We start from the raw sequence: 144,179 nt of genomic DNA on the forward strand, positions 1-144,179 counted from the left end.
TTACTTTTAACTTCGTCGTTTAGTAATATTAGGAGTATTTACCTTAACGTTATCCTTAAAAATTTGTGAGTTTTTTGTCTGCATACAATACAGAAAGTTTCATCAGACTCTAAATGTAAAAAAGACGTACATTAGCGGATTGTAACAGCAATGGTAGAAATTGTAAACTTAATTTACAATATTTTCTACATGTTTCCAGGCATTTGACTATCTAGTACATAGGACAGTCACAACTGTTCAAAACAATTTCTAAGGGCAGGATAACAAACATACTTTTAAATTCACAAACATAATTAAAATATCTTACTATACTATGTTCAAAATCTAAGCTGTGTCTTTTTATAAAAAAGATTCAAAGACAAAACAAAGTACCAGTAATCCGAAGTTTATTAAAGCACTAGGGTATTATACATTTTCCATCATAAAAAGTTAAAGTCAAACTTGATGACTCCATTAGGTCAATTGCAATTTTGATGTAGTCTGTGGGAACCAGTTTGTCCCATGGTTGAGATATCTGTATAATAAGGTAGAACAGGGGGATATACTTTCTTCAATCTCGGCTATTGGCTACTGACTTATGTAACATTTTGCAAACTGAAAAAAGAATAAAAAATGTAAATGTTGTACAAATGTCCAAGTTTAATTTTAATGTACATAAAAACAATTGTTCTCAATAGGATTGGGGTTGAAAAGCAATCATCCACAATGGAAGTATCATTACCAGAATACAAAAAACATGACAGTTGTAGCTGTTCTGTTATCTTTGGTTAGATTATATCGCTAACTGCTTTTGGTCATATTAGGGATGCTTCAATATCTGTTACGAATGGTTATGTTCAATATTTCGCTTTGATTCAACATGTTGAAATTATAAGTTGTACGTAAAGGCATTTTGGTAGCATTATTGACTAATTTTACAAGCTTTTCTTGCATATTGGCAATACTATATGGTCCAGTAAACTTATGCTCAAAAATGCCTCCTTTTGTTATTGTTCGCTTGTAATTTGTCAGAAGTACTAACTCTCCTTCTCTGAAGGTGTACGTCTTATATATTACTATAGTCATATAAATGATTTGTCTGTGGGTGATAGGTTGCACTTACAGAATGTTCTATTTGTAAAAGCTTAGATAACACTCAATTAACCTAAAAAAAAATAGGTATATTTATATTTGGCAAGCAAAATAGGAAATAGCATTGCATTATACAAAGGTTAGGCTGAGATTGGTCACTCACTTCATTCACAAACTCCTGGCCTTGATCTGATAGAACCCTTTTAGGACTTTCATGATCTAGAAATTTAGAAATAAACATCAAGGAAAATTGAAAGTCATGCCTTCAAATAAAAAAAATTAAACAAATGTTTTTCACTTCCTATCTCAAGAGCAGGCTGAAATCGTGTAACGAGCATTTAAATGAGAAACATATGGGTTTCAGAAACAAACATCTATAAGACTATCACAATGGAGATTTATATTTTATAAAAATATTTATAGAAGTAAGAAAAATTATAACTCATACATTGTTCAATTTTAAATAACATATTTGGCCAATGAAATCGTGGAGGACATACTTTTTTAACGTTTTGTTCATAGTAAAATGCTCACTAATTCTATGAAAACATGACAACAGCACAGTTATTTTTCTGCAAACATATCATGAAATGTTAAATTCAAACTTGATAACTCCATTAGGTCCATTGCAATTTTCATTGAGCTTCCCCAACTAGTACATTCCATGTTTTGAACACCACATGGGATAGTGCATGGGCAGCAATAAACAGCTTGTGGCGACCTGTACGTCCCATGGTTGAGATATCTGTATAATGAGATAGAACAGGGGGCAAATCAAGATTAAGGTTATTAAAGAACAAGGAAAGCGTGCTAAAATACAATATTGGCCAATTGATTATATGTTTATTGCATAGGGTGCACTACTTACACGACAAAAACTACATTGCATTAACTTAAAAGGCACGTAGCACACTTCTGCGGGAAGTGCCACGTGGCGCGTGGCAAATTAAATAAACGATTCAGGATTGAGTGATTAGCACAGAACAAAGGATAGCAAATCAAGTTTAATGTTATTAACAAACATGGAGAGGGTGCTAAAATACAACATTGGCCAATCAATTACATATTCACTGCATGGGGAGAAAGCAGCACGTGGTACACTATTTACAAGATTGAAGGCAGCAGGATTAAGTGATTTGACTAGAAAAATCGCCTACCAAGGTAAGATATATGAGGTATAAGAGCTGGAAACCGTGCTAAAATACACTATTGCCGAAAACATTACTTTTGCAATGTATGGGGCGCGTGACGCACTACTTATACGAGAAAAACTACTTCGCATTAAGTTGAAGAGCACGTAGCACACAGCCGTGGGAACAGCCACGTGGCGCTTGGCAAATTAAAGAAACGCAGCAGGATTAAGTGATTTGCACAGAACAAAGGATAGCAAATCAAGTTTAACGTTATTAAAAAACATGGATAACTTGCTAAAATACAACATTGGCCAATCGATTACATGTGCACTGCATAAAGAGGAAGCGGCACATGGCGGACTAGTTACAAAATTAAAGGCGGCAGGATTAAGTGATTTGCCTAGAAACATCCCCTACCAAGGTAAGATATATGAGGTATAAGAGCTGGAAACCGTGCTAAAATACACTATTGCCAAAAACATTACTTTTGCAATGTATGGGACACGTGACGCACTACTTACACGAGAAAAACTACATTGCATTAAGTTGAAGAGCACGTAGCACACTGCTGCGGGAACGGCCACGTGGCGCTTGGCAAATTAATGAAACACAGCAGGATTAAGTGATTTACACAGAACAAAGGATAGCAAATCAAGTATAACATTATTTAAAAACATGGAGAGCGTGCTAGAATACAACATTGGCCAATCGATTAAATGTGCACTGCATGGGGAGGAAGCAGCACGTGGCGACCTACTTACAAAATTAAAGGAGGCAGGATTAAATGATTTGCCTAGAAACCTCACATACAAAGGTAAGATATTTGAGGTATAAGAGCTGGAAATCGTGCTAAAATACACTATTGCCGAAAACATTACTTTTGCAATGCATGGGGACACGTAGCGCACTACCTACACGAGAAAAACTACATCGCATTAACTTAAACAGTACGTAGCATACTGATGCGGGAAGGGTCACGGGGCACTTGGCAAATTAAAGAAACGTGGCAGGATTAACTGATTTTCACAGAACAAAGGATAAGAAATCAAGTTTACCGTTAATAAAAACCATTGAGCGAGTGCTAAAATACAACATTGGCCAATCAATTACATGTGCAGTGCATGAGGAGGAAGTATCACGTGGCGCACTACTTAAAACATTAAGGGCGGCAGGATTAAGTGATTTGCTCAGAAACAAAAGTTAGAAAGTCAACTTTAACGATATAAAAAAGTAGGAAAGCGTGCTTAAAAACAACATTGTCAAATCAAACAAAAATTTGCATTTACGCGGTATTTAAAGATCATTCAGATTAATTAATTTAATTACTCTTAAAAAAAAAAGTGCTCACCTACGAAGAAGTGGATACGAACACTATCAATGGCTGTAACTGCGGAATAGGAAAAGTTTGAGAAGGTTGGCAGGTTATAAATGCTTTGCAGAAGGATGATTGGTTGAGCATGATGTAACTGGGTGTGAGAGCTGTGATTGGGCTTGTTGTAATTGAGCATGCGCAAATAAAATGAAATACGTTAGGGGTACATAGCCAGACGGTGGGACATATTGTGTGCATACGAAATATTAACACGCATGCGCTACCACAAACGTGTATGCGCAAAGTGAAGGCAACTCCTAGGTGGTACATACACAGATTGACTTCGGATGTCGATAGAACACCGGCTCCCGCAGGAGGTGGGGAGCTGGTGGGACAGTGGGGGAATTGATGACTCTTAGCACGTTCCCCAACGGTGACGGCCATAATATATTTTTTTAAAAGGCCGTCCCCCGGGGAATGGGGTCCCCGGGGCCTTGAAGTGGCTTCAGGAGGGGGGCTATGCAGCCCTCCTCCATAAAATAATAATATATAATTAGCCATGCCCCTGGGTGGGGACCTCGGTGCCCGGAATTGACCACGGGAAGGGGACCACGCGGCCCCGTTCCCATAAAATAATTGAATACGGATACTCTGCTTATTGTCATCGTACCATAAGCGCTGCCTCCCGATCACGCCCTGAATGCTAATTGGCTGTCAAGTGCTTGTCAACATTCGAAACTTGAAACTGTTGGCAGCCATTTTATGCCTCGGTAGAAGGGAGGCTGAAGAAGTGTGTGAAATGTGAGTTTAAAACGTGAGGGACACACCCTGACCCTCTAGGTCTGCTCAGGTGGTTCCACAAGGACCCCCTGGGCCCAAATTGTTTTATTTTTTGGGTAAAATTGCGGGGTGCGCGTATAATCCGTGCATTCTAGCGATATTAAAAAAATGACGTGGGTTTCCGCGCGTCTTTGGTAATTTGCATTCTATCAACTGTTTAGAGGTGATGCAGCAGTTCTGGATCCAGGATCTACCCCTGAGTAAGAAAAAGTAATAATAACACTATTTACCTGCTAAGTGAATTTCCTTTCATAGGTTGACATTGACTGGTTTCAGTTGCAAAGTCTTCTAAGTGTGCAGTTTTCGAACTTTAAAATATTCACATTAAGTCATCCGAACAACGAATTCCGATGTATTCATTTGTTATCAGGAGAGACCAGTGCTGCATCTTTTAGCCCAGCACTGACCCTGAAAAATAGTTCCAAGCATACTTACAAGTAACTTGTATTGCCTTCCATAGGAATCCCATTCCTATAAAAAAAGAATGAATACATTTAGATTTGCGGGTCAGGCTCTAGGGGATGGGGTCCAGGGCCCAAAAAAAATAAAAAAGAAGGGGGGCCACACAATGTAATGTAATTTAAAAAATAAAATATCTAAAAATAAATAGTTTAAAAAAAATTGTAAATCAGTATCAAACAAATATATATAAGAATAAATATATTTAAAAATTGTCATTTACAAAACCTTTAAAATTCACTGAAAAAAACATAGGTTTCAGACATGTTATAGTTAGGAATTAGCATTTAAAAAACCTTTGAAATTCACTGAAAAAAACATTGGTTTCAGACATGTTATAGTTAGGAATTAGCATTTAAAAAAAACACAGAATTTCACTGAAAAAACCACAGGTTTCAGGGGTGTTATAGTTAGTTGGACATTTCACTCTTACAAAACCATTGAAATTCCCCCGTTAAAGTTAATTGTACTAACTATAACTTGCGCGCCCGCAATCCACTGCTCATGATCTCACATATTGCATCATTCATGACATGGTCAGTAACATCACTGATGACATCACTGATGACATCTCAAATGACATCATCCATGTGACAAACTGATACACCTCATCATACAGTAGCATAACCTTTCAACACTCATTATAAAATACTAGCAGCCCGTCCCGATGTTGTCTGGGGCTGCTAGTATGCTAATAATTCCATTGTGCATTCAAGCATCCAGGCTTGAGCGGCAGATGGGAGAAGTTGTGGTTTATAACCCAATGCCGTACTCGAGAGGATATCAGTCAAATATCCCGCGCACGTCGCGCTGTTTCCCTCAGTACCTCTCAACGAAACTGGACTGAAGGGGCGGAGGAGGTAGCGCGGCTGCGAGCCGGGGGGAGCGGCACGTACCTGGGGCTGGTGCTGCTCTGGGCTTCCATGCCCCCTAAGGTGATGGAGGAGTCAGGGGTCCCTGTGGCAGTTGCTTAAATTGCGCTCCAGGAGCGGCACATACCTGTGGCTGGTGCTGCTCTGGTCTTCTTCGTCGGGAGCAGCAGAGCCGGGGAAGGAGCGGACTGAAGGGGCGAAGGAGGTAGCGCATCTGCGAGCCGGGGGGAGCGGCACGTACCTGGGGCTGGTGCTGCTCTGTGCTTCCATGTCCCCCAAGGTGATGGAGGAGTCAGGGGCCCCTGTGGCTGTTGTGCACATTGCACTCCGGTTTACTTTACCAAAATGGCCGACCCCGTCACACGCCTACTGCATTCAACGTCGTTAACGCACAAGCCCACCTCAGACATGGCGCTACTTCCAAGGGACTACTTTGGCAAAGAACGTACTTTGCCCTTGTAACGTATATTTTTTGCTGATGTATAGCCTATGTCCATCTGCTTACCCTGCCCTTTTCAACGCTGTATTGGGTGTTTTGATTGGCGCTGTGGTATAGATGAAGTACCATATTTGAAACCATTGACACACCAGTACAAGTTTCTAAAAACCCACTCAGTGATTCCTAGATGTACACACACATCTAAACACTTACTTATAGATTCACTCATACATGCTAACAAAGATCAATAGAACACTATTAAATATACTTATACACCTACATCAACATTACACACCAGCACATATCCTATTCACTTATGCAGACATCCTACTCACTTATGCAAACAATTGATCATACTTATATTTACTAAGCTACACACTTACACAAACACTACTTTATTTATTCATATTGATAGCAACTTATACTTAGCGTGTTATAAAATCACTATTACAAGTATACAGTTATCCATACATCAATCCTACAATCAGGATATTTTGGACATATATCATTGAGAAATATATTTTCTCATCACCAAACCCATAAAGAGATTCACTCACCCAAGCAACTGTTTCCACATACAGTCTTAACCTCATATACCTACTAAATCAACTATTTACACATCTTTCGACAGTCACACAGGTCCCACCCAACCACATACACATTCATTCACTATCCCATATAAATACTCACTTATCTAATTAATAGCTAATGTAGACTTTCAAATAGCTAGTAACCAACTTATGTAGTAGTTTACACAACAAGAGATGGGTGTTATAGTTATCTGGACATTTCAATCGTACAAAACCATTGAAATTCTTCCGTTATAGTTAGTTGTATTAAGTATAACTTGCGCGCCCGCAATCCACTGCTGATGATGTCACATATTACATCATTCATGGCATGGTCAGTGACATCACTGATGACATCACTGATGCCATCTGAAATGACATCACTGATGACATCGCTGATGACATCCTCCAGTGAATGTGGTCTGGTTCAATATTTAAATAAGTATTATCTATGGCAATCTGCATTGAAGACTGAGTGGATGTATAAGTGTCTGGATGGAGGATTTAGTAGCACTGTGATAGGCTGTCTAAATGACTAATTTAAAGTGTCTCACTAAATATATGGAATAGGGATTAAACTGTGAGAATACCTGTATCACTCTATCTCTCGTTGTGTAAACTACTACATAAGTTGGTTACTAGCTATGTGAAAGTCTATATTAGTTATTAATTAGTTAAGTGAGTATTTGTATGGGGTAGTGTGGTTGGGTGGGAGGTGTGTGACTATCCAAAGATGTATAAATAGTTGATTTAGTAGGTATATGAGGTTAAGACTGTATATGGAAACAGTTGTTTGGATGAGTGAATCTCTTTATGGGTGTGCTGATGAGTAAATATATTTCTCAATGATACATGTCCAACAAACTAGAAATATAAAAGGCAGTGTATGTGACAGTTGTTATATAAAAATAAGTATACATAAGACTCACTGATTGTATGAGTGACTGTATCGAAAGCTGTATACTTGTAATAGTGATTTTATAACACACTAGGTATGAGTTACTATCTATATGAATAAATAAAGTGGTGTTTGTATAAGTGTGTAGCTTAGTAAATGTAAGTATGATCAATTGTTTGCATAAGTGAGTAGAATGACTGCATGAGTGAATAGTATGTGTGCCGGTGTGCAATGTCGATCTAGGTGTATACGTATATTTAATAGTGTTCCATTGATCTTTGTTAGCATGTATGAGTGAATCTATAGGTAAGTGTTTAGATGTGTGTGTAGATGTAGGAATCACTGAGTGGGTTTTTCGAAACTTGTGTTGGTGTGTCAATGGTTTCAAATATGGTACTCTATATTTTATAATGAGTGTTGAAAGGTTATACTAGTGTATGATGAGATGTATCAGATTGTCACGTGGATGATGTCATCAGTGATGTCATTTGAGATGTCCTCAGTGATGTCACTGACCATGTCATGAAGATGTAATATGTGACATCATAAGCAGTTAATTGCGGGCGCACAAGTTATACTGAGTACAACTAACTATAACAGAGGAATTTCAATGGTTTTGTACGAGTGAAATGTCCAGCTAACTATAACATCCCTAAAACCTATGGTTTTTTCAGTGAATTTCTAAGGTTTTTTAAATGCTAATTCCTACCTATAACATGTCTGAAACCTATGGTTTTTTTCAGTGAATTTGAAAGGTTTTTTAAATGCTAATTCCTAACTATAACATGTTTGAAACCTATGTTTTTTCTGTGAATTTCAAAGGTTTTTAATGACAATTTTTAAATGTATTAATTGTTCTATTCATATTTTTGATACTGTTTACTACATTTTTTTAACTATTTATTTTTAGATATTTTATTTTTTAAATTACATTATAATTACATTATACATTACATTACAAAATATACTTTCTCAGAATGAATTACTTGTGTTTAAATACTTTGGAAATAGTCAATAGACTTTTAAGTACAATAGTACACAATTTCAAACACAATACAACATTGAGCTCAATGGGAATTTCTAATTAAATGCAATTAGTTACTTTATGGATTATTTTTCTAACCACAGTACTGGATCCTAGATTCCATCATGGGACATCTCCAGTAAACAGTTGAGTAAAAGCGTTTGGGTTACTGTAGTGATTTTTAAGAAATATTATTGTATTTTAAAATTTGACTTTTTCACATAGAATCACCAATGTTATCCTATGTGAGGAAATTCACTTAGCAGGTAAGTAGTGTTATCGTTACTTTTTCTTACTCCGTGGTGGATCCTGGATCCAGCGCTGGTGCATCTCCTGTAAACAGTTGAAAGAATGCGTTTAAGTCATACAGGCGATTTTTAAGGAATATTTGTAGTTTGTGAAAATAGACAGAAACTTTTCTGGTGAAAACCAGACAATGGATTCCTATGGAAGGAAATACCAGTTACTGGTAAGTACGGTTAGAGTTACTTTTCAGGGTCAGTGCTGGGCTAAAAGATGCAGCACTGGATTCTCTCTTGATAACAGGTGAGTAAATCGAAATTCGTAGTTTGACTGATTTTAGAGGAATATTTTAAAGTTCCAAACTCCACACTTCGAAGAATTTCCAAGTGAAACCAGTCAATGATAGCCTATGGAAGGAAATTCAAGTTACTGGTAAGTATGGTTAGAATTACTTTTCAGGATCAGTACAGGGCTAAAAAATGCAGCACTGAGGTCCATCCTGATAACAGGTGAGTAAATCAGAATTCGTAGTTCGGCTGATTTTACTTCGGTGCAGTATACAATGAGTCACTTTCTTACATCATCCCCTCCCTTCACCACTGTGCAAACACGCCCTGTGGCACGTTTTAAGTTGGGAAATAATTCCCCTTCAATCCTGAGGGTCCCTAGGGTCCAACTAGCCAACTAGGTACATCCAGTAAGCGCCACTGCACTGCGTTGCAGAGAGGTGGCCTAGGCCGTGTCCCTTTTTACATCTCTCTGCTACGCAGCTAGTTGGCCCCCAGGGTCCCTCAGGATTGAAGGGGAATTTTTCCCCAACTTACAATGCACCACAGGGTGTGTTTGCACACGTCACCTCAGGCCCCATCCCCTCCCTTCACCACTGTGTAAACGCACCATGTGGAGTTCTAAGATGGGAGATTACGTCCCCTTGAATCCTGAGGGTACCTGGGGGCAAACTAACCCACTAGGTACCTCCAGTAAGCGCCACTTAGCTGCGTTGCAGAGAGGTGTAAAAAGGGGCATAGCCTCTGAACACCTCTCTGTAACACAGCTCCCTGGCGCATACTGGAGATACCTGGTGGGCTAGTTGGCCCTCATGGACCCTCAAGATTGAAGAGGAATTAATTCCTCTACTTAAAACGCACCACAGGGCGCGTTTGTACAATAGTGAAGGAAGGGGGTGGGCCTGAGGTGACATGTCTGCAAACACGCCTGTGGCGCATTTTAAGTTGGGGAATTAATTCCTCTTCAATCCCCTGGGGGTCAACTAGCCCACTAGGTACCTCCAGTATGCGCCAGGGAGCTGCGTTGCAGAGAGGTGTACAGAGGCCATGCCCATTTTTACAACACTCTGCAACGCAGCTCAGTGGTGCTTACTAGAGGTACCTGGTGGGCTGGTTAGCCCCCAGGGGACATCAGGATTGAAGAGGAATTAATTTCCTAATTTAAAACGCACCACAGGGCCTGTTTGCACACATATCACCTCAGTCCCGCCCCTACCTTCACCACTGTGCAAACATGCCCCGTTGCAGAGAGGTATAAAAAGGGGTGTGACCTAGACCACCTCTCTGCAACTCATCCCTGTGGTGCTTACTGGAGGTACCTGGTGGGCTAGTTGGCCCCCAGGGACCCCCAGTATTGAAGGGGAATTACTTCCCCAATTTAAAACGCGCCACAGGGAGTGTTTTTGTTAGGGGGCGGGGCCTAGGCACGATCGTGTGTCTTTTTTTAAAAACATTTATTTTGAAAGGGGGGTTATGTGGCCCTCCCCTTCCTTTTACTTTTTTGGGGCCCTGGGGACCCCATCCCCCAGGGGCTGACCCCCAATGTTTAAAATAATATATATTATCGGGAAGGGGGCACGTGGGCCCCCCTCCCTTGCCCAATTCCGTGCCCCTGGACCCCATCCCCCGGTGCATGGGAATTTTTCTAATGTTCTATTCTTTTGGAGGGGCTGCATAAGGCCTGTTTAGGCCCGAGGGACCCCATCCCCCGAGGCCCTCCTTTCTGTTTTTTTTATTTTTTATTAATTATTATTGGGGAAGGGGGCAGAGTGGTCCCCTCCCTGGCCACTTCTGGCCCCGGGGACCCCATCCCCTGGGGCCTGGCCACCTTGTTGGGGACCCCCAATGCCCCCACGGTCCCAGCAGGAGCCAGCACTGCTTTTCCACATGGGGAACAGCTAACATGCTGTTCCCCACGTAGAAAAGCAATCTGCTTTGCTTCATTGAAGCGAGAGCAGGTTTCTCTGCTCTCGCTTCAAGTAAGCAAAGCAGTTTGCAAAGACAGGGTGGAGCCCTGTTATTGCAAACAGAAGTGTCCCAGGGGTGGGCACCCCGCGACACTGCAGGAGCCGGCCCTGGGGGGTGGCGATCCCCAGGACCATCAAGGGCTCCAGGAGGAGGGTTACGCTGCCCCCTCCACCTTTTTCAAAGCCCCAGGGGGTGGTTGTCCCCGAGGCTGGGGGGTCCATCACGGACCCTCCAATTTGCTTTTTTAGTGCCCCGGGGAGGTGGCGGTAACCCGGTTATGTGGGGGGCTTGAGCGCCCACACAGGGAATTTCTTTATTTTTAAAAAAGCCCCAGGGGTGGCGATCCCCGGGGCTGCGGAGTGGCTGTGTGCCCCCTGCAATGTCAATGGAGTGGAGCCCTGGGGGGTGGCGGTCCCCGGGGCCTTTGAGGCCCCCCACAATAAACTATTAAGCCCCAGGGGTGGCGGTCCCCGGGGCTGTGGGGGAATGTGTGCCCCCGCAATTATTTATAATTTGGCCTGGGGGGTGGCAGTCCCCGGGGCAGTGTGGGGGGATTGGGTCCCCCTCACACTTTTATTTTCTAAGCATGTCCCTGTTGGGTAATTATCATCCAAGTGAGGTTGCCCAAACTTCATTTTCTTTTTTTATCGGCAAGACCGGCGCATCCTGAGCAGTATTTGCCGATTTTTTATAAAAGAAAATAATAGTTTGGGTTCTTGGGGGTCCTTGTGGGACCCCCTGAGCAGGCCTAGGGGGTCAGGGTGTTTCTACCCTGCCCCCTTTTCCTGTTTTTCGCATTTGTTTATTAGGTTTTTTGTGCCTTGGGTCTACCAAGGTACAAGACGGCTGCCTTGGAGACTTCCTGATTTGGAGTGTTAACAGCCGATTAGAATACAGCTCGTGGACGGCATGGTGCGCGGATCCTGCGCGGCCATAGATATATATGTACTTTCAAATTCATCAGTGATGTCATCAGTTATGTCATTTGAGATGTCGTCAGTGATGTCATCAGTGATGTCACTGACCATGTCATGAATGATGTAATATGTGACATCATCAGCAGTGGATTGCGGGCGCGCGAGTTAAGGTTAGTACAACTAACTATAACAGAGGAATTTCAATGGTTTTGTACGAGTGAAATGTCCAGCTAACTATAACACCTCTAAAACCTATGGTTTTTTCAGTGAATTTCTAAGGTTTTTTAAATGCTTATCCCTAACTATAACAGGCCTGAAACCTATTGTTTCTTCAGTGAATTTCAAAGGTTATTTAAATGCTAATTCCTAACTATAACATGTCTGAAATTTATAGTTTTTTCAGTGAATTTCAAAGGATTTGTAAATGACAATTTTTAAATATATTAATTGGTATATTTATTTTTTGATACTGATTTACAATTTTTTTTAACTATTTAATTTTAGATATTTTTTTTGTAAAAATTACAATACATACTTTTAACATAAATTGAAAAAAACGTTTTTAATAATATTGAAGTTCTATATATATGTATATTTTTATTTTATATTCCCTAAAATGTATTTATAATATTTTCTTTTTTAAAAAATGTTTTGGAGAATCGCGGACCCAAAGCGCACATTCCTTGATTACTGCACGGAACCTAGCCGCCATTTTAGAATTGTTGTGTAGGATCTGCATAGGGTATGTGATGGGTGTGTATTTCCCTATGCGATTGCTATGCGACTCATACGCGACTCCTGGCGCATACGCGACATGTACGTATTACGTTAGGTGACACTGGCGCGTTTACGCATTATGTCATCTACATTTTGGACGCGGTGGGTGCACGACTCCCGCAAAATGTTTTAATACCTAAAAAGATATATATATATATATATATATATATATATATATATATATATATATATATATATATATATTGTATTTAACATAAATATTAAGGCAAGACGTTATCTGAGCTAATCAAAAAAAAAAGATTATTTTAGTTTTAATAAACTTAAATTACTTTTAAATGCAATATCGCAAAGTCGCGCTCGGTGCGTGCTGCGTGTGGGCACCCTACTGGGATTCCATATGGCCACAAAAAAAAAGATTTTAATTAGTTCATTACACTTCCTATGCAAACTATTGAACGACCCCGCCCATTTCAACCACTCTTCTTAGACCTTCCTTGGGAGAAGACCTGTGCTGAGAAGAACTTCATTTTTCTTCATTGGAGACCTGAATTTCCTTTCTGCAGACAAAAATGGCTGCACCACTGCCAGAGTCATCTGATTCTGACCATTCAGATGTAGAGGGATTTCTACCAGAACCTCCTTGTCCCGAAAAATACACATCCATCATATGGACATTTTTCACTTTTCCGGAGGGACAAAAAAAAGTTTATGCCACCAAGGTGACATGTAAGATGTGCAAGGCTGTGTTATCCAGCCTAATCCTAATAAGAAATACTCCTGTGCACTGCAAGCATGCGGAAGCACCTACAATCCCGGCATCCAGTGAATTACGCTAACGAATAATTTAGAAGACTCTGCCAAAATGCACCGCCACCACCAGCAACTGCAAGTACCTCTGGGGCATCACCTTCAACATCCCATCCGGACATACGTCCACAATGTGGAAAAGTAAAAATTAACTGTGTGCAGTGTAATCGGTTAATCTGCTATGGGGAGCAATCGGTAGACCCAGTTTGCAGGGCAATCGATAACCATTGTTGCTAGATTATTATTTTTTTCACCCAAAGTTCATGGTGTTGTTCTTCCCGTTGACTTTTTGTTTCTGTTAAAAAAATAAACTAAAAATCGTTCCAAAAAAAAATATATAAAACTACAAAAAGGAAAAAAAAGTTATTTTCAGAACTAACTACTCTGGTTAAAAAAAGAGCTAAATTTGTATGCAAGTGTGTGAAAGTTTAGATGAATACAAGTGTAGTGCATAATTGATTGAAACAATGCATTTGTGGTGTATGGTGAATGCAAGGCTATCTGTGTCATGTCGAGTTTGTTTTTGTGCAAAAAGACACACCTTCCTGCACAAAAAACAATCAGTGAACGCATTTTTCTCTTTCAATGTATGCTGTGCATTGTAGCATATATTGAAAGAGAAAAAATGTGGAGAAATGAAAAGAATTCTCCTTGTTGTACCTTGCTACACCAATTGGAGGATGGTGCATCATTCACACACATGTCCAGATTGATCATCTATATATATAAAAACGAATGTATGTCTGTCTGTCTGTCTGTCTGTTTGTCCTTTATGCATTACTACACAATTCATGCGATCGCCATGAAACTTTGGGAAGTTGTTGAGTGCACTCCCGCGAAGGTTTCTGGCATATGCATTACTACACCATTCATCCGATCGTCATGAAACTTTGGGAAGTTGTTGAGTACACTCCCGCAAAGGTTTCTGGCATATGCATTACTACACCATTCTTCCGATCGCCATGAAACTTTGGGAAGTTGTTGAGTACACTCCCGACAAGGTTTCTTACATACATTTATTTTAAATATCGGCCCCCCAGGGCCCTCATAATCTTTCGAACACTGATGTACGGACCAGATGGAAAAACAACAATTCGTGTATCCACAAGCACTCAAACAAATAGAATTAAAACACCATTCATCCGATCGCCATGAAACTTTGGGAAGTTGTTGAGTACACTCCCGCGAAGGTTTCTGCCATAAAATATTTTTAAATATCAGCCTCCAAGGCACTCATAATCTTTTGAATACTGATGTACGCATCAGACGGAAAAACAACAAATTGTGTATCCAAAAGCACTCCAATAAATAAATAGAATTAAAACACCATTCATCTGATCGCCATGAAACTCTGGGAAGTTATTGAGTACACTCCCGCAAAGGATTCTGTCATAAAAATTTTTTAAATATCGGCCCCCCAGGGCCCTCATAATCTTTCGAATACTGATGTACGCACAAGACGGAAAAACAAAAAATCGTGTATCCACAAACACTCGAATAAATACATAGAATTAAAACACCATTCATCCGATCATCAGGAAACTTTGGGAAGTTGTTGAGTACACTCCTGCAAAGGTTTCTGGGATAAAATTTGTTTAAATATCGGCTCCCCAGGGCCCTCATAATCTTTCGAATACTGATGTACGCATAGACGGAAAAACAAAAAATTGTGTATCCACAAGCACTCAAATAAATAAATAGAATTAAAACGACACTTTGAAATGTTTTCCAAATTAAAATGAATCTGTTTCAATAAAAATGACACAATGTAAATTGAATGTTATCATGACGAGTTTCCTTGAATTTCCTTTCTTCGGAGATCGCAGCAATGCGTGACGGGTAAGCTAGTATCTGATAAATCTGGTGATGTGTCTTGTTCTATGACTGTTCTGTGCAAACACGCACAGCAACACCTATAGAACGCCCTTTCAACGCAAAGTGGTGTGTATGATGAGGTCGTATTTACATGGAGAAGAAAAGGTATACAGAGTGCCTTTTCCTCTCCTTGTAAATATGAAAGAGTGTTTTGTGCTATCAGTATGTTACAAAAAGTGGCATATTGTTGGCCCAGGATGCTTTCTACACATATCTGGTGGGTTAGTTGGCCCCCAGTGACACTCAGTATTCATGTTAACTTTATCTTGTAACTTAAAACGCCCACAGAGCATCTTTCCACACATATCTACTCCGCCCATCTCCCCTTTCTTCACCTGTGTGCAAACACAGGCCATTGTGCATTTTAATACTTAGTTAAACTTACCTTCACAGTAATACAAATAAAAAATGCTACACATTTTTTTCAGTTGTTTTTTATAATCTACATTTGTGAAAATTTGATATTTTAGAATTAGGATTTGTGAAAGAGAAGAAAAAAGACAGTTATAATATATGATAATATATTTTTTACAATACAGCATAATTTTAACATTTTACAAAATATTTTCTTTGCCTTTTTTGCTGTTCTCAGAATATTTTGAATTTCACTAGGAACAGTGATTTCAACCGTACTCATCACATAACAGCGGGCAAAAAAATAAACAATCAATAAGATTGTTTAAAAAAAAACAAGACTAAATCCTCAATAACATACCATATAATGCAAATCACACATATATAAAATGCTTACCCCTAAGAAAATTTTCTAACTTAAATTTATATACACTGTAAATGTTTTTGTTTAAAAATATACGCTGAGAGAATGTGCATGAAAAAGTCCTTAATTCAAATATATACTTTTCCTCCACGCCAAATAGTATTCTTGAAATCCTTTATATTGAAATTGTCCAATAGTAATCATAATAATACATATTAATAAATTCCTCAGAGGCTGAATTATGTTCCTAAAACTTTGGCTGTAAAAATATTAGGTAGGAATTTGGTAATTCGCTTGGCAAACATTGTTTAAAAACCAACTGAGCATCATTACAATATGTCTAGCCTTTGTCACATTTTAGATAGGCAGTGTAATGTCCAGATGTTGTGGAAGGACCACCATGGAAAATTATTGCTACTGCTACAAAAGTCCTTCCTGATATTGATAGTTGACTTGCTACAAAATGTTTTATTAAAGTGTCCAGTTTTTAACTTATACTTTTCTATTACTATACAAACACATCTATATATATATATATAAACAAATGTCTGTCTGTCTGTCTGTCTGTCTGTCTGTTTGTCTTTTATGCACTACTAGACTATTCATCCGATCGCCATGAAACTTTGGGAAGTTGTTGAGTACACTCCCGCGAAGGTTTCTGGCATATGCATTTTTTACACCATTCATCCGATCACCATGAAACTTTGGGAAGTTTCTGAGTACACTCCTCGTGAAGGTTTTTGGCATATGCATTCCAACACCATTCTTCCGATCGCCATGAAACTTTGGGAAGTTGGTGAGTACACTCCCGCAAAGGTTTCTGGCATAAATTATTTTTAAATATCGCCCCCCAGGGCCCTCATAATCTTTCGAATAATGATGTACGCACCAGACGGAAAAACAACAAACCGTGTATCCACAAGCACTTCAATAAAAAAATAGAATTAAAACACCATTCATCTGATCGCCATGAAACTTTAGGAAGTTGTTGAGTACACTCCTGCGAAGGTTTGTGGCATGACATTTTTTTAAATATCGGCCCCCCAGGGCCCTCATAATCTTTCGCATACTGAGGTACGCACAAGACTGAAAAACAATCAGTATAAGTGTCTGTATGGTTCAGTGGGGATATTACTTAGCGCATAGATACATGAATGAGTGACTCACTGTTTGTATGTGTTTTGAACACAGCATGTCTGCAGGACTGTATGGGTGCATGAATGTGTGTATGTGTGTGTTAGTGAGTGAATGACTGTCTTAATAGTGTCTTTATGAGTAACTACATATGTTTTAAACTAGTATATCTGAAAATGTATGTATATAAGTGAGTATATATGAGAGATTGGAAGAGTTCCTGTATAAATAATATGTGTTTCTATAAGTGATTGTTTAAGAGAGTAAGTATGTGCACGTTTCTGTAGAAGTAAGTGTAGTGGTGTATGTATAGCTGTATATGCAAGTAAATAGATGTTTGATAGTTTATTTGCATGTGTGAGTATGTGTGTGAGTAACTCTATGTATGAGTGTAGGTGTGTAACAGGATGTATAGGTGTATGAGTACATATGATGAGTGAGTACATGTATGAGTGACTATATAGAACTGTTGGTGAATTAGTGGATGTGTATGTAGATTTTGGAATTACTGAATAGGTTGTTCTAACTGGTATTGGTATCTCCATTGTTTTGAAATATTTAGTTTCTATTTTGAATGTGTGTATCGTGGGTTATATTACACTGAGAGGAGGTCTGCCACTCTTTCATAAGGATGATGTCATCAGTGATGTCATTTGAGATGTCATCAGTGATGTCATGAGTGATGTCACTGACCATGTCATGAATGATGTAATATGTGACGTCATCAGCAGTGCATTGCGGGCGCGTGAGTTATAGTTAGCTGAACTAACTATAACGAGGGAATTTCAATGATTTTGTATGAGAGAAATGTCCAGCTATCTATAACATGGGTGAAACCTATGGTTTTTTCAGTGAATTTCTAAGGTTTTTTAAATGCTTATTCCTAACTATAACGTGGCTGAAATCTATGGTTTTTTCAGTAAATCAATCAATCAATCATGCCATTTGTATAGCACACTACTCACCCGGGAGGGTCTCAAGGCGCTTGGGGGGAGGGGTATGCTACTGCTCGAACAGCCAGGTCTTGAGTTGTTTCCTGAAGGCGAGATGGTCCTGGGTCAGCCGAAGGTGGATGGGGAGGGAGTTCCAAGTCTTGGCAGCCAGGTAAGAGAAGGATCTTCCTCCGGCGGTGGCTCTTCGGATGCGTGGTACGGCTGCGAGGGCGAGGCTGGTGGACCGTAGCTGGCGGGTGGGCATGTAGAAGGTCAGGCGGTCGTTGAGGTACTTTGGGCGCAGGTCGTGGAGAGACTTGTGTGCGTGGGTGAGGAGCCGGAACGTGATCCTCTTGTCGACGGGGAGCTAGTGCAGGTTCCTCAGGTGGCTGGAGATGTGGCTGCGTCGGGGGACATCCAGGATGAGTCGGGCGGAGGCGTTCTGGATGCGCTGGAGTCTTTTCTGTAGCTTGGCTGTGGTTCCTGCGTAGAGGGCCTTTCCGTAGTCCAGTCGGCTGGTGACGAGTGCCTGGGTGACAGTCTTCCTGGTCTCGGTCGGGATCCAGCGGAAGATCTTGCGAAGCATACGCAGGGTGTTGAAGCACGATGAGGAGACGGCATTGACTTGTCTGGTCATCGAGAGGGAGGGGTCCAGGATGAAGCCCAGGTTGCGTGCATGGTCGGTTGGCTTGGGTGCGGTGCCCAGGGCTGGGGGCCACCAGGAGTCGTCCCAGGCGGAGGGCGAAGATCCCAGGATGAGGACTTCCGTCTTGTGCGAGTTCAGTTTCAGGCGGCTGTCCTTCATCCACTCGGCGACGTCTTTCATCCCTTCGTGTAGGCAGGTTCTGGCGGTGTCGGGGTCTCTGGTGAGGGAGAGGATCAGCTGGGTGTCGTCGGCGTAAGAGATGATGTTGAGGTTGTGCTGGCGTGCGATGGCTGCGAGAGGTTTCATGTAGATGTTGAAGAGGGTGGGGCTGAGTGAAGATCCTTGCGGGACGCCGCAGATGACTTCGGTGGCCTCGGAGCGAAACGGGGGAGGCGGACTCTTTGTGTTCTTCCGGCGAGGAACGAGATGATCCACTCCAGTGCCTTCTCTTGGATACCGATGTTGCTGAGGCGCTGGACTAGGGTGCGGTGGCGGACCGTGTTGAACGCAGCGGAGAGGTCCAGGAGGATGAGGGCCACTGTTTCCCCCTTGTCGAGCAGGGTCCGGATGTCGTCGGTGGCTGCAATGAGGGCGGTCTCGGTGATGTGGTTGGCTCTGAAGCCAGAATGCGAGGGGTCGAGGGATCCGTTCGTCTCGAGGAAGGCGGTCAGCTGTCTGTTGACGATCTTCTCGATGACTTTAGCAGGAAAAGGGAGGAGCGAGATGGGGCAGAAATTTTTGAAATCGGTGGGGTCCGCTGTAGGTTTCTTCAGGAGGGCGCTGATCTCGGCGTGCTTCCAGCTCTCCGGGAAGGTGGCGGTGTTGAAGGAGGCGTTGATGATGTTCCGGAGTTGGGGTGCGATGGTGGAGTCGGCCTTGTTGAAGACGTGGTGTGGGCAGGGGTCGGTCGGTGATCCGGAGTGGATGGTGTTCATCGTGCGGGCTGTGTCTTCGGTGGTCACCGTGGTCCAGGTGCGAAGGGTGGCAGTGGGGGCATTGGTTCGACGGTTGGGTGCGTGGGTGGGGCGCCGAAGCTGTTGTGGATGTCGGCGATCTTGCGGTGGAAGAACGAGGCGAGGGAGTCGCAGAGGTCTTGTGACGGAGTGATGTCGTTGGTGCCGGTGCTGGGGTTGGAGAACTCCTTGACGATAGTGAAGAGCTCTTTGCTGTCGTGGGCGTTGTTGTCCAGTCGTTCCTTCAGGGATTTCTTCTTGGTGGTGCGGATGAGCTGGTGGTGCTTGCGGGTAGCGTGTTTGAGGGCGGTCATGTTGTCGGTGGTCAGGTCGAGGAGCCAGGCTTTCTCGAGGGTGCGGCAGGTCTTCTTGGAGTCCTTGAGGTCGTCGGTGAACCAGGATGCCTTCTTGCTTCTGGGTCTGCTGGAAGGGTTCTTTAGTGGTGCGAGGTCGTCGGCGCAGGCGGTCAGCCACTGTGTGAAGTTGCGGGCTGCTTCGTTGGGGTCCGTTGTGTTGGCGGGTGGGCTGTGGCTGAGAGAGGTGGTGAGCTGGTCTGCGGTGATCTTGCTACAATTCCTGAGAGGTACCTGTTGCGGGTGGTGGTGGGTCGTGGATCTTTTGAAGCTGAAGTGGACGCAGCTCTGGTCGGTCCAGTGGAGTCCGGTGGCGTGGCTGAAGGTGATGTACTTGCTGGAAGAGAAGACGGGATCAAGCGTGTGGCCGGCGTAGTGGGTGGGGGTGTTGACCAGTTGCTTGAGTCCGAGGTTGGCGAGGTTTTCCAGCAGGGCGGTGGTGTTGCGGTCCTTGTTGTTCTCCAGGTGGAAGTTGAGGTCCCCGAGGAGGATGTAGTCAGTGGAGGGGAGGGCGTGCGGGCTGATGAAGTCTGTGATGTCTTCGCTGAATTGTGTGCGTGGTCCCGGGGGTCTGTAGATGAGGGTGCCTCTGAGGGTCGTCTTAGGGTTGGTGTGAATCTGGAAGTGGAGATGTTCGGCTGCGGTGAAGGAGTCGTTGGCGTCGGTCGTGATGCGGATGGTGTTCCTGTGGACGATGGCGATGCCACCTCCGGTCTGGTTGATGCGGTCCCTCCTGATGATCTTGTACCCGTCCGGGATGGCAATGGCGATGTCAGGTGCAGAGGAGGCGTTCATCCAGGTTTCCGTGAGGAAGGCGACATCCGGTGATGTAGCGTCGAGGAGGTTCCAGAGTTCCACGGCGTGTCTGTGGACGGAGCGGTGAACTTGCAGGTGCAGCAGGTGAAGGGTCCGTGGGTGCGTCTCGGGGTGACTCGGCAGCAGGCTTGGGTCCGGCCGGCATTGAGTGCGTTGAGAGTGGCGGCGTCGTAGGTCAGACGGGTCGTCTTGCCTCGGCGGGGAGGGCCAGGGGTCCTGGCGCTGGGCGCAGGCCAGGCGCGGACGGGCGCAGACGGGCTTACCTTTGGCGCACCTTCGGCGCTCAATCGGTGCTCCCGCTGCGCGCGTCCGCTGTGAATTTCTAAGGTTTTTTAAATGCTAATTCCTAACTATAACGTGCCTGAAACCTATGGTTTTGTCAGTGAATATATATATATATGCACTGGAAAACTAAACACCCACTTCCTTTACAGAGAAATGGAAAGTTTGCATCTCTACAACCTCTCTAATTTTTCACCTTAGTCATCTTCCACACAATCAACTCAACAACCACAAATACACACACCTACTTGCTACCATTCTTGCCTGAGCTTATCAATTATTCTTCTTTAATTCAAATTCAAAGTGCAAGCCCTTTATTCAGCCTTCTTGGTAACTACTACCCGTAAATAGCAGTGGGTAATTTGCACACTTCTGTCCTTTCTTGCGTCTTTCCACCACCCACTGCGGCAGGTTTCCAAACCCCTTGCGCCCCTTTTGCATAATTTTTCCCACAACCTTGTAAATCTGCCCAACTGTGTGTACTTTATGCACTAGCTTTCTTCCTTAGATATGGTACTATTTTCTCTTGCTCCCACTGCGGAATACAACACCCTTTCTGTGTAATGACCTGGAAATCCAAAGATCCACTTCACTGACAATGCAGTGGGTAGTTTGCATCTCTCCAGCCTTTCTTATTTTTCACGTTTTTCATCTTCCACTCAATCTACACATCATCTACACATACACACATCTAATTGCTGCATTCCTTAGCTATGATTATCAACTATTCTTCTATTTTATATTCATATTCAAAGTGCAAGCCCTTTATCGAGCCTTTTTGTTGTAACTACTGTTCCAGGAATTCTGCTCATACACAGAACTGTGCATAAAGACTAAGGACCTCAGTGAATTACGGTGTACCAAAACCCACCTTACTACACAAACCCCCTACAAGACTAGCAATCAGTGACTCATTTGTTCTTCGCCTAGAGCAGTGTTTCCCAAACTGTGGTCCGCGGAACCCCAGGGTCCCTGACACATTCCCAGGGGGTCTGCAGCTTTAAAAGCACTGCAAAGTATCTTGTTTAATTAGCAGTTTTCAAAGAACAACAAAAGTGTCAAGATAACAACAGTGATTAATTTCCCTGCTGGAGAGACATGAGAGTTTTGTCCAGTGGCAGCTGTGATTGAAATAATGTAACACAGAGGGTTAATATGCCTACTGCACAGAAGTGTACCATGCATTTTAAAAAACAGTATTTGATATGCATCGGTCAGTGGGTTACTGCTTTTGTCAGAGAGATTCTTTTGTTACAGTGCAGATCATAAGTGACAATCGTAATCTCGCACAGTGACCAAAAAACTGTCATCAAACAGCTGCTTGCAAACTGCAAGGTACAAGTTAGTGACATGTTTTTTTTCAGTCTTTCAGTATCCTGATGCTTCTAAAAAGGTTTCTTTGTGTGGAAATACATTTTTATTGTTAAAGTCAATACTAACCACTGTGTTATGTTCTGAATCCTGAGTTTGTGCTTCTCCAGACCAGCACTCCTTGAGTTTGTGCTTCTCCAGAACAGCCTCTTTGGCTTAACAACACACTCTACTACTTCAGAAACGCAAGGCTGCACCATATTTACAAGAATATGGTGCAGCCCTGCGTTTCCCCTAAGCTGGTGCTACAATTAACAGGGGAAGATTGTTTATGTGCAGGAAGGTCCCCCTTCCTGCACATAAACAATCTTGAAATGTCATTTTGTCACTTCTATGTGTACTGCTTAATACATCACACATGGAAGTTAGAAAATGTCTTTTTTTTTTTAAAGATTGTTTATGTGCAGGAAGGGTCGCCTTCCTGAACATAAACAGTCCAAGGTGTTTTACAAAAATGAGGAGAAATGAAGCATTTCTCATTGGTTCGCCAAGTTAAGACCAGGTTTTCCCTGGCCTTAATTTTGGCGCTGCTTCCCATTTACGCTGCTCTTGTAAATAGGGGCAGCGCCAAAATCATTGGGTGTCGCAGGAGAAACGCCCACCACAACACGCACTGCCCACCCCTTTCACGCTAAGCATTGTGTCAAAGGGGGTCTTATTTACAAGGGACCGTTAAGCCACGTTAAGTGGCTTAACGTTGACTTGTAAATAAGTCAAAGCCCCTATCACCACGGGAACGTCTCAGAAAGTGATGTTCCCATGGTGATAGGGGCTTGTAAATATGCCACTAAAATCATTAGTAATTTGAGTATTTGTTTTGTGTGCACATGTGTGTTAATTGTTTCCGAATTACTGTTTTAATGTTTCAAATTTAAATCCTACAAATTACTTGGGGGTCCCCGACTTCCAGTGGTGACTCTATGGGGGTCCTCAGGAGTCAAAAGTTTGGGAACCACTGCCCTAGAGCAAAAACACCAATGACTAGTCAACCCAGAACATGCAACTTAGATTACATGAAGTAATGTGGATAACAATAGCACTCTTTCATTATAGTCTTACACCAGTCCAATACAAGAAGTAAATAAAGACACGTGCAAGTTTGAAATGTTTATTTCTAACGCCAAAATCTCATGCACAATACCTTAGATAATACAACCAAACATATTACCAGAAATAAGGTTGTCAGCATTGTTACTATTCTATAAGCTACAAAGGGAAAAGCATCCTATAATGCTAAAGGTAAACAAATTTAAAATATACCTACATTTCACCCTCCCTACCTAGCAGATTAGTTTGTAACTACAGAAAGTCTCATAAGATTACATGATCAGACCCATACCTCTGGTACTCAGCAGTAATAGATCACATTCAGTGCTCCAGAAACTGTCAGGATACGAATGTTCTCCAACTGTGTGTAACTTTGCCTCCACAATGCATTATGAAACGAGCAAGTATCAGAGGTGGACACAGCTGCATATGTATTATGGCTCGAACTTCCAAGGATCATTCTGAATAACAGACACACTATTTAAGTTAACCTTGATGTTCCATGCTCTCGCTATACACACAAAACTAGCGAGGCAGTTTACAAATCTAGCATACCAAATTATTCTCATATGAAACAAAATACTCAGCCTTCTCTAAACAATATCACAAGAATGTGTCACATGCAAAGCAGAGCAGGAAAGCAAAAATAGCGTGTAAGCTTCTAATAAACCCATGCTAACTTAACAGGGTGTGAGTGCAAGCCTCAACCCCACGGCACCCTTTCTTGATCAAAGCACGTGATATAAACGTGGGCGAATTAGGAACGCATACTCCAAGCCTAAAAAGCAGAGTCAAGTTCACATTTCCAAAAAAAAGTTATTGTCTCTTTGATAGAAAGTAGTAGCTAAATAATGAAGAATACGCAGAAGAATCAAAGAGTCTTAATCCAACAGCGTGTAAGCACAGTATGCAGCAACAGCCTCCAAGAGGAAGTCATTGTTCTCATCTGAAAACATTTCAGCCATCCAATTCAATAGTGGAAATGAACATACATGTTCCTCAACGACCGGAGCCTCTATCACCATCGGAGGAAAGCTCGCGTCATCTTCAATGCAACTGCGTGCCAAGAACTCAAGCGCCGCTGCAAATACATTCCAACGTCCCATTATTCCATGTGTCGCTGCTAAGGCCTTAATCCCGCCGCCAGAACAGAGCATGTCATGAACCACTAAAGAACTCATCAGCTGGTCATAATCCGCGTTGGGAGACACCGTACTGCAGAGACACAAATCCAGGGCCCACTCGAAATCACAGCTCAGGCAATAGAAGACAGGCTGAACGCATGTGAAAAAGGAGAATCGAAACGATAATCCATAAGCTGCACTCAACGTTGCAAGAGGCAGCGCTCCATAGTAACTAAGCATTCGGTTGCGGACCAGCAACAACCGAGAAATATCTGCTGCAAGATGTGCATCCATTTTAAAGTAAACAAATTAATACAAGCACACCGGCAACTAATGTGACCGTTAAGCACAATTCACCAAAGATGCTGGAAAAAATCGAATAAAAAAACACTGACAAGACACCAAATATAGTTTCTACAGAAGTCACAATGCCAATTCTTATAACTTTAAAAAAGTAAGCTAACTCCCTACTTGAGGACGCATTAAAGATAGTCTAAATTAACTCCCTAAAATTCCACGGCACGTCTGTATTTAACAAAGCATACACTTCTGTGCGGGTGTTTGCTGCATGAAGGACAAGCCAGATGGAAACATCCAGCTTCCCATGCAGAGGAATAAACACAACTTTTTTATAGCAAACCACACGCTCAATTACCGTAATCATGTAAGCGATGCCTGCTAACATCGCACAATAAGCCACACAACTGAATCGGATCTCCAATAAGTGACCACTTCTAACTATTCTCATTGCTCGCCCTGTGCTCTCATTTGACAGTGAGAGAGTAATCGCACCATAGTTTCTACTGCTAATCATTCTCAGCATACGCTACGAATATGATAAAACGGCGATAATTTTAACACCGATCCTTGATAATATGCCCCGAATTTCGTAGCGCGCCCTGCATCGCAAAATGCGATGCAGGGCACGGAACGAAGCGGCATATTATCAACAACATAAGGCGATACATTATCGCTGCTTTTATTGGCAGGAAACTGCCGATAAAGTGGTGATAATGGGCTTGATAATAGGCCTCTATAAATTCCCATAGCAGCCCAGGTTCTGGTGTTAACCTGGGCTGCTATGGGAATTCACAAGGGGATGTATGACATTACAACGCATGCTTTTACATCGCATGCTTTTACATCGCGGTTTTTACAACGCATGCTGTTACAACGCATAGCGCTTTGGGGTGCTGGATAGTGAATAGTTTAATTTACTATTCCAACTCAAGTCTCCGTGGACACTAGGGAAGGTGTTGGATAGTAAATTAAATCTATTCCCTATCCTAGAGCGCCCCCCCGCGCAATGCGTTGTAATGGTTTGCGTTGTAAAAGTTGCGATGTAAAGGCACTGCGTGGTAAAAGTTGCGTTGTAAAGGATGTTTCCCTTCACAAGGACATATTATCAAGCCCATTATTGCCATTTTATCGGCAGTTTCCTGGCGATAAAAACGGCGATAATGTATCGCCTTTTGTTGATAAAATGGCCCATTGCTCTTTTTTTAACCAGTAAACTTAGGTGCATATTATCAAGCACCGGTGTTAAAATTATCGCTGTTTTATTGGCAGGAAACTGACGATAAAACGGTGATAATGAGCTTGATAATACGGCCTTGTTATTTTCCATAGAAGCCCATGTTAACACCAGAACATAGGCTTCTATGGGAATTGACAAGGACGTATTATCAAGCCCACCCTCCGGACATCAATAAAAAACTCCAGACAATGCAGGTACCCGGAGCTGGATGGTCATTTTACATATCACTGCCCCAGTAATGTGGCGTTCCCCGCGACGTGTACGCGGAGAGAGAGAGAGAGAGCTCAAAACATACTTTTTTTTTAAAAAGACCAGAGGGGTGCCGCTCACCGAGACTGCGGGAAGTAGGACCGTAGCCCCCCCCGCATACTTCAAAATAAAACATGAGCAGTGCTGTTCCCCAGTGATTGGGGTACCTTACAAGCCCCAATTATGCAACAAAATTGCCCCGTAATTTGCCCCCTGGGACCTAATGAATAAAACGGACTTCTAGTTTTTTTCACCTTCTCCACCGCGTACAAGTACTGCACGAGTACACCGCCATTTTTTATTTAAAAAAAAATAAAAATGTACCCTTAAGATCCATGTACCACCCCCTGACCAAGACTATAGCGTCAGAATGTTTCTACCCTGCCCCCTTTCCTTATTTCTCAACTTTATTTTACTGTTTTCTTGTGACTCTGCTCTCCAGACAAACAAGATGGCTGCCAACACTTCCTGGTTTGGAGTATTGACAGCCAATCAGCATGCAGCTCCTGCTCGTAATTGTACGTATTTCCATACGCGTACGCCGCGATTTTGCTTTAAAAAATAAATAAATAAATAGAGCCTAAACATCCATGTAAGACCCCCTGAGCAAGCCTAGAGGGTCAGAATGTTTCTAGCCTACCCCCTTCCCTTATTTCTCAACTTTGTTTTACTGTTTTCTTGTGACTCGGTTCTAGCGAGGCACAAGATGGTCGCCAACACTTCCTGGTTTTAAGTGTTGACAGACAGTTCACAGCCAATCAGCATGCAGCACGTGCTCGTAATTGAACAGATTTCAGTACGCTTGCTGAACTCCGTCTCTAGATATCGCTATGATTTTACTTGCAGTTTTCTCAGAAACTACTGAACGGATTTACACCATTTCACAAAAAGCACAATCTGCGAACAGAACTCTACCTCTCTACCAAATTTTGTGTAATTCCGTTCAGCCGTTCGGGCTGTAGCCCTGGCTAAATGTCCCTATGGAAAATTGCATGGCGAAAACACGTTTTGGGACCCCCTTTTTTCTCAGCTCCCACTTGACGAATCACCCCCAAACTTTCAGGGAAGGAGCGGAACCGAGCAGGCCAATTTATTGGAGACATTCACGAAGATTCGTCCATCGGCGCCAAAGTTATTCCAAATAGAAGGTTGTGGATTTCCTATGGAAACTAGGTCCTAACTATAACTACCTACTGGCGACCGCCAGTAGGTAAAATATATATATTCCACAAGTTGTTGCTTCTGGTAGACCAAGGGCTCACCTTCAGTATTCCACAACAAAGAGCCAACCCAAAGATTGCTGGTGCAAAGAAAAGTTTATTCCAGTAAAGCCAGCGCTGCCGCCATGACGCGTTTCGCCTCCAGGGAGGCTTGATCACATGACAAACTACACAAGCTTGATGAAGCTATTTAAAGTGACAGTGCAATTAATGAAATCATAGGCATAGACAAAATACTAAACAGTAGAAACGCCGCTGCTGTGCAAAAATAGTCGGAAAGTGCTTACAATAAAGCAAGAATATAGATGACAAATTGCACATTCTAAAAAATCATGTAAACCGATTCCTTAGATTTTAAGAGGAGCATGTTAATAGGGGAAAATTCATATGAAAAAAAGGGCAAACAAAATGATATATTTACATGACAATCAACATTATCTATGTACAACTATTGTTCGCTTTCATAGAAAAAAACCCTCTTTGAAAACAATCGCTCTCCAATCAGTTGCAGCAGCGTTAGTCAAATGCCTTAGAAAATTAATTCTCAAGAATAAAGCCCAAGTGGGCATGTCACATCTGAGGGACTGGAATAGTCCAAAAAAGTGCAAAAGGAGATAGTGCAAATATCATTAAAGTGCTGGAAGTTATTAAAAAATATCCAATATTAAAAACATGTGCCAAAAATCCCAACCATTCTACAAGAATCAATTCATCATTGAATACAGTTATATGATACAGAGAGGGAAATATATATACAAATCAATGGATAAACTGCACCCGGACAGGTCTTAGTAATGTAGAACTCCAAATTCCTAAAGGCAAGTATAAAGATCTTCTCTGTCGTTGAGACCGTTTGGGTGCTTGGTGTTAAGCTCCAAGATGTATCTTGTCTCAAGAAGGCGGAGTTTGGCCTCGCGGTCACCTCCCCTCCTTGAGGGCTCAACACAGTCGATTAGGAAAAATTGGAGTTTATCAGGGATACCAAGATGTTTCTCCTGAAAGTGCCTGGCAACCGGGTAGTTCTGGTCGTGCCCCGTTATTGCTCGTATGTGTTGAAGTATGCGCTTGTGGGCGGGCAGCTTAGTGCTGCCCACATATTGAAGCCCACAAGGGCATTCCAACACATAGATAGCAAACTCAGTTTTGCAATTAAGCCATTTTGTAATGGGGGTTGGATGCTGTTGGAAGGGGCTTTGGAAATGGGTTCTGTTAGTGCCTGGTGGCAGGCTTTACATTGGGGGCATGTTTTAAAGCCTTTCTTCAATGCCCCCCAAGTAGTGGAGATCTTGGGCTCTAAGGTTTTGCTCACCAAGGTTTTGGACATGGAAGGGGACTTCCTAAAAGTCAGGATGGGTTTGGTACCAATATTGGGACCGATTACAGGGTCACTACGGACCAAGTTCCAGTTTTTATTTACGATTTTTCGTAATGCCCCATGCTGGCGATTGAAAGCTAGAATGAGTCGTGGAGCACTCATTTGTCCCTTTTCTGTAATAGAATTCACCATGTTATCTTTTCTAGATTTGGGAATAAGAGCCTCTTGCCTGCTTATAGAGTTAGAACGACGAATGGCTTTCGTAATAACATCTAAGGAATAGCCCCTTTCAAGGAAACGTGCTTTACATGCCTCTTGTGCGATAGCACATTCGGCATCAGTGCTGCAAATCCGCCGGATTCGGAGCATTTCCCCGAAAGGAATGCTTCGAATCAAATGGGCGGGATGTTGACTATTCGAATGCAGTATGGTATTGCCAGCACTGGGTTTCCGGTAGAGCCTGGTATTCAAGGTAGAATCCCTCACAAAAACCTCCACATCCAAAAAACAAATCACTTCAGAACTTAAATTTGCAGTGAAGTTGAGATTGACATTGTTCACATTGATCAAATTAACAAAAGCCCTGGCATTTTCCTGATTACCTCTCCAAATAATAAAAACATCATCAATGTAGCGAAGATAAAGGGCGATGTTATTGCACAACGTCTCATGGTATTGAGTGGCCAGGACCTGCTCCTCCCACAGCCCGACGTGTAAACACGCGTAGCTGGGAGAGAAGCAGGCCCCCATTGCCACACCCCTTATCTGATGATAAATTACGCCATTGAAAATGAAAAAGTTCTGTTCCAAGCACATTTTGGTCATTTCGATCAACATTTTGTTATGTGCAGTTGGATGAGGCAGGTCTTTATTGAGGTAATGGTCCAAGGCCTTAAGACCATCTGCATGCCTAATGGACGTATAGAGGGATGAAACATCCAAAGTCATGAGCACCATGTCATCATCCCATATGAATTCTGCAAGTTTTGCCAGGAAATCAAAGGAGTCCTTTACAAAAGAACCCAGGTTCCTGACATGGTGCTGGAGAAAGAAATCAATGTATTTAGATACATGTTCCAAAGAACTGTCTATTGCCGAGATGATGGGGCGTCCGGGCGGTGTCATACTGTCCTTATGCACTTTGGGGAGTAAGTAGAAGGAGGGAATTACCGGATGTTCTTTTTTGAGGTATCTAAACTCCTCATGCGATAAGAGCCCTGCACTTCTCCAAATCTGAAGTTTGTTAATTTGTTCAGTCCAAGAATTTTTCACAATTTGAATGTTACTTCTGCGATAGCATGATATATCGTTCAGTTGCAGTTCCGCTTGATCAAGATACATCTTTCTCGGCCAGAGGACGACATTCCGGCCCTTATCGGCCTCTTTTACAATGATGTCGTTGTTGGATCTCAGTTTCTTGATCAATTGGTAGTAACATTGATTTTGTTTGGAGATTTGAAATTTCTTTCTATTGATAGCGGTGTACAGGTGTTTGATATCACTCACTACAATCTCTTGAAAAGAATCCAAATTGTCATGGGCCATAATTGGCTGGAAAGTAGATTTGGGCTTAAAAGATGTCGTTTGACTCCCAAGATGTTCAAGTGGGACTTCCCTCAAGTTGCCCGCTGATGATTGTTGCTGTAAATCCCATATGGTATTGAAAGTGGCTTGGCTTTGGGTGCTCTGGAAGGTAGGACTAGATGTTATAGTAGGTGGTATAGGATCCCTCGGATGTAATTCAAAGAATTTTTTAAGTTTCAATTTTCTCGTGAATTTGTAAAGATCCATTCGAGTGTCCGCGTAATTCATGTTACAGGGCGGACAGTAAGAAAGTCCTAAACTTAATACCGCTGTTTCCGCGGGTGTAAGTTCCAAGTTTGTGAGATTAATCACTGATTTTGTTTTGGTTTGCGATTTCTTTTCTGGTTGCGCTTCCAATAAGTTGACTTGCCCTGATTGCTGTCGTTTGATGTTCCTGGAACAGCATTTCCGGCGTTCCCAGCGTTTGCGGTTTGCCCGCTGTTTTTTGGAGCGCGGACTTTGTGTGAACGGAGAGTTTCCCGTCGATCCTGACACAGGCAATCCACCTCCTGCGCCAAGGAGAGTTTGGTAAACCCCAAAGCTGCATCACGGTTGGGGTCCATTTCCGGATCACTTTCCACCGCCGAACTTAAGCTCGAGAAAGAGGTTGCAGGGAGCAAGGTTTCTTCCCTTGCTTGTTGATTGGTCAAATTGGAGCGCGCTTTGGCTTTTACAGCGTCATACTTTTTAGCAAAAGTAAAAACCTGGCCATTCGCATAGTCAGCTCTGTCTCTTTCAAACTTGAATGTTTTCCTTCTCTTGATTGTTTCTTCCTCCTTAGCCAAGCGAATCATCATGTCTGCCCGTATCTTAATAATGGCATCATTGGTTTCATGTTTGGAAATCTCATCCTCCAATGCATCTATTTTCAACTGGAGCTTTAAGCGGTCGCTTTCGGCATATTTTACCAAAATGCGTAAGTATACCTTTGAGCAGTCAAGATTGGCTTCTGCCCATTCCGCTAGCATAGCCGGGTCCGGGTCATCATAACTGGGGGCAATGGTACTGCGCAAACCCCTAGGTACCCGCCCCACCTCCAAATAGCGAGAGAGAGATCGATGCTCCCACCATTTGGACTGCTCTGCCCGCATTAATCGCTCCAGTTGTTTAAAGAGGTCTTTAATTGTGGGAGTTCCCGTATCCTGTATTGATGGTGTGGCACTAATTGACCCCCCAGCCGGGGAATCAAGAAACATGGATTCAGCAGCCTGTGCACGATTGCGTAGTCTGTCGGCGGCCATTTCATAAAGCGCTATATGCTTTGGCTAGTATGTTAAACAGCACCAAAAACGGCAAACGGGTACCTGGAAATGAATGTCCTGCCCGTTGCCGCGCACCTTCTCACTGCTTGCTCCTGAGTGTTCTCCGGGGTTGTCGCGGCTCAGCTCCGGTCCCGTAGCAGATAGGAACACAGACTCTGGCCGACCGCCCACTGAAACACATTTACGGCCAAGCAGGGGCGTTGCTGCTTTCTCCACGCCAGAGAACGTAATGGCGTTCCAAGACCGGAACTACTGCTTCCTGCCGCGTTGCCCTCGTCGAGAAGGGGTCTTGCTCGTACCTGGAAAGCCTCGGTACCGTAGATTCCACAAGTTGTTGCTTCTGGTGGACCAAGGGCTCACCTTCAGTATTCCACAACAAAGAGCCGACCCAAAGATTGCTGGTGCAAAGAAAAGTTTATTCCAGTAAAGCCAGCGCTGCCGCCATGACGCGTTTCGCCTCCAGGGAGGCTTGATCACATGACAAACTACACAAGCTTGATGAAGCTATTTAAAGTGACAGTGCAATTATTGAAATCATAGGCATAGACAAAATACTAAACAGTAGAAACGCCGCTGCTGTGCAAAAATAGTCGGAAAGTGCTTACAATAAAGCAAGAATATAGATGACAAATTGCACATTCTAAAAAATCATGTAAACCGATTCCTTAGATTTTAAGAGGAGCATGTTAATAGGGGAAAATTCATATGAAAAAAAGGGCAAACAAAATGATATATTTACATGACAATCAACATTATCTATGTACAACTATTGTTCGCTTTCATAGAAAAAAACCCTCTTTGAAAACAATCGCTCTCCAATCAGTTGCAGCAGCGTTAGTCAAATGCCTTAGAAAATTAATTCTCAATATATATATATATATATATATATATATATATATATATATATATATATATATATATATATATATTTTTTTTTTTTTTTATATATATTTTTTTTTTCCCACAATGCGATCCCTTAGACTCCACGCGCTCATCTACTGGTGCTCTGCATGCATAGGGGCCGGATCTTGGCCCAAAACGACAATTTTACAGCAAGAGATGCGGCACTCAAGATTTGGTTTTTATTTTGGATTTATTACAGCTTCAAGCTCGGACCAACGCGTTTCAGCCTAGCACAGGCTTTGTTCTACGGCAAAAATCACTAGTCAGATGATTCAGCTGCACTCTCCCCTGCCACTCCAAGAAAGGTGCTGACAAACTCCAAGTGCTAGTAGGTGTTTATTTTTTTATATTTTATTTTAAAAATTCTCTGCAACACCCCACATGGGCTTGTGCCCCCAACCGGGCATATATAGGTATATAAATAATTCACCATTGCTTTATGAGCAGCATTTTTTGCTGAAAAGATTTTTCAGCTTGTAAACAATAAATAAAAAATAAAAGTAATATTGCCACTTTATTTCTCTGTGATGACCTGCCATTGCCACATGAAAGTAGCTGTACTTACTTCAGCCATCTGCTGCCAATTTAGCCCCCTTCTAAAATATTTCCCGGCATTAAGTTGCAGGCAGGTTAGTAAAGTAGCAGCCACCTGCAATCACCAGCCTGTCACCGCAGTGTACACTCATCCCGATGAGATAAAAGATAATTAAGCAAATCTACCACTCTTTCTATGCTGTAAGTGCATTAGCTGTGATTTTCATGTACATCTGATGGGAAAATTATGCTATTTCCTATAACAAAAATAACTCAGATTTTTTTTTATTTATATTCCGCTTACATTAGAATAAAGCGGCCTTTCATTCACGTATACTATGAGGAAAGCGATTTAGTATATGGTGTGGCTGTGAGACCTCATCATGTGACAAACTTGCCACCTCTACTGGGTCCAGTCAAATTCCTTTGAAAAGCCTTAGCTCAGTCCTGGGTAGCTGTGGTTCTGAGCAGTCAGACTTTAGCAAAGGAACACGTGTAAAGCATTAAGAAAACAATTGAATAAGGAGGAAACCAGACACAATAACAATCCAACATATATTCATAACAATAGGTTATATTTTTACCTTTAAAAGAACACCTTATAGACAAAAATCCACCTGGGCGTTCCTGAGATATGAATTATTAACCATATAATAAAACACTGCTTTTCATTCGAAACACAACCCACCATTGGCAACTAGTTAGCAGTTCACTTTGGAAACTTTGGAAAACTTTTCAAGAGTTTTAAACTACTACTTTGCCATGCTGTGGGACACAAGCTCTGTCAGGGTATAGGCTATAAAGGCCAATGAGGTTTAATATGAGTTACCTCACTAGTCCAGGCTCTCTGGGCAGACCTCAATAGACTCAAATGGAGTGGTTCTGATACAATGGATGCAGGATGCTGAAAATGATGAGGATTGTAAACTGGTGATGGGGGTCTTCCTGGAGCTACTCCTCAGTCATGCTGACTTGAGCATCAAGTTGGGTCTAATGCAACGATTCTTTTGATACCTTGAAGTATCATCAATGAGTAAGTGCTCTTCAATGTCCTTCTGTGAATACCAAAATGAGTAAGTGCATTCTGTGAATACCAAAATGAGTAAGTGCCTTCTATAAATACCAAAATGGTAGTAAGTTTAGGATTTTGTAGTAAGTTGTAGTAGTAAGTTAGTTCTGTGAATCGGGCCCACAGTTTGGTAAATATTGGAGCTTCATGAGCAGATTCCAAATGTCTTTGAAGTGGCAGAGGATCTATACCCTTGATTGTGACATTATTTTTTTTTTTTTTTCAAAACCGTATTTATTAAGAGTTCATGCATAAATCAATACAGCCCTCCACAGTCAGGAGGAGACTGTCAACGACAGACATTGAAAAAGGCATAGCAGTGAACCCAGAGTTATAAAAAAAAAAACATACCCCAGTCCCCTCCCAGACCACCCAAACCCAACCGCCCTACCACACCCCCCCCTACTACCCACCCCTTAACCCTCCCGAACCCAGTGCACGTGTTCACAGCGTAGCAACATAAGATGCAAAACAAAGGTGGAGTCAGCCAACAGCCTAAGGTACGGGGTCCACATTCAGAGCCAACACATCATCAAGATCAGCGGGGGGGTCGAGGTGCAGACCCCTGTAGTCCGCCCATCTTTTCCAAATTTTGTAGTGCTTCCGGGGACACCCTCTGGCCTCAAAAACAGGTAACTCCAGGCCCATAAGGAAGTCCAGTCCCGCTTTCCACGCACCAAGCGGGGGGGCACGAACGCTTTTCCAGGCCTGGGCCAGATCTCGCTTGGCCACCACTAGTCCCAAAAGCAGCAGGTGACGTTTGTAAGCATTGCCCCCAACATTTTCCAGGATATGAAGGAGACCCAGCCTAGGGGTACGGGGCAGGTCCCACCCCAGCACCTCCGACAGACAGTCCCAAACTCCCGCCCAGAATCTGGTCAGCCTCCCGCAGGACCACACAGTATGGAGAAGCGTCCCTCTCTCAGCACCACACCTCAGACACTCCGGGGCGGCTATAAGGCCCGCCCGCCACAGCCGTTCTCTAGTATAGTAGGCCCTGTGAAGGTACTTAAACTGAATAAATCTGAGACGGACAGCTATAGCAGCTCCCCGGGGGGATTCAAGCGCCTCGCGCCAGTCATCATCATCCAAGGGGCCAATATCAATCTCCCAGGAGGCCTTCAACGACGAGAGGGAAGGGGAACAGTGTGTAACCAAGGAGCGATATATCTGTGAAACCTTTTTGTCGCCCAGGTCACCCATAAATAGTTTAGCCTCGATGGGACTGAAATCAGGGAGTTGCTCCAAGCCCACCAGACTCGGGCCAAGGGCATGACGGAACTGGAGGTACCGGAAGAATTGGGACTTAGGCATATTGAATTCAGAGCTAAGGTCCTGAAAGGACTTAAGCGTAGTACCGGAGAGAACGTGACCAAGGGACGAAATCCCGATCGCGTCCCAGCCGCCAAACCCGGAAAGGGAAGCCAGCGCCGGGAGCAGGCCATTATGCCACAACGGCGTCTCGGCCGTCAGTTTGCCCCACCACCCCATACGATGCAAAGCTTGCCGCCAGACCGCGAAGACCACCTGAGTGACCCTCGGCAATATCCTCCTCCGCCTGGCCGAGTACAGCAATGTGTGGAGCGTGGCACCGCCCATCAACGAGTGCTCTAGAGCATAAGCCGGATCACTACGGTCCCCATACCACCACTCATTGAGCACGAGGAGGTGGGAGGCTTGGTAATAAGACAGGAGGTCCGTGGACGCCAAGCCGCCACTGTATGTAGAGAGAAAGCAGGTACGTAGCGCCACCCGAGAGGCGCCCCCGGCCCACAAGAACCTACCCAACACCGAGTTGACACTCCGGAACCATTGTGGGTCGATTCTATAGGGATGATTCTGCAGTTGGTAGAGGAGCCGAGGCAGGGCAACCATCTTAAAAATTGCCGACCGCCCATAGATGTTAAGGGGCATACGGGTCCAGGCCTTAACGTCCATCTGGACCCTATCCCACACTGGCCGAATGTTCCGATCCCATGCCACCGCGGCCGAGGCCGAGAGGAAGACGCCCAAGTACTTCATGCCCTCGACCACCACCCGGAGGGACGCAGCCCATGGGCAGTGCACCGTGTCACTCCCCAGCACCCACAAGGTCGACTTATGCGGGTTAAGAAAAAGCCCTGACGCCAGACCAAACTCATGCATGATCTCAAGAACGCGAGGGCCCGTACGATGCAAGTCAGTCATAAAGAAAAGCACATCGTCTGCATATAAGGCAACGCGGTCCGTGTGGTCTGCCCCCCATACAAAGCCCCGATAGAGCGCGTCCTGGCGCACCCGGGCGGCCATAGGTTCCATAGCCAGCGCGAAGAGGTACGGGGAGAGGGGACATCCCTGTCGGGTGCCCCTGGCCACAGGGAACCGCGCAGAGACCGCCCCAGAGACACGTACCGAAGCGGTGACATCTGTATAGAGCAGTTTTACATAGGAAATAAAAACCGGTCCCAAGTTCAGTAGTGGTAGGAGAGCAAAGAGATAGGTCCAGCTGACCGAGTCAAAGGCGCTATCAATGTCTGCCAACAACAGCGCCGCTTGTTCCCCGGTGGTTCCGATCGCGTCCAGCGCGGCCTGGGCCCGCCGAATGTTGTGCCGCGTCGCCCGGCGTGGCATAAAGCCCACCTGATCCGGGTGGACAAGGGTTGAGATGTGCGGGAGGAGGCGATTCGCAAGCGCCTTGGCCAGGAGCTTGGCTTCAAAATTAATAAGGGAGATGGGACGGTACGACTCATGGCGCTCGGGGGGCCTGCCCGGCTTTTGAAAGACCACAATCTCGGCATGCCCCCAGTCTGGGGGGAGGGTGCCACGCTCCCGCGCCAGTTCCAACGCCCGCCTGTAATGTGGCCCAAGCTGTAGGTGGAATGTCCGATAGAATTCGCTGGGGAACCCGCTCGGCCCCGGTGCCTTACCCGCGTTTAATTGACCCAGTGCGTCGCCTAATTCCTCCGCCGTCAGGGGGATCTCCAGAGCGTCACGAACATCATCAGAGACCGCCCGCGGATGGACCGCTGCGAGGTATTCCTCAATGCCATCGGAGGAAAGGCTCTCCCGAGGGGCATACTGATGTTCATAATGGCGCGCAAAGCTCGCCGCAAGGATCACGGGGTCTGTAATCGCCACTCCAGTATCGTCAACAAGCCCCGGCAAGGTGATCGGCTGCAGAGTCTGCTGACAAAGCCTATGGAGCATTGTGCAAGACTTGTCGCCCCACTGGTACACCCTACTACGCGTAGCCAGCCATGCCTGGCGTGCCTCATCTAATAAGACCGAGGAGTAAGACTGTTGCGCCTGTAAAAGCAGCCGCAGTGTCACATCATCTGCCGCCGTCCTGTGCCGCGCCTCCAGCGCCTCCACCCGCACCGCGGCAGCAGTAATACTGTGTTGGCGAGTCCGACGAGCCGTCGCGCACCAGGCTATATCCACCCCCCTCAAGGCGGGCTTCATGGCCTCCCACACTGTGATGGCATCCATCCCTACCGTAAGATTGTCCTGCCAGTAGTGGGCGATCGCACCGCGCAGATGCTGGGAGTAATCCGGTCGCTGCAGGTGCCACGTAGACATCCGCCACCGAAACGGCTGGCGCGCCTTACAGAGATCTATTTGCACCGCCACAGGGGAGTGGTCCGAGAGCCCGCGAGGCCGGATCACCGCCCCCTGCACCCTGTCAAGGAAGGCCCCCGGTACAAACACACAATCGAGGCGCGAAAGAGAGCCATGCACAGCAGAGACATACGTGTATTCCCGCCTCCCCGCATGCAAATGTCTCCACACATCCACCCATCCAAGACCATCAATCATGGCACTCAGCCGAGTAGGGGAGGCTACAACCTCGGCCCCTCGTCCCCTCTGTCTGTCTAAGGTCATGTCCACTACATCATTCCAATCGCCTCCAATAACAGCCAGGGAACGGGGAAGCTCGGCCCATAAGGCAAACAGTCGCTCCGCAAGGGCCCACTGCAACGGGGGAGGGGCATACACACAACCGAACACCACAGGCTCCACACCAACCCTACCCTGCACAAACACAAACCGGCCCTGAGGATCGAGCCATTGACGCTCATGAGTGTAAGCCAGCCGTCTGTGAACAAGAATGGCCACGCCCCTCGACCCCCGAGTGAAGCCAGCATGAAACACCTGGTGGAAGCCAAACCTCTGCAGACTCAGTGCCTTGGTACCCATCATGTGTGTCTCCTGAAGAAAGAGCACATCTGCCAAGTCCCTTTTCGCCCAGCGAAGCACAGCCCCCCGCTTGATCTTGTCTAGGAGCCCCCGGACGTTCCAGCTCAGTACACGCATGGAAGTGCCAGGAGACACAAGCCGTGGAGCTTCAGCCATTGTCACGATGTGCCAGCACCCATCCACCCCAGTACCCGACCCCGGCCCACAACACCCCGCTTGCCAACATCATAAGAAACACGTGCACCCCCCAGAACACTGCCCTAAACCCCACTACCCCACTAACCCCAGCCCAACCCACAAGCAACCAAACACCCCGAAACCCCCCACCCCCACCCCCATACCTCAATAAACAATGAAGTATCTGTCGCGGTAAATGGTACTTCAGGCCCAAAACATAGCGCCCAAAGCCAGCCATACCAAGGGATCCCAACTAGTTCCCCCCCCAAACTAACCAGACACACTCCCTGAACTACCCCCCAGTCCCAACAGGAGGAGGCAGCCCATAGTACAGGCCCCGAACCCCAAAAAAACATATAGTTGAGTCATAAACAAAGCACCATAGAAAAGTACCAGACCAGGACGGCCCTGGTATTCGCCAAAAAGGAAAGTCAATACTGCACCGGCCAATGTCTGTCCCACCGACCACAGCTCAGCATCCGCAGCATACAGTTCGACATATGAAAAGCATCCAGCAGATAGTCTCTGTGAACGGTGATCAAGAGCCGTGTTCAGATTGATCCGTATCGGGCTGTGTGTCCCCCAAAAGAGGGTCCCGGGACAGGGACCTCCGCCGGGAGCGGGACTTGCGGTGACGTTTCCCTCTGCCTGACGTGTTGCCCCGGTCCTGAGACGAGGCACGCGACGACCCGGAGTGGAGCCCTGGTTGGACATGAGGTCGAACTCTGACCGTCTCATCGGTCCAGTTGAAGACGGCCTCCGGTGTATCGAAGAAGAGGGTCTTGGAGTTGAAGATCACACGGAGGCGGGCCGGGTAGAGCAGGGAGTATTGGATTTTCAAGCCACGCAGCTTGGCCTTGGCTTCCAGGAAGGAGTGTCTCTGCCGGTGGACCAGTTTGGTATAGTCCGGGAATATCATAATTTTATGATTATCATAGAGCAGGGTGTCCTTAAGCCGAGCCTCCCGGAGGATGACGTCCCTGTCGTGGAAGTTGAGGAGCCTGGCGATGATCGGGCGAGGCCGCTCCCCGACCGGCGGCTTCTGGGTCAGGGCGCGGTGAGCACGCTCCACCACGAAGCATCGCGACAGGGAGTCCGGGGGTAGCCAGCTCTCCAGCCACCGGGACAGAAAAACGTCCATGGGCCCATTCTCGCAGTCCTCCGGAAAGCCAACAAAGCGCAGGTTGTTCCGCCTTGCCCGCCCCTCGGCATCCTCCACACGGAGCGCCAGGCCCCGCTGAGTCTGTTCCATGTCGGCAATCTTCTTCTAAAGGGCCCCAACATCTCCCTCCACTGCTGTGACCCTGGTCTCGGTTTCAGTAATGCGGGCGACCGCATTACGAAGATCTTGCCGCAGCAGCATCACGTCGGCCCCCACCGCGCCAATCTTCGCATCCAGCATGTCACGGGACTGTGTAATGGCGGTCAGCAACGCCGCGTTGTCTGGTCCAGCATTTTGGCCCCCGCCAGCCGCACCAGGTCCTCCACCAGGGCCGGTGAACTTATCAATGGGTCCAGTCTTAGTGGCGGCCGAGCCCCGAGTCATGGCTGCCGCAGAGATGGCAGACCAGTATCACGCACCTGTAGCGAGGCCGCACCGCACGGCAGTCCACCAACCAGGCCTCGGCCGGGGCGTCTAGGGCACACCAGGCCACACGGGATCCTCACGCCACTGGGCCACAGATCGGGCAGGCCCCCAGGAAAAACGCCGTCTCACCAGGGCGTAGTAGGTCGTCCCCGCGCCCACTGGCACGGCGCAAATATGGGCCACTCTAGCCCAGTCCACGAGTCTTCCGGCCGCCACCCCGGCGACCACAGGGGCAGGGAAGGGCAAGTATCCGGGCCAGGCGCCCGACTGACACCCCAGTCCCCGGGGACTCCCACTCGGCCAAAGGATCTGGGCCGGCGACTCCAGGCGGGGACCACCAAACTCGAGGTCCCGGCTCCACCAAGGCCAGGCAGGCCGCAGGTCTTCCGGGGCCCCCCCGGGCACCAGCCCCCACCGCTGGTGTGGCGAGAAGAGGCAGGGGGGGTCCCACAGCAGGTCGCCGGCAACCAACAGCCCAGGGTCGTGGCCAAAGGAGAGCGCCGCAGGCCCCGGATCGAGACCTCCAGTCCAGATGCGCCAGAATTGAGGCCCCGGCGTGCTCAACCGGCACTAGGCCGCCCACTGCTCCAGGCTGCCCTACCGCCGAGAGAGGTCACAGCGCGTCCTTGGCAGCACCGGATGACTCCCTGCGCCGTCCGCCACCGCAGCCCCAGACGTGGTGCACAATTCGGGTCCGGGGGCCAGGAGAAATCACAGGATAAGTATCGGGCCGGCGGGAGCTCTAGCAAGCCACGTCCGCCATGATCGCCCGCTAAGCCACGCCCCCGTGACATTATTTAACTATCTCTAATCAATGCAAAGTCTTACAGGGTCTTAAATCTTGATCTTTGTTGGGTACAAAATGTGTCCCAGCCGGTGATGAAGATCGATCAAGCAAACTATTTCACAGATTGTCTTCTGAACAGGACCCTACAGATACTTTCGCACTCTCAGTATGAAAGTAATTCCCATTAAAGGAACAATATGTCAGAAAGCACTAACCTTGTACTCTGATCCAAAGGGTGTGGCACACTCTTCCATTTCTCACTGACTAGAAATGATCCTGTAGTGAAAAACAGAAAAATAGGAAAGGGATTACAAAGGAAACAGAGACTTGGACACCACCACACTGACTTGTCACGTCTGCTGGGCACTTATGTTTGAATATCGAAGTGAGAATCAAAAGGCATTGAAAATAACTTAGTATTCTGCCATGATGGTCCAGAAGCTAACTGGAGCAGTGAAAGGATATAATGTAAGTGTATCTCTGAATAACCAATTCTCTGAGTTTTGATCTGATATTTGTTATTACTTAAACTAAAATATGCAATCGCTCATTATCTTAAATAAAGGTTCATCAACACTTCTCCCTGTTAGCACAGTAATACCCTTAAGCTACATAACTACGCACTCTCTACTGAAGATAAGTTTAGGTCCTACGTGACACATTGTGCCACTAGAATAGTAACTAACAGTCATTAACATGTTGTGGATCTTTTTCTAGCAACTCATATATTCTTTACCAAGAACTGTTAATAGTTTACACATTATCATATATAAATATCAAGTGCAACATTGTCTTCTCTAGAGAATTGGCCCTTTTCCTCAAACCCAAGTGTAAATGCAAAAGTCTTTACACTGTAAGACTTGTTTCAGAATACTTCCCCACAGTCCCAAATGCTCTCCAAAAAATTTCAAAAGAAGTAATTGTTCTCCTCAAATGTAATTGCTGGCTCCACGTATCAATGTATGGCTACAGTATTGTATCATTAAATCCTAGCAAAGACATTTCTAAAAGAAAGAAATGATCTGGAAGTTTTGGGCAGGTTTTGATGAATAAGTAAATGCTACTTCTAAGATGGTAGTAGCTAACCTGTTTCTGTGGGTTGTATGATGGAACCGCACATGCAATTATAACGCAGCCTTAACAACGCACTCATTACACCTACTGCGTCTTTACCACGCATACCTTTACAATGCATGCCTTCTAACACGTATTAGTATTTAGCAGGAAAGTATAAAACATCTATCTATCTATCTATCTATCTATCTATCTATCTATCTATCTATCTATCTATCTATCTATCTATCTATCTATCTATCTGTCTATCTATCTATCTATCTATCTATCTATCTATCTATCTATCTATCCATCTATCTATCTATCTATCTATTTATCTAGTAGGTAGTTATAGTTAGGACATTGTTTCTATTTATATCCGCTCATACAGACATACAGGCTCTGAAATACTGAGTGAGTCACCCACAGAACTACCCACACACCCAGGTACTCACCCCTACAGTCAATCAAACAGCCACTTACTCACCCAAACAGTTACATACCCACCCACTAACTTACTCATAAAATAGGAACAGTTTTACAGTCATGACAAAATTATGCACTCATTTATATAGCCACTCTCACATTCACTCACTCACGCATACAGTTACTCATATACCCCATCACTCATGTAGACTGCCTTTTGCATACTAAGTTACTCACCCATACTGACACGTGCACTCAATCACTGACACAGACATACAGACACTTACTCACTCATACAACTTTTCACACATGCAACAGTACCCCATATAGTCACTGAGTCACCCACTCACTGATCCTTACAGGCAGTCATACACCTCATCACCCACAAACCCAGAAAGCCGTAGACATAGTCAGACAACCAATCAATCACCCATATAGCCATTCACGTACCCACTAAAACACTCATACACCAACCTAGACATTAACTGACAGGCAGATACACACATTTACACAACCAGTCACTCACCCATACATTCACTGAGACACCTAATCACTCACTTATACAATATAGTCAGTCATGCACCCAATGAGTCATCAAAACAGTCACTCATAAACCAACTGATTCACCAATACACCTTGGTGTATAAATATATTGAATACTCATAAACTTTTTAGAAACACTCAGTCACGGGTTGATGTCATCAGTGAAATCATTTGAGATGTCACTGACCATGTAATGAGTGATGTAATATAAGAGGTCATAAGCAGTGCATTGCGGGAGTACGAGTTATAGTTACCTCAGCTGACTATATTGGCTGAATTTCTCTGGTTTTGTACGAGTGAAATGTCAGACTAAATCTAACGTCCCTCTAACCTTTGTTTTTTTCTGTGAATATCTAACGTTTCCACACCAGCCAAAAACCCTTGCCAACCCTAAACCCTAATAATTTCCATGCTACTCAAAAATCTACACACTCCATAAACTCTAAAAACACCCTTCCTGTAACACACACACACAACTCCATGAAGCGAAGCACAATTGCTTTAGGGCAAAGGGAGCTGCATGTTAGTAGCTCCCTTTGTCCAAAGACAATGCCGGCTCCCGCAGGAGGCAGGGTGCCAGCAGGGTCCACAGGGGCCTTGGGGATCCCTTTGCAGTCACCAACCTGAGGCCAGGTCCAGGGGTTGGGAGCCCCGTGGCCAAAAACAGCCCATGAGGGGGGGCACACGGTCCCTTCCCTTTGTAAAAAAATTAATAAATGGAATGGCTGGGCCCTGGAGGGATGGGGTCCCCAGGCTGAAATCAGCCTGGGAAGGGGGGCCGCAATGCCCCCTACCTGAATATAACTTTAACAAATTGGCCAAGCCCCGGGGCAGGGGTCCCCGGGGCTGAAAAGGGCATAGGGGAGGGGGCTGCATGTCCCCCCCCCCTTTAATCAAAAAACTTTAGAAAGGCCCAGTCCTGAGGGGTGTGGCTGCGGGGTCATATATCGGCCTTGGAAGGGGGGGGGCACGCAGTCCCCTTCCTTTATTATTTAATTAAACTCTTCAAAAACGGTCAGGCCCCGGGAAATGGTCCCCTGGACCCAAAAGCACCAAGGGTAGGGGGCTATACAGCCCCCTTTCCTAAATAAAAAAAATAGACAACCGGCAACTTACCATAAACCCCACCTCCTTCCACCACTACTCTGCAAATGTGCCTTCTGGCATGCTCTAAGTTGGTAGGTGAGGCCCTGTCGCTACTGAGGGTAGGGGCCAACTAGCCTGCCAGGTACCTTCAATAAGCCCTACACAGTGGAATTGCTGAGAAGTGGTAGGAGGCTACGCCCCTTTTTACACCACTCTGCAAACACACCTCCTGGCGCACTCCTGTTTAGGGAATGAAGTCCACTTTAGTCCTGAGACCCTCAGGACTCAAAGGGGCCCCATCTCGCCACTAGCAGTGTACTAAGAGGAGAGTTTGCAGAGTGGTGAAGAAAGGAAGTGTGCCCTCTGACCACCTCTCAGCAATCCAGCTGTGTGGGGCTTAATAGAGGGAACAGGAGGGCTAGTTTGCCCCAGGGACCCTCAAGAGGCAAGGGGACTTGATCCCCCAACCAAGAGCACACCAAAAGGTGAGTTTGCAGAGTGGTAGAGACGGGGGACAGGGCCTCCGGCGAGTTGCCGGCTTTGGTTTTCTTTCTATTATTTTTTCTATTTTAGGAAGGGGGGCTGTGTGGTACCCCTTCCCTTGATTTTTTTGGGGCCCTGTGGAACGCATCCCCAAGGGTCTGACCCATTTTTAAATAAAAAGGAGTGGGGCCACATAGCCCCCTCCCCAAGCCGATTTCAGCCTTGGGGACCCCATCCCTGGGGCATGGCCACTTCAATAAAAAAAATACATTTAAAGGAAGAGTGGCCATGTGGCCCCCCCCTCCTGAGGCCAATTTCGGCCAGGGGACCCCAGCCCCCGGGGCCAGGTCTTAACTTTTTTGTTTAAATGGGTAGGGGGTCGCTCAGGCCGATATTACCCCGGGGACCCCATTCCCTGGGGCATGCCCACATCCTTGGGGACCACGGGAAGTGGCACCCTGCCTCCTGTGGTAACCGGCATTGCTTTTGGACAGAGGGAGCTACTAACAAGCAGCTCCCTCTGCCCAAAGGCAATTTTGCTATGTTTCATGGAAGCCAGAGCATTTTCCTGCTCTGGCTTCCATGAAGTGAAGCAGTTTGCTATAGCAGTGCTCCCGCCGTGCTATAGCAAACTGCAGTGTCCCGGGGGTGGACACCAAGGGACATTGCTGGAGCCAGCCCTGAGGGGTGGCAATCCAAGGAGAAATGGAGGGCTCTTGGAGTGGGGCCCGCGGCCTCCTCCCATCTTCTCTGTAGCCCCGGGAGGTGGTGGTCCCCAGGGCCGGGGGTCCGCAACGGAGCCCCGCCTTTAGTTAATTTGTATCCCGGAAGGTGGCGATCACTGGGGCAGCAGGGTACGCATGACCCCCGCATTTAATAAACATAGACCCAGGGAGGTGACAGCCCTGGGGACTGTATCTATTTTAATGATTGCCCCCGGGAACTAACCCACCCGGGGGGCTAAATGAAAATGAAGTACGGAAGCCCGTGCTTCATTTGTTTTTTTTAAATGTTGCCCGGATTCAAAGAATGCTTTTTTTGGGACCCCCTGAGCTGGCCTAGAGGGTCAGGGTGTTTCTAATATGACACCTTTTCTTGGTTTTCATCGTTTTCTCACCTTTTTTCTTGTGACTCGGTTCAACCGAGTCACAAGATGGTTGCCAACACTTCCTGGTTGGAGCTGTTGGCAGCTAATCGTATCACAGGCTCGAGATCGGGAGGGTTTGGGGATCCTCCATTGCCATATTTGTATATATGAGAAATGTTTACATTTCCTAGGAACTACTGAACAGATTTACACCATTTAACAAAAATAGTGCACTCTGGACCAAGAGCTACCTTTCTGCCAAATTTGGTGTAATTCCTTTCAGCAGTTTGGGCTGTAGCTGGATCAAAAGTTTCCTATGGAAATTAGCATGGAGAAATAGTGTTTTGAGACCCCCCTTTTTCTCAGCCCTCGTTTCATGAATCAACACAAAACTTTCAACACAGCAACTGAAGTGAGCGGGCCATTAGCTTAGAAAATTTCACGAAGATTCATCAAACTGTGCCAAAGATATTGGCAAAAGAAAAATGTTTTTTTAATAGAAACACGGTCCTACTATAACTACGTACTGGCAAGCGCCAGTAGGATATATATATATATATATATTCACTGAAAAAACCATAGGTTATAGACCATATATAGTTAGGAATTAGCATTTACAAAACCTTGAAAATTCACTGAAAAAACCATAGGTTATAGACCATATATAGTTAGGAATTAGCATTTACAAAACCTTATTTTACTCACACAAAACCATTGAAATTCCATATATAGTTAGTTGCACTAACTATATATCGCGCACCCGCAATCCACTGCTGATGATGTCACATATTACATCATTCATGACATGGTCAGTGACATCACTGATGACATCACTGATGACATCTCAAATGACATCACTGATGACATCACTGATGACATCTCAAATGACATCATCTAGTGTCTGTGTGTTTTTGTAAAGTTTAAATATGTTTTACATATTGAAGAATGAGTGGATGTATGGAAGACTGAGTGTGTGTGTGGCTGGCTGGGAGGTGTGTGACTCTGTGCATATCAATGTGTACTTGTATCAGTGATTGTATAAGAGAGTAAGTATGTGTTAGTATATGTGTGAAAAAGTATGGTGTTCTGTGTTTAACTGTATAGATGAGGAAATCGAAGTGTGATTGATTCTTCACAGGACTGACTAGGTGTATGAGTGCATATGATAGTGTTGTAATAATGAGTGACTGTATGTATGAGTGATTGTATGGGTGAATGAGTGAATGTGTGTGTAGACGTAGGAATCAGTGAGTGCGTATGTAGTAACTGGTATTGGTGTGTCATGATGTCATCAGTGATGTCATTTGAGATGTCATCAGTGATGTCATTTGAGGTGTCATCAGTGATGTCATCAGTGATGTCACTGAAGTATGGTGTTCTGTGTTTAACTGTATAGATGAGGAAATGGAAGTGTGATTGATTCTTTACAGGACTGACTAGGTGTGTGAGTAACTCCATGGATGAGTGGCAGTGTGTGAGTGTCTGCATAGGTGTATGAGTGCATATGATAGTGTTGTAATAATGAGTGACTGTATGTATGAGTGATTGTATGGGTGAATGAGTGAATGTGTGTGTAGACATAGGAATCAGTGAGTGCGTATGTAGTAACTGGTATTGGTGTGTCATGATGTCATCAGTGATGTCATTTGAGATGTCATCAGTGATGTCATCAGTGATGTCATTTGAGATGTCATCAGTGATGTCATCAGTGATGTCACTGACCATGTCATGAATGATGTAATATGTGACATCATCAGCAGTGGATTGCGGGTGCGCGATATATAGTTAGTGCAACTAACTATATATGGAATTTCAATGGTTTTGTGTGAGTAAAATAAGGTTTTGTAAATGCTAATTCCTAACTATATATGGTCTATAACCTATGGTTTTTTTCAGTGAATTTTCAAGGTTTTGTAAATGCTAATTCCTAACTATATATGGTCTATAACCTATGGTTTTTTCAGTGAATTTCATTGGTTTTTTAACAGCTAATATCTGTAGCTGTAAAATGTATTCTTCTTTAAATCCAAAAATATATTTTATATGTTTATGAATCATTTTTTTTTTAAATATTTTTTTTTCTTCGTTCCCGCTTCGCGAATCGGAAAGCTTCCCGTTAGCTGACCTTGATGCCGCGAAATAGACCGCGAGCCGGTAAACGTTTCTTTACCGCAACTGCCGCGTTAGAAAACAACATCGTGACGCCTCCCGTCCGCATGACGTTTCACGTTGTCGCGTGATACGTCATATGACGTGCTACGTTAGCGAACTGGTACGCGAAGCGAGTCGCAAAGCGCAGGTTTCTGGAAGCAAACCGGGAGGCCCTGCAAAGCGCTTAACGTAAACACAGCAGGTCATGTAACTTGGTAATAACACTTTTCATTGGTTCATTTCACTTTTGGTTTCCTAATGATGTAAGACTAGGTCATATAATCTAAAATGAACACTTTTCATTGGTGGAGAACTCTTGTTTTTCCCAAAGGATGAAAATCCCTCCTTCTTTCCTCACTCTGACTTTCATCATTGTGAGAGAAAGACCCTTTGTGATCACTGAGCAATGGCTTCTTTAGTAGCTTCAGCTGGTGCTTCCCCACCACCTCCACCACATCCAAGGAAGAGTGGACCACCTGCTCAAGTTATAATTCAACAAGAAGAGGAAGAAGAGGAACAGAACGACGAGCACGAAGAGAGGCAGTTTTTGCCTGAGGAGCCCAGGACGTCTCACCGGAAAGAAAACTTCATTTGGCAATTTTTTAAAATTCCCAAAGGTCAGAAAAAAGTAAATGCAAGATACGTAACTTGCCTTATATGTCAAGATAGACTGTCCAGAGGAACCGAGAAAAAATACAGTTTCGGAAACTACACAATGCATCGCCATATGACTAGGTGGCATCCTAACAACTACAGTGCTGCACAGTTTCGGAACGACCTAGATAATCTCCCTATTATGGCCAGAAGATCTGTTGTACCGGAAGTAACGGGACCAGAGGGCAGGGAGATGGTGCCAAATATACAAATGAGATTTGGTGAAGTAAAACACATCTGCGTATTTTGCGATGGATTCATTTGCTACGGAGAAAGAAGCATCACTCTGATCAACAGAGCTATTGACTATCATATGCAAGTTTGTACGAAACGCCCAAAATAATAAATACTTTTTTTTTGTTTTGTTGCTCCTGTTGAGCCCTTTACAATGAATCGTTTTCATTGCCCCCTCCAAGAAAAATCCCAAAAAATATAAAACTGTTCAGAAAAATTCAAAAAAAGTAAAAAAAAATTCCGAAAAATAATAAAAAAAATATAAAACAACAAAAACAATAAAAAAAAAGTTATTTTCAGAACTACCTCCCCGTTATTAAAAAATTGGTACAATATTTGGAACTGTGCCAACCTCTATTTCTCTTAGTTCGCTTCCCAGTTCGCTCGCCGGTACGCGAACCGGAAGCGAACCAAAAACAGTAAGTATAAGGGAAGGAAACAGACACTTATGTTAAAAGAAAGACAGCTATAGGGGAGTAAACTAGAGATACTATTACCCGTAATCCACTGCTGATGATGTCACATATTACATCATTCATGACATGCTCAGTGACATCATCAGCAGAGGATTGCGGGTTTTTTGGCAACGTGCCTTATCCACGGTTTAATAACGCTGCCTTTTGCTTTATATAAGTTTTCAAATTGTATGAAATATATACCAATAGGTCGTTATGAACCTTTAGGTAGTGCTTTTCTTCATGAGGTCTGGTCGCTTCCATACACATACAGATGTTTCAAAGATGATCAAGAAGTTTATCTGAATGGAGAGGAATGCACTGAGACGCCAGATCATTCACTAATGTGTAGGCACATACAGTTACACGGTTCATGCAACAAACACCGACCAAATATGGCTTGCGTGTTGCAAGGCACGCCAGTTCCTGCTATCATCCCCACGTTCAAGTTGTTGGAAAATGGTAGTTATTTGATGCTCAATAATGAAGATTGTTCTGGGTTAATTAAAAGTATTCCTTTTATCGTAACAGTAAGTGAACGGGTTATTTGCAGCAGAAATGTTCTATTTCCTCTCACACATGAACATAGGGAGTTTTTAATCTCGCCACAAATACCAACCTTGGGAGCAGATTTCAACGGCATGGCAAGAATAAGAGCTCTTTTGTCTCAGAGAGAGGTGGCCTTGAGTTCGGCCCGTGAAACTTTTGTGCTTCACATAGCGAACACCCGTACAGAGGTGCAGACCCTTTTCAATTCAGATTTGCCTTTCCATTTCAGCAAGATGGTTCGGACTATCTTTAACGCATCCTCCACAAAGGCCCTGGCGCACTTTTTTAAAGTTGTTACCAGTGGTCTTGTGACTTCATTTGAGAAAATCTTTGGAGTCATCCCTGATTTCTTTCATTCTATTTTTTCCACTCTGCTTCGTGGATTGCCATTTTTACTTGCATTACCAGCGGACGCTCTTGTGCTTTTTTACATTTTTAAATATGGATGTCCCTCCTATGCAACCTCCCGCCCTGCAGCTGCTGACACTGTTCCGCAATCGCATGCTAGAATATTATGGCACAATGCCGTTGGCGATATTAAGCACGGCATATGGATTATCTTTTCGATTCTCCTACTTCACCTGTGTCCAGCCTGTATTTCACTGCCTGACCTGTGATTTCGATTGGGCCATTGATTTGTGTCTCTGCGGACCGGTTTCTCCTGACGTCGACTTTAATCAGCTGATGACTCCTATCATTACTCACGAGTTGGTTTGTCCTGGCGAAAGGATTATGGCTGTGCCATTGATGCATGGACTAATTGGTCCCTGGAATTTACTGGCGGCAACACAGTCTTTCTTGGAACAGAGCTTTCTTGAAAACCCACCGAGCTGTCCTCTGATGGTGATAGAGGATCCGGTGCTGGGAGAGCACGTATGTTCTTTTCCGCTTTTAAATTGGATGGCTGAACTGTTTTCGGATGAAGACGGTGACTTCCTATTGGAGGCTGTTGCAGCTTATTTTGCATACACAGTTATGTCATAGACCTTTTTCATGTTTGATATGCTGAGTACTAGCATTTCATTGACAATTCATTGACTTATTTGTCAAGTTTTTATTATTTACCTTGCCTATTGGCTTAAGACTCGATAAAGTACTTGGCTGTTTTATTTTTCTTTAGCATTACATTTTCCTAGTTTTTAATGCTTTACCTTGCGGACCGTCCACATATAAACTTGCAATCTGCTCTCATGAGATGGCACTTCTATTATCTTATTCAGTTCGTTTCCGGATCATGGGGAGGTGTCATCTAGGTCCTGGATATCTTTACACCGTGTTAAGTTAGCATGGGCTCATTACCGGTTTAAACGCCATTTTTCCTTTTTTGCAACTTCTGCACACGACACTTAGTTGTTGCTTTAGCTTTCAACCTAGTAGTTCATCGTGGTTTACATGAGAATAATATGTTATTGCTCTACTATCTGCTTTGCTTGTTAAACTATATCTGTACAGCGAGTGCTAAAGTTTCAAGAACAACACGATACAGAATTGTTATGAGGTCTGATCTCCACGACTTCATACTCATAACATAAGTGCAACTTCTGCCAATACTGGGCATGAGGCGGGTTTTATATTGCTTTGCCGAACACACATACACAACATTTGATGCGGTTCACATGAAGAGAGAGCTGGTGTATGCTGATGTGATTCCTTCAAATCTAAGACACTAAAGTATGGGCACGCCCTAAACCAACACAAAGAGACCTTCTTAGCAAATAATATAATATGTGTATTAGGGAGGGTGAGATATAAGCAGCCGCGGGCCGTGGAGGGAGTTACGGTGAGGCAGGGAGGCGGGGAGGGGGAGAAGCAGGGTGGAGCCCTCTCCACCCTGCCCCTCCCCCTCCCCGCCTCCCTGCCCCACCGTAACTCCCTCCACGGCCCGCGGCTGCTTATAAGTGTTGCTAACTCTTATTCATTTACAGCATGTTAACATACTGTCACCATTCGCTTTTTATGTACTAGTAACTATGCTGGTAATTTTGCTACTGATAATATGTGTACTTGTATTATCTAAGATACTACGCCTGAGAAGACGGCATTAGTAAATAAACATTTCAAATACACATGTGTTCTTCTTAACTCCATGTTCTGGTTTCTAAGAAATATATAACGACCGACTGTTCATGAGTTCCACGTATCCTGAGGTACTATAAGTTCATATTCTGGATTGTCTAAACATTGAGAGTTTGTTATATCCAATGTGACACTGTACCTAGCTTGCTAAGGGGTTTTTGATTACTAAGGTGAGTTTTGGGACACCCTAATTCGCCGAGGTTCCAATCCTCTGTCCACAGTTCTGTGTGAGAACAGAAACCCTGCGACAGGGGCACCCCCGACCCTTGCTGGAGCTTCATCACACTTGCGATACAACTCCAGCAATGCGCCACCTTTACGGCACAGATACATCACGCATCTGTTCTGTTTTTGCCCCATGATGCGCCGCATTGTAAATGCAGCACACCATAGGTGACGGAACAGCGGCACAGAATGACTAACACATCCCTGGTGATGCGCCAGTCATCATAAATCTATCCCTATGCTTCTTATCTTGTTAGAGATGAACCACCATATGTATCATCAAAGTTTTTTGCATTTCCTAAATAGCGAACTTTAAGGAATAAATAGCGATTCTTTACCATTCCTAGTTTGCGATGAGCTATTTGCTAATTACAAATTACCCATTCATTTCCTTCATTTCCATAGGGCGGTTGGACTCACTTTTAGCTCGAACGGCTGAATGGATTTCCACGAAACTTGGCAAAATTGTAGGGACTGGTAGCCCGATGTGCCTTTGCTATGTCTCAAGATATATGCTCCAGTGGTTTTTACGAAAATTAACTTTGAAAAATATATATTGGGCTACATTGGCCTATATATATGTTGGAGCCCAAATGTAGCCCAATGTAGCCCAATGAAGCCCAATGAAGCCCAATGTAGCCCAATGTAGCCCAATGTAGCCCAAAGATGGCCGCCAGAGACGAAAAAAAACAAATGTAGCCCAAATATCAGCCAGATGTAGCCCAACTATAGCCCAGTGACAGAATGACCAATCAGCTTCGCAAACCTCCGTTACGCGAAGCGGAGCGCTGTTACAGATATATATCTTTTTTTGAACGTTAATTTCTCAAAATCCACTGGAGCACATATATTGAGACCTAGCAAAGGCACATCGGGCTACCAGTCCCTAATATTTTACCAAGTTTCGTGCAAATCCATTCAGCCGTTCGATTATTATTATTATTTTTTTTTTTTGCCCCGCGGGGCCCTTTTAAAACCTCCACTTCAAACCTAGGGGGTCAGCGAGGATCTACTATTCCCCCTTATGGTCATTTGCCCCTTCGCTTTTGCCTCCTCTTGTCTCTCGATCCTACCGAGAGACAAGATGGCGGCCGCTACGGACTGTTTGGAATGTTGACAGACGCCGGAGAACCAATCAGCTTCGCTTCACAAAGCTCCGTTGCGCGAAAAGTACGCGTCCTGGAGCGCTGCCCGGTCCGCTGTTACAGATATATATCTTTTTTTAAACGTTAATTTCTCAAAATCCACTGTAGCACATATATTGAGACCTACAAAAGGCACATCGGGCTACCAGTCCCTACAATTTTGCCAAGTTTCGTGCAAATCCATTCAGCCGTTCGGGCTAAAAGTGAGGCCAACCGCCCTATGGAAAACTCAATGTTAAAAACACGTTTTGGGACCCCCCTTTTTTCTCGGCCCCCCCTTGACGAACCCCCCCAAATTTTCAAGGGCTGCTCAGAAACAAAATGTGCCATTTTCCTGAAAATTTCAGCCAATTCCGTCCACAAACGCCAAAGTTATTAGACATAGAATTTTCAAAAATCCCATAGAGAAAAAATCCTAACTATATATACCTACTGGCGACCGCCAGTAGGTAATATATATATATATATTTTGTTTCCAAAAGCCTCCGCGCTTCAGAAGTGCACTCCACACAGAATTGTTCACAGAACCTTTTATTTTCAGAAGCGGTGGGACAGCCAGACAGTTCAGCTCCCCTACGCGTTTCGGTGCAGCCTGCACCTTAATCATGGGGCTTGTGGCAAGTTGAAAAACAGGTATTGGATTACCATATGTACGACCCTCTGTGGCACGTGTCCTCCAGTGAACTGCATGCTGGGAATGGTAGTCCCGATTCTTCTCCTCAGGTGGAGTCCGTTTTTATCAACCACAATGAATCCGCCAATGTTCAATAATTCATAGCCCTCCGGTGGGCTTCTGGTTCGTAAAACCGCTTCCCCAATGTACAAATTTCTGTGTACTGGAACAGGCTGTGACGGTGCACAGCCACACAGACCTTTCTTCGATGTTGCCGGCGGTGCAACTTCTCACGGCTGGAGCTGCCGTGTACAATTTGTACACACAGCTCACATCCCACACAGCTCACACAGCTCTCACAGCCCACACAGCTCTCACAGCCCACACAGCCCTCACAGCTCACACAGCCCTCACAGCCCACACAGCTCACATTCCATCGAGCTCTCACAGCTCTCACAGCCCATACAGCTCTCACAGCCCACACAGCGCTCACAGCCAACGCAGCTCTCACAGCCCACACAGCTCTCACAGCCCTCACAGCCCTCACAGCCCACACTCTCACAGCCCACACAGCTCTCACAGCCCACACAGCTCTCACAGCTCACACAGCCCACACAGCTCACATCCCACACAGCTCTCACAGCTCTCACAGCCCATACAGATCTCACAGCTCTCACAGCCCATACAGCTCTCACAACCCACACAGCTTTCACAGCCCACACAGCTTCACAGCCCACACAGCTCTCACAGCCCACACAGCTCTCATAGCTCTCACAGCCCACACAGCCCACACTCTCACAGCCCACACATCTCTCACAGCCCGCACAGCTCTCACAGCCCACACAGCTCTCACAGCTCTCACAGCTCTCACAGCCCACACAGCCCACACAGCTCTCACAGCCCACACAGCTCTCACAGCTCACACAGCCCTCACAGCCCACACAGCTCACATCCCACACAGCTCTCACAGCCCACACAGGTCTCACAGCTCTCACAGCCCACACAGCCCACACAGCTCTCACAGCCCACACAGCTCTCACAGCTCACACAGCCCTCACAGCCCACACAGCTCTCAAAGCCCACACAGCTCTCACAGCTCACACAGCCCTCATAGCCCACACAGCTTTCACAGCCCACACAGCTCTCACAGCTCACACATCTCTCACAGCCCACACAGCTCTGGCAAAGATAATACCAGCAGCGAACAAGCACTGGCAAAGACAATAACGGCAGCAAACAAACACTGGCAAAGACAATAACGGCAGCAAAGAAACACAGGCAAAGGCAATACCAGCAGCGAACAAACACCGCAAAGATAATACAATCAGGGGGGCAGGGGCACAAAAAAATGGCACAATCAGGGGACAGAAGGCCCGACAAACGGCACAATCAGGGGGCAGAAGGCAAGAAAAAACGGCACAATTAGTGGGCAGAAGGCAAGAAATACGGCAAAATCAGGGAGCAGAAGGCAAGAAATACGGCACAATCAGAGTGCAGAAGGCAAGAAATATGGCACAATCAGGGTGCAGAAGGCAAGAAATACGGCACAATCAGTGGGGCAGAAGCCAAGAAATATGGACAATCAGGGGGGCAGAAGCAAGAAATACGGCACAATCAGGGGGGCAGAAGGCAAGAAATACGGCACAATCAGAGAGCATCTAGCTCCGGTCCAAAAATCGGATCCCTAGGGCTGCTCAGGTGGTCCCACAAGGATATTAACATATTTAAACGTTATCCGCTAATAGAATTAGCATTTTAAAAACCTTGCAAATTCACTGAAAAAAACATAGGTTTCAGGCCTTATTTAGTTAGGAATTAGCATTTAAAAAACCTTGCGAATTCACTGAAAAAACCATAGGTTTCAGGCCTTATATAGTTAGGAATTAGCATTTAAAAAAACTTTGAAATTCAGTGAAAAAAACATAAGTTTCAGGCCTTGTATAGTTAGGTATTAGCATTTAAAAAACCTTGCAAATTCACTGAAAAACCATAGGTTTCAGGCCTTATATAGTTAGGAATTACCATTTAAAAAACCTTGCAAATTCACTGAAAAAGCCATAGGTTTCAGGTCATATATAGTTAGGAATTAGCATTTAAAAAAACCATTGAAATTGCTCCTATATAGTTAGTTGTACCCTATATAGTTAGTTGCACTAACTATATTTCAGGCACCCGCAATCCACTGCTGATGATGTCACATATTACATCATTCATGACATGGTCAGTGACTTCACTGATGACATCACTGATGACATCGCAAATGACATCACTGATGACATCATCCAGTGACTGTGTGTTTCTGTAAAGTTTAAATATGTTTTACATATTGAAGAATGAGTGGATGTATAAGTGTCTGGATGAAAGATTTAGTAGGTACATGACTGAATGTATGAGTGAGTGATTTAATGTGTCTTACTGAATGCATGGGTTAGTGACTAAACTGTCTGAATGTGTGCATCATTATGTCTGTTGTTGTGTAAGCAACTCCATGTGTTGATCAGTAGCTATATGAGTGGCTATATGTGTTATTGATTGTTTCCCCAAGTATTTATATGGGAGACTGAGTGTGTGTGTGGGTAGCTGGCATATATAAATGACTATACATAAGAGCCACTGATTGTGCGAGTGGCTGTATGGATCATTGTGTACTTGTATCAGTAATTGTATAACAAAGTAAGTATGTGTTAGTATATGTTTGAATAAGTAAGGTGTTGTGTGTATAACTGTATAGTTAAGGAAATGAAAGTGTGATTGATTCTTTGCATGACTGACTAGATGTGTGAGTAACTCCATGGATGAGTGGCAGAGTGTGAGTGTCTGTATAGGTGTTTGTGTGCAGATGATAGTGTTGTATTGATGAGTGACTGTATGTATGAGTGATTCTATGGGTAAATGATTGGATGTGTGTTTAGACCTAGCAATCAGTGTGTGCGTATGTAGTAACTGGTATTGGTGTGTCAATGGTTTCAAGAATGGTAGTCTGTGTTTAACACTGGGTGTATCAAAGGTTATATTATAGTGTGAAGAAGTGCATCGTATTATCACATGAATGATATCATCAGTGATGTGATCAGTGATGTCAATTGAGATGTCATCAGTGATGTTGTCAGTGATGTCATTTGAGATGTCATCAGTGATATCATCAGTGATGTCACTGACCATGTCATGAATGATGTAATATGTGACATCATCAGCAGTGGATAGCGGGTGCGCGAAATATAGTTAGTACAACTAACTATATAGGAGCAATTTCAATGGTTTTTTAAATGCTAATTCCTAACTATATATGACCTGAAACCTATGGTTTTTTCAGTGAAAAAAAATATATATATATATATACATATAAATATATTTTTTTTCTCCAGAAAATCGCCATTCACAGCTGCTTCGCGCCGAATAACGAAAGAGCAGAACCACCAAGTAAGTGCCGTTTTCAGTGATTTATTTGTGCCAAATTATCAGCCAGCAATCCTCCATGACGCGTTTCGCCTCCACCAACGAGGCTTGATCACATGACGTGTCATGGACACAAACAAAGGCATTTATAGTGTAAATATTCAAATGAGTTCAGCTGGTGTAGTTTCAAACATAGACAGTGACAAACGACAATAAAGGGCATAGTGCCCATGAGGTTCAACTGATAAATAATCATTAGTGGATTTCTGGGTTGATCCTAGTTACATTTATAATACATATGAATAATTTCATATATTTACATTTTAGTTAAAAACCCAAAGACAATCCAAAAATGTCATATATGTACATTTCATTTATATGCAAACTAATCACACTATGTACAAGGCAATTGCAACAATATAACAAATAACGGAACCTTGTAGTAACATTTATCGTCGCTTTATATATATATATTCTACTTGTTACGGTCCACCCATGAACAGTACTGCTTTTCTTTTTCTCCCCCCCAGCACCTTGAGACCCTCACGGGTGAGTAGTGCCCTTATAATCCCCTGATTGATTGACTGATTGATTGATTGCTACATTGATTGATTGACCCATGCAGCGGCACAGACTAGCAAAAGGAATCCAATATTCTTCAGGTTCTTGAATATTTTTCTTTTATTCTCTTTTTTTATCTTTTAAATGAACGTTTCAAATTCATGTTGCATACAACAATTGCTTGAAATGACCACGACTGACGCGTATTGGTAACCGCCTTCAACATGGTATATATTACACTTACCTTTATACTTACATTTTTTGTGCTAATGGCACACATTGTAAAGGCAGGTTGTGATTAAAAAAAGTGTGTTGTAAAGGCATGCCTGGTAAAGAGGCATGTGTTACGTTTTCGCTGTAATGGCATGCGTGATACAGGCTGCATTGTAATTGCTGTTTCCCATTTCTGTGCTACTTTAGTGCCATGTTTTTACTTCAGTTTTCTCCAAATCTGAAGCCTAGGCACTCTCCCCCATACGGTATATGGTTGTGATATTTTAACTGAACCTGGGTCTATTGTGTCATGAGGTTTATCAGGAGGTATGGCTTATAACTTGAGGCTGGGAGGATGCAGTGAAGAAATACTCTAAACCAGCTTGCACTGGGCCATGTCAAAGAAGGAAAAGCTGGTGACCCCCACATACTGTCTGGGTTGTCTAGTGTGAGGCTTTGAATATGTGGAGGTGCCCACATGACACACTAAATTTCCCTTTGTTATATCTTTCACTGCAGAGCACTCCTCTTGATTCAGTTTAAGAATCAAAGCCCAAACATTATTGTATTTATTTCACCGGGTCCCTATTTGGGTCTAGTCAACACGTGTTTGTCAACTAATTACTTCCTAAGGGCTAGAAAATATACAATACAGAAATGCTGATTAATGTATTACTTAATAAGCAAAACCAGACACCGACATGAAATGTATATATCCACTCTGACTTGATTTGTTGCTCTTAGATGTTTAAAGATTCTGTACCATAATGCTCTAATTGTATTGCCTACATATATCTTGGCATAGGGATTTATTAAAACATATATCACTCGAAGTAGTGTTTTTGAGCTTGTCACTGTTCTCTTCGTTGATATAATTTGATTTGTGCCTATTCCCCTTGACTAATCATCCTTCATTTCTTCTAGTGGCATTATTGATAACATACTGGGAGAGATTACATTTTATCACTCTCATAATCCTCACGTTTAGGTCAGTTAAATATAAACCTTACACTTGGGTTCCGCACAAAGTACACAGAATGTGCATACTTTCCAAATTCTAGCACTTTTTGATTGGGTCTAAGGTTTAATTATTGTGTCATAGGAGAGTCAAAATGGTTACTACAATGCATGTCGATTGCTTTTCGAAGCACTGAAATGTATCTTACAAGTGGTGCACAGTTTATCCAATTTGTATAATCTATATTGAGGTGCACTATTAAACCTTGCTACCAGCTTCAACAAGTCCCCACCAGCACGAACTCCTCACTTGGAATTAGTGATCAAATCTTGCTGAAGACGTGAATTTTCCTTACTAAGTCCTACATCAATCATGATTTCTGTATTTTATACTTTGTCGTCCTGTGGAAGTCATTATTTGACGACGCACGTGTTGGATAGAACACAATGTGTACATGTTCGCATAAAGATTTGTGATACATATTCAGGATTTCGTATTACAAAGAACAGTTGCTTCTTTTGGCGTATGTTGGGGACATTTGGGAATACCGATAACTATTTACAAAATCAAGTCATGTTAAGGCAACATCCTTGGACTATTTGGCTTTGAACGCTCATAAAGATACGAGTGCTCGAGCTAATGATATATGTTGGAGCCTTTCCTTTAGAAGAGCATCTGGTGGTCAATCCTACCCTCCTAGAGTGCCAGAGCTGAGATGACAAGAGAATTCGATATTGACCGCACAGGGGAAGTGTGCAACTTGCACATACCCAGCCAACATTTCTGGCAAGCATTTTCCTTTGAGTTATACTAGGGCAGCCCAATAATCCCTTAGGAGACTGGGTAAAGTATACAGTCAACACACTGGGCTTCCAGATGGACTCTTTATAGTACATTTACCTCATGATTCATTGAATAAATCTAGTGATTATGAATCCTATCCTTAAAAGACCAATTAAAACAAGTGAGGAGCGTACACTGTCTCCTAAATGAAAATGGAAAGAACATGCAATTATTTCGGTACTAAAAAAGCACACATATATATATGTCTTGTTACAGTAATTGACTCTGACACGAATATGTGACATATATAGGAGAAATCTGGTTATTTAGAGGCTAGTGTCTCTAAAGTCTCTCATAACATCCTTGATTGGCACTCAAAATCATCCAGAAAAATGCAGAACAGACATTGTTTCGGTTTCAAATTGCCAAGAACTGTTACTGGAATTTGCATCCGCAGAGGTTCTGTTATTAGGGGACTTTAACATCAAAGATCTGGTCACCAACGCCCGCCCAGCCATCAGATCCAAAGAGCAAGAAGTCATGATAACTTTTTTAATCAATCATAACCTATGCTCAGCAAAGCAAATTAGAATGGAACAGAATCCTGGGAATCATTTTCCACCAACTTTTAAGAACATCTCGACAATTGACTACATTTTCCTTTCACCGTTACTGGGAAATAAACTAACCAGGATGGAAATTCCTCCACGTCACGAGAGTGACCACAACCCCTTAACGGTAACAATGCAACTGCTAGCGCCAGCCGCCGCCGAAATAACAGTGGTGGGGCACTCATCGCTGGCTGAACTCCACACAGCAGTCAGAAGAATCAAATGGGATACATCGGGTTCTGCCAAAGTGGGCGCTTGGCTTACAGGAGAAACTCCTAATTTCAGGCACAACTCTATCACTGACCTACATCATCGGTGGGATGACGCCATTATTAAATTGCAAGATCTCTTATCGGGTCCCAAGCCTCAACATAAATTCCATGGCCTACGCCCGAACCGGACCTATGACCCAGAGCTAGCCACCAAAAGAATGCCCTAAGGAGGGCAGAGTGCCTGCACAAATTGAATGGCACAGAGCAATCTGCCAACAACATGGCTCTGCTGCGCAAGGCCTTCAGAAAATCAGCATGGACTGCCAAGAGACTAAAAGAACAGAACGAGTGGCTAAAAATATTCGCCCTGCTAAGGGGCAAAAACGTGTCCCAGTTCTGGAACTTCATGAACAAGCTCCACTCGTCGAATATCAATAGAGGGAACGCAGTCCGCGAAGAAGACTGGGCCCAGCATGTAACCCAATAATACTGCTGTGACATGGCGGATCCCTTGGTCATCGAACAAAGAGACCGCGTTGATCACACCCGGACAGAAATCCATGAGCTGACCTCTGCAGCTGAAGTCTCCAAATTGCTGAAGGCCATGAAAAACGATGGGGCACCCGGGCCCAACGGTCTTCCTGCAGGGGTAGTCAAATGTGCTCTGGAGGAGTGGGCTGCACTTCTTGCCTCACTTTATAACAATGTGTTTACGACCTGTCAACTACCAGACTCATGGCTAGGTTCGATCCTATGCCGCATATTTAATAAAAGGAGACCCCACGCTCCCAGCCAACTATCGACTTATTGCCCTATTATATCTTGAGGCGAATGCATATGCCCGGTGTCTTCTTAAGCTCTTAGAAGATTGGGTAGCAGAAAACAACATCCTACCCTACTTCCAAACAGGGTTTCGCTCCTCGGCCTCCACCGTAGATAACATCACAACCTTGGCCTTTCTGAGTCAACAGGCAGCACAAAAAACCATCTCCCACTATGCTGCTGCTTTATAGACTACAGCGCAGCCTTTGACAAAGTGTCTCGCGAGATTCTATGGAGGAAACTGGACAAATGGGGGATTCCACAGAGCCTGCTAGGAGCACTTATCTCCTTGCACAAGAACACTTGGGTGCGAATTAAAACTGGCCCAAAGACAGTCTCCAGAAAAATTGCTATCGGAGACGGCTTGAAGCAAGGCTGTGTTCTCGCCCTTCTTTTGTTTAATCTTTACACTGCTGACCTGGGAACATATCTGGAGAAGAGCAACCTCCTATCACCAAAGTTGGGCATTGCAAAAAGGACTCTGCACATTTTACAATACGCCGATGATATTGTCATAATGGACCAGACAAAATCGGGGCTCCAACGAGCGCTAAGTAAGCTCCATACACACAATACCGCCAATGCACTAAAAATTAATCAAGAAAAGACCAAGGTCATGATATTCGGAAGCTGCAAGAACAAGAGAAGTCTAAGGTGGCAAATTGGGCCCGCAAAGATCAACCCAACTCCAAAATACAATTATTTGGGAGTATGGTTCTGCGAGACTTCTAGACCAACAGCCCACTTAGCTGCCTTGAAAAAAAGAGCAGGTGCAATAACATACTCCCTGACTCGACTGAATCAGTCTCTAAGCAGCCCTTCTGCAGAACCCATTTTGAAGTTGATTAAAGCTACACTACTCCCTGCCTTAAACTATGGGCATCAGGCCTTCCCTGGTGCTTGCTCTGCTAATCTTGACCATGCCCAAGTTTCCATCTATAAAAAAATCTTTCACCTTCCGAAATTTATTAAGAGTGCAAGACTACGTCTGGAGCTGGGCCTACAAAAACAGTCCATATACTGTGAGGCAGACACTTTGAAATATTTCATAAGGTCACTAAAAGCTGCAGACACCACCCTAAAATTCCACTTAAAAGAGATCTTCACCAGCCCTGGAAATCCATGGAACCGTCAGATTACAAAGGCCATTAAATCGCTAGAGATTGACAACTCACTGCTGACTTCAGACACTATTCCTTACTCAGTCTGGAAAAAAGTCATCAATAAGCAGGTGAAACTAATCTCCTATCGGATGGACTTCCAGGCCTTAAACACACCTACTGCTCTGCTATCCCTGAATGCCTCATACCAGCCAGGGGTACCGCAATTCTATCTGCTGGAAAACCTGAACGCAGTGGCACGGAAGAACATAATGTTCGTGCGCCTCCTAGGCCTGTGTTCTACGGCCACTTACAGATGGGCCCCCTCAAAGGAGGGGGGGCGTGCAGACTGTGCACATACCACAGAGAATCATGGCCGCATCTTCTGTGCTGTTGCCCAGCTATGGATGCCCCCAGAAGAGCACTTTTAAAACCCATATTTTTAAAATGGGGCATTAGGTCATGCTGGGAGGCGACGGCCCTGTGCTTTACCTCCACAGACATTCAAGCGCTCGCTAGGATTGGAAAGTTTGTGAGACTCCTGGTTATTCTCTTTTCACCCTCCCCGGCCCCAGCGCTGCCTGTCCCTCCATCTCAAAAACTTATTACAGCCTTTTTTGGCCCCCTGGTTTATCACCTCCTGTCTTAATCCTTTAATTTCTGGGCTAAAGCAATAATATAATAACACTGGTAACTATAAGATTGTTTTTATACGTACAGACTTTTTAAAACTGACAGTGTATCCTGCCAGTTTCGTTCCTTAACCCCTTCCATGTTCATGACGAGCTCAGCTCGTCATGCAGTACACTGCTTGTGTGCTCATGACGAGCTGAGCTCGTCATGAACGGTGGGATTCATCAATCATCAGCACAGAGGATTAATCCCTGTAGCATTGATGGTGTTAATGTGATAACTGTGCTAATGTCGATATTTTATAGCAATGGTTTTAATTAACTGCGCTAACCAAATAAACTTGAAACTTGAAACTTGATTGGCACTCAAAATCATCCAGAAAAATGCAGAACAGACATTGTTTCGGTTTCAAATTGCCATGTGTACATAAAACCAGAATGTTGTAGCTATCTCCAAAATAGAATACTCCAGTCACTGTAAAAATAAGATATAACACTTCTCAATATGTTGCCAACCAGAGCACAATAGGGTCAAGTGACATGGGAAAATATGAGTAGACATCTAAAAGCGTTTAGTAGTACTACATTTGAACAATCTTCAGTAAAAAATTAAAATATGATGCAATCAAATTCCAACATGCTCAATAATGTAACATGGAAGAATGCAATGAGAAATAAACCATAAGAAGGTATGCAAGTGAAGAAAATTTTCATGTCCTGCCACTTTTTGCATCCTGGTACCAAGCAAAAGAATCCCTTTGATTTTCTCATTGAATCCTGAATAAATCATGAGTGAATCATGAGGTAAATACACTAAATAAATAGTTCCTCCTGGAGTACCAGTGTGTTGATAGTACACTATGGGGTCGATTCCGATCCGGTAAAAAGCGCTCCGAATCGTCGTACGGAGCGTTTTTGCCCCGTACGAATCGTACCTGTAAACGTCCCGTACGTACGACGAAGTACGATTCGTACCAGGAGCCGTACTCCGTACGAGTCGTACAAGACACCGTACGACTCTAATCTCCATACGATTCTCCCTCGGAACCCGCTGTACGTGACATCTGTACGGTTCGCGGCTGGTTTTTACGACCCACCAAGTACGATACGTGTCGGGTACGCACCGTACGACCCTTTTTCTACGGGAGCTGAAAACAGCCATAAAAGCAGAGTTCGCGCTGAAACAGGTATGGAACGGCCCCCCCCGGTACGGTGTGTACCCCCCATGATCGCAGGAGTACGCACCGTATCCCTGCGATCATGGGGTGTACGAGCCAAACCCCCATTGTACGATCGGTGTACGAGCCGTACCCCCATTGTACGATCGGTGTACGAGCCGTACCCCCATTGTACGATCGGTGTACGAGCCGTACCCCATGTACGATCGGTGTACGAGCCGTACCCCATATATGATTGGTGTACGAGCCATACCCCCATTGTACGATGGGGGTACGGCTCGTACACCGATCGTACATGGGGTAAGGCTCGTACACCGATTGTACAATGGGGGTACGGCTCGTACACCGATCGTACAATGGAGGTACGGCTCGTACACCGATCGTACAATGGGGGTACGGCTCGTACATCGATCGTACAATGGGGGTACGGCTCGTACACCAATCGTACAATGGGAGTACGGCTCGTACACCCCATGATCGCAGGGGTACAGTGCGTACCCCTGCGATTATGGGGGGTACGGACCGTACGGTGTGTATGTGTTTGTGTGCTTTTCCGTACAACTCGCCCTTACCTGACGTGGACCGTACGAATCGCGTCCTCATACCCCGGTCCGGATCGTACTCGTCGGGTCGTATGGCATGTGTACGAGTCGTACGGTATGTGTACGAGTCGTACGGGTCACGGTTTCAGCCTTGCAATACGTACGGATCGCGACGATTCGGACGGATTCACGTAATACGGATCGTACTTCACGACTCGGAAGGACGGGTACGATTCGTACGGAGAGGGCTCCGGATACAAATCGTACGGACGGTTTTTTTCCCGAATCGGAATCTATCCCTATATTTCCCAGCAGTCCCTGACAGTCACATTGCTTGGAGATGACGGCCATGTTGGATTACTGGGTATAACTTCCTTCATGTGTCACTGCATCTTTGCTAAGCAATTATAATACAATGTTGGTGCGGCCTGGAATTTGACACACTGATTCAGGATTTCCTTTTGCAAAGAACAGTTGCTTCTTTGGAGTTTGTTGGAAGACATTCAGAATACAAATAACTATTCTGGAAATCTAGTTATGTTGAGGAAATAAACTTGGAACTATTTTGACAGCCTCAATTTGAAGACTTGTAAAGACTTTCAAAACTGTAGCATTAACACTTGGGGTCAGATCTGATGGAAGAGGAAGCATTCTCAAGTTAAAATAATATTTGGCTGAACTGTTTCCATGAGGAAGAGGGTCAAGACTGATTTGCATATGGCTGGGTCCAAACTGAGGTGGCATGGTGAGCAAAGGTGTGATGGGCTGGAGTGCTACTCTACTCTAAGCGATTGCCAGTGGTTAGAATTATTGAAAACAGCCTCCCAACACCTTTTGTGTGCTTTCATATACTGCACTAAGTGGCATGAGTATGCCCAGACATGGGTCCAATGCTCACTGTGTCACTGGAAACAGGCTATACTAGGCTGATGAGCCCATTACTAGAGTGAAACCAGTCCTGAGTTGCTTGTGTTCCGAACCAGGGAGGACCTGGCTTGACAATTGGGGTGGACTGTTCCCTTAAGGAACAGGGTCAAGACTGATTTGCAGATGACTGGGTCTAAACTGAGGTGGCATGGTGAGCAAACGAATGATGGGCAGGAGTGCTGCCTCGAGCGATTGCAAGTGGTTAGACTTACTGCAAGCAGCCTCTCATCACCTTTTGTGTGTTTCTCCCTGTTATTCACAGTTACCTGTCTATAATGCTATCCAAAATACATGGGTTTCTGGAATCGCTGTAAAAATGCACATCTCTAACTTCTCTATAATAGGCAACTACTGACACACTCAGTCGCCGATTATAAAAAAAAGGCATTAGAATTCCTTTTTTTCTTCTGCTTTCTTTTAATAGCATTACAATGACAGGCCGAAAGTATGTTTATTTTTGCAATTGTTTCAGAAAAACTAGAATCTTTCTGTATGTTTGTACACGTTCCAACCTACTGCTGCTTTTTTAAAATAAATTGACTTGTATCGAGCTGCTTCTAATATTTGTTTGCAACAAATATCTACAGGTTTTTTATGTATTACATTTTCCACTTGAAGTTTTATTTGTATTCTTCATGTTTGCAAAAATGCTCGCTCTTTCACATGAATGATCCACGGACCCAGGTTTTAAGTGGCTTATGGGATAGGTGATGGTGTGACCATGTAGTATATGGTGTAAAGTACCCCATGGTGTACATGATAAGGATATTGCAAGTCACCTTGGAGTTCCATAACCTTCGGCCTCCTTCCGCCATATTGTTATGGAACTCCTTGGTGACTTGCAATATCCTTATACTGTACAGCAGGGGGTGCGTTATCTCCTATATAATTAATCACTTTGAAACACCAAGGTACTCCTTTATACATGACTGGAAACATACACACACATATACACGCCACATACCCAAAAAAACAAAAGACAAATAAAAGCACTTCTTCAACGCAACATCCATGTTCTCACTGCCAATTCACCCATCTATGCACTGCATAAAACACACACTTGAAAAAACGCCCAAACTTATTACCTTTGCCAGGGCTTATTTCTCTAGTGAGTCATAGGATATACGATTGTTGTACACTGAAAAATGACTTCCTGACGTAGCAGTGGGGATGCCACACAGCATTCAACACCGCGCATACATCCACAAAATGAAAACCCATAAAAATGATGCTTTCAGAAAGCAAATCAGTCCTCAAGGTTGAATTATGAGCTACCTAATTTGTAGAGATGTGTGCTGGCTACGGCTGTTGACTTGCCTTGCCCCACGCCTACTCATGTGTAGAATCGAGGTGACAAATTGAAATCAGCAGCCGAGGCAATAGAAACGTGTCAAAGCTGCCATGCAGTAAATTTCACCAACAGCCGTAGTAGAACAGAAGAGACGGGGCCGAGTAGCACAGGGTGACACCGGGGCAGTCAGATAATGCGCTAACAAAATAGAACTGTCAGAGCGCCGCGCGCGCGGCGATGAATGATGTCATCTTCGCTTCAGAATGGTACAAATGAAAAGCCAAGACAGGCCAGACCTTTCCTGCTTCTGAGGTAAAAAGCCTAATTCACTACGTTATATTTAAACTGTAGGGCTTTCCCAGGAAACACTGCCTAACAAAGAGTAGGTGTGGGCGTGAAGCGAAAAGGAGGGGACAGTCCAATCAAACCCACTGCGAACAGGAAGAACATTGGAAATAAAACGATAGCGAGTAGAAAGCAACCATTTACTTTAAAAAGAACATCACACATTAAATGGATTCATGCCTTTGTACTGGGGTTATCACCAAGTTAGAAGGTGGAGAGTTTGCAGACTAAACCCTTCGTCTGTTATGTATTTATTTTAAATAAGCGACCCCTACCTTAAGTTAACGAGAAGGGAAATGATAAAATGTTAAATGCCTTAACCCCTTCCATGCTGGTGACGGAACCGCTCCGTCACCAGCCTCGGTCGCGCTGTGCTGGTGACGGAGCGGTTCTGTAACGGCCCGCTCGGCGTGCCTGCGCGGTGCTGATTTCGCGCCTGCGCGGCGTGTTCTATTGAGCGGGCGGGGCCAGGACAGAACCGCTCCATCACAAGCACAGCGTGCCCGAGGCTCGCGACGGAACGGTTCCGTCACGAGCATGGGAGCACCGCGCGGCCCCCCCCTCCCTATAGCGCTGCGACGGAATTGCCGCTGCAGCAAAGGGGTTAAAATATACTAAATATGCCATAATAAGAACAATAATAAAAAGAAATTAAACAAAAACTCGAAATATAGGGAGGCAAAGCATGTTCAATAAAAATATGGTAGCTATCAAGAGTGCAGCAGGTGCAGTCACATCACAGCCTAGAGGCCCGAGGGGGTCACTGAACTGTAACTGTAGCTGTATTTCATTACATAAACAACAGTGAGAGAGCCTGTTTTCTTGCTTAAACTGAGGACCATGGTACTGTAGGAGAGTAGAATCTGCTTACCATGGTTACCCCACATTTTTACTGGTGTTTCACTGTTTTTCGACTTTAGTCTGGCTGGGGACTTGCTATCCAGGACCCCATCCTAGCTGCTTCCTCTCTAAGTTGATTGCATGATTTTAGGTACACTCCAGTTTGGTAACTGGGGTACCCTTATGAGTCTCTAGTATATGGTACACTAGGTACTAAGGGCATAGGTACCCCAGAGGCCTACCAGGGGCTGAAGCATGTATTATTCCGCCCTGGGAAGCCTTCCAAAATGACACCACAGGACTGCTACTGCAGCCTGGGTAAGGTGGCGCATGCACCCCTTACTAAGATATAGGTTACCTATATCTACCTTAAATCACTGACACATATAAACTACTCCTATGGCAGGCCTTATCAATCCTGAAGGCAGGGTGCTTGGTTTTGTGTGAGAGGGTGCCCATGCATGAGCTGGGCCCCTCTGCAGCTTTCGGATCCTATTTTCTGAGGCTGTTCTGTGATGCAGCCAGACCGTATACTCTTAAGTGTATTATAACCTTGCGGTAAATGCTAACTTTGGAATCGCTGCATGGAAACATGCCGTGTTTGGTGTCAAACACCTTGGAATCCTACCTCCCCCCCCCCACACCTGGCCAGTCCTGGTGGAAGGGAAAGAAATTCCACCCTTCTAGAGGGAGAGACATGTACACACTGGTCTAACCGGTAATAGTTTAAAAGAGCCCTGGCATCACAAAATAGATGCTACAGCCACAGACACGAGTCTGGTCTCCTGCTGCTGGCAGGGAAGGCCTGGACAATAGGTTTCCTGTACCCACCTCCCAGACAGGCTTTCGTGTATTGGGCCTGGGTGGGTGCACTCTGAGAGTGCTTTGAAGTCAGCACTGGGGGCACATTTGGTGACCCTCTGCATAGGCCAGTTCAAACCGCCCCTGCTCTGGCATGAAACTGGACAAAGGAAATGGGTGTAGCCACCCCTCTTTCCAAATCCTCCCATAGGTAGGTCCCCAGAGTATGCCCAACCCCTTTTCACAGTATAAGTAAGGGACCCCTGGCAAGAAGACTTTAGATTACATCTGGATGAAACTCTGACACTGAATCCTGGAACTTCGATGCTCTACTAACGATTAGAGGACAGAAGAATCTCTCTTGGGGTCAAGGAGTAACTCCCCTGTTCAAACAGGCACCAACAAAGCATTTGACAGACTGCATCTCTGAAGCTCCTGCTGAACTCTGAAGTATTTGCAGCCCAAGAAGAAGATTTCCAGACTTCGCTAAGGCCGACCCGAGTCCCCAGCAAAGCTGAGACACACACCCCTCACGAGTGACGTGGAACCAGAACCCTGGACCCCGTGCACATTTGCAAAGTGCATTGACTTCCCGATCTTTGCTGAAGTTGTGCTTTGAGTTACTTGTAGTCCAAGCCCCGAGCATTATCTGCACTGAAGTTTGTGGGCCTACACTTCAAGAGTGTTCCCTGAGCTCGCTTCTTGGATTTCCGCTTAAGGCTCCTTTGCGATCCCTGGTCCTTTGACTGATGGGCCCCTTGAAGGTAACTCTACTTCTCCTTGGGCTTTTCCGATTGCTCCAGATGTGCCCTGACTCTCCACCTCGTGGGGAGTCCCTCAGACCTTGCTGGTCTGCACCGAAGCATTTATTTGATTCCTTCATGGGTTGCTGTTGCCCAGGCTTTTTGGGTCCAATTCGGAATTCGACACCGCAGCACTCAACATCCTTTGTGGGACAGCTTGCATCCAGAACCTGGTTGTCATTGACGCCTCCTAGTCCTCGTGGCTGAAGAGTCAGGCTTCACCTTCTTCACCTGAAATCACCCGACATCGGTGGGCATTCATCTATCATGCCCCTGGTAACTGGCAAGTGACCCAGACTCTGTCCTCTCTGCTTTCAGGTTCCTCTCATCTTCGATCCAGGCTTGGATCACACCGGAAAACGACGACGAAATCCGACACAAAAAGACACCTATGTACCCGGCTTCCCTGGGCGAGGTAACTTGAATATACCTGCTCCAGTGGGTGTTGACTCTAGAACCTCCTAATTTTAGAGGGGTTTTCTCCAAGTCCTCTTTTAAGTGCCCTTTATCTTTAAAATTCCCCCATAGAAATTAATGGTGATTCGCTCCTGTGTTTAGACACTGCACGCATCCCCGTGGGTCCCCTGTGTCACTACCTTGGGTGATTCATGGTGGCCCCAGCAGTTCTACAGGCTCTAAGCCTTGTGTCTATGCCAGTCATGGTTCTTATACCACTTTCTAAATATATGGTTTGGTACACCCCTAGGGCTCAGCGTATATTGTGCTAATTTACTGTGTGCTATTAAGTTCACTGAAAGTACGTTTGCCTCTAGCCTCATGAAGAGACTAGAAGGGTGTGTTTAGAATAAATACATATATTTTATATATATATATATATCTGGTGTGGTTCTCCTTTCATTTGGTCATTCACGAGATTATAGATTGGTAAAACAAGCTGCATTACATTCCTTCAAGACTTAGCCGGAAGGCTGCTCTCCACAGCTACCACTAGTATAGCTTTCTATAAAGGTTGTCTTTAACCTACCATCAATAAGGGTCGTTTGGACTGGTGCAAGGTGCCCAGTAGAATAGTGGACAGCATATGCCAGGCCAACTTCTTACATTGGTGTGCAGCGTGTGGAATTCCAGCTTGCCATTGTTTTACCAGATAATCTCAAGTGTTTGATTAATTGAAAACCACTAAAGGTACCAGGGGTACATATAATACAAGCTTAAATACAGTAAGTTCTACTGAACTTAGAGTTGTGTGTTAAGGGCTTAGCACACCCTTTCTAAAACTCAAGAGAGTTTAGTAGGTAACAACTAGAGTAGGTAGGTGCATACGCCAAACCTCACTAGTATTGTCTTCAAGGCCAGGAACCAGTGGGTCCCTGTCAGATGTCAGTCTGTAACAGGCATCCAGGTATGACACATTCCCTTTTTATTTAGAATTAAGGGCTCTGTGTACTATGAGGAAATTGAAGACAGGCAAAAGTGCCAATACACAACACCTCAGAGAGGTGCTACTGTTAGATGATCTTGTGAAGACTTCAGTGCCTGAAGGGTCAGGCAGTGGGGATGGGGCAGCAACTGAGCCAGAGGCCAGTGGTACAAACCAACAGGACTCAGACTCTGATACTGACCAGGCAGGTGACAATGACCTAGACCTGGACAATCCAGCTCCTACTGGAGATGAAGAAGAAGGCCAATGTGGCCCTCTGTTTGTTGTCCCAGGAAGAGTGGGAGGTATGCCTAGAAGACCCAGATCTCCTTCTGTGGAGTCTGACCACTCTGGTGTATCTGCAGGGACCTCTGTCTCTTCTCATAGGGAATAAACCTCTGAGGAGAATAGAGAAAGGCAGATGCGAATTCAGGAACATCGGCTGAGAATAAAGAGACAGCTGGTAGCATTAGAAAGGGAGTCCATAGAGCTTGAAAGAGCTAGAAAAAAGATGGGACTGGAGTCCCATCGTGGCAGCAACTTCACTAGTGGTAGAGAAAGATCTCATGACCATGGGAACTGAAACAAGATTGTCCCTCCCTACCAGAGTGGGAATGACATCCACAAATGGATAACTGCACTGGAAAGGGCCTGCAAAGTTCAGAAGGTCCCCCAGGAGCAGTGGGTAGCTATCTTGTGGCTCTCCTTTGCAGACAAGGGTAGAGACAGCCTCCTCACTGTAAGAGAAGAGGTTGCTGATGATTATACAGTCCTGAAGAGTACTCTGATTGAAGGGTTTGGCCTAACCACTAAACAATACAGGATGAAGTTCAGAGATACCCAAAAGGTTCAGAATCAGGACTGGGTTGACTTTGTTGATTGTACTACTAAGGCTCTGGTGGGCTGGTTACCTGGCAGTAAGGTGTGTGATTATATAGGATTGTACAACTTAATTATGAGGGAGCAGATCCTTAATAATTGTCAGAACCAGCTGTTGCATCAGCACCTGGTAGACTCTGATCTGACCTCTCCCCAAGAATTCGGAAAGAAGGCAGATAAATGGGTCAGAACCAGGGTAAAGCAGATGGTACAGAACCAAGGTGGTGACCAGAAGAAGCAAGATCCGAATAAGGGTGGGGAGAAAGGTAAAGACCAGAAGTCTTCACAAAGTCCCCAAAAATCCTTTAATGGTGGGGATTCCCAATCTTCCAAAAAGAAAGGCCAAAAGAAACCAGAGTCCCTAGTATATGGTACACTAGGTACTAAGGTAACAGGTACCCCAGAGGCCTACCAGGGGCTGAAGCATGTATTATGCCACCCCTGGGAAGCCTTCCAAAATGACACCACAGGACTGCTACTGCAGCCTGGGTAAGGTGGTGCATACTAAGCACTGAAAATTCGTTCCGCTTGCGGAATTAGCCGATTTTCCGCGATTTTGCGATCCGCAAATCTCACGAAATCGCGGTAAAATCCGCGAATCAGCGGGGACGAATTTTAAGCCAAGCACTTACAGGGTTACAGCAGCAGGTGCAAAAGTTGAAGCTAATTTTTGTAACCTTTTACAAAAGGGTTACAAAGAAATTAACTTCAACTTGGGCACCTGCAGCTGTAAGCCTGTAAGTGCTTCCTGGCGCCTCGTTGCCTACTTGCAACTATTCTCTGACCCTGCTCTGACCCTTGAAGCAGGGTCAGAGAATAGTTACAAGTAGGCAATGAGGCGCCTGTCACGAAAATGAAACCTCAACAGGAAGCACTGACAGATATAAAAACAAGCATTTGCAATGCAATAGGTCTCGCATTAGGAAAGTTTGAGCTATTGGTCTTGTAAATGACAATTTTCTTTATTTATGTGTTGGTTTTGAAAATAGCTAAATTATTAGCTTTGTCATTTACAATGCCAATAGTTATAACTTTCGCAAATGTGACACCTATAGCATTTGTAATGCAACATGTTTTGTATTTACGTGACTTAGATGTATTGATATTACAAATTACAATGGCTTTTAATTTTTTTAAATAATTAATACTTAAATAAAAGTGATTTTAATTTATAATGGCAATAGCTTTAACTTTTGTAAATAACTTTTGTGAAGATTATGTTGTGTATTTTATAGTGACGAAAATCCAAGAACAGAAGTGAAATATTAACATCTTTTTGTGACATTTGTAATAAAGTTTGAAACATTGAGAGAACATATTTGAACCAGTTGTTGTTGAATGGTTGCGCAGATTGATGCTGGGGTGGCGCTGAGTGGTGCTGTGGTGGTGCTGAGTGGTGCTGTGTTATACTGGGATGGTGCTGAGTGGTGCTGAGTGGTGCTGTGGTGGTGCTGAGTGATGCTGTGGTGGTGCTGAGTGGTGCTGTGGTGGTGCTGAGTGATAATGTGGTGGTGCTGAGTGATGCTGTGGTGGTGCTGAGTGATGCTGTGGTGGTGCTGAGTGGTGCTGTGGTGGTGCTGATTGGTGCTGTGGTGGTGCTGAGTGATGCTGTGGTGGTGCTGAGTGATGCTGTGGTGGTGCTGAGTGATGCTGTGGTGGTGCTGAGTGGTGCTGTGGTGGTGCTGAGTGATAATGTGATGGCGCTGAGTGATGCTGTGGTAGCGCTGAGTGATGCTGCGGTGACACTGAGTGGTGCTGTGGTGGTGCTGAGTGGTGCTGTGGTGGTGCTGAGTGATGCTGTGGTGGTGCTGAGTGATGCTGTGGTGGTGCTGAGTGATGCTGTGGTGGTGCTGAGTGGTGCTGTGGTGCTGCTGAGTGATAATGTGGTGGTGGTCAGTGATGCTGTGGTGGTGCTGAGTGATGCTGTGGTGGCACTGAGTGGTGCTGTGGTAGCGCTGAGTGATACTGTGGTGACGCTGAGTGGTGCTGTGGTGGTGCTGAGTGGTGCTGTGGTGGTGCTGAGTGATGCTGTGGTAGTGCTGAGTGGTGCTGTGGTGGTGCTGAGTGATGCTGTGGTGGTGCTGAGTGATGCTGTGGTGGTGCTGAGTGGTGCTGTGGTGCTGCTGAGTGATAATGTGGTGGTGCTGAGTGATGCTGTGGTGCTGCTGAGTGGTGCTGTGGTGGTGCTGAGTGGTGCTGTGGTGGTGCTGATTGATGCTGTGGTGGTGCTGAGTGATGCTGTGATGGTGCTGAGTGATGCTGTGGTGGTGCTGAGTGATGCTGTGGTGGTGCTGAGTGATGCTGTGGTGGTGCTGAGTGATGCTGTGGTGGTGCTGAGTGATAATGTGGTGGTGCTGAGTGATAATATGGTGGGGCTGAGTGATGCTGGGGTAGCGCTGAGTGATGATGTGGTGATGCAGAGGGCATAAAGGCACAAAAATAAGTCTAACAAAGGGCAGAAGGGCAGAAAAACAAGGGAAAAATGAGTTTAACAGAGGGCAGAAGGGCACAAAAAAACAGTCTAACAGACGACAGAAGGGCAGAAAAACAAGGGCAAAACGAGTCTAACAGAGGGCAGAAGGGCACAAAAAAACAGTCTAACAGACGACAGAAGGGCAGAAAAACAAGGGAAAAACGAGTCTAACAGAGGGCCGAAGGGCACAAAAAATTAGTCTAACGGGGCAGAAAGGCACAAAAACGAGTCTAACAGAGGGCAGAAGGGCACAAAAACCAGTCTAACAGAGGACAGAAGGGCACAAAAACAAGGGAATAACAGAGGGCAGAAGGGCACAAAAAATGAGTCTAACAGAGGGCAGAAGGGCAGAAAAACAAGGGAAAAACGAGTCTAACAGAGGGCAGAAGGGCACAAAAAACGAGTCTAACAGGGGGCAGAATGAATCCCGCCCTGCATGTTTGTCTACGAAGATGCCACCTTTTTGTGCAATACCTCTACTCAACTGGAGTACTTTCTACTGTCTAATCAGTAAGTGCTCCCTCAGTGGCTAAATGTATAGGGGCAGATTTACAATAACTGGCGCATCCCCAGGGATGCGCCAGTTATTGTGCGCCGCAGTTCCGCCACCCATGGTGCGCCGCATTTAAAATGCGGCGCACCATGTGGCAAAAACGGCACAGATACGTCACGCATCTGTGCCGTAAAAGCAGCGCATTGCTGGAGCTGCGTCGTGCTTGCGACGCAGCTCCAGCAATGCTCTGGGAAGCCCTATCTCCCCAAAGCTGCATCAAGCCTTGCGCCTGCTTCAAGCAGGCACAGGATTTTGACGCAGCATTGGCCTAAAAGTGACTGAGTGAAATCTTGTAAATTTCACTCAGCCACTTTTAGCAGGCGTTCCTGTGCAGGAACGCACTCCCCTGCGCCGGAACGCCTCTTGATGGCGCAGGGCTTTACAACGTGACACATCTCTCAGATGCGTCACGTTGTTAATACCCAGCACCATGGCGCATCTTTTGTGCTGCCGCTACGTCACAAAAGGTCTCGGTAGAGGGTGGCAGTGGTGAACCAGAGGGTGGCAGTGATGAACGAGAGGGTGGCAGGGGTGAACCAGAGGGTGACAGTGCTGAACCAGAGGGTGGCAGGGATGAACCAGAGGGAGGCAGGGATGAACCAGAGGGTTGCAGTGATGAACCAGATGGTGGCAGGGGTGAACCAGAGGGTGGCAGTGGTGAACCAGAGGGTGGCAGTGGTGAACCAGAGAGTGGCAGTGGGGAACCAGAGGGTGGCAGTGCTGAACCAGAGGGTGACAGTGGTTAACCAGAGGGTGGCAGTGGTGAACCAGAGGTGCTGTGAAGAGCCAGAGGGTGGCAGTGGTGAACCAGAGGATGGCAGTGGTGAACCAGATGATGACAGTGCTGAACCAGAGGGTGGCAGGGGTGAACCAGAGGGTGCTGTGATGAACCAGAGGGTGGCAGTGGTGAACCAGAGGGTGGCAGTGGTGAACCAGAGGGTGGCAGTGCTGAACCAGAGGGTGACAGTGGTTAACCAGAGGGTGGCAGTGGTGAACCAGAGGTGCTGTGATGAGCCAGAGGGTGGCAGTGGTGAACCAGAGGGTGACAGTGCTGAACCAGAGGGTGGCAGAGGTGAATCAGAGAGTGGCAGTGCTGAACCAGAGGGTGGTAGTGGTGAACCAGAGGGTGGCAGGGGTGAACCAGAGGGTGGCAGGGGTGAACCAGACGGTGGCAGTGGTGAACCAGAGGGTGGCAGTGATGAACCAGAGGGTGGCAGTGGTGAACCAGAGGGTGCTGTGCCCATACACAACCGCATGGGTAACTTCGCCATGCAAATGGCCCGCGAACACGCAAAAAAATCCGCGAACACGCAAAAAACCAAAAATTTTGCGGATTGCGAATTTGATTTTGCGCGAATTCGTGGAACGCGAATTCGCAAATTTCGCCCATACTTAGTGCATACACCCCTTACTAAGATATAGGTTACCTATATCTTCCTTAAATCACTGACACATATAAACCTATCAGTCACTCCTATGTCAGGCCTTATCAATCCTAAAGGCAGGGTGCTTGGTTTTTGTGTGAGAGGGTACCAATGCATGAGCTGGGCCCCTCTGCAGCTTTCGGAGCCTATTTTCTGATGCTGTTCTGTAATGCAGCCAGTCCATATACTCTTAAGTGCATTATAACCTCGCTGTAAATGCTAACTTTGGAATGGCTGTGTTTGGCGTTGGGGGTAGAATTCCACCCTTCTAGAGGGAGAGATACGTACACACTGGTCTAACCGCTAATAGTTTAAAAGAGCCCTGGCATCACAAAATGGATGCTACAGACACAGACACGAGTCTGGCCTCCTGCTGCTGGATGAAAATCCGGCAGGGGAGGCTTGGACAATAAGTTTCCTGTCACAGGGAGGTGTAACCACCTCCCAGACAGGCTTTTGTGTATTGGGGCTGGGTGGGTGCACTGTAAGATGCTTTGAAGTCAGCACTGGGGGCACATTTGGTGTCCCTGTGCATAGCCCAGTTCAAACCGATTGCAGGGGCTACCAGCCCCTGCTCTGGCACGAAACTGGGCAAAGGAAATGGGTGTAGCCACCCCTCTTTCCAAACCCTCCCATAGGTGGGTCCCCAGAGTATGTCCAACCCCTTTTCTTAGTATAAGTAAGGGATCCTTGGCAACAGGACTTTAGATTACACCTGGACGAAACTCTGACACTGAATCCTGGAACTTCGTTGCTCTACTAACGATTAATTAGAAGACAGAAGAATCTCCCTTGGGGTCTAGGAGTGACTCTCCTGTTCAAGCAGGCACCAACAAAGCATTTGCCGGTCTGCCTCTCTGAAGCTCCCGCCAGACTCTGAAGTATTTGCAGCCAAGGAAGAGGATTTCTAGACTTCTCTAAGGCCGACCCGACCTATCTGAAAACTGACAGACACTGTCAGGCCTGACAGGGCCTCCCCGAACCTGACATTCACCAGTTTTTATTAGTGGGGTTTGACACCCCACAACCCTCCATAACAAGAAGCCATTTGCAATAAGACACGAAAACCTATCAAGAAACCTAATGATGTTACATACTGCACCAGAGTAGGGGTGATTTCATCAACAAGAGCAGAAAACCTTGATTCAACAAAAGAAGAAAGTTTATCACTGGAAAAGAAGGCGCAGGCAAAAAATGTATTTACAGGTTGTGAAGTAAAGCTTTTTTTGTACGTATTAATAGGGCTTAACTTCCCTTCTATTAATGTGGTAATACAGCCTCCCAGGCTGCTTGGTTTCATGATCATTGTTACTTTAATCATACCAGACAGTAAGTGCTTGAATAATGATTGTCCAAAATATCTGCTGACGCCCACATTGTTCATTAAAATCATTTTTTTCCCCTTGACCAGTGGGCATTACTCCATGCACATAATGTACATAATGCAAGAGGATTTCAGGTTCTATAGACTGTGAAACATCTGTACTATCCTGATTACATTACTTCTGTTAGAACAGGTGAGAGGACAATCTGAGTGCCAAAATGATTACTAAAAAGTAATAAAGTATGTTTATTTAGGATAACTTAGCCAGTTCACAACCAGCTCCGATGACCACTTACCCAACATGGGACACCTCCACTTCTTTATCCAGACCAACCCGAACACCACTCTCCAAGGCACCCTTGTCTTAGATCCCCTGGACCCCACCCACCTTCAGCGAAGCCATAGCTGACTTCATAGCTCACCTCCTCAACTACCTCAATTTCTACCTGGACAACCTTGTCGACCATAACACCTCATCCCTACTGGAGAAACTCACCACCATCGGTCTCAAGCAATTGGTCACCGCTCCAACCCACTTCGGAAAGACACACCCCATCTTCTCCACATGCAACAAGATTGTCAGCGGAACCTCCGAGCTACATTGGACCAACTACAACTCTCTCCACTTCTCCTCACTAAACCCAATGTACACCACCACACTCACCTCTATCCTCGCAGAAGCGGGAGCAAAGTCACCAGCTCACCACCTCTATCAGCAAAACCCTACCACCGACATCTACTGATGCCGACGCCTCAGCATGCAACCTCCACCATTGGATCAACTACGCTGACACATTGTCTCCTCTCATGAAACCCCCAGGCAAGCAGCCCTCCAAGAAAGCCAGATGGTTCTCTCCCACGCTCTAAGAATGCAGGTGCAACTTCAGACGGCTTGAGAAAAGATGGAGAATCAGCAAGATCTTGGCAGACCAAGCATCCTTCAAAAACACCATCACAGCACACCACCACCTCATCAGAACATCAAAGAAAACAGTCATACAGGAATGCATCAATGCCAAAGCAAACAACTCTTCACAGTGGTCAAAGAATTTACCAAACCCAGGATGGAGAAAGCAGACATTCCCCCCTCTCACAACCTCTGCTACAGCCTTGTCTCCTTCTTCCACCAATAGAACAAGGAGATCTACAACAGCATTGCAACCCAAGACCTACCCACCCCACCTTCGTGCTGAATGACTCCTGACCCCAGCAGACCGTGCCCAACTGGACCACCCTCCTCTCTGACAACACCCTCAGGATCATGACGAGCATCCACTCCGAAGCCCCCTCAGATACCTGCCCTCACCATATCTTCAACAAAGCTGGCACCTCCATCACCCCAAACTCTGCCGCACCAGCAACTGCTCCATCGAGACTGCCAGCTTCCCTGAAGACTAGAAACATGCAGAAATCAACCCCATGCTTAAGAAACCCTTGGCCGACCCAACGGACCTCAAGAACTACATCTTTCTGCTTCCCTGCCCAGCCAGAGTCATAGAGAAGGCCATCAACACTCAACTCTCCGAGCTCATCGAAATTAACCACATCCTGAACCTCTCCCAGTCAGGCTTTGTAGTGTAGTTCCTAAATTCCCAATAGGCTCTGCGCATTGGAAAAATATAAACAGCAGTGTAGACGTAGGACTGAGGTCATCTAGGTCTCTACTAACTATATTAGACTTAAGGTTTTGCCAGCAAGCTCAGAGGTCACTAGAAACTTCCTCGAATAAACAACTTCCCTGGATAGACAAGAAGGGATTAGCTTCTGACAACCATAAAACATGACAACTTTGCTCCCTCAGAATAAGAGTGTATCTCTAGAGTCGTGTGAAAACAATAGACAGTTATTTCACTCAGTCAAGTGTGCATACTTAGTTCCACCAGATTGCAGAGAATAGAGAGACAGGCGTTTTCAATAAAAGGTGTTATTTATTCAGCAGTCTTCTTTCTCATGCAAGAGAAATGAATTGCCACAATTGCAATACTTAGTATAAAGTAAAGTGCGTACAGTAAAAGGAGTATTATAAAATAATACTGTAAAAGCATGGATATGGTTTCTTAGCCATATGATACTTTAAAATAGATAAAATATATACATACAAATATACATTGACTAACGTACTCAACTGGTGCTTCTAAATACGCCTACCCCGGTGTACCTGACCTAAGCCTAATACGTGGGAAGGAGTAAGTAAGTAGCAGTTTAAGTTACATTGATTTTGCCAAGAATCTGAATCAAGAATTCTCTTTAAGGGTTTAGTCAGCTCCGTACCTGGGTAATAGAAAGCAGGAGGTCTGGTATCTCTCTCTCAGGACTCGATATCCCAGTAACCCGCGAGGGTATATGGAAACACCGGAGCTGGATTTGTCGGCAGGAGAAAAGACAGCGTCTCTCTCAGTGCGTCAAAAGGGAGGGGCGGCATCCGTGGGCTCTCGCATCAGCTGGGCTCTCGGGCAAGTAGATAGCCGCTCTGCCCCAAAACCACCGTGTGTTTGCTTAAGGCAACGTTGGCATATTTATACCTGAAAGGTGCCGGGTTTGACATAGGGTTGGACATAAGACGTCAATAAAGATGTCACTAAGAACTGGCCGTTCTTACAGTGCTCACAGGAGTTCTAGGACGAATCAAAACAAAAGCAATGGGGATTTCTCAGGTTGCTGGAGGTTTGGTTTGTTTAGAGAACTCGTTGTACTTTCTAGGAGTCCGGGGAAGTAGCCTTGCTTAATGTGGACTGCATGGGCTACGACTAAATATGGATATGATTCTTATGCCTTTATAAGGATATTATTTATTATAACCGTACAAGGGCATAAAATAGAAATATCGAAATAGGTTCCTAGATAGAAACACAATAGCTTCAGAATCAACCACAGCGAGAGACCACACTCCTTGCCGCCACATATGACATCCTCACCCTCCTCGACCAAGGCGAAACGGCAGCCCTCTTCCTACTGGACCTCTTGCCACCTTTGAAACCATCTCCAATCACGCCCTCTGCGCAAGACTCACCAACGCCGACATTCGAGACAAAGCCCTAGAATGGATCTGGTCCTTCCTCACCAGCATTACACAGCGAGTCAGATGTCCGCTGGTACACTCAGAACCCACACAAATCAGCTGCAGAGTGCCCCAGGGATCATCCCTGAGCCCCACCCTCTTCAAATTCTACATATCAGAAGCCACAAACTCAACATTGTCTCCTATGCCAACGACACCCCGCTGATTCTCTCCCTCACACATGAACCCACAGTCACCAAAAGCAACATCCACAATCGGATGAAGGCAGTTGCCACCTGGATGAAGGACAGGTTCCTCAAGCTCAATTCAGACAAGACCAAGTCCTCACCCTGGGTTCCACCCCTCCGAATGGACCAACTCCTGCTGGCTAGCAGCGCTCTGAAACCCCGCCCCCACACCCGTGGGCCACGCACATAACCTCGGCATCATCCTGGACTCCTCGCTCTCTATGAACTACCAAATAAATGTGCTCTCATCGTCCTGCTTCATAAGATCTTCAAGTGGATCCCCGCTGAGTCCAGGAAAATAGTCACCCATGCGCTCATGAGCAGCAGACTCGACTACGGCAAAGCACTGTATGCCAGCACCACCCAAAACTCCTAAAGAAACTTCAGAACATCCAGAATGCCTCTGCCAGACTCATTCTGAATGTCCCCCGCTACAGCCACATTACCGGTCACCTGAAACACCTCCACTGGCTCCCTATCAACAAAAGAATTACTTTCAAACTAGTAATGCATGCCTACAAAGCCTTACACAAGGCTGAACCTGCTTACCTCAACCACCACCTCTCCTTCTACACTCCCACCAGACATCTCCACTCTGCCCAACTGGCCCTGGCCACCATCCCACGGATCAGCAAGACCACCGCTGGAGGAAGATCCTTCTCCTACCTCACTGCGAAGAATTGGAACTCCCTGCCTCTATGTCTCAGGCAATCACCGTTTCTGCCTCAATTCAGGAAGAACCTCAAAACCTGGCTCTTTGAATGAACCACAGATCCTCTTCCCCCACTCAGTGCCTTGAGACTCTAATGGGCGAGTAGTCGTGCTTTACAAGAATCCTGATTGATCAATTGATTTAATTACTGATGTCATCAGAGATGTCACTAATGATATCATCAACAATGTTGTGGGAAAGTGCACCTTCTTTGGAAGGTTACCCACCATTTTGCCTGACATCTGATGCAACCCGACTTGATGCGCCCTCGGTCCCTGCCAATCAGGTTCCCAGGGCTTGTGTTCTTTCCCAAAATTGTAGGTTTGTATCCGCAACTGCCACATCCCTGCCCACAGGCAAGCCCCTTGTAAAAGGTACCATGGGTACCAAGGGCTCTGTGACCAAGGAAGGCCTCTGAGGGCGGCAGCGCCTATTGTTCCGCCTTTAGAGGCCCTACACCTTAACGCACACACTCTGCCACAGCAGGTTACGTGTTTTGGTGCAGAGAAAAGAGAAGAATTTACATGGCACACACCCCTGCATGCCATGCCTGCAATCTACTGCCTAAGTCACCCCTCTAGCAGGGTGCACTAGTCCTAAGGGGAGGGTGCAGTAACATGAGCCCTGCACTCCTACAGTGTCTAAGTCCATTCATAGACATTGTAAGTGTAGTAAAGCCATAAAGAGTATATGGTCTGGGAGTTGTTCACTACAAACTCCACAGCTCCATATGACTTTACTAAACACTGGGAGGTTTGGTAGTAAACTTCTCTGCACATTAAACCCACACTGAAAGCCGGCCAGCCCTGGTGTGTTTCCTGAATGGCTGCCTGCCATTGCCACCACCGGACAGGTTTCTGAACCCCTGGGTAGAGGGCCTCCACTCTCTGGTTCCAGAAACAAAGCCCATCCTGGGTAGAGGTGTCATGCCTCCTCCCTCAGGATGGGCTGTGCCCATGAAAGGGGAAGCTTCACAGTCCTCCCTCGTTGGACGATGTCCCTGCCTTCTGCTGCCTCCAGCAACTGGCTCCCACCAGTTCTGACCCCAACTTGGGCGGGAGAATTGGTGGGAAATCCATCTTAGGAATAGAGGTATGCCCACCATTGCCAACCACACCCCTTATGTGAGGGAAGCGAAGTGAAGCACACATCTGAATCCCCTCCATCTTGAAGATTAGGGGACTCAGCCAATTAGGAAGAAGCTCATGACCACTCCCACTGGAGAGTGGCATAAGAGGGGGTGTACCCACCCCAAGGAAGGGGCTCATTGGTCCCAGCCTACGTAACCCTTTAACAATTTAGTATTTAGGGGTGACCCCAAACCTTGCCTCCTCAGATTTGAGGAATAAAGAAGATGGACCGAAGAGCTGTGCCGACCCAGGAAGAACCCGAGGACACCAACTGACTCTTCCCCAGCCCAAAATCCTGACTTAAGACAAACTCCTAACTCGAGACTACTAAATGCCTTCTCTGAATACCAAAAGTAGTATGTTTAGGATTTTGTCGTTAGTTAGTTCTGTGAATCGGCCCCATAGAGTATTTACTATGTAATGCCAAGTATTCTGAAAAGTGATATCAACCTGTAACTGTTACAGTTACAAGAACAACTGCATTTCCTGGAACAGTCGTGCATGTGAAGGTACTTACTACCTACCTGTACTATGTCCTGCTTGGTTCTATAAACAATCCATAAGTATACCTTTTTTTTATAATGCTTAACACACCCTCCTGATAAGTCTAACTGCTCGACCACACTACCACAAATAGAGCTGGTAGTGATTATCTAATTTAGCCCTGCTACACCTCTGGGGATACCCTGGACTCTGTGCACACTATACCTTACTTTGGTATAGTATGTGCAGAGCCAGCTTCCTACAGATGTCATCAGTAATGTTATTTACCATGTCATGAGTGACGTAATATGTGAGGTTATAAGCAGTGTATTGCAGGGCGTAAGTTATAGTGAGCTCAAGTAACTATAACTGCTGAATGTCAATGGTTTTGTATGAGTGAAATCTGATTCTAAGTATAACGTCCCTGTAACCTTTGTTTTTTTCAGTGAATTTCCATGGCTTTTCAATTTTATTTCCTAACTATAATGTCTCTATAACCTTTGTTCCATTAACTATAGTGCTGGGCCACAGGGGATCGGTTCCCCGGGGCTGAAATTAGCCTGGGGGGCCCCTCTTGCCACATCCCCTGAAATATGTTACCTAGGGCCAAAAGCGGCCGAGGAGGTGGGCATCATGCCCCCTCCCCTTAAAAAATGCACCAGGATCTTAGGGATGGAGTCAATGGGGCAAAAAGAGGCCACGGGAGGGGGCTTACAGGTTGGTTGCCTTTGAGGGCTTGGCCTGCGGCCAATCCCCACTGCACAAGGCCAATGGCCATGAGTGGCATGGTGTTTGCTGCATTCTGGGGGTAGGTTTCAGGACCTAACCACAACAAGGCCCTACGGGCAAAACCGTGCCGTGCACAGCCTAAGTCTGTACAAGGGAGCGGTTGAATTAACATATGGTAATTAAATATGACTTTTCCTAGAAATTGACTGAAAAAAATAAGATTAAAGGGACATTATGGTTAGGAAATAGCATTAAAACGCTGTAGAAATTCAAAGAAAGAACCTACAGATTACAAAGATGCTATCGTTAGTAAATAGGAATTAAGAAAACCTTAGAAATTCACTTAAAAAAAACAAAGGTTACAAGGATGTTATAGTTACCTGCGGCCGAGTCAGACATCATGGCCATTCTTAGCTCCCTTAAGTCTGGCTCACCATCCGATCTGTGCCCGGAGTGGGTATTAGCTGGGGTAGCTAAGGAGGTCTGCACAGTAGTAGTAGATATTGTGAATCTCTCCCTTCAGACCGCCTTGGTTCCAGCTCAATGGAAACAGGCTAAACTGCTACCCCTTCTTAAGAAACCCTCTCTGGACCCGGCGGTCCCCGCTAATTACAGGCCTATTTCACTACTACCAGCCTTGGCCAAGGTCTGTGAAAATGTGGCATTTCGGCAGCTCGAGACTTTTGTGGAATCTTCAGGTGCTTTGCATCCAGCTCAGTCGGGGTTTAGATCTGCCTATAGCATGGAGACTGCCCTGGTGGAGATGTCGGGTGCGATTAGGGAGTGTCTTGACGGGGGCGGCAGGATTGCCCTGATTTCACTTGACCTCTCTGCCGCCTTCGATACGTTGCCCCACCAGCTGCTTCTGGCCCGGCTATCTGCCCTTGGTATTTAGGGCCTGGTCTGGGAGTGGGTTAAATCTTTCTTGGATTCCCGCTCGCAGCAGTTCTGCATGGCTCCCTGCTCTTCCTCTGTCAGGAACCTTGCTACGGGGTCCCGCAGGGTTCCACTTTGAGCCCCCTCCTATTTAATATCTACTTAACCCCTCTGGTCTATCTAGCAGAGAAGCTTGGTGCAAAAGCGATAGCGTATGCTGATGATACTCAGCTGCTATTTACCTGGAAGGGCACGGATCTGGACACTAACACCGCCCAGTCGTGCCTAGCATCGGTATTCTGCTGGTTAGCCCAGGCCTCTCTGAAGTGCAACGAGGACAAGTCTGAGGTTCTCTTGTACGGTCATTTTCCCTTGGATTTCAGACAATCTCTATGGCCGCCTCAATTCCCCTGCCCTCATTTTGAGGGTGAACCTGTAAAAAATTTGGGGGTGTGGTTTAACGAGGACCTTCGGTTTATCGACCACGTTAAAAACTGACTGGGGTCTGCTTTGGCACCCTCAAAACACTCAGAAGGATCTTCCCCCTGCTCCCAAGAGTGGCCAAAGAGTCAGTTGCTCGTGCTCTGATCCTCTTGCGGCTAGATTACACCAATGCTCTGTTCATAGGTATGCCTGGCTACCTGCTGCAAAAACTTAAAACTATACAGAATGCCACGGCTAGACTCTTGTTGAATGCAGCGAGTAGATCCAGTGCTAGGCAATATTTACGGGATCTGCACTGGCTGCCGGTGGCACAGCGAGTACAGTTTAAAGCCATCACCCTGGCTCACCGGACCCTACATGGACATAGTCCCATCTATCTTAGGAAGCGTTTTGCCTTCTATGTGCCGAATCGACCTCTGCGGTCTGCTTCCTTCCGCCGGATGATTATCCAGCGCTTCCGCAGAGTTCGTTTGGGAGGCCCGTCGCTTTCTGCGAAAGCTGCAGCAGCCTGGAATTCGCTCCATGTGGATCTTCAGCTTATCCAAGAGTTTCAACTTTTTAAAAAACACCTGAAAACACATCAGTTTAGTCTGACCATCTAATTGACTCACTCTTCTTCCCCAGCCCATCCTCTGCGCCAGGACACTCTTGAGTATTAGTGCACGCTACAAATCCTCGATAACATAACATAACATCTCAAGTAACTATAACTCATGCCATAAGGTATCTATAGCTCGCTCCATTGCCATGCACTGATAATTGCCCCACATATCATATCATGCATTACATCTTCTATGGCATAATTGATAATTTCACTGCAACTGTAGAATTATTGATGAGAAAACTGTGGCCGGCGGCGTTGTGAGGCATAGTAATCGTAGGGCACAAGTTATAGTTACTTGAGATAAATCTACTATAAATGCTGAATTTCCATGGTTTTGTGTGTGTAAAATCTGAACTAATTATAACGTTCCTATAAATTTAGTTTTTTTAGTACATTTGTAAGGTTTTTTAAAAATTCTATGACCTACTTATATCATCCCTGCAACCTTTGGTTTTTCCAGTGGAATATATATATATATAATACACCAATAAAAACATTGATATACCAAAGGCTCACACTCATTCAAATGTCACATAAATGTTTACACATGCAAATACCATTTAATTCTCAGCATGATATTTATCTGGGGAAGCGAAACATTGCAGTGGACTCGCGAATTCTACTAAAATTAGATTAGCAATATTTCAACCAGCAAGTGTTGGCAGCCACCTTGGGATTCAGCTTGAAGCCGAGTCCATGAAAAAAGTTGAAAAAAAGAAAAGAGAACAGGGTAGGAATACCATGACCCCCAAATATGGTGAGGGGTCCTTGAAGGACCCCACAGGTGATCCAAAGCATTATTTGTTTAAAATTTTGCTGTGGACTTGCAAGTGGATCAGCAAATCCGAGGCACATTTCTTGCAAAAGCACGCATTTGCACCCACGTCTGCCTTGCAATAACTCCCGCGTGGGCCAGGTCCCAGGGGCATAACATTAATGAAAGAGTGGGGCTCATGCAGCCCCTCTCCTAGGCTTTTATTAGGCTTGGGGACTGCCACCTCCCTGGGGCACTGAATAGTATAAATGCGGTAAAAGGTTTTTTTTAATGTCCATTTCCTAACTATAATGTCCCAGTAACCTTTGGTTTTTAGTATATATATATATATAGATATATTCACTGTAAAAACCAAAGGTTACAGGGACGTTATAGTTAGGAAATGGAATATAAAAAAACATTAGAAATGTACTGAAAATCCGAGAGTACAGAGATGTTATAGTTAGGCTCAGGTGTCACTCGTACAAAACAAGTGAAATTCAGCTGTTATAGTTTGTGAGCTAACTATAACTCATGCCCCCGCAATGCACTGCTTATGCCCTCACCTATTACATCACTCATGACATGGTCAGTGACATCACTAATGTTATCGCTGATGACTTCTCAGATGAGACTTACTACCTACCTACTAGTGGTTACCAGTAGGTAGCTGTAGTTAGGACCTAGTTTCCATAGATACAGCGTGTTTTTTGCTGTGCAAATAAAATTGGCGCTGTTTGACAAATCTTCTCAAAAGTTTCAAATCTAGTTTGCCACTCAATTAAGCTGATCTCTAGAAACATTTGGGGTGATTCATCAAGCAGGAGCCAAAAGGAAGGGGAGTCCCAAAATGCGTTTCACCTTTGCAATTGTTAATAGGGATTTTACACATGACTACAGCTCAAACCGCTGAACGGAATTGCACCAAATTTGTCAGAAAGATAGATATTGGTGTAGAAAGATCTCTTTTTATAATTTGTTTAAAATCCATTCAGTAGTTTTTAAGTAATTAAAACAAAAGATTTGTGTATGTCTAAGGATGCAGAGGGCCCTTGGATCTGACAGATCTCATGCTTAAATCTAATGGGCTGCCACCTCTTCCACCAGGAAGGGGTGGCAGCAATCATGGGACTCAGAACTTCCCCGAGTTTGAACAAAAACATTACAAAAATCATAAGGGGGCAGTGAATACCCTGACCCCTTCAGCCTGGTGGACCCTAGCGGCGGCCAAAAGGGTTTTTTGTGAACATTTTGCCATGAAATCACTGAGGATCTGAGGCAACAAAATGAAGAAAAACAAGAGCGCTTTGTTTTTTAGCCCCCCAGGTGGGTCTGCTTCTGGGGGGAAATGTTTAGATTATTCTGGAGGCGCACATGGATACTCTCCCCGGGCCAATTTCATTCATCAAGCAGGAGCCAAAAGGAAGGGGAGTCCCAAAATGCGTTTCACCTTTGCAATTGTTAATAGGGATTTTAGACATGACTACAGCTCGCACCGCTGAATGGAATTGCATTATATTTGTCAGAAAGCTAGATATTGGTGTAGAAAGATCTCTTTTTATAATTTGTTTAAAATCCATTCAGTAGTTTTTAAGTAATTAAAATAAAGATTTGTGTATATCTAAGGATGCCAAGGGCCCTTGGATCTGACAGATCTCATGCCGAGATCTAATTGGCTGCCACCACTTCCACCAGGAAGCGGTGGCAGCCATCTTGGGATTCGGAACTTGCCCAAGTTTGAACAAAAACATTACAAAAATCATAAAGGGTCAGTGAATACCCTGACCCCTTCGGCTTGAGGCAAAAAATTAAGAAAAACATGAGCGCTTGGTTTTTTAACCCCACCAGGTGGGTCTGGTTCTGGGGGGAAATGTTTAGATTATTCTGGGAGTGCACATGGCCACTCTCCCGCGCCAATTTCATTCCTGGGGATCCCATCCCCTGGAGCACGGCATTATTAAAAGTGGGAGGGGCACTCGGCCCCACTCCAAGACTAATTCCGGTCCTGAGGATCCCATCCCCTAGTGCCTGGCCAAATTTAAAAAGGGGGAGGGGCATGCAGCCCCCATCCCTGGGCCGATTTGAGCCACAGGGATCTCATCTCCCAGGGCCTGGACAAAATAACAAAGGGTAGGAGGGATGTGTGGCCCCCTTCTCAGAGCCATTAATGGACCTGGGGACTACGTCCCCCAGGACTGGCACCGGCTACATCTCGGGGGCAGGGAAACCTGTGTTTGCTCTTGCTTAACGGGAGCAATTTCAAAGCTCTCGCCAAGCGAGAGCAAACATGAGGTGCACTCCTAGCTGGGGGAAGCTTTAGAAATGTTCCCGCCAGCAGGGAGCAGACTGCAGACTTCAGGTCTGATTCCCTGCCCGCAGTTCTGCGGGCAGAGGAACAGATCTGAATGATGCTCCCGCCACAGGAAGGAGCATTTTTAGCTGCTACCTGTGGGTGGGAGCAATACCGGCTCGTGCTGTATGTGGGTAACAGGCTAGGGCCTTGGGGCTTCTCCACAGCCTCCAACTAGGATATGGTGTGTGCCATTTGTGGGCATCAGGGTACCCACCCTTTGTTGCCCAAGCCCTGGGGTTGGGGTCCCGGAGGTTGAAATTAGCATGGAAAGGGGGAGGGACTTGCCACCTCACCCCCTTTAGTAATTGGCCAGGTCCCAAGGGATAGGATCCCTGGTGTCGATATTGGCCTGGGGAGTGGGACTGCATGCCTCCCTCCCCATTTAAAAAAATGCTGGACCCCGGGCAATGGGGTTTCTGTGGCTAAAGTTGCCGAGGGTGGGGGGATGCATGTTCTCTCCCCCTTTAGAATATGGACGGAGGGAGGTCACATACCCCTTCCATCAAACAAAAGCACATGTCCTGGGAGATGGGGTGCCCATGGCTGAAATTGGCCCAGGGACACGGTTCACATACCCCGTTCCCTAAGAAAATGCACCATGACCCCCGGGGATGGGGTTGCCAGGACACAATACAATATCATCAAATATATCTTTACTGTTGCCCTTGAATAGTAATTGTAATGAGCAGTTGAGGTGAGTATGAATGCAACAAGTGGTTGAATGAATGTGTATGTGTGTAAGGAGAGAGTGGTTTTTGAATACACGGTGGTATGATATTGGTATGCAATATAATACTTTTTTGAAAAACTTTTGTACAGAGATTTGTTTTTGTGCTTTCTGTGCGTTGTTTAGTCCAAAGGTTCTTGTGATTATTTATGAATATGAAATTAAAACAACAGCTCAAAGAACCAACACCATATATTGGATTGCATTGTATTCACTAGTATAAATATTAAGTATTTATATTATGTTTTTATGTATAATCTTATTGAGATCTGTAAAACGTACAAAGAAACAAAATGAATTTAAGAAATGACAATTATAATAAAGAAATAAGTTTGACACAAAGACTATACAGACTTACTCAATAGTACAATATACAGGGCTAGCTGTAGGAGCTACATGTATTTAGCCCCTTAGGAAATAATACAGGTCCTGTAGTATGTTGTATCATAATATGTAAAAATGAACTAAATTTTCTCTATTATGAATTTTACTTCCCACACACATGCACTTACGTCACTGTTCTACAGAGTCCATCAGGAACCAAAATGGTCCTGTCATCTTTAACTCATAAGACAGTACATTTCACGCTTTGTTAAATAAAAAGTATACAAATAATACATATGTATATTACAACTCTTCAATAGGTCATTTTGGCACTCAAACCAATAGCCCAGAATTGGTCCAGTGAGGCTGTGGAGATACCAATGAAAGGTCCATGACTGGCACTGGTGACGGAATACATGGGTACAGTCATTAGGCTCTCTGGACTCTCAGGTGGATTTGGCTCACTCCTGGCATCTGTAGTTGGCGAAGATTAAGGCAGGTGCTTGAAATGTGAATAATGTCACATAATAGACTTTCCAGGACTGTGAGCAGTCACCATGTGTCTTTTACCGGTCACAACTATCCCTGGGCAATGAACTCCGCTCCGCTAGCTGAAGCTGCAGAGATTCGGTAACTACAGATTTCATTGTAAACACGGAATTCATGCAAGAATTCCCACTCCGCTACGCAATGGAGTTACCTTCTGAACCCACAACCCTTTGGTAAATCAACTTTACCTTTACATGCTAAAAAGCATGTAACCAATTCACAAAAGGAAACTTTGAGAAATATCAGGCAATAAGAGAGGTGATGATTTTGGGGTCACCCCTTAGTTAGCAGATGTCTTGAACACAAAGAGCATATCATGCTGAAATATTCGGTGGTGGTCCCATCCTCCTAGGACCACCCGAAGCAAAGTTATGAGCAAAAATAAAATGCCAACCAAAGGCCCAGCAAAGCATAATGGGGCGAGATTCTAGAGTTTAGTGACTAATATAGTATTAGCTCTCAGCTGAGCCCGAGAGTCTGCCCCTTGAAGATTGTTTTGATATTGGATACTATAATATTCACTGCACTCTAGAATATCGTCCCATAATACTTTACAGTGCCTTTGGTTGGGATTGTATTTTTGCCCATACCTGTGCTTAGGGTGGTCCTAGGAGGATGGGACCACCACCAATCGTTCAGCATAATGTGCTCTTTGTGTTCAAGGCATCTGCTTGGTTCTCTTCCTAGGTTAGTGAGGACATCAAAATCATCACCTCTCTAACTGCTTGCTGTATTTTCATTTTCACTTTTGTGAGATGATTATATGCATTTTATCACCTAATAAAGTTACTATTCGTTTTACAAAGGGTATGTGAGGTTTCAGTTTTGTTCATTATGGTGAGACGGAATGGAGTTGCGGAGCGGAATTCACAGATTTTTTTAATCAATTTTGCAGAATTCAGTGTAGTCGTACTGTGCCAACTAGGCCCACCCTAAGTCACAACCCTCTGTGGGTCAGCATCAAATGCAGCATCATATTTGTGTTTCTGTTTCTGTCAATCACTTGATCTCCTCTGTTATACAGTGTTCCGAGCATAGAGGCATCGGTTTGCATAGGTCTTTATTTTCCGTTTGAGAGACAAATCAATTGTTCGAAGTTTATCAATGTTAATAGATCTCTCATTGGTCCATTGTGACACTTTAGTGCCCATGGCCCTCCCACTTGTCAAAGTAGCAGGGCTTTCACCACTGGTCGAATGTGGAGTTGACCTGTTGGCAAGAAGTGTAGACTGTAGAACTAATTTGAGTGCAAGGTTTTCCAGCGCAGCGTGCTGAACCGTCTTCTTGAGCGTACTCATTAATCTCTCCACCATACCATTTGCCTATGGCCATGGAGGTGTGCTTTTCTAATGCTTGAGGTTTAAATGAGTGAGAAAGTATTTAAATTCCTGACTACTGAAAGGGGAGCCATTGTCAAACTTCAGAATCGATGGACCACCCCAAGTTGCAAAAATACTTTCTAGTCTCTCAATGACGCTGTCATGAGCAGCTGATGACAGATCTTCCACCAGAGGAAAATGAGAATATTCATCAACAATTACTAGTAGATGATGTCCATTGTCAAGGGGTACAAAGAAGTCAATTGAACTCGTCTCCCATGCATGCTTTAAGACATAAGACGCGTTTAACGGATGTGGGGTTGTCTTAGATGACAAACAGTTGGACAGATGACAGGCCTTGAATTCTTTTTCAACTCTTCCATCAAGATGGGAGAACCACAATCGGTCCTGTAAAGCTTCTTTCGTATCAACAACCCCACGGTGTCCCTATTGGAAGTTCAATAACTTGTTTTCTCAGACTCTCGGGAAAGATAATTCTCGACCCATGTAAGATGATGTCTTCTGGTAATTGAAAGATTCCCCTGCACATTTCTGAATTCCTGGTATTCACAGCCATCATGAAGAGGTTGAGTATGTTTTTCCCCATTACTGGTCTGCAATATTGTCTTAGAGTTTTAGCAAATCCCTGTCAGTACTCATGACAGCAACGATTTGTTCTATCCCCATGGTAGTAGGGCTACTGGATTTCACAATTAAGTTAATATAGGTATCAGCTGCTTTAGAAGTAGTGCCATGACACTCTATTGGCACACATGAGAAGTAGTCAACATGGTTTTGATTGTTTCCTGGACGATGGATAATCGTATAATCATACGTCTGCAATCGCAACCCCCACCTCTCAATACGAGGGGGCATCTTGGTTTTAAGATTACCGAGGATGGTGAGCAATGCTTGGTGGTCATTGACAACAGTGAAAGGTTTTCCATACAGGGACACATGTAAATGTTCACAAGCCCACATTACAGCTAGGCTTTTTTTGGGCTGTAAATAAGCACAATCTGTGATTGACAAATTTTGTCTAGCTGAAGCCACAATTTGTCTTGGGGCATGAGGTTTTCCTGTGTGCTGGGGAAGGAGGGCAACTAACCCCACTTGTTTCTTGGTTTCTATCAACAACAACCTCCTTCTGCAATTTTGGATCAAAGTATGCCATTTTAGTTGCGTTCTCAATTGCATGCTTGATTTACTTGAAGATTTGTTCACATTCACTCAACTATTTGATTGGGATGTTTTGTTTGGTTAAGTCTCTCAACGTGGCACTTACAGTGGCAAAGTCACGTATATACCTTAAACAGTAACTGGCCATATTATGGAAGGATCTCAGCATAATTACATCTAGTAGGTTAGAAGTGGATGACAAAGCTTGCACTTTGTTCAGGTCTGGATCCATTCTCCCATCAGAAAAGGCATGGTTAAAGAACTTGAGTTTAGTTTGGTGAAACTCACACTTTGCTGCATTTAAGGTGAGACCTGCATTAGCAAGCGTATGACACACTTGTGCCAAATATTTTTCATGTTTTATTTCATGTGGCCCTAAAAACTAGTATGTCATCATTGTAATTGAAAGCATTTGTGATAGGCTGTGTTATGCGACGAATGACATCCTGAAAAAGTTCAGCAGCTGATGGCACATTTAAATGTAACTTTTAATATCGAAACAAATCAGCATGGGTCAAAAAGGTAGCAATGTACCTGCAATTCTATTCAAGTTCGAGCTGGTGATACCCTCAAATCAAGGCTGGAAAATACTTTAGCTCCATTCAGCTGCCTAATCAAGTCAGCAATGCGAAGACCTGGATGTTGTTCTCTTTCAATCAACTTGTTTGCTTGGCGCATATCAACACAGATGCGCACAGCTACTCCACAATCCTTTTTCAGCACTAGCACTAAGGGTGATACCCATGGTGTCGGACCAGTGAATCGCTCAATGATGTCATGCTTTAATAAGGTATCAAATTCTGTCCCAACAGCATCTTGTAAATGGAATGAAATTTGATGATGTAGTTGAGCAACAGGGCGAATGTCCTCATTAATGTGAAGTTGCACTTTCATGGTCTTAAGTGTTCCTAATCTATGAAACAAAGAAGGAAACTGATTCACTAGCTCATGATAGACATTGGCATTCTAGTTTACAGATATCAGCCCCATGTCGGCAGCAGTTCTGAAACTGAGTAAACATGCAGTCAATGAAGTGCCTGTCAAGACATGAATTGGCACTTGTACTTTCATATTTCTATGCTTCACAGTGGCTCTGAATGAACCTTTACTTTGTAGTGGTGCCGAAGCAGCCCACATATACACTTTGGTTTTCAACAGAGTTAAACTGGGCACTGGAGGCAGTTTATTGTACTTCTCACTTGGCATGATGTTTATGTACACGCCACTGTCTATGATAAAAGGTATGGAGCACCTATTCACTTTCAGTGTGATCTTGGGGCAGTGCCCATATGAATTTCACACTTTTACTGGTCGGCCTAGGTTAGACCAGCATTCATCCTTGCACAAAGCTAAGTCTGCATGTGCACATCATCCAGCACTCAAGATTGACATGGCATACTCATCTTCCTCACTGTCGCTTGACAGTGAGAGTGATAAACTTCTAGACAAAGAATTTAACTACAATCGATATCATTCTGTTTCTACTTGCCTCAACTGATGTTGTTGCATGGCCTTATGGGCATGCATAGAAGGTTGCATCTGCAACTTACTGGAATCCATTTTGTTTCTCTATGTGATACACTTTATATTGCCTCCATTTTGTTTTCTAGACATAATGCACCTTGTCTTTCCCTCACTTTGCAGACTGTCGCAGTATTGCGGGCAGAGAAAGAGATGAAAGTATTGCTCTCGCACACAGGGAGCTACATTTCTAGTAGCTCCCTGTGTGCAAAAGCAATGCCGGCTCCCGCAGGAGGCGGGGAGCCGGCTGGGACCGTGGGAGCCTTGAGGCTCCTCCGGCAGTCCCCAACATGCACAATGGTTGCCTTGGGTGGGACCCACTTTCATGGTCTTAAGTGTTCATAATCTATAAAACAAAGAAGGAAACTGATTCACTATCTCTTGATAGACGTTGGCATTCTAGTTTACAGAAATCAGCCCCATGTCAGCAGCAGTTCTGAAACTGAGTAAACATGCGGTCAATAAAGTGCCTGTCAAGACATGAATTGGCACGTGTCATTTCATATTGTTATTCTTCACAGTGGCTATGAATGAACCTTGACTTTGCAGTGGTGTCGAAGCAGCCCACGTATACACTTTGGTTTTCAACAGAGTTAATCTGGGCACTGGAGACAGTTCATTGTCCTTCTCTATTGGCATGATGTTTATGGACACACCACTGTCTGTGATAAAAGGTAAGGAGCACCTATTCATTTTCAGTGTGATCTTGGGGCAGTGTTCATATTAATTTCACACTTTTACTTGTTGGCCTAGCTTAGACCGGCATTCTTCCTTGCACAAAGCTAATACTACATGGGCACATCGTCCAGCAACAACATTGACATCACATACCCATCTTCCTCACTGTCGCTTGACAATGACAATGATGAACCTCTAGATGAAGAATTTGATTACAATCAATATCGTTCAGTTCTACTTGCCTCAACTGATGGTGCCGTGTGGCCTTGTGGTATTGCATAGCATGTTGCATTTGCAACTTTCTGGAATCCATTTTGTTTTCTCAGATGTGACGCACTTGATCCTGCTTCTATTTTGTTTTCTGGACGTGATGCACTTTATCTTTCCCTCGCTTTGCAGACTGTCACAGACATGAAGACAGGGAAAGAGATGAACACACAGGGAGCTGCATTTCTAACAGCTCCCTGTGTGCGTGAGCAATGCCGGCTCCCGCAGGAGGCAGGGAGCTGGTGGGGGCACTGGGGGCCCTGAGGCTCCTCACACTGTCCCTAACATGCACAATGGTTGCCCTGGGTGGGACCAGGGCACCAGCAAGACATGGCGTCTGGCCAATTTTGGTTACGGGGACCCCATCCCCAGGGTCCCCTGGGGATGGATCTCCAGAACCAAAGTCGTCCCAGAAATGGGGTCATGGGGTCAACCTCCCCGATTCATTTGTGGCCCGGGGGAAGATGTCCAAAGGCAAAACCATTGAAATTCAGCAGTTATAATTACCTGAGCTAACTATAACTCATGCCCCAGAAACACACTGCTTATAACCTTACATATTACATCACTCTTGACATTGTCAGTTACATCACTCATGACATCTGAAATTACATCACTGACGACATCACTGATGAAATCATTTACTGAACCACTCAAATACCCACTCACACTCCCATAGAACATCTAATACACCCACTCCCACACAACCACTTACACACCCATTCACAGACCCATTCAAGCACTCATATACCCTCTCACTAAACCATAGAGTCACTCACACATCCACTCACTCACTTAGCCACCCACACAACCACTAACTCATTTATACAGACACTCATGCATGCAGCCACTCACTCACTAACATAGTGAGTCAGTCACCCATACAGATACTCACATACCTACTCACTCAACCATACAGTCCTTGATACAGCCATGCACTCACTCATAGTTATTCACACACCTACTCACTTACTCGTACATATTCTAACACATGTACTCACTCACCTATACAGTCACAAACACAAGCACACTCTTACCCAGACAGCCACTCTCATATTTATTCACTTACCCATTTAGTCACTCACACACCTACTCACTCACCTCATTACTCACCTTTACAGCCTCTCGTATATCCACTCACTCATGTACCACTGAAACACTCAGCCACTCACCCACACAGCCACACACCCAGTCAATCACTCGTTCACTCATACAGCCACTCACACACTCACTCACACACCTTTACAGCCACTCACTCACCCGTACAACCACTCACACACCCTTAGAGGCACTCAGATACCTACTCACAAATGTATACACACAGTCACACAGCCACTCACATAGGTTACAAATAATATTGGTCATTAGTAGTACACAAAGATTATACATTTAACATTTGTAGTATCTTTCTATGTATCTTTAACACTCATAAACTATTAGAAAACACTCACAATCACTGAATGATGTTATCAGTGATGTCTTTTGCGATGTCATCAGTGATGTCACTGACCATGTCATGAGTGATGTAACATGTGAGGTCATAGGCAGTGCATTTTGGGGGCCTAAGTTATAGTCAGCTCAGGGAACTATAACTGCAAAATTTCAAAGGGTTTCTAAGAGTGAAATCTGATGCCAACTATAACGTCCCTCTAACCGTTGTTTTTTTCAGTGAATGTATATATATAATATTACCTACTGGCGGTCGCCAGTAGGTAGTTATAGTTAGGACCTAGTTTCCATAGGAAATCTGTAACATTCTATTGGGAATAACTTTGGCCCTGGTGGACGAATGTTTGGGAATTTCTCAAAGAAGATGGCTCGGTCCGCTGTGCCATTCTGTGAAAGTTTTGGGGGGATTGGTGAAGTGGGGGCTGAGATAAAAGGGGGGTCCCAAAACGTGTTTTCCCCCTTTGTTTTTTTCCATAGGACGTTTAGACACGGCTACAGCTCGAACGGCTGAATGGATTTATAAGAAATTTGCTAGAAAGGTAGAGTGTGGGTCGCAGATCACGCTTTTGTTTAAATAATGTAAATCCGTTCAGTAGTTGCTGAGAAAATTGAAGTTGAAATCAGTTATATATCTGTAAGCGCGCACGGGTGCGCGCACCTATGCGGGTGTGCGCGAGCGGCATTGTGATTTGCTGTTTAACGTCTGTCAACATTCGATTCAGAGGAAATCAGGAAGTGTTGTCCTCCATTTTGTTAGTGCGAGTGAATATATTGTACAGAACAAAGGGTTAGTATATGGAAAGGGGAGAAGGTAGAGATTGTCTGGCTGGGTAGGTTTTCTAAGGGGGTGCAGTATGGACCCTGAACGCGAAAAGACCATTTTTTTTGGGGAGAAAAAAGTTGCAGGGTGCACGCACTCAGTCGCGCACCCCTATTTACAAGACTGTGAAATACTATAGTGGTGAGAATGGAAAGGGAGCAGGGTGGAGAGTGTTTGATTTCGTAGGTTTCTTGAGGGGTTTATTAAGGATGACAAAAGTCTAAAAGTAGCTTTTTTTTGCAAATAAGTTACGTGGTGCGCGCACCCGGTCACGCACGGCGATCAAAAAACCTAAAGAAAGATGGAGATAAATTACAAGTTTGAGTGTTTAGATCTAAGGTGGCTCTTAAAAGAGCCCTTGTGTTAATTGAGTTTTTCTGCACTTATAAGTAAGTTCCGATGCAGATTCTCATGTTACAGAGGAAAATTCTATTTCCCTCATCCGTGAAATGAACACCATCTCTCCGATAGATGCCTTCCATGTTGAAACGCAGGTTGTTGTTGTATATAGAACCCATGTTATATTCTCTGAGGAAAGCAGAAACAGATTTATTTACATGTTTCCTTGCTTTCTCAATTTGTGGACAACGTTGATTGGACCAATTCCATTTTTGTCTTTGGCATATATTTGAAAACACCAAGACAGTTTGAGGAAAAAGTGACATTAATTGACGAAAGGTGTCTTTTAGAAGCATTTCCAGACCTACCCCTGTTAATGTGCCTAGATCATTTATTTATTTATTTATTTATTTAGTTTCTTGTATAGCGCAGGAATCGACCCCGATCGGGGTATCTCCGCGCTTTGCTCACCAAGATGGGAAAAGGAGGACTTTGCAAGTGAGCTATAGTCTTGGTAGCTAACCAAGGCCAGTTATTCCTCTTGGAACAGGTTGGTTTTAAGCATTTTCCTAAAGGATAGATGGTTGGAAATTTGCCTGAGACTGAAGGGCAGTTTATTCCACAGGGTCAGCCCCACAAGGGAGAAAGCACGGCCACCTTGTCTGGTCTTTTTAATAAGAGGGGGTTTTAATAGCAGTTGATTGCTTGAGCGCAGAGATCGATCTGGTTTATAAAGTTGTAGCTTTTGAGTCAGATAATTGGGACACTTATGAACGGTACAACAGATTTTAAATTTGACACGTTGCCGTATTGGGAGCCAGTGAAGTTCTCTTAATAGGGGCCTGGAAGGGGTTCTTGTGGGGGCGTTCAGAATCAGTCTTGCCGCTGTATTCTGGACCACCTGTAGCCGATTTATGGCATCCTCGTTAGCTAATATCAGGAGCCCATTACAATAGTCTAATCGACTTATCACCAGGGTCTGTACAAGGGTCTTTCTATAGGTATCTGGCAAGAAAGGGAAGACTCGTCTCAACAGGCCAATGGTGTGGAAACACGCTCCAGCGATCACATTCGCATGTTCTTTTAGAGTTAGATTTTGGTCTAACTTCACCCCCAGATTTTTAACAGTCAATTTTGGGGAGGGCACTGGTCCTAAGTCCAGGGGCCACCAGTCGGGGGACCAGAGTATAGTAGCTTTCCCAAAGAGCATTACCTCCGTCTTCCCGACATTACATTGGAGACGGTTGGAAGCCATCCAATGCGAAACAGCCCTCATACCTTCAGCAAAATTTTCCCTAACATTAGAGTTAAGGGAGTGGAAAGGGTAGAGAAGTTGGGTATCATCGGCGTAGGACACCGGTGTGAATCCATACTTCCTCACAATTTCAGCAAGGCGGGCCACGTACACATTAAACAATGTGGGGCTTAGGCATGAGCCCTGTGGCACCCCCTTCGTGAGCGCCCTAGAGATGGAACGATAGGGGCCCAAGCTGACAGATTGTGAGCGCCCGGAGAGGAAACTCTCCAACCAAGAAAGGGCTTGTCCTCCAATGCCCACTCCCTGCAAACGGCTCAGAAGAATCTTATGGGACACAGTATCAAAAGCGGCCGACAGGTCTAATAGCACCAGAATCATCGAGCCTCCTCTATCCTGGGACATCTTGATGTTATCGGTCACGGAGAGAAGTGCTGATTCGGTGCTGTAGTTGGGCCTGAACCCAGATTGTGAGTGGTCCAGGCCCCCTGTCGCCTCTATGAAACTGGAAATGTGGGTGTTGACATGTTTCTCAGCCAGTTTGCTCAGAAGGGGCAGAAGAGAGATGGGGCGGAGATTGGAGAGTTCCGTCCAAGGGGAGGTGGAGTTTTTACGTATAGGATTCACTACTGCCTCTTTCCATTGCTGAGGGAGTTTTCCTTCTTTGAAAGAGAGGTTCAGGATTTTACGAATGATAGGGCAAAGTGTCGTGCTCAGATTGTTCATCAATCTGGCAGGAAGAAGGTCAAGGGGGGAGCCAGTTTTTATGTTGTTCAGTAGTGATTTTATGTCATTCTCAGTGGCTTCAGGGATGTCAAGAAAGGTGTCTGTATAAGTCTTTATGCAAGGGACACTAGAGTCCTCAATATTATTAGGGTGTTTGGCCAAAATTTTATTGTAGATAGTGTCAATCTTATCCTCAAAAAATTGGGAAATATTATTACACAGCTCTTGAGAGAATGTGTCGGGGCTTTCCCATGCCGAAGGATTAGTAAAAGTTTGGAGAATTTTATATAGTTCTCTAGTCGAGTTGCCAGTTTCATCTATCTGGGATATAAGGCAGGTTTTTCTTGCCTTTTTTATATTTTTATAATAGGTGTATATTGCCTGCTGGTAAAGCTCCTTACTGTCACTGGAGTGATTCTTCCTCCATAGTTTTTCCAACTTTCTACACCTTTGTTTCTCTAATTTTAATGTTTCGGTGTACCATGTCTCTTTTTTGTTGGTCGAGGGTTGTTTAACTAGTTTTTGAGGGGCTAAAAGGTTTATGGTATCAAGGAGAGTATTGTTAAGTTTGGCTAGGACTCAGAATTGTCAAAATCAGAGACAGTTGGCTCTCTCCAGACTTGTTCGAATGTATCTGGGGTGATTTTGTGCCATGATCTTCGTTTAATGGTCAGAGTAGCAGGGGGATCGGAAGGTTTGGCTAGCTGTAGAAAGGAGAATTCCAGCATACTATGATCAGACCAGTTTATGGATCTGGGGTGGTGACAGTGTATTGAGGGGTGATTAGTGAAGATTAGATCCAAAGTGTGGCCTCCCCTATGGGTGGGGCCGCTGTTCCGCAGATGAAAACCTAAAAGAGCGAGGTCAGCTAAAAGGAGCTTTGTATCAGGATCATCTGATAATTCAGCGTGGAAATTAAAATCCCCGAGTAAAATAAAATTTTCATTCCCACCACAGTGCACAATTATCAGGTTAGGTTCAGGGAGATGCATAAAAGTTTTCACCAATGGTATCAATTGGTGACATCTTAATCCTCTTTGGCCAATCCACGTAATTTGCACATTTGGTAAGTCAAGGTTAGAAATTCGTCTGTTTGCAGCCTATTTTTCACTCCAGTGAATATAACTGTGTCCTACAAGCCAAACCTTCATTTTCAAGGCAGATGCAGTAGTACTCCGATGGGTTCTGGAAGTGGAATGGCAAGTAGATGGTGAAAGTTACGATAAAAAAGTGTATGAGGTGTCGTGTTGATGAAAAACTGAAAATGATTGGTTGATTGTTATACATCAAGATTGAAGACTACGTTGTATGTTACTGTTTTTTTAAAACGAAATGTTCTGTTGGTTGTGGAAAAAAAGAAATGTAAAAAAAACAGTGGATAGGCAGGTGTGTTTGCAGGGAATTGCGCCTTTTTGCTTTGATTTAGAACGTTGAGATATGAACTTTTGACCTGTGCCTTCAGCCAGGTGCAGAATGAGCTGTTACCATGGTAACAGGCAGAAAAGGCAGAGGGTGAAGGGTGACCGTTATGTGACTTTCAAAATATTGAAAGGATAACCAAATGAAATGTTAATTTGATTATGAAATTGTGCAGGAACAAATATGATTGGTTGGAGATGCATATATGAGTGTGTATTGACAGGAAATCTATGCCATTATTCTTTGGTTGCAGAGATAGAAGTATTATTGAGAGCTCCGTCAAACGGCTATCGTTTTGCTACTATCATTGTTCTACATCTGATAAAGCATTGGTAAAGGTGAGTGTATAATTGTTTGTTTTATGATGTACCGTTAAATGTGGTTTGATCACTATATTAGATTATTTGACTTACAGTGTCTAAGCAAACACATTTTTGACTTTGTAACGGATTTATATGTTTTCAACTACTGTTCCATTTTATTACATCACCGTTTTTAAACATTGTATCTTTGTAATTATTAGTTTAAAATTACGATTAATAAATGTTATTAAGGTTAGTGGACTTATGCTATCAACTACTGTTAGGTCTATGATTTAAATGTCAGTTAGAGACGGATCTGCAATGAATTTTGGGGGGGGACGAAAAAAAAAGATTTTTTGTCGAGGGACATGAACGTGTAATCAGTAGGTAGAGTAAAGCTGGAGGGGCTCTTAGAATGGGTAAAACAAGTGCAAGGCCTAATTAATATTGAAATGGTTCTTTATACAGATGTGAAACGTTCAGGTCCGGCTCTGTGTGTATCTGGGATGTATGTTATCTTGGGCTTCCACAGCAGACGTGAGGGGGGGGAAGGGGGCTGAATTTCTGTGAAGTTAATGGGGGTTGTGAGCCGTTTTTTCACTTTCTTTCAAGTGTGAATTATAGTTTTGAATGTATTTATGGTATACTGAATAAACGGAATATAAAATGTAATAAAATAGACAGAAATAAATTGAGATTAGGGAGCGTTTGCACATAATTTGTAAAGTTGGTTACAGATCAAAAAAAAGAAATTAGCAGAAACACTGATAATGCAGGTAGAGAGAAAAATAGTAGATTATATGTGATATCGTCGACAAAAAGTGGGAATGCTTTAGGTATTTTAAACTTTAAGTTTGAGGAAAAAATTACAGTGTGGTTTGCGGCTGAGGGATGCAGTGGTGGGGGTAGGGTGAGAAGGAGAGGTGTCCCAGTACAATCAAATGAAAAATTGTGACCATGAGGTTGTACACAGGTTCGTGGAGTATATGCCTTCATAAATTGATGTAGAAGACGAAATATATATAGAGGTTTCTGTGTTCCTCCGTGTGACTGTATTTTCATCTCACTCCTGCTTTCCGTATCAGTTGCTTTGTGTTATCTTAGTGTGTGTATGTGTGTGTGTGTGCGTTCAGTCTGGGCTGAGGAAGTTTGTTCTGCAGGCAGACACAGATAGTCACATCAAAGTACTTTGCAGGTTTTGAAAATATTATTTATATAATTGAGATGGCTTTTGGAAGCGTTAGTCAGTGTATGTCGAGTTTCAGAATTACCGCTCGGTGGGCTCCACAGAGCTGAGGATTTGTTGTGTTTCTCTTCTTAGTCCGTTTGGTTTCTCACTTTGTTGTCTGATGGCTGGCAACGAAGTGTTGTTATAGTGGAGATGAAAGGGTGATAAGTACTGAAATACGAGATAGCGTGTGCTCTGTGGAAGCGGGGGAGCAGTGATTAACAGTTTGAGTGAACCACAACTGCGGCGGTGCTTGGTTACAGTAATAAATAATTTTTTTGCCAGAGGTACGATTGATGCTATGGTTCACAACCCGCAAAGAAAGGCTTGAGTGACCGTCGCAGGCCAGCGGGTTGAACTATGAATAATTCAGGTTGACAAAAGAAAACATGAATTGAGTACAGCTGAGATTACGTCAAACACATGAATACAGTTTTAGTATACATTATTTCAGTTGTGAATATTGGATAAAAGAGGGAACGTATATATTTCAAATTTTTATTCACTGATGCAGTGCTTTGAAGCGAAGTTTTTGATGTAATACAAGTAAACATATTATAAAGAAAGTAGTGGGCATAGTTACTAGTCCATACAACACAAATGATGGAAATGTAGTATGAAGCAAAATGAATAACGTTTAAAAAACATATTGTACAGCCCCGCAATCAAATATATTAAATTATATTGCATGCAAGAAGGTGTCTTTTGATTTTAAGTTCAGTAATCATATATGAAAATGCTAGTGGTTAAACATCACCTCATTAACAATTAGTTTTCTGCATACGAAGCAGTAACAAGCTTGTTGTATGGTATTGTGAAAGGAAATGAAAAACGCGCCAAAAGCGAGAACTTGGCTGGAGGTGCATGTATGTTATCTGCCGGTACGTTTGAAAATTAGTACTCAGAACAACTACTGTATTGAGATAATTTTTTGAAAGGTTTCAGTACTTGATGTAACATACAGGTTGATAAGCATGGGTAACATCAGTGTAATCATATACTTTTCAGTTATGAATCAAAAATCTTTCAATAGGCATAAAACAAAAACAGCACATATGTGTGTAAGGCGACAATTGGAGTAGAAAGGAAAAAAATGGTGATAAACGATCTAAAAAGTCATTGCAAATATACACATTTATCAGGGCACATTTAACCATATTTTACGCAGCCTTGCTTCGAGAATATTTCAAATCAGATAAGATAACATAAGGTAGTGATTTGTTGAAATTAGAGCATCATGAAATGTTTTGAAGAAAATCGAGTAGGTGTGGAAAAAAAAATTAACTCCACAAAAAATAAAAAGATCTCACCAGCAGGAAATTGCAATGTCCAATGTCAGTAAAGCCAATAGGTCTGTTTATATAAAATATAAAAATAAAAAAATAATAAAATTAGGAAGGGAAAAAACAGTCAAAGATATCAATGGCTTGCATAACAGTTATCCTTCCATTGAATAGGCAAAGTAAGTGGCAACCGCTTCTAAAAGAAAGTCATTGTTATCATCCGAAAACAAGTCAGCCATCCAATTGAAAAGAGGAAATGAACATACATGGTCATTAATTACCGGAGCCTCTAGTAGCATCAGAGGAGAACTCGGTGAATTTTCAATGTAGCTGTGTGCCAAAAAATCTTGCGCCGCTGCGAAAATATTCCAATGACCCAGAATTTCATGTATCGCTGCAAAGGCCATAATCCCCCCGTCGGAACAAAGCTGTTCATGATCAAGTAACGGATTCATGAGATGATTGTAATTCACTTCAGGAGGTACGGAGTTGCAGAGACATAAGTCCAGGGCCCACATGAAATCACAGCTCAGGCAATGAAATACAGGCTGCACACAGGTGAAATAGGAAAATCGAAACGATAATCCATATGATGCACTAAAAGTCGCGAGTGGCAGAAGGCCATACTGGTCAAGCATCCTGTGGCGAAATAGTTCTAAGTGTTCCAGCTCGTTTGCGAAGGCAGGACGGACATCCATTTTGTAAAAACGAAAATAGAAATACAAAAGTTGCAGCTGCTGGTAGTAGATGAGGAAGTTCAGAAACATAGATTTGAGAGTATGGAGTGAGAGTAGCAGAATGCCTTTAAATGATTTGGTGCAAAAAAATCACCAAACCATTGGTTAGTAGTTGCAAAAAAAATAGGGCAGCTGGGAAGTGGAGGAGCGTTAAAGATTATGAGAGTCACCTCAGAAAATTGTAAAGGAAGGTCACTATTTAATAAGGTATGCAGTTTTCTGCGAGTGTTAGCTAAGTGAATGAGATTTGTTTGTGAACAGATGCTTGGGTAGCTTCATTTAGGGACAATAAGGCTGTTGTTCAAGTCTTGAGATGGAACTTTGAGTTCAAGGCCGTATTTTGCGGCCAGATGGAAACATCAAGGTTCCCATGCTTGGGTGGATGAAGTTTAATTTTACAGAGAGGCATATGCAGAGTGACTATTACAGACTAAAGCTTGTCGTTTAAAAAGTCATAGTAATTGACATTGTTTAAAAATAAATAATCACTGCTGAGTGTTAAGGTAAAATTCGGCATTATAGGAGATACCGGTGTACCTTTGAAAACACATGCAACATTACAGCGCTTCCTGTTAATTAAGTCATGCAATTGGTAGTGCTTGGATGTGAACGATTATGTGCAGCATTGATATTTTTGAGACTGTGTACTTATGAGTAGTGGAGAAGTGACGCAATGAAATGATGTTAGGTGAATGTAGTGTGGTTACGGAACGGAAAACCTTTAAAGAGAGTTACATTTAGTATTGGAATACTTTTTAATTTTTAACAAACTTAGGTATGAGAATATTGCTATAGTGTCAGCGGGACTGTAAGTTGAAGTTTGATAAACATTAGTGAGATAAGTAAATTAAGGTTTATTTAACATGTGCAGCTAATAATCTGTGAGAAAAGGCAATAGTCTACAGTCTTGTAAATAGGGGTGCGCGACCCAGTGCGCGCACCCCGTAACTTTTTACGGCGAAAAAACATGTTTCTTTCGTGTTCAGGGTCTATACTGGACCCCCTGAGAAAACCTACTTGGTTAGATAATCTGTACCTTCTCTCCTTTCAATGTTCTAACCCTTTGTTCAGTAGAATACATTCACTCTCAGTTACAAAATGGCGGGCAACACTTTCTGATTTCCTCCGATTCTAATGTTGACAGACGTTAAACAGCAAATCAGAATTCTATAAACTGTATATTTTAGCAATTTTAAACAATAGGCAAAATAACTAAACTTAAAGTTCTGAAAGTATCTTCAAGTGTCGTCTGCCTTTGCACCATTAAATTTTATTTTTAAACCACGTGAATCACAGTCTTGTAAATAGGGATGCGCGACCGAGTGCGCGCATCCCGTAACTTTTTCAGAAAAAAAAATGTTGTTTTCGCGTTCAGGGTCTATACTGCACCCCCTGAGAAAACATACTCGGTTAAATAATCTGTACCTTTTTCTCTTTCCATGTTCTCACCGTTTGTTCGGTAGAATATATGCACTCGCACTAACAAAATGGCGGACAACACTTCCTCATTTCCTCCAAATCGAATGTTGACAGACGTTGAGCAGCAAATTAAATTTCGCTAACTGTAAATTTTTGCAAATTTGGAAAAAAAGGCAAAATTATAAAACTTTAAGACCTAAAACTATCTTCATGTCTCCTCTCCTTTTGCACCATTAAATTTTAATTATAAACCACGTTTCCTTTTCATTACACAGGATTTTTTCTCGGTTTTGCACATTTCAATGCATAGACACTTTTTCTTCCTTTTTAGTCAGTTATGCGGTTGTGCGTGAATGGCAATGTGATTTGCTGTTTAACGTCAGTAAAGATAGCAATTCGGGGGAATTCAGAAAGTGTTGACCGCCATTTTGTTAAAAAACACCCAGCACATAATCTACGGGGCAGATTTATGAAGGACTTGCGCCGCCGGTGCGTCACTTCTAACATGGGAAAAAGTGACGCACCGGTGGCGCAAGTCCTTCATAAATAAGGCCCCATGTATTTAGGAAATAAATATAGAAAGTAAGATTGTGTAGCAGTGCATATCACAAATATTGCATGTAGTATCCTGGTAATGTATGGTAGATTATATTGTAAATGATGATTGATTTAAAAAAAATGTGGGTGAAAAATTTGGTAAATAAATGTGGTTCACAAAGAAATCTGAAACTTAGGCTTTACGATATATATTGGATAGAAAATTAGGGAATGTATCGGTTAGGCATGATATTTGGTAGAATGGGTGTATGTTGTCTAATACATATGTCTGTATTATGTTAAGTAAAATTCAGTTGTTTATTTTTTTAAAGAGTGTTTGGTGCTGAAAAGCAACAACCTGAGGTGAACGTGAGAGTATACAAACAGAAAATCCTTTTTTACAGGTGAGTTGATTTTTAAATGATAATTTAATTTTTGAGCAGATTACCATAATATGCATGTATTTTAAGAAAATTGACACTGCTTCTCTTTTGCAGGAGGATTTTAATTTCTATTATAAACATGTCTGTACATGCTTGTAGTAGATATGTATTTTGAAATACGGTTCCATTGTTTATTGCTACAACCTTTTTATGGGTTAGGTCCATGTGTTATTTTCTATGCACTTTTGGTTCATCTATTGTTTGACTGTAAGAGTTTGCTGTTTACGTGGATTTATTCTTGCTAAGTCATCATTATGTCTCTAACTTATGCTGTATCATTTGTGTACAGTCATTTTTCAGAAATTATAGAGGTGTATTATGACATGGCTGTTGGCGTGATGGGCCTTTCGGATGCATTTTTGTGACTGTACTATCTATTTGCACTCTATTATATGCATTTGCACAGGTGTATTATGATGAGGTCAGTCAGACGCCATGGAGGGACTTACGGTGGGGCAGGGAGGGAGGGAGGGGGAGGTGTAGGGTGGAGAGATCTAAAATGTGGCCTAAAGATAAATTCAGGAAAGTATACAATTCAATTAATAAAATAAATGTTTTAGTGTACACAGCATCGCATTTTGGAATGCAGTGAACACTGCAAAATTCATTTAAATAATTAAATTATGTACTTACTACAAATTATCTATATCCTGGTTTTTAGGTCCCTCCAACGTAGACCTCCCCCTCCTCGTCTGCCTGCCCCACCATAATTCCTTCCACGAGTTGCGGCTGAATATGGTTTCATATGGTTATGATGAAATGTTTTCCATTAGATGAAATTTACATGTTCAGTATGCTGTTAAAGGTAAAAGCAACTGCCTCTGTGGGAAGTAGCAATCTGTTCAGTGAATGTTTAATTGGTATATTGTGAGTCAATTCTTCAGTTTGCATATAGTTTGAATCACAGTTTGTAGTGGTGAAGTTAGAAAATAGATCTCTACAATTAAATTAGAAAGTGTATACATAGTTGTACAGCACAGAAATGCAGAAAACAAATTTCACTTTGAAATGTGTTTTTACAGCATAATTTCAATTAAAGAAATTAAAAGGGATAGTGTTAATGTGTAGGATCATAGTATCAGTTTCTTTCTAAAATAAAGAGGTAGGTCCTATATTAATCAATGTAGTTAATGTCTTAAAAAGTATGAAAATGTATGTAGTTCAATGATTAGTTAAGGTAATTTTTGGTTAACTAATCATAAAAAAGATATCATTTAGTCTTTATATTTTTTTAAAAGGAGACAGAAGATAGAAAATAAAAAATAAAATGGAAGATTACTCAAAAATATGAATGTCCATTTTGAAATGGCAACTGAACTGATTGAAGAATTAATAGAAGGAGTATTTGAAGAGGAAAATACAACAGAAAATGAGGAGTTTTTGGACTGCACTTTTGATAGTGCATATTTAGAAATGGTGGAAGAAGAAGAGAATTTGGAAGAGGAAAACAATAATGAAGTATCTGATGAAATGATGCTACATGTGCTTCTGGAATATGAATTATTAAATCAATAAAATTAATTTTGTTTAAAAAAAAAAGCCTTCAAGACATTATTGTTGTACTATTAATCGGTATTCTCTTTTTTGAGAATGACAGTAAAAGTTGTGATGAGGTGCATAAAAGATTAAAGTTATAGAAATAAAAAGCATTAGGAACAACTACAATGCTTGAAAGTTAGAATAGTACTCATATGATAACACAGATATGGAGTGTCATAAATTTAGAAACAATATTCACTATAGGATCTTCTACTCTGACCAGAGACTGTTTCTTTGTCTTTATTCAAGTTATAAAATCAAGCAGTGGTTATAATTTGTATGTTATATGGTAGTAGGGGTCTATAATATTTTTTTACTTTTTTCCAAACAGATTGTCATTTATATCACAAACATCAATCACTATGCCAACGAGAAATGAAAAAAGAAAGCTGTATAAAAAGACATACCATTTGAAGAGAAAAGAGGCACATGATTTACCTAATCAACAAAGGATGGTGCTCCTGGTAAGAGCAGCAAGGATTTTTTTTAAAAATTGTGTCAAAGGAAAAGTCAATTGGATAATGTTGAAAAGGAAAAACAGTTTTCAGTATCTACAAGGAGAAATGGAAGAAAAAAGAAAACGGTGTCTGAAAACAGTGGTGAGGAAAGTATGTACAGTAAAAGACGTACGAATCAGTTTGCGGAAATAAGGAAACGTATGTTTCATAAGAGAGTTGTTATAAATTTATTACAAAAGGAAAAAGTTTCTAAAAGGAAATCTGCTTTTTATAAGAAAAAGAAATATATAGAGGAAGTTGTGGATGATGCGTTCGAGATAAAAAAAATTGTTTATTTTAGTGCTTAAAAGAATAAATACACTAAATAAGGCAATCAGAGTTTTAAAAGCTAAGAGTAAATGGAAGAGACACATAAATAGAACTAATTTTTGTAAAAAAAATTCTGGTAAATGGATGCATACTTCAAATTCTGAGCCATTTTTTAATGAAGAGAGTTACTTTCAAAGTAACGATTTGTTGCATGCAGTTGACACCAGTGGTCGAGCGTATGAAGTGAAGGATGGCTGTCCTATTGAGAAAGAGAAAATTGAGGTCAGAAATACAGAAGAGGAAATAGGTGGAGAAGTTTTACAGGGACATGTTCATGCTCCTGTTTATAGTTGGAATTGTAGCAGTATTTGCAGTGTACGACAGGATTCAATTGATTTCTTTCGCAATTTCTTACGTAAGTACAGTAAGGAAAGTCTAAAAAAAAAATTATAATGTTGCAAGAATTAGATCGTTGCAGAGTGAGAGAAAAAACTGGTTTGCAAGGCCATTCTCTGGCTTGTCTGTCAAAAAAAATATGCCAGAGTGTTTTTCATCACTTTAGGATGTTAGCAGTGCATCATACCAAAATGAGAAAATTAGTCAGAAATATGTATTATGCAAAAAGTCCAGCACTTAAACTTAAAAGAGTTAAATAGTGCTCTTTTGCATGGATGTGCATTAGATGTGAAGAATATTTGTGCAGAAATTGAGGTAAGTTATTTTGGTCGAAATGAAGAGAATATAGAAACTGATATAGTTATAGAAGGAAATGTGTTAGAAAATGTTGGACATTTTAATAGTGAAGAATTTGAACAGGAAATAACAAAATTTAAGGTGATTGCAGGTGAAAAACCAAATTTAACTTGTGTGTGTTGTCGACGCATTCATTACAAAAGTCAAACTAGGTTAGTTGATTTATATTTAAAAAGTGAAGATGAAGATAATACTCAGTGGAGAGAGTTTGCAACTTATTTGCTGGTAGAAAAGTATTTTGATTTGGGTTTTGAGCAACGTATTTGTAAATATTGTTATAATAAATTAAATGAAAATAAAATGCCTGCTAGAGCTGTTCATAATAATCTTGAGTTGATAAATATTCCATCGGAACTGAAGGATTTAAATACTTATGAGACTATTTTGATTCAATGTGTACATCCTTTTCAGGCTATTGTTCGTATGGAGCCTAAGACTGGGAAATTAAATACTACAGATTTACAAAGAGGATTAAAGGGTAGAGTTGTATATTTGCCACTTGATTTAAAAAAAATATGGAGACAATTGGTATTGAAAATGTAGAAGAGGAACCTCTTGTTATTCTAGTTAATGGTGTACCTACAAAGAGTAAGAAAATGTGGCAAGATTTAGTGGATGTTAGGAAAGTGAAAAAGGCAACGTTGTATTTAGTCAAAAAAAAAATACTATAAAAATGTGTATGTAGAAGAAGAAGATGTAAGTGATGAAGAGGATAATGATTTGTCTATTGGACAAATTGAAAAAGTCGACATGTCCAGAACTGAAGAAATTTATGAACATTACAGTGTTCATCCACTGCATTCCAAAGAAGCAATGGGGAATGCTATTGAATTATTTCAGATGAAAAAAGCAGAAGGAAGTCCTATTAGTGTGTGGGAAGAAAGTTTGGAAGGTCGTTGTTTCCCACAGTTATTCCCAACAGGTGAAGGTGCGCGATATGATGATCGACCTATGCAGATTCCTGCATCTGAGTACCGGACTACAAGATTATATGCAGAAGATCGCAGATTTTGTCAATGTATTCCATATTTGTTTCATCTTCTGTTTGAGAGTGACTTATCTGGTCTTTCTTATACAGTAAACCATATCTTAAAAAGTGGAGTGCATCTGCAAAATGTTTCAGCAAAGGATTTTATGGATAAAGTGCAACAGAAAGATAGTGTTTTGGATTCTCACCTAATTCATTTAATGGCATGTCAGCGTGGTACTAATGAATATTGGTACCGTCATCATGGAGATTTAAAATGCATGCTAAGAAACTTGGGAGCACCAACATGGTTTTTAACTCTAAGCTGTGCAGAGTATGCCTGGGAAGATTTACTTTAATATCTTCGAGAGGCGAATGTAAATATTGAAAATATAAACTACAAGATACCAGGAGAATTGTGTTAGTTGGATCCGGTTAATGTTTGCAGATATTTTAATCATAGATTTGAAGCAATGATGTCGTTTATTTACAAACAAGAAGAATCCACCGCTTGGTGAAGTTTTGGATTTCTTCTGGAGAAAAGAGTACCAAGCAAGAGGTGCTCCTCATATTCATATGTTACTATGGATCAAGGATGCTCCCAAACTTGGAAAAGACTCCGATGACACTGTACTGTCCTTTATTGAACAATATGCCACTTGTGACATACCTAACAGTACAACTGATAAAGACGTAAGAGGAAAAGTGTTACGGTTTCAAAGACATCGTTGTGGAAAATATTGTCTGCGAAAATTCAAATCAAAGGATAAGTTCTATACAAAATGTCGTTTTGGATTTACACGACCGGTGCTTTCAAAAGGAAGAGTCAACAATTTGATGTCATCTTTGCGACATAATATCACAAGAAGATCACCCAAAAATGCATACAATTTAAGAAGAGGAGAAGATTCCAAATATATAAATGACTACAACCCTGTCATTTTGACCATGTGGAATGCTAACATGGATATATAATATGTTGCGGACAACTCTATTGCTGTGGCTCGATATGTAACGTCTTACATCACGAAATCTGAAAAGACGGAACTGAAGGAGATGTGGGAAGATATTTCTCATGAAAAGAGCCTAAGCAAGAAATTGTATACATACAGTTTGAAGATGTTATCACATCGAGAAATTGGAGCATATGAATGTTGTGATCGATTATCATCAGCAAGTCTTTATGCGAAATCTCGAAGTATCCTGTGGGTGAGTTTAGGTCTAGCAGGAACACGAAACCGTGTTTTGAAAACTGCGCAAGAAATTGAATATTTAGCACAGAAAGAACCAGATAGTACAGACATTCTGAAAACAAATATGTTGGATACATACTATCCAAATAGAAGTACTCTGCTTGAAAATATTTGTCTGTATGAAGTACTTGAAAAATACACTTTTAAAAGGAATATTAGAGAGAATGTTGAAAAAGGTATATACGCTGTAATTGGACAGGAAGGATGTCTGGTGAAACAAACAAAAGGACATTTGATTAATCACCGAAAACTGAGTTGCGAAAATCCAGACAAAAGAGAATTTGACTATTTAGCTCTTTTGCAACTCTTTAAACCATGGCGTACTGAAGAGGAACTACTTGGAGACTTTGTTAGTTATGAAGATTCCTTTAACGCATCTAAAAGTAGTATAGAATGTCCTGTTTTTAGTAATTATCTTAAAATGTTGAACGAAGAAATAGAGCAGGAAGCAACAATTGCAGCAGAGATTGCTAGAGAAAGTTCACAAGACACTCAAAGTTCAGCATCGTTGAGTCAGGATCCACTGGGAGAACCAATTATCCGAAATGAAGCAGCCACTGCCACGGATGAGGTGGAAAGAGCAATGCAGCAAGCTCAAGAGGATATAATAAATTTAGAAGAATTGGAGAAGGAATTTAATCTTGAGCAAAGACAGATATATGACGAAGTGACAGAGCATTTGAGCATGGTTTTCGTCATGACAAAAAAGAATGCACATGTATGTCATTTAAACCTATTCGACTATATGTAAGTGGAGAAGCTGGAACAGGGAAAAGTTTTCTTATAAAAGGAATTAGTACATATCTACAGCAAAGAACTCAGTCACCATTGTCTTGTGTTGTAACAGCACCAACTGGATTGGCAGGACACAATATTAAAGGTATTACTTTACATCGTTTACTGATGCTGCCAGTTGAACATGAAAATAAATTACAATATCACAAGCTATCTGGAGACGCTTGTTATGAAGTTTCTAGAGTTCTTAAAGAAATGAAACTTCTTATTATTGATGAAGTAAGCATGGTATCCAATTTAATGCTTGCTTTTGTACATTTAAGAATGCAGCAGAATCTTAAAACTGACTATGATGTTTTATTTGGAGGGAAACATGTCATAGTTTTTGGAGATCTACTGCAACTAACTCCTGTGAAAGGACAATCTGTATTTGAAACTGTTACACATGAAGACACCAGAAAGTGCATTGCCAGTATTGGAAATGTTAATATATGGTCACATTTCAAATATACTGAACTGATACAAAATATGCGACAGGCAAAGGATACTAAATATGGAAATATTCTTCAAGATATAAGGATTGGAAGACTAACTGAAGATGCAAAAGAAACTCTACAAACTCGATTACTTTGTAAGTTGTTTCCCAATGAAGATAATGTACCTGAGAAAATATATACTAAAGAGGCAAAAGATAAGTCAGTCATATGCTTGATGCCAACTCTAAAAGAATGCTCAGTTTTCAATGAGAAAATGTTGAAGTTGGAAAATGAAGAAATTAAGAAACTGGAAGCAAAAGATAAAATAGAGTATGAAGGAAGTACTATTGTTTTGTCTGATAAATTAAAGTTAAAATTGGATAGTCTACAGAAATCTATATCTAAAACTGCTGGTTTAGAGAAGAATCTGTATGTATGTTTAAATTGTCGGATTATTTTACGCAGAAATTTACTTGTAGAAAGAGGTCTGGTGAATGGAGCAATGGGTAATGTTGTTGGTTTTGTAAATTACCCAAATAGAGATGAAATTGAATTTTTACGAATAAAATTTGATGGAATTGAGGAAGTTCAACCAATCAGTCGCTGCTCAAGTCGTTTTTTTACTTGTGAAAGACTTGTATGTCCATCGGAAACAATTTCCAATTTGTTTGGCATATGCAGTGACTATTCACAAATCGCTTTTAAGGCTTAAGTGTAGATTGTGCTTTGGTCAATATTGGAAATAGTGTATTTAAAGAGGGTATGGGATATGTTGCTTTATCACGAGTTAGAACTTTATCTGGCCTTTATCTAATTGATTTTGATGAGACAAAGATCAGTGCAGATTTAAAATGTGTGAAGGAGTATAATAGGTTAAGAAGAGAATATGCTCCAAGTGTGATGTATTCCTATAGGTTCTGTATAGATCCCCCTATTCCTACCCTATTCTGGTTAACAAATTAACTAGCAGCCATCCCATGATGCAGAAACCGTTATCTGATTAAGCCAGACCACCGCACAGGAGCGCGTTATCTGATTAGGTCATAACGCTTGCCATCTAATTAGGCAAGCAATATTCCTCCAGCCCCTGATAAGGCATACGGAGTTCTCAAAACAAATCAAACCTATGACAACCTGGGAAAATCCCTGCGGCCATTGTTTTGATTTCTCAAAGAACTTCAGTAAAAGAATGTGCTAACGACCAGCTCATATGACATCCCTATTGACGTATCTATGTCCATCCTTACGTCAATCTCGGCACCTTACAGGTATAAATATTACCAACATTGCCTTAAGCAAACACACGCGGTGGTGACGAGATCGGAGCAGCGAGACTTGCCGAAGCCCAGCAGAGAGCGAAGCCCACTGGCGCTGCCCCGCCTTCCTGACGCGCTGAGAACGAGACGCTGTCTTTCTCCTGCCGAGAAATCCAGCTCCGGCGCTTCCGAGCAGCCCTCGCAGGCAGCTTGGAATATCGAGACCACAGACGAGAGATACCATCCCTCAACCATCCTAGATCTCAGGTACAGAACTGAATAACCCCATCTTGAATCAGTCACTTGGCAAAACAAACTTAACTCAAACTGCTACTTTCTACTCCAGCCCACGTATTAGGCTTAGGTCAGGTACACCGGGGTAGGCGTGGTTAGAAGCACCAGTTGAGTACGATTAGTTAAATGTATATATGTATGTATATATTCTATCCATTTTAAATAGCATATGGCTTAGAAACCATATCAATGCTTTTACAGTATTATTTCATAATTCTGCTTTTATTGTATGCACTTTACTTAACCATAAGTATTGCAATAATATCGATTCATTTCTCTTGTACGAGAAAAGAGACTGATCAATAAATAACATCTTTCATTGAACACGCCCGTCTCTTCCTTTTCTCTACAATCTGGTGAAACTAAGAATGCACGTACTGACTGAGTAAAATAATGTCTTTTGTTTTCACACGACTCTAGAGATATACTCTTGATTAGGGGAGAGCAAAGTTGTCATGTTCTATGGTTGTCAGAAACTAAATCCCTTCTTGTCTATCCAGGGAGGTTCAACTCCTCCTTGCCTATTCGAGAAAGTTTCTAGTGAACTCTGAGCTAGCTGGCAAACCCAAAATTAAGTCTAATATCGACAGTAGAAGACCTAGTTAACGTTTGGTCTATACTATTGGAGGTATTATTCCAATGCGCAGAGCCTATTGGGATAATAGGAACTACACTACATGGCGCCCAACGTGTTTGGAAAGGCGATAAAACTAACACAAGACTTTAGAGTAACTCAGTTGTGCTCTTTCACTCAGACTCCTTTTTTCCCATAATACTCCAAAGACGTCTGGAGTGGGTGAGAGGTAAAATCCGCCAAACCTCGCAGGAGGGAACTCCTATGTATGGTTCTTGGTTCAATCAACGTTGAAGGATACACTGTTCCAAAATATTGTGCATCTAATCTTTGTTTCCATAAGGAACCTGATCTGCAAACAAACAGAATAACCTTCCTGACAGTAAAATGTCAGAAAGTGATGATGAAAGAGAGAGAGTTAGATTAGCAGCTGAACTAATAGAAGCTGATAATACTATGCAAGAAGCAGACCCGGATATAAAACTCATCCCGGTCAACATAAGAAGATCTATAACGTTAAAACTTATAGACAATGGACTGACACCAAGAGGTGGTACAGTCATATTCGTAATTGAGGCACACGAATATCGGCAGACAGAGGTATTCTATTCATGGATAAACTTTCCAGCAGCGAATGCTGTAACAAAGGAGTTCCACTATTATAAAATAGAGGAACCTCCTAATGAGTACACTCCTTTCGAGGAAGTGGAAGTACCACTCAAATTCCAAGAGCACCTGCTCTTGTTTAATGGCGCCCTAAAACATAATAATCACATCACCAGGCTCGGTCCACTAGGTAGACCAGGAGCAACGTGGCCGGTCCTAGCCGGATACACACCACATCCAGACATCGAAAGAATGTCTGCAGCAGATGTTTTAGTACAACTAAAACAATTAATTAAAATATATAGACAACTAGTCCAATATGTAATGCGGACTTCAACTATCCAACCAGTAATTAAAATTCCACAGCTGACCCCACATCAGGGGAACACAAATAAAATTACACCACAGAACATACAGTCCTGCCTAGGTAAAGTACCAGCTAAACGGGAACAAATACCATTCTGGTTAGCACCAAAAATCACCCAAATAGAGGCGGTGTTTCCAGACACCAGCCCTGTGGATAAACACAGGATTCTGACTATCTGTCTTCCAATGGGAATCGCACCACACGTGGAGGACTATGACACTTGGGGTACAGTCTTTGCTTCCATTTACACAAAAACACATGGAGTTCCATCCATGTCAGTAATACCAGATGTGCTAAAACAAATTCAAGACGAATACGGTCCAGAACCCGCTTTAACTCTCGGTATGAAATTACTAAAAGACTTCAAGCAGGTCTCGGCAATATTACTAGCCAACATAAAAGGAGAAGCAGCGAATGTGGCGATCCGCCAGAGGTTAAAAGAGACAGATATAGCAGACCAACCAGCTGAAATTGCCAGAATTATAGAAAAATCCTATGAAGAACTAGGTAGAGATAGTTTGGGTGGAATACCAGTGAAGCCCAAACTAATTGAAAGTCCTGAAAAAATATTTATTAAAAATAATCTAAACAGTCAAAAGAAGAACTGGGATGGAAACAAACAATCCAATCCAAAAGAAAAGAGATTCCAGTCCAGAGGAAGGTCTCCTCGGCGGAGAGAAAGATCTCCGGACCAAGGACCCAAGTCTCCCCAAAGGGAGCCCTCTGTGAAAAGATACAACCTTAGAAATAGGGATAACATAAAGAAACCTGATAGATATCAAGATTTTGATACACGTCCCTCTCAATCTTTTCAGACTTCCTCGCAGAAATCGGAAAGAAGAGGACGATCGGAACCCAGGGAAGGGCACGTCAAGTCCAAAGACAAGGAACCTGCTCATCCAAATAAAAAATTACAGTTTCCAAAGAAGAAGGTAGCCAGTATTAAAGTATTCAACAATGCCGAGAATACTGAGGACACAGCTGAAAAACGGAGAGTGGGCTCAGACAATGCTAGACAGCGCAGCAGAAGTGAGCATAGCACGCAAAGTCCTTATGAATCATCTGGAGACAGTGGACACGAATGAATACATTCAAGTGGAAACTGCAGACACCAGAGTTAGCAAACCTCACAAAATATATGAAATAACTTTACGTATAGAAGGGGCCTTTTTGGTATAATCTCTCCAAGGGCTATGACATCCTTCTAGCTGAAAAAGATTGGCCACCAGAGTTTGTCAGGGAGTGCCCACATGGCGAAGAAATAATTATGCCTGCCTTCTCAAATCATATTCCAATTCATAAAAAATATACACTTGCAAGAAAGTGGGCAGTAGCTCAAGCTCCTGCTTTATATAAAAATCATGTGGGATGGGATGAGGAATCTCCTCCACACAAAATCCAGTTAAAATCACAACCTACTGCACAAAGGCAGTATCCAATCAAGCAAGAAGCTAAAAAACAGGTAAAAGAAATTCTAGATCAACTAGAATACCAGGGGGTGATTGAAACTTGCACCTCACAAATGAACAACCCTTTGTTTCCTGTCTCCAAACCAGACAATTCATATCGTCTAGTTTTGGATTACAGACACCTTAACTCATGTTGCAAAACTTTTGCAGTACAAAACTCGCATAGTGCTGCACTAATGAATAACATAGTGCGCAAAAAATATAAAACAACATTAGACATCTCTAATGGATTCTTTTGTCAAAATATAGCACCAGAGAGCAGATACTTATCAGCGTTCTCAATAAATGGCGCTCAAAAAGAATACTGTCGGTTACCCCAGGGGTACAAGAACAGCCCAGGATTATTCTCAGCGAGAGTAACAGAGTTACTACAAACATATGATGACGAAGCATTATCTTATGTCGATGACATATACCTAACAGATGATGACTTGGATACTCACTTGAAGAGAGTGAACACCATAATACTTGGGTTCGCAGCAGAGGGTTACAAATTCAACTTTAAAAAATCTAGAATTGCCCATCTAACAGTCCTGTTCTTAGGATATGAATTATCAAGTGAAGGCAAAAGCCTGGCTGACAATATCCTAGAGAAATGTGCTGTACTCCAAGCACCTAGAACACTAAAAAACCTACAGTCAATTCTAGGTTTCCTAAATTTCGGAAGAACATACATTGCAAATTACGCAGAAAGGGTCAAACCCCTTTATGATTTAATAAAACCAGATTTAAAAAAAAACAATTGGACTCAAAAACACACAGAAATTCTGAGATCCTTACAAACAGATATGTTAATTAAAACAAAATTAGAAACACGTGATAACACACGCAATCTTGTGATTCGAGTCATCCCAGGAAGATGCGGATTCACATACCTGACCTCTAACGAGGGAGAAAAGGTACCAATTGCATTCAAATCACACTTGTACACAGAAGCTGAAAAGAAATTCAGCATTAAAGAAAACATTGTTCATGCAGTTCAAACCGCAATAGCTAGAGAAAAAGATAAAGCTGACGGTAGACACATCACAGTCAGAACAGCAGAATCAGCCTTTGAGGCATTAACAACCCCGTGTAATTTACCAACAACAGCATTGAATCCGGAATGGATACAATGGGTGAATTCCATTACAATGGACAAAGTAAAATACTACTTTGATCCAGAACTAGAGGAACTAAAATATCTAGAATATGAAAGAATATTCCCTCTGCCAATCGACATTCTGCCATTACGACAGTACGCTTGTGTAATCTATACAGACGGACATGCTCAATCATCCGTTTGGGGAGAACAAGCATACAACCCCACATGTGAGATTACAAAAGAAGTGTGGCGCGGAGGTAAACTAAGACCTCTATTAACAAAAACACACTCAGTAGAAACTAATTCAGAACAACAGACTGAAATAATAGCATTGAAAATGGCGCTAGATAATGCAGATCGCGAATTCCCGACACTCATAGTGTCCGATTCATATTACTGCGTCAAATCATATAACAGCGATTTACAGAAATGGATTCAAAACGGTTACAAAGATGACACAGGTGCAACAATAAAGCAAAAACTGCTTTGGGAACAAATAGTTCTGTTAAAAAAAGAACTACCAAAGACTCACGTGATACACTCACTGAGTCATCAGCGTGATGGCGTTCACGTTGCAGGGAATTCATTGGCTGAGAAAGCCACAGCGGTAGCAACTGAATCGGCTTCCGTAGCTAGAAAAAAGCGTGCAGTAAAATACATTGACGGTGAAACAATGCTGGCGGTGAAAACGTCATCAAAAGGCGACTGCTCAGCGTTACCGATCAGTTACCCACTCAAATATACATACATAATCGATGCGAACTCCGTTCCTTTTGCTCGAATCCCTGGAGTGGGGGATAGAGTGATTCCAAACATGGACAGGAGAGGCTTGTTAATAGCAGACGCACATATGGGCGAGGGTCTCAGACACCTCAAACTAAAAGATTCTCTGGAAGAATTACAATCAGTGTACTGGTGGCCAGGCATGAGCCTGCATCATACCATTTTTGTAAAAAACTGCCCAAACTGTAACAGAAATCGCAGTGGTGAAAGAAACGGTATATTACCTTGGAGTTTCACACCAGAAAGGATCAACAATAAAAAATAAATCCCAATATGAAAAATGCGTCGTATTAACATACAGAGACTAGTTTTCACTTATAATGTAGACCCCAACTTTCGGCTGATGCCAGAACTGTTATATCAAGATTTGCAAGTCTATAATGGCATATACGCTAGAAGCATGCTACGTACTGACCAATATCTTTCCATTTGCCTCTTGGGTATGTAAGGAGTGCTTGGCCAGAATGAGCATTGCATTTGCGGAAATCTTCTCACTTCCTTCCTGAGGGATACGGGATGGTGTAAAGAAAAAACCAAAGGCATAGAGCGATCTATAACAGCTAAGGTATTAGGTTCGGGAGCTGGGTGGGTCAAACATCTAATAAGTGTCCAACGTAGTCTAAACAACTTGCCAAGAAATTCTCTGAAGGGATTCAGTCCGTACGAATTATTGTTTGGGACTAGGATGTTAGTCTAAGATCTTGACAGTCAGACTTCAGTGGTGAAAGAAAAAAGCTTTGATATCAAAGATCGTTTGGCTATTTTGCAGGACTTAAACGAAACAAGAAAAGACCTGAGCAACATAAAGTTGAAACAACAGCCAATAACCACTGAAGAAACACCGCCTGTCCCAGCAAGACCTGTCTGGATTCCAAAAATCGGGGATCTAGTCAGAGAAAAGATCGCGGTAAAGAAGGAATTTGGGCCTTCTTACAGAAAAGCAGTTCCTGTCTTGTCCATCAACGGGACAAGATCAGTTGTACTACCGCCGCTTGCTGGTAAAAAGGAGAACCGAGTTGTATCCATCGACCTGGTAAAACCACAATCATGTGGCCGATAACAAACAGTAGGCCAAGTGGACTCCCGATAAGTAGTAGAACACCGAGGTTTGCTACAAGTACAGAGGTGCTAACTAAAAGGCTAATCACATTCGAAACGCCTACAGAACAACAACAAGGACTATGCAACAATGCAATGGAACTCACACCTCTGAAAACCCAAATAAAAACGTTTAGTAGAGACACACCAACCTACAATGAAGTAACAAATGAATATGCAAGAAACAGTAATCCTGAAACAATTCGAACAATTGATAGAACAGCATCCGGCTACTTCATAAACTTCAATGATTCCTCTGAAGACCTCAGTGAATCAAAGACACAGCTATCAACAAAAACCCTTAAAGACAAAGCTAAGGAGCTTTTGAAACAGCTGAAAGAAACCTATCTGATTTCTCCATGGATTGAATTTTGGGTGTCCTTTGGTGTATTTATCCTCATACTTTGGCTCATCATGGTACTATGTTTGGGACGCTTCATTGAGGGAAAATATGCAAAAATGGACACAGCAAGCCAGAAAATCAACTTGATCCTCAAGCCACACACGTCTTCACACGTCAAGAAAAGAGAACTTTCTTCAGTCAACTTCACAGCCAATCCTATACCGGGTGGGGTAGCATGGGACAATACTGACTTTATGGTCCGGTTGAAATCCTCAAATATCCACACCAAATCAAGATCTCGTTGAGTGACTTTGTAAAACCAAACTCATTTGCTGATGATTGGGACTTTGAAAGTATTAATGACATGATGTCTGACCTAGTGATGTCTGCTAAATTTACCAAACATGATTATTTGCAGGGTTCGTCTAATTATGATAGTATGTACTGCTACAACCACTATGGTAACCATTTTCTACATAAATCTGCACAACCTAGAAATGTTTTAAATTATAATCAATGGGAACATTGTGCAACCCCTCCAAAAGGAAGCTCAAGAACCGTTTATGACAAATATTCATATTTTTCAGGGTTCAATACAAGTAAAGCTGAAACATTTTATTTTAAATTGTCAAATAAGACAGGAACAAAAACCATGCTTACAAACACAAAATTGATATATTCGGACTCATTTTTTGAACAGATGAATACATTTGGTTTTGATTATTGGGACAAAAATGTGGAAGTAAAAAGTGTTTGGGGTACAAGAGAATGGCAAGTTCAGGGTATAGAATCATTGTTTAGAGCCTGCATGATCCCAGAACAAATTATATTCTTGAATGACACTATTCAACAAACTACCTGTCTTGGATTAGCCAAAATCAAAGACTTAAATAAACCGTCTATTCCAAAACCAACAATGAACAGCAATAACTCTGCAGATGAAGAGATAGACGTAAACTATGTATTAAACCAAAACAGAACAAATCCTGATTGGAAACAATGGTTAATCTGGCCCACAGATACTAATAACTGTCAAGACAGATTCCTGAACAAAACACAGGGGTTCACATTGACCAGGCCAGACCCTAGATATTCCCAAAGACAACACCCAGGGATAATCACCACCTACAGTGTGGGAAAACTCTGCCTTCAATGGCTACAAACTTCCACACTGACAGAAATTAAGCAACACCTAACTTTACTTACTGATGGTGCTGACTTGCGTGATTTCATTATGGGACCGCGCAAACAGCGTCAAAAACGCTTCATAGCAGCCTCTATATATGCAGCATACAACGAGGCCTGGAAGATAACTCAAATTGAGACAGCAGAAAGTATACGGGAAATTGGCCGTATTAATTTGGAAAATCGCTTTCTGTAGTGGACAATGGGTTAATGACTCTGTCCTCCAGAATTTTTTCATTGGACAGTATTGTGTCTTCAGCAATCGACATAATATCGCAAGACTTACTGTTGTTACAACACGGTCAGTCGCAATTGCGTTCTATTATACAGCTTGGATGGACGTTACAAAATCTGCGTTCAGGCTATGTGCCTTGGCGTTTAATCAACACAACGTCACTATTCCATATCTTTAACCTTACTGATAAACAAATCAGTATGGCACAAAAGGGCGCTGATTATACAATCCTGAGCATTGAGAAACTCGAGAGATTACCATTGACAATGTCAGAACGACCTGTCATTGAATGGATAATACATGGGATAATTAATATTCCGATATCTACTTTCAGGTTCCAATACTGCCAAAAATATATACAGGCTGGCATGTCCGAAAAATTGGGAAAAGGGTACATTAAGCCAACATGGAACTTGCCCTATTCACATGCATGTGTCAGTAATAAAGGACAGAAAGTGTTCCTTAGTGGCAATAATTGTGCAATGTCACTAAGCGGTACACTTCTGTGTAATGGAATTAGTTTGCATGGAGCCTGTGAAGGGAACTCAAATAACCTTTCATGTCACCAGCTAGGCACACCTGCAACACAGATAGAACCATTCTTTAAAAGACTCTATAACGGGAGTTACATCCTAATTGTGGATCGCAGATGTTGTAGTCTACTGCCCGGGGTTCCTTATCTCGTAAGTACGACTGCGAAGGTAATGTGCTGTAGACGCTTATTGTTCCCCAGCTCCTTTCCAGACAGGGAGGCAAGGACATGGCCTAACTTGAAAATTACTTCTATTCGAATTGATACTTTAAGCAGAATGAAAACAGTGCTTCTTCAGACGCCGACCAGGCTCACGTCATCAAAAGAAACGTATGATCTCCTAGTCGCAAGGACGACTGCAGAGATTCATTCATTGTTATCAACTAATTCCCCCATACATTTCACAGAAATCCTGAATGAAATCTTAAATATTTCTGATACCAGTGGAGTCTCAAATGTATTTAAGACATTATTTTCAGGAGCATTAACACCATTCAAAGCCATACTGGGTATTTTTCCAGACCTCGTCCATTCGATTTTTGGAGGAGTTCCCCTCATTTTGGGACTAATTGCAGGAATCCTATTCTTAGTCCTTATATTTCGTTATGGCAAACCATGTCACAGACAAAACACCTGCGACAAGGGAAGAAACAATCCGAGCCATTGGATACCGGGACCGCATATCAAAAATCCTGGGACTAACCCGGCTTAGAGACCTGAACATGACTTGGTTTCTCTCATTTCGGCCGATATGGCAAAGATGTGTTTTACCTGTATTAAGGTGCATGCTGTGCGGAGAAGAATGCGTGTTGGACACCTGTCTGACGCTACAATCGGATGCGCCAATGGATGCAGAAACATTGTTGGGTCCGGTAACGGCTCATGCATTGTGCTGCCCTCAACGGCTGCCAATCCTGATGACGGCATTCGTTGAAACTTCACCACTACGATTAAGGGGTAGTGAAGATCAAGATGAAAGCAGCATCGATCAGGTACAACCTTCTGTCAGCAATACTACTCAAAACGTCAATGGAGACAATCATGCACATGAATGCATGGTTACATCTTTTTCCGAGTTAGTGGAACTCTCACAGGAAGCTGTTGACAGCTTTTTCAGCAGTCTCAATGATATGATGTTCTCACCAGAGCAGAAATAACGACTCTTGAACAAGCTAGCACACGGCGTTCCCGACACCTTGAATTTGGCCTTCAACTTTAATAATAAAGTAGCAAGATCAACTTTTCCTCCAGTCCACGGACAGCAATTTATTTTATCAGCCCCAAAATATTTTTTCGGGACACTAATCTTCTGCTTAAAGTAAGAACTATTCTTAGAGAACTAATTTCTGTTTTTGGAAACTTCATAGACATTAGCTGCCCGCTGGTATGTTCATAAATATTTTTTGAACTATGATGAAGTGGTCTCGAACTTTTTCTTCTGTAGTAAGAGCCATTTCATGTGTAATTCTCATATTCGATTACTAATAATGTATACATATGCGTGATTAATTTAGCATTATTCTACTGCTTGAGTGCGTATAGTACATGTGACTATTTTTTCCCGTATATTACATAATTTCGAAATGCGTTATGTGTATTTTGGGGTGGTAAGGTATACACGATACTCTACAGTGTGTTTTACTATGCCTAGATTCGTAAATATGGCCATAGTTAGCGTGGAGTGGGTGTGATGCATTCCTATAGGTTCTGTATAGATCCCCCTATTACTGACCCTATTCTGGTTAACAAATTAACTAGCAGCCATCCCATGATGCAGAAACCGTTATCTGATTAAGCCAGACCACGGCACAGGAGCGCGTTATCTGATTAGGTCATAACGCTTGCCATCTAATTATTTACAACAAATGGGCCAGCAAGGGATTTTGTTTCAAAATTGTCAATTTCGGTCACCATGGGAAATAAATGAATCAGTTACCCACATTAATGTCAATAGGTGACTAGATTTAAATTGTAGTTGCACTAATGTTATTACCACACTAATAACAAGAAGAAATACACAAACCAGGGTTTTTGTCAAAGAGTTATTATTTTCTTTATAGTGAATTAAGAAAGGGTACTAGAAAAATGCATTTGGGACAAATGAAGAGCAGATTATATACTCCTACTCTCAGACTGCTGTCGCTTAGATGCTGCTGGTGTAACTCGTGGCGCTTCTTAAAACGATCCAAATCGTGTCAAAATTAAAAGCATCATTTGGATTTGAATTCACAACTTTCAATTGGAATTTAAATAACATTCGTCCAAGTGACTATACGTAACATTGAAGGCCTGGATTCCACTGTTCTCATTGACAGATCCTGATCAGCATCACTGACCTTTAGGCGGTGTATTCTGCATCTTTCCCGAGGGTCATCGCCCTAAATGCACAACAAAGAAGTCCTGATGATGGTCTTATGAAATCGAACATAAAAGACCGAAACGTCGACTATAAAGTCTAAATTCTGCTTGATTTTTATCCATTATATTGATTTTCATTTACTCTGTTGGTTTGAAATCATTATAGCAACATTGTTTAGCAGTTTTGACTTTTGTTTGAGATGGATAGTAGGAGTATATAATCTGCTCTTCATTTGTCCCAAATGCATTTTTCTAGTACCCTTTCTTAATTCACTATAAAGAAAATAATAACTCTTTGACAAAAACCCTGGTTTGTGTATTTCTTCTTGTTATTAGTGTGGTAATAACATTAGTGCAACTACAATTTAAATCTAGTCACCTATTGACATTAATGTGGGTAACTGATTCATTTATTTCCCATGGTGACCGAAATTGACAATTTTGAAACAAAATCCCTTGCTGGCCCATTTGTTGTAAATATCACTTGCCCAACCCCGCAAGGGTTTATTGGGTCGCTCACCCGCTTTAAACATGCCATCTAATTAGGCAAGCAATATTCCTCCAGCCCCTGATAAGGCATACGGAGTTCTCAAAACAAATCAAACCTATGACAACCTGGGAAAATCCCTGCGGTCATCGTTTTGATTTCTCAAAGAACTTCAGTAAAAGAATGTGCTAACGACCAGCTCGTATGACATCCTTATTGACGTATCTATGTCCATCCTTACGTCAATCTCGGCACCTTACAGGTATAAATATTACCGACATTGCCTTAAGCAAACACACGCGGTGGTGACGAGATCGGAGCAGCGAGACTTGCCGAAGCCCAGCAGAGAGCAAAGCCCACTGGCGCTGCCCCGCCTTCCTGACGCGCTGAGAACGAGACGCTGTCTTTCTCCTGCCGAGAAATCCAGCTCCGGCGCTTCCGAGCAGCCCTCGCAGGCAGCTTGGAATATCGAGACCACAGACGAGAGATACCATCCCTCAACCATCCTAGATCTCAGGTACAGAACTGAATAACCCCTTGCAGAGAATTCTTGAGTCAGTCACTTGGCAAAACAAACTTAACTCAAACTGCTACTTTCTACTCCAGCCCACGTATTAGGCTTAGGTCAGGTACACCGGGGTAGGCGTGGTTAGAAGCACCAGTTGAGTACGATTAGTTAAATGTATATATGTATGTATATATTCTATCCATTTTAAATAGCATATGGCTTAGAAACCATATCAATGCTTTTACAGTATTATTTCATAATTCTGCTTTTATTGTATGCACTTTACTTAACCATAAGTATTGCAATAATATCGATTCATTTCTCTTGTACGAGAAAAGAGACTGATCAATAAATAACATCTTTTATTGAACACGCCCGTCTCTTCCTTTTCTCTACAATCTGGTGAAACTAAGAATGCACGTACTGACTGAGTAAAATAAGTTGTCTTTTGTTTTCACACGACTCTAGAGATATACTCTTGATTAGGGGAGAGCAAAGTTGTCATGTTCTATGGTTGTCAGAAACTAAATCCCTTCTTGTCTATCCAGGGAGGTTCAACTCCTCCTTGGCTATTCGAGAAAGTTTCTAGTGAACTCTGAGCTAGCTGGCAAACCCAAAATTAAGTCTAATATCGACAGTAGAAGACCTAGTTAACGTCTGGCATAGGTCTATACTATTGGAGGTATTATTCCAATGCGCAGAGCCTATTGGGATAATAGGAACTACACTACACAAGTTTACCTCAATATCCTTTAATTAAAAAGAGTATAGTTGGTCAGAAAAGGAGAAATGAGGAACAATGTACTGAAGTAGTAGAGAAATGAAGAAAAAAAGATGAGACTGTCATTGGTAGGAGTAAGAAAAAGGTTAGTACTACAGAGATTGTTGGATTTAAATTTGAAAATAGGTCTGGTGTCAACTGCTATGCAAATGTAATGGTTAATGTGTTTTTTTTTCTTACAAGTTTACAGCAACAGATTAGAGAAAATCAGGAGCAAACATTTTGTTGTTCTTTAAATTCTGTGTTTGAAAAATGTACCAGTGGTAATAGTGAAGTAGGAAGTGTTTCAGAAGTAAGGAATGTTTTAGACATATGTGCAGGACTAAATCAATTTTCTCAGAATATTCAGCAAGATTGTCAGGAATTTATTATGTATATGCTTACAGTTTTGGAAGAAGAAGGTGTAGGTATTGATAGTCTTTTTGGCCTTTCTTATAAATGGGAACATATTTGCGATAATTGCTCATTTACAAGTAGTACTGACATACACACAGAAAGATTTATATATTTAACATTACCTGATTGTAAAACAGTGTCCTTTAATAAACTAGTTAAAGATGCGTATCAGAACATGGTTTGTTCTCAATGTAATTCAGAAATGTTATCAACCTTATTTATCCATAGATATGGACAGTATGTAATTTTAATGCTTCAACGATGCAGAGCTGATGGAAGTAAATTGTCAACTTTAATTAAAAACTATGTGGCTTCTCAAATATCTATTTCTAGAAGAACATTTGTAACTGTAGCAATTATTTTTCATGAAGGGCCATCAATATCATCAGGACATTACATAGCTTATTTGAAGTGTCCAACTGGTTGGACGCTCTGCAATGATAGTCAATTAAGTTTTAAGAATCGTTTGCCTTCTGAGTTAAGAAATTCTTATCTGATATTTTTGCAACCAAAATTTCAGTGAAATTACTTGGTCTAGTCAGAGTAATACTGTAAAGATATGAAAATGTGTTGTTTAGAAATATCATGTGTTTAAGGGTGTTCCAATATAGAAATGAAACTTTTATGTGCCAAAGAGATAGCATAAGGTAAGGTTTCCTTAATGTTGATGGTACAGGACATGTTGGAATTAACTTATACTATTTGGCCACGCGGAAAACAATGTGATATGAAAATGTGGACTTAAGATAAATGTTTTTAGAGTATACTTACTTGGAAGCTTGTTGAGAGGTACTCAAAAGAAACGAATTAGCTCATACTATTTGGCCATGCGGAAAAGTATGAGATATCTAAATCTGGATTTGAGATAAATGTTTCTAGAACATACTTACTCACAAGTTTGTTGAGAGGTACTCAAAAAATAACAACTTTACTTATAGTATTTGGCCATGCGGAAAAAAATGAGATATCAAAATGTTGACTTGAGATAAAAGTTTTAAGAACATAGTTGCACGGTTATTTTTGGAGAGTTATTTAAAAGTAACTGGTATACTTTAATTAGTTTGTAATTGTGGAGTATGTGCTGTGCTTACTCAAGAAATTGCGATTTAGAGAAAAACATTTAAGACATGTTTTTTTCTAGGTATTTATGGTATGTATAGAGATCTTGTACGGGTTTTTTTAAATACAATCATTTTGATTGTGGTTTTTTTTTTCCGCTGTCACATGATGATTACTATTGAAATCACTGTTTATAGTGAAAATCAATTTATCTGAGGACAGCAAAAATAAACCAGTAAATATGTTGTCTAAGTTATTTTGTTACATAGGATTTAGAAATATGTATTATAACAGATTTCTTTATTGTCTTCCACAGATATTACATTTTTAAGGTAAGAACAACTAATCATTTCTGAGAGTTTCGTGTACCTCTCTCTTATCCTTATTTTTTTCATCCTCTTCCTTTGTTAGTGGTGTTTACATTTGGTTATTCCCTTTAACTCATGCTTTTTCTCTTACATCTTTTCTATTAGTATTCTATTCAGTCTTTCTTACTCTTCAGTTTGCTACTTATGTTGCTTTAAAGAGAGTCACCATTATTGATCCTTTATCACCTTTGTTTCCTGAATCTTAACTTCTTTGTCTTACTGTACCTTACAATTTGTTTCCTTACTCTGCTTTCTTTAATTATACTCAATTTCCAAGTTAAAATCTATAGTTTAGTTCTCTCACCCTAGTTCTTTTCTCTTTATCTGTCTCTCTTACACTCTATGTCTGTTTGTATTCCATTCATCTTCTGTTACTCAACCTTTTTCACTCTTTTTCTGTTAGTGTTGTTTCTTTATTTTATCTATGTCTTTGAGACATTTAGGTACTCTTAGTCTGTGTAGTTCACAGACTGTTTGTTTCGTGTATTATCAGTGATCATACTCTCATTTTGTTTCTCACTTTACTTTCCTTTAGACAGTCATTCTTTGAGTGCTATTATTTCTTTCAAATTATTCTGTATCAGTCTTTTTTTGTCCCTCAGTCTTCTTTTCTTTCACTTTCTGTTTCATTCACTTCTACTTTGTTTTGTTTTATAAAATAACACTATAACCATATTTGTACTTTCCTTCCACAGATACCATGTTTTTTAAAGATTTTAAGTTTTTCTTTATTACTATTTCTTAGGTAAGTATAAATAATAAAAATACTTTTTCAACACTGTGTCATTTCTTTGAGTATCCTGGTCATACTAGTGTTGTGTTTTATATGAGCACTTCCATGGAGGATTGGCTGTACGGTCACAAGGAGCCTCTTAAAAATTAATTTAAGAAATCAGCAACATTTCAGTGAGTTAGTTCACAAATGCAGATGTGTCAAAACATTACAGGTAAATGATATGTGTTAAAGAACTTTACAGCATATTATCAATGGGGTTTTATTCTGCAATTTTGAATTTAAAAGCCTAGATAGCAGAGATAAAATTATCTCCCTATTATCTAGCTGTCGCTAACACCAGTTAGCGACAGCTAGTAGGAGATAGCGACCATCTTGGGCCCCACTTTGCATGTCAGTGATATTTATCACTAATGAAATGCAAAGTGGGCGTGCCAAGATGTTAGCGACTGGAAACAGTCGCTAACATCGCTATCTCCTTTTACCAACTTTTGGAGATATTCGCGCTAAGCGCGAATATCTCCAAAAGCTAACACCTGCCCTGAGCAGTTCTTAGCCATGTTATCCAATGGGATGTGGATAACATGGCTAAGAGCATTAGCTCGGTAATGCATGAATATCGCTGACTTTCCAGCAATATTCATGCCTTGCGGCCGTTTTTTATCGCATTTGCGATAAACCTTGGTAATACCAATGCTTATCTGCGATAAAAATCGCCGCAGCTCTGCGGTAAAATTTTGTCTCTAACCACGCAATAGCGATAATTATTGCTTTTGTTTGGTAATATGTCTTAGTGTTTCCTAATATGGCATGCTGGTGGTTTTACTTTTTTTATCTAAGGCAATGCCTTCTGTTCGTTGAGGCAGGAAGCTCCTTTGAGAATTCCAATGTGCGGGAGGGGTGCTTTTGGTGCAGTAAAATCCAAGGCCGTTCTAGCATGGGCTGTGAGCCTTATCACAGGGGAGGAGCGCGCAGCTCTCTGAGATGGATACAGTTACACATAACAGGGTAGTGACGTCTGTGGAATTTACGGACGGTTGGTCACCCTAGTGTGCGCCGTGCCCTTGGCACCTCATTACGGCAGACTGTGGAGCCGCGGTGCACAGTTTGGGAATCAGTAGTTTTAGAAATAAAGTTTGATAATTTTAACATTCCTAAGCGTTAAAAATCGCCGTTGGTTGACGAAAAATTATTGGAAGTAAGCCAACATAGTGATAATTATTGGTAGTTGTTTACGGTAAGTAGATTTCTAAATGCAAAAAACGGGACATTAAATAAAAATAGACTATAACTATGATTTTACTTCTAGTGATGATAGTGCATGTTAACATTACCGCGTGAAAACAAGCATGCACTAATGTGTGCTTTGTAATTAGGAGAGGGGGTTGATTTAGTTTTATTTTCCACACCTCCATGTTAACGCTGCCAAATGCTTTATCAAAGCAGCCCATGCAACTCGTACGATAAACAAGTTTATTTAAACTGTTTTCCTAACAATAGCCGTGTACGTGATAGTATTTTCGCCTTCAAAGAGATTTTGCTTGTAGTTTAACATACGCCTACTATGCATGTCATTAACTGTCTGTGCTGCACACATGCAAAGTACTTTTACCGCAGGCGGTGTTATGACGTTCTAACAAAGGTGTTCAGGAACATTTACAAGGATACGGAAGACTTTATCGCTGCTTTGAACGGCAGGAAGTTCCCGATATAGGAGCGAAAACGGCGTCCATAATATGCTTTATAAATTGCAGTCGAACGTTATGTTAGATATAAAGGCTTATAACATACGTTTCAATTAGAATTTTTTAGAACATAGGGGCATATTATCAAGGACGGTCGATACATTTTCTCCGCTTTTATCGACAGGAAATTGCCGATAAAGCGGCGATAATGGGTTTGATAATATGCCGTATGGAAATCTTATCGAAGCCCATGTGAGATGTGAAAACATCTAATATGGGCTTCGATAGGAATTCCATACAGCATATTATCAAGTCCATTATCGCCGTTTTATCGGTAGTTTCCTGCCGATAGAAGCGGCGATATTGTATCGTCCGTCCTTGATAATATGGCTCATATTATGAAGGCGATTATCGGCGCTTTTGTTACTGCGTTCTGCCGATAAAAGCGACGATAAATTATCACGTCTTCTTCATAATATGCCCCAAGTATTGCCGCATTCTTTAATTATTGTTCTGAAAATGCGGCGATACTTTAGCTTATGAATAGAGCTCTTTTTGGTATAATGAGGTAGTTCTGAAAAGAACTGTTTTTTTTTTTTTTTTTTTTTTCAAAAAGTTTTTTATTCTTTATAATTTGTAAAACTGGAACCACATTTTTGAACTGTAAAACAGGAACATAGGAAGTTGTTGAAAAATTAGCTGCATTCGAATCTTACATGGTCATTATATCTTCTTTCAACAAGAATGAGGCTCTGCTCCTCCTTTACACTTGTTGCATTTTATATGCACTTTCGACAAAAATGGTTTCAACTCCATGTCTGTAGTAGATGGAGATGTAGGTCGTCTGGTCGATGAAGTACTGGCCTCAGCTGGTGGTAGTTCTGTTGCCAGAGCTCTTGTCGCTGCCTGTGCATATTGCACAGGGTGGACTTGGCTCATGTGTCTCTTCATGGTATGAATTGAAAAGGAATATTTTTTGGAAGGATTTCCTCTTGAAAGTACTGAGCTACAAATTGTGCAAGTTACTTTCGGAGCATTTACTTTTTTTTGGTCCGGAGGAAAGGTAAAGAATTGCCAAATGAAAGATTCCTTCTTTTTTTTTAAAGGAAGATGAACATTTTCTTCAGATTCCGAAGAAGAATTGCGTGCGGCAGCCATTTTAGCGAAGTCTCAGGAAAGATGATAAAGGTTGTTTCTCTCTTCAGCGCCAAATAGATAGTGAGGGAAGTTGGTGGTTTCTGGAAAATTGCAGAATAGAAACTACTATGAACCAATAGGAAGTGTTCTTTACAAGTCACATGATTTGACATGCGCGTATTAGGACGTATACGCGGTGACGTAATACCCCCACCAAACCATACAAACACGTATACTGATACTAAGAAAAACATCTAATAACCCATATACCTACACATGTAGCTACACACCAACCCATGCAGCCACTTATACACAAAGTGTTACATTAATACAATATATTTAAATATTTAAACATTACTCACTAATATTTATTTTTCAGAAAGACACACATTCACTGGATGGTGTCATCAGTGATGTCATGAGTGATGTCACTGACCATGTCATGAGTGATGTAATATATGACGTCATCAGCAGTGCATTGCACGCGCAAGTTATAGTGAGTCCAACTAACTATAACGTGGGAATTTCAATGGTTTTATGCGTGTAAAATTTAGAGCTAACTATAACTGGTGTAAAACCTATGGTTTTTTCAGTGAATATATATATATATATATATATATATATATATATATATATATATATTGACAGTGAGTTTTCTTGATACGGAGGTATATATTGATAATGAGAAAATTGAGACTAAGCTTTATCGTAAGGAAACCGCTGGCAACTCGACATTTCATGTGAATAGCTCCCATGTCAAACACCTAGTAACCAGTATCCCTCATGGTGAAATGCTCCGTCCGTCTGAGGCGTATTCACAGTAAGGACAATGATTTACTTATAGCCCAGGCTGAGAGCAAACAGAGGTTTAAAGTATGGGGATACTCGGAACTGGTCATAGATAATGCCATCAATAAATCTATGCGGAAGAGTAGATATGAGTTACTGTTAGAACCAATACCTTATCCATTAGAGCAGAAACTAACACTGATGAAACTGATAAGGAATTTACAATTATAATTCAATATAGTCAGCAGCGTAAAAAGATTGAATCTATAATATCTGGCCTTTGGTACTCAGTGATCAATAATAGGTCCCAAATTACCTAAAAAAACGTCCATAACCTACAGCAGAAGTCGCTCCATGAGAGACAATTTAGTCAAAACCAGCCCTGAAGTCAATGAGTCAACTAACTGGATACAAATCCATACTGGCTTTTTTAATTGCAAAACATGTAAGGCATGCCAACAGGGTGAGAATAAAACAACATACATTACTCCCTTTGATGAGAAAAAACATAAAATTGGCAAATTACTCACATGTAAGACCGAATTTGCAATATATGTATTATCATGTCCATGTAACCTTCTTTATGTAGGGAGCACTAAGCTCCAAGTACATAAAAGAATATTACAGCACTTGAGGGCAATTAACAATCAGGACAATACATATCCGGTTGCGCGGCATTTTAAAGCCAAACATGAGTCTATAAGTAAAGATCTTAGATAGTTTGTTATCGACTCAATCCCAGCTAGTAGGAGAGGCGGAAACAGGGAAGAAAAACTACGCCAGTTGGAAACTAAATACATTTTAGTACTGAACACGAAACAGCCCTTTGGTTTGAATGTAACAGAGGATCTTTTTACATGTTTGTAGATATTTCAGATTGTCGACCTACTTATACTGTGATTTTTAGACACACTTTAAGTGTAATATTTATGAGATTTTACGAGTGTGGATTTTATAATTGTATTTATTGATTATTTATTGACATTCCAGTGGCTTTTTATACATATTTATTTACTGCATATATGAATATTTAAGCAGATTGTATCTATCATGGATTGCATTGCCTTGCTTATATAATATTTAGTTCATATGTATTGAATTATTTATGTGTGTGAAGATCAGGGTCTGTCGGCAGAAATCAATGTGATACTCTACTTTCCACCTATTGAGTCTGTTTATAAACAGTATCATGATTTCGTATGCTCTAAAGGTGATGAATTCTGGTATTTAAACTGATATTCTATCAAGTTTTGATCAAAATCGATCTTTAAGGGTCATATCAACGGGACTACCACAATTTTCTATATTTAGATTTATATCCACAAGGCTTAGTACGGGGTTACTGGGGCTCCAGTAACCCATGTTCCAACTAGTGTCTATTAACAAGGGCACTAGTAAGTTATGTATTTATACAGAAACGTATGGTGTTACACAAATGACAATTGTCAAAAGTCTATTGTTGGTCTACTATCCAAATTTTAAAATAAGTTTTACTGAAGCACTTTTTTGCACAATTTGCACATATACAATATTTTGCACATTTAAACAACTGTGAAGGCATAATTGCATCTATCTTATCATTAATTTATTTTTAACTGATTTAAATGTAAGATATTATTGTATATCTTAAAATCGGTTTTGTGATCTCATGATTTTATGGTTCATTTTAGTACTGTTCATTAAGAAAAGACTCATAGTTTTTATCAGTGAGTCTGTCTTCAATGTTGACCATATTGTTGTGTTTCTATCTAGGACCCTAATTCGATATTCCCGATTTATGCCCTTATAAGGTTATAATAAATAATATCCTTATAAAGGCATAAGAATCATACCCATATTTAGTAATAGTCCATGCAGTCCAAATACGGCAAGGCTACTCCCTTAGACTCCTAGCAAGTACAACGCGTTCTTTAAACAAACCAAGCCTCCAGCAGCCCGGGAAATCCCTCTGCTCTTGTTTTGATTTGCACAAGAACTCCTAGAGTCCAGAAAGAACTGTTAGTTCTTAGTGACGTCTTATGTCCAACCTTACGTCAAACCCGGCACCTTTCAGGTATAAATATACCAATGTTGCCTTAAGCAAACACACAGTGGTTTGGAGCAGAGCGGCTATCCACTTGCCCGGAGGCCCAGCTGATGCGAGGAGCTGAAGGATGCCGCCCCTCCCTTTTGACGCACTAAGAAAGACTCTGTCTTTTTCTCCAGCCGAGAAAATCCAGCTCCGGTGTTTCCAGTCACCCTTGCGGGTTGCTGGGATATCGAGTCCTGAGAGAGAGATACAAGACCTACATTCTATTACCAAGGTACGGAGCTGACTAAACCCTTAAGAGAATTCTTGATTCAGATTCCTTGGCAAAAACCAACTTAACTTAAACTTCTACTTACTTACTCCTTCCCACATATTAGGCTTAGGTCAGGTACACCGGGGTAGGCGTATTTAGAAGCACCAGTTGAGTACGTTAGTCAATGTTTTTATGTATGTATATATTTTATCAATTTTAAAGTATCATATGGCTAAGAAACCATATCAATGCTTTTACAGTATTATTTTATAATACTCCTTTTACGGTACGCACTTTACTTTATAATAAGTATTGCAATTGTGGCAATTCATTTCTCTAGCATGAGAAAGAAGACTGCTCAATAAATAACACCTTTCATTGAAAACGCCTGTCTCTCTATTTCTCTGCACTCTGGTGAAACTAAGTATGCACGATTGACTGAGTGAAATAACTGTCTATTGTTTTCACACGACTCTAGAGATACACTCTTTATTCTGAGGGAGCAAAGTTGTCATGTTTATGCGGTTGTCAGAAGCTAATCCCTTCTTGTCTAAGTCTGGAGAGTTAACTCTTTCCTGAACATTCGAGAAAGTTTCTAGTGACCTCTGAGCTAGCTGGCAAAACTAATTAAGTCTAATATAGTCAGCATAGACCTAGTCGACCTCAGTCCTACGTCTACACTGCTGTTTATATTATTCCAATGCACAGAGCCTATTGGGTATATAGGAACTACACTACATGGCACCCAACGTTTGGTAAGGCGATAATCTAAAGCAAGACATTAGAGTAACTCAGTTGTGCTTTTTCACACAGACCCTTTTTTCCCATAAAAATTCCAATAGACGTCTGGAGTGGGTAAAAGGTTAAAATCCGCCGGAACTTAGTAGGAAGAGATTCCTATGTATAGTTTTTGGTTTAGTCAACGTTGAAGGATACAGTGTTCCAAAATATTGTGCACCTAATCTTTGTTTCCTTGAAACTTGAACTGCAACAAAAAATAACAGTCTGTCAGTAGAAATGGTGGAAAGTGACGATGAAACAGAGAGAGCTAGAATAGCGGCTCAGCTCTTAGTGGATGACACAACTGTCCAACAGAATGACCCGGATGCAATTATCATCCCGGTAAATGTAAGAAGAACTATAACTAAAAAACGTATAGAAATTGGAGTATCACCAAGAGGTGGTACAGTCATATTCGTGGTAGAGGCACCTGAATATCGGCAGACAGAGGTATTCTATTCATGGATAAACTTTCCAGCAGCAAACGCTGTAACACACGAATTCCACTATTATAAAATAGAGGAACCTCTGGATGAATATGCTCCTTTCGCGGACGTTGAAATCCCACTAACAAACCAAGAGCACCTGCTCTGGTTTAAAGGCGCCCTAAAACATCAAAATCACATCACCAGGCTCGGTCCACTAGGCAGACCAGGAGCCGCGTGGCTGGTTCCAGCCAGCTACACACCAGATTCCGACATAGGAAAAATGTCAAGCGAAGAACTCTTAGTTAAACTAAAAGAATTAACAAAGGCATACAGAGAATTAGTTCAATTGGCAATGGAGGATATAACTTACCTCCAGAAATCGAAAGAAACAGATATAGCAGAACAACCATTTGAACTTGCCAGAATCATAGAAAAATCCTATGAAGAACTAGGTAGAGATAGTTTGGGTGGGAAACCAGTAAAACCCCCAACTAACTGAAAAATCTGAAAAAACATTTATTAAAAATAATCTAAATACTCCAAAAAAGAGTTGGGATGGAAATAAACAATCCACTCCCAGAGAAAAACGATTCCAGTCCAGAGGAAGGTCTCCTCAACGGAGAGAAAGATCTCCAGACCGAGGAAACAAGTCTCCCCAGAGGGGGCCCTCTGAGAAAAGATACAACCTTTGCGATAGGGATAAATTAAGAAAACCTGATAGATATCAAGATATTGATACACGTCCCTCTCGATCTTTTCAGACTTCCTCACAGAAATCGGAAAGAAGAGGACGGTCAGAACACAAGGAAGAGCACGTCAAGTCCAAATACAAGGAACCTGCTCATCAAAGTAAAAAATTACAATTTCCAAGACAGAAGGTAGCAAGTATTAAAATTAAACATGCCGAGGATACTGAGGACACAACTGAAAAACGGAGAGTGGGCCCAGACAATGTTAGACAGCGCAGCAGAAGTGACAATAGCTCGCAAGATCCTGATGAATCTTCTGGAGACAGTGGACACAAATGAATACCTTCAAGTGGAAACTGCAGACACCAGAGTTAGCAAGCCCCATAAAATATATGAAATAACATTGCGTATAGAGGGGGACAGGCTAGGAAAGTAAGGGGTCTCTTTTGGGATAACCTTTCGAAAGGCTATGACATCCTGTTAGCTGAGAAAGACTGGCCACCAGAGTTTGTCAGGGAGTGCCCTCATGGCGAAGAAATGATTATGCCTGCCTTCTCAAATCATATTTCAACTCATACAAAATTCCATATATGCAAGAAAATGGGCAGTGGCCCAAGCTCCTGCATTATATAAAAATCTTGTAGGATGGGATGAGGATTCTCCTCACCACAAAATCCAGTTAAAAAATCAGCCCACTGCACAAAGGCAGTACCCAGTTAAACAAGAAGCTAAAAAGCAAGTCAGGGAGATCTTAGATCAACTTGAATATCAGGGGGTGATTGAAACATGCACCTCACAAATGAACAATCCTTTGTTTCCTGTCTCCAAGCCAGATGATTCATATCATTTAGTTTTGGACTAAAGACACCTAAATTCCTATTGCAAAACATTTGCAGTACAAAACTCACACAGTGCAGCACTAATGAATAACAACGTGCGCAAAAAATATAAAACGACATTAGACATCTCTAATGGATTCTTTTGTCAAAACATTGCACCTGAAAGCAGGTATTTGACCGCTTTCTCTATAATGGGGTCACAAAAACACTTCTGTCGACTCCCACAGGGATTCAAGAATAGCCCAGGATTATTCTCAGCAAGGGTAACAGAGTTACTACAAATATATGATGATGAGGCATTATCTTATGTCGATGACATCTATCTCACAGATGATGACCTGGAGACTCACTTGAAAAGAGTGAACACCATAATACTTGGTTTGCAGCTGAGGGTTACAAATTAAACTTTAAAAAGTCACAAATTGCCCATCTAACTGTCCTGTTTTTAGGATATGAATTATCAAGTGAAGGCAAGAGCCTAGCAGACAACTTCTTAGAGAAGTGCGCTGTACTCCAAGCACCTAAAACGCTGAAGAACTTACAATCAATACTAGGTTTCCTGAATTTCGGAAGAACATACATTCTAAATTATGCAGAGAGGGTTAAACCTCTCTATGAATTAATAAAACCTGATTTCAAACCAATAAATTGGACTCAGAAACACACAGAAATTTTGAGATCATTACAAACAGACATGTTAGCTAAAACAAAATTGCAAACTCGCGAAAACGTACGCAAACTTGTAATCCAAGTCATCCCAGGAAGATGCGGATTCACGTACCTGACCTCTAATGAGGGAGAAACGGTACCAAAAGCTTACAAATCACACGTGTACGCACAAGCTGAAATGAAATTCAGTTCTACTGAAAAGATTCTAATAGCGGTTCAAACTGCTGTAGCAAAAGAAAGAGCCCAAGCCCAAGGCAGAAGGATAACTGTTTTAACAGCAGAATCAGCCCTTGAGGCATTAACAAGCCCACGCAATTTGAATGCTGTGGCCTTAGATCCAAAATGGATACAATGGGAAAATTCTCTTGCTGCAGAAGACGTGAAGTACTATTTTGACCCGAAAATGAAAAAACTAGAAAATCTAGAATATGAACAAGAATATCCTCTGCCAATCGAAATTCTGCCACTCGAACAGTACACATGTGTAATCTACATGGACAGATTTGCACAACACTACGATGTAGATAAAAAATCCTACAACGCAGCGGGCGCGATTGTTAAAGGTCGCTGGCACTTTGGTAAATTCAGACCAATAGTCACCAAAACTGAATTACTCAGAAACTGTTTAGCTCAGCGAGCTGAAATCAGATCTTTAAAGATGGCGCTTGAAAATGCCGATCGTGAATTCCTGACACTAATATTCTGCGTCAGGTCTTACAATAATGACTTGCAGAACTGGGTTCAAAACGGTTACAAAGATGACACAGGTGCCACAATAAAGCATAAAAAGCTTTGGGAACAAGTAGTTCTTTTGCAGAAAGAACTACGAAAGACTCACGTAATACATACACTGAGTCATCAACGTGATGGCGTTCACGTTGCAGGGAATTCATTGTCTAACAGAGCCACAGCGGAAGCAGCTCAACCGGCTTCCATAGCCACAAAGAAGCGTTCTAAAAAGCACATAGACTGAGAAACCATGCTGGCGGTAAAAGCGTCTTTAAAAGGCGACTATGCAGCATTACCTCTGAACTATCCACTCAGTAATACATACATAATTGATGCAAACTCCGTTCATTTTGCTCAAATCCCTGGAGTGGGGGATAGAGTAATTCCAAACACGAACCGGAGAGTCTTATTGATAGCAGACGCACACATGGGTGAGGGTCTTAGGCACCAAGAGATCGTGAAATCTCTAAAAGAATTACAATCAGAATACTGGTGGCCGGGGATGAGCCTGCAACATTACAAATTTGCAAAGGATTGTCCAGACTGCAACAGAGATCGCAGTCGTGAACTGACCAGACTGTTGCCAGGAACCCTTTATTAGAAAGCATCATGGCTATCTATACGTAGAAATCCAGCAAGAGAAATGCGTCCCCATAATATTTAAGACTAGATTCACTTAAAATGTAGACACCAGCGCTCGGCTGGCGCCAGAACTGTTATAAAAGATTTACGAGTCTTTATCGGCACATACGCAATTGGCATGCTACATTCTGACCAGGGTCCTGCGTTTAGCTCTCGGGCTTACAAGGAGGCCATGGCCAGCGTGGGCATTGCATTGCGGTACTCTTCTCCATTCCATCCTGAGGGAAATGCAGAAGTGGAAAGAAAAAACCGGGACATAAAGCAATCTATAACGGCGAGGGTATTAGGTTCGGGTGATGGGTGGGTCAAACATTTAACAAGTGTCCACGTAGTCTTAATAATCTGCCGAGAAATTCTCTAAAAGGTCTCACTCCATACAAACTATTGATCGGTACTAGAATGCACATTCAGGATTTAGATAGTCACACTTCAGTGGTAGAAGAAAAAGCCTTTGATATCAAAGACCGTTTGGCTGTTTTACAGGACTTAAATGAAACAAGAAGAAGTCTGAGTAATATAAAGTTAAAGCCAACAGCCACTGAAGAAAAACCACCTGTCCCAGCAAGACCTGTCTGGATTCCAAAGATTGGGGATCTGGTCAGAGAAATAATCGCGGTGAAGAAGGAATTTGGGCCTTCTTACAGAAAAGCAGTACCTGTCTTAGCTGTCAGCGGAACAAGATCAGTAGTACTACCGCCCCTTGCTGGTAAAAAGGAGAACCGAGTTGTATCCATCGACCTGGTAAAACCACAATCATGTGGCCAATAATAAGTAGTAGGCCCAGTGGACTCCCAAGAAATAGCAGAAGACCACATCTTGCTACAATCCAAGAGGTTCAAACTGAAAGACTAATCACATTTGATAAACCTGCAGTGAATAAAAAAGGACTATGCAACAAAGCCATGAAACCTGTGCCTCTTGAAACCCAAATTGCAACAGTTCGTCAAGAAACACCAGTCTACAACGATATAGCCTCGGACTATGCTAATGAAACAAAGAAAAATCCAAAAGCAAATGAAAATCCGGAAGCAATTCCAACAATTGACAGAACTGCATCTGGCTACTTCATCAATTTCGATGACTTTTCTGAAGATCCAAGCGAGCCTGAAGAAACGCCAGCAACAAAAACTTTCAAAGACAAAGTAACTGAACTTTTTCACCAACTAAAAGAAACATCTGATTTCACCATGGATTGAATTTTGGATTTTGTTAGGTGTACTTTTTCTCCTGCTTTGGCTCGTCATGGTTTTATGTTTGGGAAAAGTAATTGATGGAAAATATAGTACAATGGACACAGCAAGTCAGAACATCAACTTGGTCCTAAAGCCTCACACATCCTCTCACATCGAGAAAAGAGAACTGTCATCAGTGAACATCACAGCCAATCCAATACCCGGTGGGTTAGCATGGGACAAAACTGATTATGAAATTTATGGCCCGATTGAGCTCTTGAAATATCCACACCAGTTTAAGGTTTCCTTAAGTGACTTTGTGACACCAAGTACTTTCGCTGATGATTGGGACTTTGAAAACATTAATAATATGATGTCAGATTTAGTAATGTCAGCAAAATTCACAGAACATGATTATTTGCAGGGTTCATCAAATTATGAAGAGTTATATTGTTATAATCATTTTGGTGATCACTATTTGCATAAAACTGCTCAGCCTAGAAATGTTTTTACTTATAACCAATGGGAACATTGTCCAACTCCGCCAAAAGGCAATTCGAAAAGATTTTATGAGAAATTCCAATACTTCTCAGGGTTTAACGACAGTGATCTAGAAACATTTTATTTCAAAATGTTATATAAGACAGGAATGAAAACAATGTTGACAAATACTAAATTGATTTATTCTGAAAAGTTTTATGACAAAATGTCTACATTTGGTTTTGAATTTTGGAAAAACAACATTGAAACAAAAACCATCTGGGGTTCAAAAGATTGGCAGGTACAAGGCCTAGAAGCATTATTTAGGGCCTGCATGATCCCAGAACAAATAATATTTCTGAATTACACAATTCAACAAACTATGAAAAACGACACAGGGTCGTGACTCTGAACCAGTAAGGCTGAGCCTAAACTTAACTAAAGAACAACACAACTGCCAGTACTGGACAACATTAAATTATTTTGTTCCGACCTATATGAAATGAACATAAGGGTCCGTTCATTTAATTTGTGTCACTAGTTTATTCATTTTTTTTTGTTTTTTTTTCACTAGTACACCATGTTTATTTTCATGAACAAACAAACTACTTTCATGTGTATGTAAAAATATACAATATAGCATTACATAGAAATCTTAATATACAGTACAATTTAAAAATTTACAGTACATCCATACATTCACACTGGCCAAAACTTTCATCCATCTACTGTCATACCAAAACAAATACTTAGGACCTCATGTCAAAACTAGGTTCTTTATAGATATAAATCATTTCATATCCTAGAAGTACAGTGTGCTAAACGCAGTTTTTTTTTTTAAAGAAAAAGGATTAAATCCGACTTAAAGAGCACTATCATGACGTTGGAAAATGACACAAGGCACCAAAAAACAGGTTGACGCGTTTCAAACTCTCCAATACA

Source organism: Lissotriton helveticus, chromosome 1_1, assembly GCF_964261635.1.
Source record: "Lissotriton helveticus chromosome 1_1, aLisHel1.1, whole genome shotgun sequence".
NCBI lineage: Eukaryota > Metazoa > Chordata > Amphibia > Caudata > Salamandridae > Lissotriton > Lissotriton helveticus.